This window comes from Amblyomma americanum, chromosome 4, assembly GCF_052857255.1.
Source record: "Amblyomma americanum isolate KBUSLIRL-KWMA chromosome 4, ASM5285725v1, whole genome shotgun sequence".
Classification (NCBI taxonomy): Eukaryota; Metazoa; Arthropoda; class Arachnida; order Ixodida; family Ixodidae; genus Amblyomma; species Amblyomma americanum.
In genome coordinates, this window is record NC_135500.1 from 120621401 (window position 1) to 120748823 (window position 127423).

A 127423-nucleotide genomic window follows, 5' to 3' on the forward strand; every position below is an offset into this window, starting at 1 on the left:
GCTTTTTGAGCGACACGGGCCTCGACTCGCGATTGCGATGACATCGAAATGTGCGCGTACATATTCTCATCTCTTCACTAACCACACGGTCGCCAATCACACCCTCCTTCTTCTCCTCTTTCCCTTACCCAGTGCAGAGTATAGCAGGCCATTTCCGACAGACTCCTTCGGATCAATAAACTTATCTATCTACAGTTACCGTATATGTATACACGCACACAAAGGCGAAGAAATATGCGATGAGCGACATTTCTTTTTTATTCTGCAGAACAAAGGGTACAAAAAAATTCACATCCGTGGCTTCGATAAAGTCAATAATAAAACACAAGCTCAATGCACTTCAGTTGTGAAACGAACGGGGTAAAAGTGGCGCACGAAGCGTTGCTCACGACGCGATGGTCCGTGTATTATTACATAAATGCATCCTATAGATTCAACGTCACTCGGTTAATGGAACGTGCGATGGCGGCAAGTCAAAAGGCAAGTAAAAGGCATGTCGCGTGGTGTGCACATATGGCATTGCAACGCGCGGCTTCCATTTCTCGATGGCAAAATGAGGAGGGGGTGGGGGCAAACAAAAGGCAAGGGAGTTGACCAGAATAATATTCGACGGGCTGCACCAAACGAGCGTTGAAACGAAGACCGTAGTTGTTGGTTTACGCTATAGGTTGTTTAACATTCATTAGGGTTAACGTCGCAAAAGCAATGAAGGCGGGCCGTCAGTAAGATCAAACGCGTATGATCCTAGAATCTTAACCAGGATGGAATATGGTGTAATGTACCAGAATGGCGGGACATATACTGTAGCGAAGATAGGCGGGTGTGCTCTAAGGTGATGGAGATATAAGCGAGGTGCAGAAAATGCTCTCTGTAAATCTGCTATTGGTAAAAGTGAAGCTGCGCTTTGTTGAACGATACGCGTCCTTGGCACACACGCACAACACACACGGTTAAAAAAAATTAAAATTTTCCGGAACGCCGTCGATGGCGTCATGAACGAAGCCTGACATGCGACTGTGTTATATGTACAGGAGCGCGGAATATCTACACAAGACAAAATCGCCTTTTGTGCTAAGCGGCGCACGTTTCTGGAAGGTGCAGCCTCCTCTGCATGGCATGCATAACCGCGAAGGGACGGTGTGGCAAGTTTACACTGACGCTTTTCGGCAAAGCAGACTGCGTGACACATGCACCGGTTGTTTTTTCTTTGGATACGTACGCGCCACTGAAAGTCCTTGCCAAGGCCCCATCGCGCACTGCATAGTCCCACTAGATAGCACCTCCAGACAAGCATTACCAAAGCCACCTTTATTGCTCGGATGGGGACGGGATGTCGACGTCATTGCGGAACACGTTAGAGAGGTAAAACGCGAAATAAGTTACGAAGACGCCGTGGAAGATGAAAATTGGACAGCCTCGTCTTTGAGCCTATATATACTCATCGTAACACAGCACGGACAGCTGTTACCTCGTTTTCCAGCGCGCATTTCGCATATGAATTCAAAAAATCTGTAACTTCTACGTCGGCTGACTGGAAACGTCCATGCACCGCTGAACTGTGTTAAGAACTATCTAGCCTATATTTGCCCTTTGTTACTGGCCGTACTGGTCCAATGTACACGTTCAACACGTCTAACAGGCACGTGTCCCAGACGACTTGTAAAGGCTGAAAGTTTCAGTGTTCAAGAATTACATTTGGTGCTGCGTTAACTTATAGCTACCGTAACAAATAATCATAACTGCCAGTATAGTACTCCTGGACTGCACCGTCTTATATCTAGTTGAGCCGAGAACGTAGACCTTTAAGTTTGGCAACGTCGCATTTGTACCATCGATACGCCTACATAGAGACTTCACTTTGATGTGCAACCACGGCCTGCTGGCGTTTGCACACTAGCCTCGCCTATCGTTTGGCCAGAAAATAAAGCGATGCACGGGAACTCGAAGCCTCGCAGTCGTCGCTCCGAGCGCGTCCCGACGGGGCCCCCGGGCATGCAGGAGAAGAGGAAATGGCAGGATGTTCAGATCCCACGGTGGCAAAAAACCCTCGGGGCCATATCTGTCTACGTCATGAGCCGAAGCGCATCTCTGCCCGTGTGGCGCACTGCGAATACCACATTTCAAGAAAGAGGCGAGCTGCTTTATGGTGCGTAGTTCAGATCTTTCGTAATAACTGGAATAAGCTGTCTACCACACTCTGGAACAATGCATCATTGCTGTAACTGCACGTCTGTTTTTCTCGAGCACGAACGGATGGTTCGCGATTCACAATCAGGGAAGTCGGTATAGAACGCGCTTGGTCATGAAATTGCATTGGGAGGCGGGGACGTGAAAAGCGAAGAGTCTGACACAGTCACCAATCGTCAAACACCCGAGCGTACGATGCACCGCCAAGCACGACCGTCGCCGCAACGCTTCGGGTCACGGCGGCACGTCTCTGCGTCAGCTCGTCACATCAGAGCGCGATGTCCCTGATGCTGTGACTGGAGCTGGTGTCTGAGTCATTGCCTCGCACCACGGAGCCCGGCCTGTTGAGGTACTGGAAGGGCCTCTCGGGGAGCCTCTCCAGGGTGACGTCACCGAAGCCGCGCACGTCCAGCACCTCCCAGCGGTTGCGGCCGCCGCCCTGCCGCCGGAACTTGGGTCTGTCCAGGCTCTGCGTCGCATAGTCCACGGGGCCCGCACTGGGCAGCGGCGACGGCGACGCCGCCACGGCGCTGTGCGCCGTCGTCCAGGGTTCGCCCCGGTTCAACTCCGACGTGGAGCGGGACATGCTGCGGTAGCCGTTGAGAAGGCCTCCTCCACCGACGGGGCCTCCGCGGGCCACCAGGTCGGCGAAGGAGGAGGCGTCGAACTCCGACCGCGGGCTGGGGCCGGGCCAGAGGGCCGGGTTGGGCGCGTAGAAGTCGACGCCCGAAGGGCCCAGCACGCAGCCGTTGAGGCTCCCGTTGAAGGCGGCGTTGTAGACGCCCCCTCCGGGCTGCGGTCCTCCGCCCACGGCGCGCACCATGAGTCCTGAGACGGACGAGGTGCTCCGCTTGAGGGCCGAGTTGTGCGCCATGATGTACGTGGGCTCGCTGTCGGCGGCCGTCACGAACCGCGGCCTCGACGCCGACGACAGCGAGCCGCCGGCGCTGCCGTTGGCGCGGTGCGCGCCGGGGCTGGCGCTGCCCACGCCGTTGCTCGAGGGGCCCGCCGAGCCGTTGCTCTTGCTGGGCGCCAGGTCCCGGTACGAGGTGACCTGCAAGGGGTTCAGGATACAAACACCGCGCTAGAGCAGCGAGGATGTGCATGCCAGGCTTGACTGTCTACTATACTCAAACGGTTTTCTATTATGACCATAAAGCTTCACAAAGCGACGCGGGCGCACGATTAGCCTGGACGCATTATTTTTCTGGAAGACAGAGCTAACATTATGTATACAAGCTTTCAGCGTACTCAGAGCAAGTGGTTTTAAAGCGCCTGCTGTGTGCATCTATTTTAATCCGTTTCACCGCGAAAGCACGAACAGAAAGAGGAAAAAAAAAGGAGTCCGGAAAACGTTTACTATGAGTGTGTGGTACATATGCAAACTATGCAACGACACAATGCGCCTAGTAACGGGAGTAGTACGGAGCAGCGCGATCGTCCCAAAAGAAAAAAAGAAGGAATGTTTTGCTGGCGCTCTGGTTTGCGTTTGTGCTAATTTATACCTCCCCTTCACGGCACTGGCCATCACGCCTGTGGCTACGACGGTACAGCGACACATGCGCATGCACGCAGACGAAGACGCACTTAATGCAACGAGAGCGGAGGGAAAGAAGGAAGTGTTCCAACCACATTCAGGTTCTGCAGGCGGCGCATGACGGCTTTCTCCTGCTTCCACTGCGTGTACAGCGACTGGACGCATACGATGCACACCACCTGCGCCAACCAACGCCAACTGGTTAAGTGGGCGAAGTATGAACAGGGCGAGCAGAAAGGCAAAAACCGATCAGCACTTTCATTTGGTTCCATATTCTGACAAGCTGCCACGGAAAAAGCAGCGAATACAATTCGCAGAGCGACCATGCGACACTTGTACAATATACATACTGCAGTTTTATAGCTACAGATTATTATATCACTCATTTTATAGTGGCTGAGATTTCTCCGAATTGTATATACGACGTAGGCATCGTACGCAGTATCTCGCGAACAAAAACTACCGCCTTCAGCAGCTGGCCACTAGTCATGATGGGTCCTACTTTGCAATTTTCGAAAGAGAAAGAAGATTATACAGGATTGGGGAATGGACTTTCTCGAAAGAACGTCATTCGCCAAAGTGGGTATGCCAGAGGCCGCTGCTGGCAAAGGGGAAAGGGGGAAGGAGGGTTGAGGTAGTGCGCATGCTGTTGCGAGGTACAGGCTGCGGACTCCGTGAGGGTTAGGAATTGGGTCCTTATTTAGAGATTTTGACCCAAAAGAAGAAAACAGGGCCCCAGGGCCTTGGAAGCTACAGACTGGCTCCCCGAGCAGCCGCTCTATTCCGCTGCCGGAGGAAGACTCCCTTTGTCCGTTGACGGTCGCGTTTTCGAACGGCGTGGTCACGTGACCAAGCTGCGGGTTCCAAGAAGGAAGCGTCCCTGGTGGCCGAATCCAGGCCAACCCGAGTTCCGACGCGAGAGGAGTGGGGAATAGCCGTGCTTCGCGACCCTCATAAACATGTCAAGTCCGAGAGGGGCGCGTCTTCGGCCGAACATGAGCCCCGCGTCCGCGACGAGGCCGGCACCCTGCGGCGCCGAGGGTAGGCCGGAGCGTTCGCGGCACAAACAGTTTCCGGAGCTCGCGGGCCCACAGGCCAGCAGTGTCTTGCAACGCAACAATGCGAAAACTTGTTTGTCTGAAAAGCTCTTTAGAGTGGCGCTAAACTATAAATGCAAGTCAATAGCTTATAAACAGAGGTGGGCAACCTCATGAGGTCGACCTCAACCTCAAAATGACCCCAACCTCACGTCGTGAGGTGAGGTTGAGGTGAGGTCGGCGACGGCTCGAAATTTTGTGAGTGAGGTCAGCAAATCAGACCTCGACCTCAAGCGTGAGTTTGAGGTTGAGTGAGGCCGTCATTCAGTGAGATAGAAATTTTGAGGTCGAGGCTTTTTGCAGTTGCCACGTCTAACTCCGACGAGTGCCGCTTCCGAAGCTGAGTTGCAGGACACCGCCGCAATGTTCATGCAGTGACGACGCTTGGTGTTCGGTTTCCCTGTTTGGACAACCGGATGCCACAGTTCCTTCTTAGCTTCCGGTGCTCCGCCGTAATGTCCGTTCAGTCCGAGCCTACCGGAAGACGCACCTATCTGGTCTTCCCGGAAGGAGTGTTTGTCACAGCACGCCACTCTCCCTCCCCCTTGCCCTGCCGGCGTAGCACCCGGCTGCCTGCCGGTCGGCTCAAACTCCCGGGAGCGCGCAAAGCACCTAACTCACGTTGACCCGCGGTAGCTTTGTCTGATGCCGCAAACAAATTAGTCCAGTCCAATAAGCATGCAATAAATTCGTCGCAGCGCGGATGGCCCAAAGCAAGACTGCTTCGTGTTCATGCTCGTTGCCGGCGCTGACGTCATGGCTCTTGCCTTGCGGTCGAATAAGGGCGATCCTGCTGCACGTTACAAGCTGACTTAACAGAAACTGCAGTAGTCAGCACAGGCGAGAGAATGTGATTAAGGTGGTTCCTAACAATGACACCTGCTGATTTGATTTAAAGAGCACGACGCCAGAAAAACTTGCATAAAACCATCGAAGCTTTTGATCGGTGACTTCCCCTTTCGAATCTCACACTAATTATGTATATTCCCGTTCCATAATGCAAGCAGATACAAATATAATTTCGCTTTTTTATCCTTCCGAATAACCTCCCTTTGGTCTCCTGCTCCTTGTTCCTTCTCGGAAATTCGCTTATTATGCCGAAACACCACAACGCGAGGAGAACGCACCAGCATAGCGGTGTTGCAGCGGCGAAAAAATGCAAAACTATAATGAATGTATGATGATGTGGTAGCTGATTCCTTTTGCTTTTTTTATGAATATGTTTGTACGCTTCTAATAATTCTCTCTTTTTTTCTTTTCTCGTACGGGATCAGCTAGGTTGGCGGCCCGCCTTGCAGACGACCAGGCACTACACGTTATCTGTCGTTTCACTATTTTGCAGAGACCCATCGTTCATCTTAAACGGCTTCGCTGAATGATCGCGCGGTGCTTGTGGGTACAAAACTTCGAGGATGCTGGCGTACCATTGATTAGTTCAGTTTTGAAGGAAAACAAGTGATTGCCTTAAAGCAGCTTGTTTCAGACTGGTTGACGAAATGGTACCCAGAATTCTGTTAAGGCGTATGGGCACTTAGGCGGGTTTTTTTCCCCGGGGTATGGAGAGGAGTGGTGGGTGGGTTGGGGGGGGGGGGCTCGGTAAAGATTTCGCTGCGGGGAAATTTGAGCGGAGAGCCGTGGTGCTCTTGAAAGAGAGAGCGGTTCACGCTGCCCATTCTAGGCCAGTTGTTTTGACCCGTGTGATTTTAATAGTTGGCACAGTGTTCGACGAAGTAATCTAGCCGTTTTTTTTTTTAAATGCCGCGGGTTCACCGAATCATCGGATATTTCTCAGGATTTCGAAACCATTACCATCGCCACCTGGGTGGAAGTGGCGCAAGCGGGGGAGGGTCTTGACCTCCCAGGAACATCATCACCCTTAATTATTAGCTGCAGGTATTCCTGTTTTACCGCACAATAATTGTCTTCGGTTGCTAGGTAATGTACAATATTTAATCAATATTCTGGCAACATTTATTTTGGTAGCGGTACATCAGACTTCCCCGGGCTCATAAGGATACAATGTTAGCATCATCATCATTGCCATCATCTCGAGAGTCACAGGCATGTGTCGTTGCATGATATTAGCAGTATGTCATACATGAGAATTGGCGCTTTTACCTGCTGGACAATCCGAATGTTCTTGATGAGGGCCGAGTTTAGGGCACTCTTTGTAATGCGTCATGCGCGCATGTGTAGTAATGTGGGATCCATATGGATCTTGAAATGGGGTGGAAGGGGGTTGGAAGGGGGCCTGGTATGACGAGAAATTACATCGTTGTCACGTGAGTAGGTATAATGTCATATTACAGCGCCGTCACGTGACTAGATTTGATGGCACATTACATCGCTGTCACGTGGCCTGGTATGACGTGACACTCATATGATGTCATCACTAATAATACCAAGTAGTCTTAGTGGTACCAAATTATATTAATTAGCATCGATTAATTATGTGTCGTCATCATCATCGTCGTCTCGTGACATCGCATGACGCCGTTTCTTGAGGAAGCTTATTTGCGGGTATGACCTGGAAAGTGAGCCATCTAATGCTTTCGCAATAATAAAAGAAGCCGCTCGCTTCTACACACTGCAGACATAAATACAACGTGCCTCTGTTGGTGTACTACAGTCGTCGCAGCTTGTTAAGTGTTTTCGAAGGCAACATACAGGGGACTGAGAAGAGCATTCTCGCTATGCCGGATAGAGCTAGAAAATCGAAATATACTGATATGCATCTGCACAACCGCCGCATTGGAAAGCACATCGACGAGTATCGCGAATACCTCCCCCCTCCTCCCAATTTCTGGTAGATGGCGTAGAAGGGCTGTGTTTGTCAATTGCCGGTTCGTGCGTGAATGAGCGAGAGGCTTCCAATACGAACAAGTATGCACGAAGCAGGTTGCCAAGTACTGACACATATAAAGTACCCACCGACGTACCGGTGGTAACCGCGCATGGGACACACCTGCCCGCAGGTCATATACTCTCTGAGAGTTCATCCCAGATTATAAGCTTCTCCTATTGCGTGCATATCAATAGCGTCTGTAGACACCTTATTAAATAATATCATCATGATTTTGGCTTTCCTGTCTCACAGGATTTTCAGAATTGTTATTAACTGAGAAACTTCTTAATCGCTTCTTGTTTTGTTTTTCGTTAGTTTTCTGAGCTCCAGCAGCCTCACAATTTGAGGTGAGGTTGAGTGAGGTTGAGACTGAGTGAGGTCAGCAGTGGCCTCAGGAAAAGTGAGGTGAGGGCGCCTAAGGAGACCTCAACCTCAACTGATGATGTTCAGGTTGAGTGTGGTCGGCAAATTGTTTTTGAGGTTGAGGTGGGGTCCAGATTTCAGATGCCCCCCGGGTTCGAACCCGACCGCGGCGGCTGCGTTTTTATGGAGGAAAAACGCTAAGGCGCCCGTGTGCTGTGCGATGTCAGTGCACGTTAAAGATCCCCAGGTGGTCGAAATTATTCCGGAGCCCTCCACTACGGACCTATTTGTTCCTCTCTTCTTTCACTCCCTCCTTTATCCCTTCCCTTACGGCGCCGTTCAGGTGTCCAACGATATATGAGACAGATACTGCGCCATTTCCTTTCCACCAAAAACCAATTATTATTATTATTGAGGTCAGATGCCCACCTCTGCTTATAAATCATCACTCAGACGTGTTCTCGAGTATGTGTTTGTAGTGTGGTCTCCTCACCTCATCAGCAGCATCTGCAAATTAGAATGCGTTCAAAGAAAAGCTATTGGATTTATCTACAGCCCTTATACAGTCGTAGCTTTGTCCCTTTATCAATTGAGCAACTGTCACATCGACGCACGTGTGACCGTTTAGTCATGCTGCACACCATCGTACACGGATCGACTAGCATTCTCGAGCCTATCTCATTGGTCGCCCATACTGCGCGAGTTACCCGGCGGACTGGCGCACTAGCATAGTTCCATCCTTGGCATCCTTAAACTGTTTCCAACTTTTCCTCTCTCCTTTCCACAAAATTTAGAATTATGTAATGTCGAATTATGAAATAACTCAGATGGTGGTTCTCTGTGTTCACTGCACACCAATCAATTTCAGAAAAAGCTTTCTAACCAAGTTACTTAATGTTGCTGTTGTATTAACACGCCCTGTAGCCGCCCCTGCTATGTATCCAACAAAAGAGACAGATGTATTTGTAAGTCAATTAATTAATTGACACATTTGCAGTTGTGAACCGTTCAGCGGGCGAAAGGCCTGGGTGTTTTCTGGCCATTTTTTGTCAGGCAGAAAGAAAATGAGACAACCACCTGCAGTGCTTTCGAATTAAGCAGCCCCCCACCCCCCCCCCACCCCCACCCCACAAAAAAAAAGGTCAACACAAAACAAAGCATTGAAGTACTAAGCCCCAAATTACTAAAAGTGCTAAAGGGGTGGTTTGTGCTTTCGGGACTGGTTGCCATTAGTTGGGAGCCAGTGGCTGCCGCAACCACTATTTCCTAAGAAAAGCACCTATTACTGACCACGAAGGGGGATCAGCAGACGTTTGCACTCCCCACGGACCAACCGTTGGTCGCGAGGGCTATCTGGTGCGAAATGTCCCCTTTTACACAATTTGGAATGCACTAATGCGGACGTATTTTTGTTTAAAAAGAAAGGAACTCGATATCGAATATAAACTGATCAATTCCGTTGGATTTTCATCTTGGATATTAGCCTCTGCAAACTGTATAATCCTGCCTCTTTCTTCCTTGGAGTTTATTCGTAAATTATGCTATTACTGCTTTTTGTTGGCCATGTGTAAACTGTATTTCCTAGATTTTGTGCTTCGTTTCTTCTATTGCATTTCTGTTTGATAGCTTAAATTTGATCCAACCGTACGTTTCTCTTTATGCCATTAGTGATATGCCTGCCTCTACTCCCTCAGACAGGGTCTAAAACCCGTCGAGTAGCTACAACCAACATTTTCCTTGAATCCCCCATAAATTGTATACTTTTGGAAATAAAGGCAATTCGATTCGAATTCGATTCGAATTCGATTCATATAGCGTACCGCATCAGCCCGCAAGCGGTTGTCCAGCTGGATCCATGCAGCGCCTATGGCGAGCGCTTTCCCAGCTGTTTCTTGGGGGGGGGGGGGGGGCGGGGGGGGGGGGATTTCACGCTTTGCTGCGCCAATGAGGTCGCGCACAAGGACGCAGCCACGTGTGAAAACGGCCGCGCAGAGCGGAGAGAAGACGAATGGAGGAGCGGAGAACGGACTTCTGAGCAGCCCCGTCCCATCCTCCTCACTGCGAGGGCCGCAAATTACGCGCTGGAACCTCGTCCGCGCGCTAAGGGGTCGTTATGCCGTGCTCGCTCCCCAGTGGCGCTGTCGTCGCAGCAGCGAAGTGTTATTTTGGAGAAGGCGCTTGAGCGCGCGCTGATAGCGTCGCACGGTCGCTTTTGACGGCGGCCATTTATACTCCCAAACTCCGCGCAGTGTATAATACACGGGTGTACGCTCCTGCCGAGTCGCATCCAGCGAGGGTCTTCGGAGAAAAGGCGTTCGAAGACTGTACTCGGCCTGGAACAATGCGACAAGCAACACATACCACAGCCCCCGTTCAACATCCTAAGCTGCACTCCTTTACGTCAGTGCGATCAGATCTAAAGTCTTCAGCGGAAAATGTCGTGTGCTATCTTTTCTTTTTTTCTCGCTCGTCGAAAAGTGCTGACGGAACTCAAGGAGTAACTGTTTTTTGTACACTGTCCAGCCTTTTGGTGCCTGTAATGCTGGGCGGGTGTCAAACACCGTACTCAGGATATATAATTTAAAAAAAAAACTGATGGCATCCATGGCTTTGCATTTAGCTTCAGACACTTATCAGAGCACTCGGTTCTCTTAGCGCGTCGCACCTGCAACGACATAATGCCCCAGGTAGTCGCGCAGCTCGACGAGCTAACTGATGGGTTTTGCCGTAAAGAACGGCTTCAGACACACTTGGGAAGCGAGATGGACACTTAGGCAGAGAGAGAGAGGGCGTGAAAGTGGTGCTTCTCTTACGTTCATCACCGCCCGGGCAATGTAGAAGGCCAGCTCCGCGATGCCCTTGCTGTCGAGTTTCTGCGCAGACGGCACACAAAAGGATGACCGCTGAGTTCGGGGTCACCGCACGGTGAAGTGAAACTGAACGCCGCAAGGTGAGCGCGCTTGTTATGCACGGCGACAGAAAATTCGGTGGAAAGAGGCATAAAAAAGAAATCAGTTTGGCGCGTGGAGTCATTTCTTAGCGTTGCCAGTACTGTGGGAAGCACAGAAAATCGCGCAAGCAACCGAGTAGCCGGCGTAGATATGAGCAAGCTTAGATGCGTGGGCAGTTGAAGTTCAGCGAGCAGAACGTTTGCATTGTATGTAAATCATGCCCCATGACGCACAGTGAGAGAAACATTGAGGACAGTGAGAGCAGCCTCTCACACAGCTAGCGCCATCTTTTATTCTTTCCTCGCGCTTAGCTTTGCTAAGCGCGACCTCCAGGGCATAGCTGTCGCCGTGGAACGTTTTGTTATCTTTGCTTATCGGCAACAGCATCCAGCCGTATCGCTTTGTTTGCTTGTCCTGATTTTGAACGGCGGGTGAGTTCCACGCACTGCAATACCTGAAGCGAAATTATTGCGGACCCTTCAAGCACACAAACAAGTGGGGGGGGGGGGGGGGGGGGGGACTTCCCCTTCCCTTTTGTGGTATTGCTCTCGTCGGCCGGTCGTGCGCTGCCCAGCACCCCCCTCCCCCCACACACGCACACAAACGCGCACTTGTTTTAGAAAAGGTTGTGCAGGGCACCGCCACCCCCCCCCCCCTCCAAAAAAAAAAAAATCCTGGCTACATGTTTTGTTCAGAAGCAACGGGTACAACGCGTCTTTTGACAGCAGAGCAAGAGTACGTTTGTCAATAACTGCTTCAATGCTCCCTTGTTCTAAAAACATTTTAGGAGAGAGCTTGACAGAAGATATAATATGGCACTTTTGCCGTGAAATTTACTGCTGTAGAGCTTATAGCAGGCGCAATGCTCGAGAAGAAATATTAAAATTTAAGAAGATCGAAATGCTGAGTACAACCATGCGCACGTTACAACGGTGGTCTGTATACTCTGCTCGTCAAACGACACCACGCTGGCGTTGGCACTCGACAGGTGTGCACACACAAGGACACGCGCACAGGCACATAAAGGTACATACTGCACAGCAGTGGAGGCCCGTAGCGTGCATGCAGGCAGAGAAGGAGAGACAAGAGACTCACCCAGTACTGGAGGCTCATGAAGAGTGCCAGCCCGCACTCGGGAAAGAAGAACAGCACCGACACGAACAGCCAGCCCAGGAGGTAGTTGGACTTCCTCTGCAACCACACACCATGCGGCTCTTGATTGCCATCGCATGTAGCAACGCACTTTCTTTTTTATACATTTATATCGCCCGTAACTTACACCTGGCTGGCGGCAAGTAGTTTACCCCAAAGGAGGGGAGACATGACCTTCGACAAAACGGGGCCCACAGATTTCGCAGGTTTTCATAAGCTCTGACCATTACATAATTACGAGCTAAGGAGATTAAAGTTTCATTTAGGACGACAGCAGTTTGCGTGTGTGTGCGGGAGACAGTGGGTATCTCTCTGCTCCGCATTTGTGGAAACACACTGACATCCAGTCAGGCAGATGTAAGTGGGGTAGCGATGCCCCCTCCTCCATCTGGCGAGAAATTCTCAATAGAAAACCGCACTGGGCCGTATTTTTGCCAAGAAATGCATTATGCAAGACTACTAATACGGGTCACTGAGCCATCGCTGCAGGTAGCGATCCATATAGTCAGCACAGCGTCACTTAATTGTCACCGCTTTGAAAACTGCGTCGAGATCACAGTCCAACCACTGAACGACGCTGTCCTATACAGCTCTTGCAGCACAGGGCAGGAAGAGGCTATAGTTATAGTGCGACATCACTACTTTACGGGGTCGAACGCAACCATGAATCTTGTGGCTTGCAGGACCTTGAGGGTGCAGAAATAAATTAAATATTGCCGCGACTAGATTTCGAACTAGCAGCGGAGCGAACAGTTCAGCTTCGCTGGCCACTGCATGAAATCACTATGCTATTGTCGCAGCCGATCACGCCTCGTGTTAAACTACAAGCACTCTCGTGTTGTTGTTGCCTTCGTGACTCTCGCGCTGTGCATTGCACATCGTCGTCTTCATCAACTTTCATCTGCGGCGCGAACAGATCAGATCAATTCAACCTCGATCAGAGCTTAACCTGAGTCGAATATCGGCGCCACATGTGAGAAACCTGCTACAGTCCACTTAATTGCACTTAACTACAGAGACGTGCCGACGACCCAACAAAGCAAAACCATGAGCCAGCCAGGCTAAACACATGCTTTCGCACGTCTACGAGGTTTAACTACGTTAAAGACCTACCATATTTTTTTTTTTATTCTACTAGCCTCACTCTATACATTCCGCCTCTCCGTGCATACCTGCGCAAGCTCAATTCAACCTTTGTACTCCAGTCTTTGTGCAAACGCGGTCTCCCGCTAGAGTTTTCGCCACCTTTTGTCTTCGCACGAATCCATTCACCGATTCTCGTCAGCAAGCAGAGAGAACTATGGCTTCGTGAACACGAGTCACTTAGCTTTCAGAAGCACGCAACCATTCTTTTTTCTCTCCCTAGCCAGTGCGCCGTGCGAACCTGCGCACGCACGAGCAATGGACGGCTGAGGACGTCGTGACGCGGCGTGCAAAGTCGACCAGCGCGCGGAATCGTCTCTCTCGCGGCGCTGACCAAGACGCGCGCGCAGAATTTGCAAATGGCCCGCTCAAACGCGCCGGGTCCGTTCGCGATGTTGACCCCCGCCTCCCCCCGCGCTCTCTATTTCTCTCTCCCTCGGCATTCTTCGAGTACGCAAGTCTGCCTTCCTCGTGTCGTCTTCCCGACAGCGAGTGCAGTTGGGGGCCCACAACAACACGTAGCAGCTGAGAGCACACAAACGAAGGGACCGTGAGAATTACGACCAGCCAACGGGCAACCCATTTATGCTGGCGTCCGCAACGTGCGCGCATGTGCTCTCTCTCTCTCTCTCTCACACACACACACACACACACACACACACACACACACACACACACACACACACACACACACACACACACACACACACACACACACACACACACACACACACACACACACACACACACACACACACACACACACACAAGTATGCACGTGCACATACGCACTGTTACGAATCCCCTCACAAATGCATACCCTCACACGCACATCACAAACACAACCTTCGCCCGCACACATACACACGCAGTCCCACATACGTTCACACATACGTACTAACACACACACACATGCACAGGCATGGAAGCACACACACTGCACACACTCCCATGCACTGGCACACACACGCTCTCCATCATCTTACGAAAGCGCACGAACGCACGCGCACACCTTTCTCCCTCTCCGCCCGACAGGCGGTCCTCCGGCAAAACAACGCCGTAGCGCCGAGTGTGCAGGAGGCATGGGGGCTTCTCTCCGACGCGCACAGATTGCGTGAAGCGCGTCTGTGGCGGCGTGTAGTTCGGCGGACGTTGCGCGGCGCCCGTTTCGCGCATCCTCTTCCTCGCGCCATTGCGCCGCCCTCCTTCCTTTCGCTCTCCTGTACCTTTTGCTTATTTCCTCTTTTGCATCCTCTTCGCACGTTCCGTTCCTTCTCCAAACCGCAGTAGTAGGGAAATTGCCGCCGCGGAGTTTCAGGAAACGCGCCTGCCGATAGGATTACACGCGCGTCGGCAACTTCGAACGCGTTTCTTTCTTTCTCGCGGAATTTGCGTACCGCACGCGTGTCTGCGCATACGTGCTCGCCGCCCCGAGCCTTTACGCGTGCGACCGGTTCGTTTTCGCGCTTAGCCGTCTTTTTCACCGTCTGCCACTTTTTCTGATCGCCTAATGCGGAAAGAATGCGATTAGCTACTGTTAGAGCCGGACACTCGTAGTGTCGTGAAGTCTCGTTTCCGCCGCTGTGGCGAGCGGGATGAGGTGCAACTTCCATTTGCACTCTCACAGCCACATCCAACTCGAGACGTTTAATCAACTCACTCTTCCTTAGCGCTACTGGTAGACAGCGGCTACTCACTCGGTCGTGTATCCGATGTGCTATCATCCAATACAGTTCACAAGTGGTGCGTTAAAAGACTAACAAGCATTCAATACTATACCTTCTTATCTATTAATGGCAATGAATTGCTTTGTCGTCCCTCATTTTATGCATGGTCAGAATGGTGAGTGGAATTTCGCGGTCCAAAGCGTACACACCACAAAGCTCACAAACAGGTGTCACAGTAGGGGCGAAAGTCGTTCACCAATTCACCGTCGCGCACTGCTCTCACTATGCTCCCTATCGGCCAGACATTCTCCTGGTAAAAACGTGGCGCAATAAGTGACAGTGAAGCGCAGAAAGCCACGCGTACAAATCCGATGCCAAAGTCAGCATCATTTCTTCCGCACGCACACACATTGGCGCGGCTCGAATCCAGCTCCGCACTGGTCTTTTCTCGTATATTAATGCATTTATGACGAAGCACCTGATATCGGCTTCGGAAAAAAGTTCCAGCGTAGTTTCCGGCGCCAACTTCGCCGCGCTTTCGCCAAGATGTCCGACGGAGATTGTCGAGACTGGGGGCCGAAAGCATTTGACGTTAAAAAAAAATTTAAAAAAGCGGTATCTGTTTCTCGAAATCCTGTGAAACCAAGAGAAAACTTAAAAACACTTCGAAAGCTGGAATACTGTTTAAAACGGAAAAAAGTGAACAGAAAACCGCATCGCAGGCTGCGCAAGGCCTGCACACCACAAACTCTTTCTGTGCGTTATCGAAGTTGTTGAGCAAGGCGCGCACTAGTTGTAGCAGGTCGCGAGGCGACAGGCGATGCTGCTCCGACGTGCGGCCGATAGTTCGCAGCACACTCGAGCGATGCGACAGTCGCTCGCAGCAGCTGCGTCTGTATCGGAGGCGTGGTGTTCTGCTTACCAGGAAGAGGCCCGCCAGCAGGAACAGGGAGACCAGGAAGATGGAGAAGTAGCCGGCGGCCAACACGTACGCCGGAACGGGCAGTTGCACTGAGCGCCACCATGCGAGGAAAGGGAGAGAGCAGAATGCGGTTAGCACAGGTTTACGACTAAGTATGACACACCAGCTGAGGTTTTTGCGCGCTACACACGGACACAGTGCGAAGAATGACCCTGCTTCCGTCTTTTGATTACCGTAGGTCATCTAAAGATTGCTAGGCCACTGGGTTAGCCGCTTTGTGGTGTATGGAAAGTTTTAGTTGCACCACTCACACCACGAAGCCCCCGAAGGGGCAAGGAAGATTTTTTTGTTGTGTATGGTTTTATGGTACATAGGCAAATAAGGCCATCGTGCGCCAAACACAAGGTACATGAATAGTTCTTTGCCGGATTCTTTAGAAATGTGAAAAATCATCGGTGGTGTAAAGGGCCCAAATCGTTAGCGCTACCTAGTGAACACAAAGAAAAGAAATTTTAGAAATGGCTACTAGTAAAAGCTTTAAACAGGGTCGGGTAGGGCAAAGGAAGAAAGTTGTCCTTACCCTCCAGACATTTGGAGCGCTGGGGATGCCACATGAGGCGCAGGGCGTAGCCCATATGCAAACCCAGTGAGTGGCCAGAGAGCGTTCGTAAACGTACAGCCTTTGTCAAAAGTATAGAGGCCAAGTAGCTTGCTTCTGGCCCATGCTGTGTGGCTCGTTATTCATCGCCAGCGTTCCAAATGACTTAAAGAAGAAACTCTCCTCCTCACCCTTCCAAAAGCAAGTGGTTACCCCCCCCCCTCCCCCCTACACGGCTTTGAAGCAGACCACTTGGCCTGTTTACTTCTGACGAAGGCTGTACGCACACACCCATATACATGCGTCCACAGTGTCACATTCATTCGCCGATTAGCACACATTCTTGACCAGCAACGAGTAGCGGCCATGTGTAGCAGGAATAGATGTAGAAAGACAGGTGCTCGCTTTCGCAACAGCAGATTTTCAAAACTTGCAGTTTTGCTCGTCACACTAGTCTGTAAGCTGCGTTATGGGCAAAGCAGTTGTTTAATTAAATGCCGTTGAGTAAATTGGCCGAGAGAGACTGGTCCAATCATCGACGCTGTTTTGTGGCACGCGTGCAACAAGGCGCAAATGTCTGCCTACGGGCGGCGCTGGTTATGAATTGTGGTTTTCCTCAGGTTAATTTGTGGTTAACCTCCTTGTACCCGCTGACAGGTGCAATCAGATTAACGACGACGTCATGACAGTCGGTCGACATCATTCGGCTGGAGGGCCTACTATAGGCGGGGCATAAGCCGCTTAGTTATCGATCCGACTATCGAAGATTGGAAAGCACGCGAAGATAATGCAAAGCGCTGACGCGTAGCGCACATCGGCGTATTATAAGATATTTACAAAGTGGCTATTAATGAGCAATCTGTTTGCCAACTGAGGTCAATTATTCGAGCAACTGTGCAAACAGTTTATTCGCTAGTCTAGTGCGCCACAAGATCACTGCGCTGGGTATAAAGCGTGGCGCTTTGATGTTTTTACAGCATGCAATTTTGTGCCGTCGCATGCATGACCTGTTCTCACATGCATCGCAGCTTCACACACATATCGCGTAGGCCTCGATCAACAACTGGAAAAGGAAAAGCATTTATGTCGTTTGTTTCGAGTTCTCTTATTCCAACAACGTATAACATGTAGTAATTATTTTCCTTTCTTCAGTACAAGTTATTTTTAGTTCCTTACTATCTTCGTTTTCTTAGTTTTTTAACTGTCACGGACATATGCAGTTTTTTTTTTCCTCATGACTTGATTTTTGGTAGAAAAACGCCATAGATTAAGTGCCCCCGATGCTACTGCGGTGAGTGACTGGAATTTATTTGTCCAAGACGTCGGACGCCGCATAGAGTATTCGACACCCTATCCCAAAAATTCTGACTTAAGCGCATCCTTCCCGTTCTTTTCGGTTTATTCTGAATACTATTTTTTCAATTCTTGTCCCGCCTCCCCTTTACCTTTTCATGAACGTTTCGGGAGACCTCCGCTACGGCTTCTCTCATAGCTCATGTGTCGCTTCGGGACGTTAAACCATACAATTCACTTTTTTTATTCCTTTTTAGTCTCCTGTCAACCAATCTGTACCCCTATAGTCTCCCTTTCCCTGGGGTGCGAGGTATACGGCCCTTGAACAATGAGACAGATATAACGTCCTTCTCACGCCGATTTTCGGCAAGAACTACGAATACACTGGGTTGTTATTGCTGTGTCATTAAATGTTTATGCTGGTGTTGTATTGATGTTTAGTAATTGTTATTGCGGTTATTGTTTGTTATTTCGCTGTAATTGCCGTTTATTTCTTGAATAGCTAATGCTTACAAGAACATCTACTTTGTAACAAGAGGTCCCACTATACAGCTTTCCGCTTCGGGACCTCTTTCCGTAATACACGCACTGATGCATTGTATTCACTGACCATAAACTTGAAGTACCCGGGTACTTCGAAGTAGTACTCAAAGTACCACTGTTTCAGTTGTATTTGGTTATCACTGCTTCGCATCTCCGCGCTTGATTTTAGCTGGCTTTTGTTCGTATACTTTCAATTTATGTCTTCGAATGTTTTATTTCTTTACTTCCTTTTTGTATCAACTTCATGCTCCTTACGTGTGTTTGTCTTGTAACACGTCCGTTGTACCGTTAGTATGGTGTTTAATTTTTGTACATTGTACATTCCTTTTCTCTGTTATGCCGCCTGCCCCTATGCTCTATGGGGTCTGTGAGAAAAAATAATAAAATACGCACACATTTGCAAAAGGCGTGTCACAAGCCGAAATCACACGATGAAGCACTATCAAGTATAATAGAGAGAGACGGGCTAATTGGTGACTATTAGTAGAGTGCATCTTGAAACCGCGCAAAAAAAAAAGACAAGGGGCGACAACAGGACGCGACAAGGACAACAAACAGGACGCGCTCTGTCCTGTTGGTTTCTTCCTCGTCCCTCGTCGTTTTTTGCGCGGTTTCAAGATGCACTATCGGCAGCGACTCCTCGTGCACTCCCTTATTCACGCGACGTTCAACGAGCAGCGATTGATTGGAAAACGTTTATTGTCAGCACTGAACCCTAGTGGGCACTATACGTATTGCTCCGGTGACCGGCGGCCTCACGAACGCGCACGCCTAGAAGGGCACTCGCTGACACTTTCACGAAGCGCCCGCAGCGCCATCTACGCGCCCACGGCTTGCAAGCAGTACCATGCACCAACTGGCCCAACAAGCTACGCTTCTTCAATACTGTGCCGTCCAAGGCCGCTGACTCGACAATCAATGCAGTGAGCAGTCATTACAAGTCACACCAGCAATCAGACAATTAACCAATTCAAGAGTTAAGTCAAGGAACACTCAGACAATGTCGATGGATGTTTCCGTGTGAAGGGATCCAGCTGTAGGGTGGGGAGCGGACGAATTTGAGGACTCTACTTATGTGATACAGCTGCACCGCACCCGTGTTTTCCTGCCCTAGAATAAATCTGGACAGGAGCGGTTTATTTTGTCCGCGCCAGTTTCGGACGGGGCTGCAGGTCATTTGATGTTTTTCTGACTGTTCGCGATACGGGCCTTGTATCTCAGGGGACCTTCATGTCAGCGGCGCAATTCAGCGCGCTGACAAGCACTGTTCCGTCGAGAGACGCCATTTTATTGTCAAAGGTTGCGTCGAGCAAGACGGTATGGGAATGAACCTTCTGAATTTCTACTACCTGAAATAAGACTTCTATGCCTGACATCTGTATCACAGCATCTTGTGCCCGGACAGCCTGAAATGTGGTCTTTCGGAACAACACTGCGCCGTAGCAAAACCGAGCCGGTGAAACAGAGTGCCGCAGTTTTCAACCTAAAAGGCGCAGCACAACATCGAGGGTCTCGGCCTACCTGCATTCTACCTGCCGCGAAGCAGCCGAGCGGCTTCCGGCCTTCGCGTCGATGGTGCGGGAAACAGCTGCTCTCATACGGGGAACTGCAGCGGAATGCTCCAATGGGCGCGTGCGTGCGCTCCTTCGTTCTGTTTTGCGCGCCGGGCAGCAACAGGTTCCCCGGGATTGCTCCGCAGCAGCGGGCAACGTCGTGACAGAGGCGCGGGGAAAGCCGCCAGCCGCGTCACACAGGCGCTACCTCCTGTGAGCTTCTAACATTACGGATGAGCTCATTTTGAACTGTTTTTTTTTGTTAATGCGAAAAGCCGGCAGCATGTGCGTGTGTGTGTGCGTGTGCGCGTGTGTGTGTGTGTGTGTGTGTGTGTGTGTGTGTGTGTGTGTGTGTGTGTGTGTGTGTGTGTGTGTGTGTGTGTGTGTGTGTGTGTGTGTGTGTGTGTGTGTGTGTGTGTGTGTGTGTGTGTGCTCGTGCGTGCGTGCGTACTCGTAGATGGTAGAGAAAATCCCAGCAGATACAGCGTGATTAAGTGACGCAAATATCAAGACAACTACGTGTATACGTGTCGTTTTATTTTTCACTGCTTGTTTCCTGCCTTTCAAAATGCAGCTGAATTTGTATTATACATCATCTGTGCACTCATATTGTTTTTTTTCTTTTCCCCCTACACTAATGCCGACAAGGGCGCTGTAGGTATGTAAATAAATAAATAAAAAATAAATAAACTGCAAGAAAAATAAGGCAATGTCATCAAGCAGCCGCATGACGCACACAGCAAGCCGATCACCGCCATTTCAGACAATCACACCCATGCATGCCGTTCGTCTATATACTATATACGTCCCACCGCCCGACCTCAATGTGGCGCCAGTTATCCCGACAGCATCAGTGCTACCAAAATTGTGACGCAACCGTCTGTCGTACAGCGTTCAGGGTGCTGTCGTATACGCTCGTACGTGTATGGTGTGCGTGTGTGCCAGTGCACTCAGGGAGAGTAATGCTTTTGCATTCCCACACGTTAGCAGCGTTAGGTCTCTGCAATTTTTTTTTGCACATTGAGGTCACTTCGACACTGTCTGTTTATTCAAAAGCTTGCAACGAAGCCATCGCAGCCTCGTTTTTACGACTATCAGGCTTGTAGCTGCCGGATGTAAAAAAAAAAAAATAATTGAACACACCTGCGAAAGGTTAACTACTGCGGCATTTTACCCGTGCCCTGCTTATGACCATGTCTAATCACAAGACACTTAATGGGTGCTTAGAAGTCGCATCCTGTATGCATCCTTGACTTTTCTCCGCCCAGGGCTGTAAGCGCCATCCGCGCCCTGTTATGGCGTAAGTGAACTCTACCGTGCACACTTGCCCGGCGATAGAAACATGTTATCTGTATATAGACCACAAGGACACTGACAAACGGGGGAGAGGCGGCTTCCAAGAGTGCGACACGTGATCCAGAGTTAGCACTGGCAATGCGTGTTCCCCATAGAGGAGGCGGTGCGGCACTTCGATCGCCGAGATTTTTTTCGCGTTCAGATGGAGCAAAAAATAATAATTCTGCGAGTTCTTTTTAGCCAACAGCGCGCCTCACAACGGCACATATACTATAGTTTGCTTGGCTTCAGGACTCTATAGTCTCTCTCTCTCTATCTCTATTCAATGCACGAAGTACATTACGCGGTTGCCTTTTCACTCTCCCCTCTCCGGTCCCACGCTTTCCGCTAATTTTTTAGCGCCCCTCCGTTCCACTCAGGTGCCCAGGTGCGCCTCTGTACCAATGTCAAGCCACTGCTGCCCTGCACGTGCGCTTGTCCCCCGTGCACAGAGGCATCTGTGCACAGGGGATTGTGGAACGGGCAAATACGTGTGATTCAGTGGGAGCCAGCCTCACCAGTACAGGCGTAAGCTCATAACAGAGGAGAATCTGTGTACATTTTAAATAGAAAGGAGTGAAAAGTGAGTAAGCTGTTCTCTAGTACACTTCCCTTTTACAAAAGGGAAGTGTACTAGAGAACAGCTCGCTCCCTTTTTACTCCCATATGGGAGCTCAGTTGAGAGAAGCGCAACGAGGGGGTATATATAGAGCACAAGAGAACAACCTGCGGCATTTCACGCAGTAGGGTTAACCAGGTGTAGCATGGGTTAGTCTGCAAGCTTTCGCGTTCGTATCTCGATACAGTATTCCACAAACATGGAGTGCGAGTAAGGGCTTGCAGAGAATCGTGGTGCTCCTGCATTAGCGAGTTAAAGAATAGAAAAATTCGCTGGAGGCTCTTAGATATCTCTTAACTGCGGGAAGGCGAAATCCGTTGGCGACTCATTGCACTGATTTGAATTTGCCGCGCTTGAACTCGTTTCCCGACAGAGAAGAGCAGATGGCGCGAGCGTGGCAGAGAGATAACGTGAGATCACAAGGTTACGTGACATCACGACCTGCTGCGCCGTGATGTAACGTAATGTTAAGGTCAAGTGGACATAGGTCACGTGACCTAAAATGTAACGGACGGACGCGAGTATGAGCCATAGAAGAACCTATGGGGGATAGGGGAACTGCGCGGGGGGGGGGGGGGGGGGGGGGAGTCATTGCGCATGCGCAGAGCAATAACGCCTCTGAAGTTATTGTTGTGCACATCCGCACATCGCAATGGCGCCGCGCTATTCCCCTAGTCTCATAACCGAGAAGGTCCCCTATTCTAAAAATCTCTGTTATCGTTAAGATGACCGCGTTTTGTTGTTGTTTTTTCAACCTATATAGAACCGCTAAAGTGGCTCAAACCGTGGTGCTTTAGCGACCTCACGGGCCGCTTACGCTCTGCGGGCTACACAGAAGAACGGATGAACCAGCCTATAGGCACGCATAGCAATATACAATATGTAACGGACCGTGAGGATGGCTTCAGCGCGAAATGCGAATGTATGCGGAAAGCGAGAGCTAGTGAGTGCGTAAGACAGCCAGGCTTTGTACGCTTTGACGTTCTGGTTAGTTATCTTCGCGTTCCGGGTATACCTCCTCGCTTTTACAGCCACGCCGCCACGACCAAGCAAAATCAAACGGCAAAGAAAGTGTAAGCTCACAAGCACGGTTTACCGCACTGTAACAACGCTATAACGTATAAATATAGATTTGTCAAGCACAGTTAAGGGTCGCCGCTCTCTATCTACTGATTAACCAATAAGAAATTTTCCTGATTACTGGCGATTGGTGAATTTCCTTTTCTAACCGGAAGGTTGAGACGGCGTCACAATTAGTACCACCAGCGATATATAAATATTTTACCAAAGCGAAATCATCATCATCATCATCATCAGCCTTACTACACCCACTGCAGGGCAAAGGCCTCTCCCATGTCTCTCCAATTAACCCTATCCTTCTCCAATTAACCCTATCCTACCAAAGCGAAATACTTTTACTCAGTTGTGAAGTGGCCTAATGGCATGAGCCAAGGAGTCGAGTAATCCGGAACCCGCATAGCCATCTGTGACGCGCCCAATGAGAAGCAGTCGCAGTCACGTAATAAATGCTTCACGTGCCGCTGGCGGGGACATTACTGTTCCGCTCAGCAGCTTACTTCCGGAAACTGTGCACCCAGCTATTTATTTTGACGTCCTAAAAACAGTAAACACTAGCGATAGCAGACCAGGAATCTGACGGCATCTTATAGACAGTTTAAGCAGCTTTGAAATGGTATATGAGCCGACACGATTAGACAATGCATCGTTCGGGGGAACTCTGTTGCCGTGATCGCCACACTGCGATAGTCCTTTATAAAGCTCGACTCATCCGATGTGGGGCATGCACGCAGCCTCGCACTCGAGATGTTAGCTTCGATATCTCGGATTAGCGGTAAGTCCTGCCGCTTAACGAATAGCTCCACGCGACACGCACACGTGAGTCGTTACAGCAGACCGAAGCTGCGACAATGATCAGGAAGCGCCACGCATGTGTGCTCCCGAATGCGCCTGAAACGAGAAACACGCCTATACGATTGATGATGGGCCTCCTCTCATAGACAGCGTGCGGAAAGAACGACCTCTTTGAGCGCACATAAATACGCATAAGCTGCGCCGACCCTCGACCCACAAACGACAAGCGTGCCCCCTAAAGTCGGCCGCGTATACGTGATGGACGGCACGGCAAGCAGTAGCTCCTGTGCCGCCAGCAGCATGCGCCCGTCCTTGTGCCCTACTCGTCCGCGCCATTTTTATAGCGCATTTCTCTCGCTTAAGCAGCATTGTGCTCTATAGCGCTTAGCGCTGTCTTATCCGATGGCCTCTTTGTTTCACCATACTGACAAAAATTGCCCAGAAACACGAGGACTAAGTTTCGTGTTTACTTATACTTACAGAGGATTTATAAGTATGCTTGTTGCAGCATGTTTATAAATCGCTAAGCTTTGTTTTTTTTTAGTTCGCTAGCACTTATAGTGACCATTCCCTGAATTTAGCCGTTGTGTGTTCGTCTGTTTGTCTGCCTGTTTGTCTGAAGCCAGTTTTGTGGCAGGCTGCTCATCTCTCCAACGTGCCAGGCGGCAGCTCATTTAATCATGACAGGCTGCTCGGGAAGGCCAACCTGGGTCGAAACCCAACCCAAGCAACCCAAGTGCCATCGATGCCAGCATCTGCCATAGGTGGGAAGTGGCGCATCGCTTGACCACCACTGCACCACTGCGCCAGGAGTGGTATAGAAGACTCCCAAGGACCCATGAATGTAGAGAACAACCGGTTCCGCATGTGTGGACATGAACCCATTATCGCTAACCGAACAACTCCCATCCGTGGGAAATGGTTTAGTTTAGTTTAGTTTATAGGGATTTAACGTTCCAAAGCGACTCAGGCTATATGAGAGACACCGTAGTGAAGGGCTCCGGGAATTTCGACCACCTGGGGTTCCTTAACGTGCACTGACATCGCACAGTACGCGGGCCTCTAGAATTTCGCCTCCATCGAAATTCGACCACCGCGGCCGGAATCGAACCCGCGTCTTTTGGGCCAGCAGCCGAGCGCCATAACCCCTGAGCCACCGCGTCGGCTTGCGTGAGTAATGGATCTGAACACCGGTACCAAAGTGAAAACCGAAGTGCTATTGCACCTAATTAGCATTTGGCCTCACTACGCAGATCGACCTTTTTTTTTCCTTTTTGCTGTGACATTCTGTGGCCATTCAGTTCTGACGCGGCGGTTGTGACGCATGACTGCGTATATTCTGTCCCGATCCCCAGTCACACTCATGCGCGTGCGTCGAAAAACAAAAATAATACTATCAAAACAAATATGACATAAAGAATGCCGAGCTCACCATTGTTTTCTATGATCCACCACAGTTCCATTATGAAAGCACCCAGGTAGACAATCTGGAAAAGAAGACAACACAATAGAATACTTGGTACCTGCACTGTTATCGAAATGAAAAAAAAAATAAAATTAGATAAATAAAGCAAGTAAGTGCGTGAAAACAACTCGTGCATAGAAAAATTTCAGCAATCACTGTTGTAAAAAAAAACCACCAAAACACCATCAAAGAGTTACAGTGAATATGTACATTATCTGTAACCCCAGCTAGGAACTTTAATTCCTACTTCCCACGCAAGTTCCGTATTTTTGAAAGCAAAAAATGCTTTATGAAATCAGTGTGTTCGGATGCCGATTCCAAGGTTCGGAAATCGAATCCTGGCCGCATTCGAGCGAAATACATTAAACCCCAACTGCCAACCATGACTACAGTGGATTTCAGGAGCTCTGTCATCGACTTCACCATCATCATCATTTCTTAGACCTTTAAAGACCCCGGTTAGGGCACTGCATAAGGCAAAGACAGTAGCGCACAAAACAAAATAGCACGGAAACAGATGGCCGTAGCAGAAACAGTAATCAATCAAAAACACTCAGCCAGGAAGATACAGTTGAAATAAAGAAGACGCTGTGCCTACTTGAGCGAGTTGTGCAATTTGTGCGCGGAGAGGCAATAAATTGTTTGAATCTGTGCAATGCCTGCTACTGGAGTCGCTGGAAATTTCAAAACTTCAGGGTACCGCATTCCATCTGTCCGCGCCACCTTATCTGGAAAGATGATGGCTGCCGATTCCTCGGTGTGTTCCCAGCACAAGAATCAGCCTACAGTGGTCATAGTGCCTGTGGTGCCCTCTGTATCTGCCTTCGCGACGTCATAACCATTTCTTCGAAGTTGGCGTAGCGAACTTCGGCGATATCGTATAGGCTGAGGCTACAAATAGACAGCTAGGGAAAATAAACTTTCGGAACTCGCTTAAGCAGCACCTTGAGCATGAATACAGAGGGGTGGGTGGGGGGGGGGGGGGGGGGGCACTGGAGGGGGCTGCTACAAACATAATTCCTGCGAAAGTTGGCGCTCGCTGTTCTGGCAACAATGGACAATGGCAGCCATGGCAACCTTTCATATGCTTGGCAGCACGCGAAGAGGAGGGAGTCACCGACCGATTTTTCGGGATCCCAAGGGGCCTCGAAAACGTACTAAAAACCGAGCAGTCCGAAAAATAAAATTTCACCAGAAAAGTATACTTTAGTTCAACTTCTAATAGCGAATATTGGTGGACGAAGGGGTCGCCAGTTCTGTGCACATTCTGAAGCTTCACAAGACTCAAACGAGCGGTGACTGCTTTCGTCAACTCGGCGTTGATTGATTGATTGATTGATTGATTGATTGATTGATTAATTGATTGATTGATTGATTGATTGATTGATTGAATTGGCTGTACTACCAACGTACCGTTTACTTCCAAACGTCGCTTTTTTGCATGCGTGTACGTGAACTGTTTGAGTAGGAAAAAAAAAAAGGATGTGCAGAATGCGGCAGGCAAAGCGAATGAACGAGGATAACCGCCCAGCTCCGCGAATTCCTTGGTTGCCGCCGCAGCATACGTGTTTGCCCACGCAAATATGGACGGCCGTTGCAGAAACGACGGTTATGCGTGCGATATGCGAGAACGCCGATATCACGTCCGCCCGGCGGCGGGCGGGCGGATCGGGTATAGCTACGCATTCTCGGCATCGCACAGCGCCGATTCAGCACCGGATATCCTGCTCACCCGGTCTGTAACTGTTTGCTTGTTCGCCGAAGCAGCCAATGGGCATCCATTCTGCAAGCTTATACGTGGGTCTCTGTACCGGAGCCAACACAGACTCTACGATGTACATCGACGTTGTCGAAACTCATAACCTCGGGTCCTGCTGATTTGCCCTTGCACCCTGGCGGAGGAATGTATGCGCAGCTTTTTTTTTTTGGTACAATGTATAGCATCCACATATGTCCTCATGGCTCTGTGTTCATGTTTCTCCGCAATGCTGTTGTGGATCCACTGACAGTGTCGCTGCTTTCAGTGAAGATCAGAGTAGACTAGAAAATAAGATCGGGAAAAAGAAAGGATGGAAAGGGAGACAATGTGCTGGCGCTTTGGAGGAGCAATTGATGGAAAATTTGAGAGTAATTTTCCCCACAAGCTGAGCACAAAGAAGAACACTGTATGACAGTTTATCGTGCCTCAGTGAGTATACTCACTCCCAAGCCATGCGTGGTCTCTCGACTTCAGACAGCTAATTATCCGGAGAATTCATGCTCACGACCACACGTTCCCTAATGCTCCGGCCCGCATTGACAACCTCGTTTGTCCTGTGGGTAAACGCTGGCATTTGTTGGTTGCGACATACGATGAAGGCGACGCTGAAGTCTTTTAAACATCACCCCCATCAACATCATCACCAGCCTAAGTTCAATGCAGGATAAAGACATCTCCCGATATCCCATAATTACACGTGTCCTGCGCCAGAGTAGCTACCACACAAACTGCCAACTTCATCTCCTAGCTTCCAAGCGACGGTAAGCGTCTGTTCAGCAGCTACCTCTGAAGTAAGGTGTTTGTAAGTGAATAGCACCGAAAAAAGCACTTATCGCGTTAGAAAAGAGTGCTAAGATATAAATTTAAGCCAAGTAAGGTAAGACCACAGGTCTCCAAAACGAACCCATAACGACAGCTCATGTTGGTTCGTTCCAAAAGATTGTTTATGGGGTTTCAAGCCCCAAATCGACTCAGGTAATGAGGGACGAGATTTTGGTTCAAAGTTGTTCCAAAAGACGTGACGGTAACCGAAGAAGCGCGTTTAGTGAGGTTGGTTTGTTCGTGATCTAACAAAAGTCGGGAAACAGCGATCAGAATGCGAACACAGAAGACGATGGCAAAAGCACAGCGTTGTCACCTCCATCTGCGCCGATGCTCTGACTGTTTTACCTTTTAACCATACATTTAACTTCTAAGCGCTGTTTCCGGCCATTTGCCAGGTTATTTGCCACAGGTATCGTTCGTTCACTTCGCTACTTCGCTGGCTCGCGCCGGCCCATCGAGGCACCCTACAGACTCGGGACACAGCGCGCCATCTGGCCTCAAACGCACTAAACAAAGGAGCCGTTCAGCGGTGTGCTGCAACAGGTGGAGGAGTGGGGCGGAGCGACGTAGCGCAACGATGCAAGACAGGCGGGAGGGAGGGATCCGCGCGCTGGAGCTGCGCAATGCCCCCCCACACTGAAACAAAAAGGAAATCGCCTCAGGTGAGATGGTACAATCCGCGCGCTCGCGTAGAGCGATGGGGGAAGCGGGAAAAAGAAACGACGTGAAAAATGAGAGAGGCGCAACCGTTTTCCTGTTCCGCCGACAGATGGGCGCTAGGGTCGGCCCCGTTTATTTGAAGTCAGCAGCGCTGCCGCCGCCGGCGCTTCGAAACGCAGCGTGGAGAGAGACTTTCCGCGTAAACCTGCTGCGCCATTAAAAATGTGCAGCGTTCAGGACGCCACACGGAACGCAGGGGTCGTCGCTCACTAGTTGTGCGCAGAAGAAAATTGCGCACAATGTCTGCGATCAGCGTCGTCTGCTTCTAACCTGCGCCGAGCAGACGACACTGAGGACAAATTGATCACTGCGTTCAAATGACAAAGTAAAGCGGAGTTTTTAAAAAGTTACAAAGGACCGAAAAATGAAATACACGTCGTCGCAGGCCGTTTTTTACAAGCAAACCGCAATGAAGCCAAGTCCTGTTTTATGAAATTTCTGAGGCTAGACCACACAGTTATTCGCATTGAATCGGCGATCACGGAGTCCCTAAGACAATGCAGGTCTGTCAGCAACAACACGTCCCGAGTTTGAATGAACACGAGCGTTCCCAGCCCCCAGCGAGCGGGTAGATATATTCCACTTTTTATGGTTTATGGGAGTTTAACGTCCCAAAGCGACTCAGGCTACGAGGGGCGCCGTAGTGAAGAGCTACAGAAATTTCGACCACCTGGGGTTCTTTAACGTGCACTGACATCGCACAGTACGCGGGCCTCTGGAATTTCGCCTCCGTCGAAATTCAACCGCCGCAGCCGGAATTGAACCCGCGTCTTTCGTTTGTTCAGCAGCCGAGCTCCAGAACCACTTAGCCACCGCGCGGCTGTATATTCCATTTTCAACTCCAATTTTCGCAGTTAATGAAAACGTCTTTTGCTGCCGAACGAACGCCGGCAGAGCCAAAACAAGCAAACAAACAAACAAGCAAAGTTTGCTAAGCTGAGGAACACTGCTGTCGCAGTCTTCCGGAATCCCATTGGTTGTCGGTGTCGCGAGTTCCTGCAGTACTGCACGGTACTGCCAACGCTGAGTGTACGCAACCTCCGCCGCTACCGTAGCCGACCCTGCGGCGACGCGTTCCACTGGCTGGCTGCACCCTATCGGACGACCTCGACTTATCGCTCCGCCATCTAAACCGTTCCGTCCACCTTCGGCCGCGGCGGAAAAGCCAAACACACAAAAAACAAATAACAGAACACGAGGAAAAATGCGCACTGTAAAGGGAAATTCTCCGACTTGAGAAGCGGTCGACCGCGAGGAAGTCGGCCCCCAAAAGCACACGCAGTTGTGTTTTGCCCCCCCCCCCCTCCCCTCCCACAAGTATCACGTGTGTTCGGTGCAGCGGCAAGCGCTTACGTCACGATTCATTGTCATGCGAAGCAAATGCATGTCAGCTGCGACAATGTACCGTTTGTTGCGCTTGGAATTGTCTCCCGTTCACTTGCGCGCGGGAGAGGTGTTGAGGAATCGTTGGTTCTGCAAGCAGGCGATCGACGAGGCTTCTGTTTGTGTGCGTTCGGTGTTTGTGCGTGCCTTGGTGCGTGCCAGCTTGCGAGACAAACGTTCGATTGACCGCGCAGGGTGTGAGTGAGTGACGCAGCTAGGCCAAGGGCGCGGAGCTGAGACTCACGCAAGAGAAGCGTGCGTTGAAAATGCGCGCACGAACAGATACAGAAAACGGTGGTCGTTCAAGGGTTGGAAAGTTCGAAGAATGCGCACGCCAGGTTGCGTGTCCCCAGTGCACCGATCGAGATGCCTTTGTATTGGCTCGAAGAAACGCATGCGCCGTGAAAATACGCGCAATGTTCAGCGTCGAAGGTGACCAAGACCTGTCAGCACGTACGCTTACTTTTTTTTTGTTCCATTTTTATTAGCTCACACAATTTGTCGCGGGCGCTAGCAAGAAGACCAATGCATTTTTTTTTTCCTGATCCTGATCCCTTCGAGCTGTGTACATCTTGTTTTTCAGTGCATTTACAGTGGTGACAGCCTTGAAGCTCTGGCCCAGAGCCAGTTCAAGGCTATCAGTTGAACCTCGTTATAACGAATTTTAAGGGGCCCGGCGATTACTTCGTTATAGCCGTAGATTCGTTATAGACCGCGTTGACATAGCTTCCTTGGGGATCATCATTCCTTCGTTATATCCGTTACCTCATTATAAACCGTTTAGCTATAACGAGGTTTGACCGTATAGCATTTCAAAATTTGGCGCTGAGTTATAGTTACAACCCGCCGCGGTGGCTCAGTGGTTAGGTAGGGCACTCGGCTGCTGATCCGGAGTACACGGGTTCGAACTCGACCGCGGCGGCCGCGTTTCAATGGAGGCGAAACGCTAAGGCGTCCGTGTGCTGTGCGATGTCAGTGCACGTTATAATCCCCAGGTGGCCGAAATTATTCCGGAGCCCTCCACTACGGCACCTATTCTTCCTTTCTTCTTTCACTCCCTCCTTTATCCTTCCCATACGGCGCGGTTCAGGTGTCCGCCGATATGAAGATACTGCGCCATTTCCTTTCCCTAGAAACCAATTTTCCATTTATTTATTTTTTTCAAATTTTTTTAATACTTACAAGCGTTCGCTGGTGCATACCGGTGTGAGCATTACAGAATCACCAATCAGAGTACATAAATTGAAAATAACTGCGCCAACAACACAGAAAGTTTTCAAGAAGAAATTGTCTCGCAGCGGCATTCGAGCAGTGCGTTCCGTGTCGTAAGTGTTGTAAACAAGTTATGAGCACCGTGACCAGAGAAACGAAAAATTGGGGGGGGGGGGGGGGACAATTAAGCTCCGCCTTAATGATGTGACGCGATAGCGCTAATGAGTTAATGCCCATACATACGCAACTGGTCATTCTCAACTTGACATTCGCATGTCCTGGGGAGTCCTCTTACCACTCCTGGCGCAGTGGTGCAGCGGTTAAGTTATGCGCCACTGCCCTGCGATGTCAGGTGCTGCCACCTGTGTGGCTTGTGCGACCCAGGTTGTCCTTCCCGAGAAACCTCCGGCGATCAACCATTAATTAAACTGTCACCTGCCACGGCGGCTAGTTTTCTCACAATCCGATCGGTAGGTTGCGATGTCGCCACAGGGTCACGTGACCTACGTAGCCAACCTAGGTTGCTTCTCCGGGAGTACTGCCGAGGCTATCCTATATACGCTTCACTATTTATCGCTCACAACACCGACAACGCCGACGCGGGATTTTCTGGGCAACGGGGCCTTTAACGCTATCGCGTTAAATACTTTGATGATGTGCGACATTTTGCCACAGGGCCATTTCGATAGGGAATTCAACTGAATCAAGATGGCGGAATCGACGCAACCTGGTTTTAATCATGAAAAAAGAAGAAGAAACAATAAAGCACGGAAGGCGCGTGGCACAAGCAACGCATCTAATACAACCCTGTATGCGATTTCACACAGCGTTCCTAATAAACAAAAAAAGCCGCGTCCTCTCGTCTGCGGCCGAATATACACGGTGCCGGGCGGCACGCTACGCGTGGTCTAACAAAAGACCGCCTCGCGATGACGAAGCACAGCCTAAAAGGTCGTTTAGGCTTCGCCCCGCTTCTTTCGAGGCGATGAGGCCGTACTCCTTCGTCTATCTTGTTACGGCGAGAACAAAAGATGCAATTATTTCCCGCTCCGCACACTGACACGCGAGAAGGTCGTTGACCAGCAGACATCCAAGCGCCACTGCCGCAGTTCGAGTCAATCCCCAGCTGCGCTCACAAAGCGAAGTAGTGCACGCGTCATTCATTGTACACAGAAGCCTAAAAAAGGACCACTCATCGTGTTTATCTTCTTTTTTTTTTAGTAGCAGCGCGCGGAGTTCGGTGCGCCATTCGTCATCGCACTATAGAGCAGCTGAGTGGTGTATTAGACGGTCGTCTGCGCTCGTCTTGAGAACGCTGTCCATCACGCTAGGCAATCGCGACAAGGCGAGACAATGGCGTGACGTCGGCTGCCTGAATGAAAAAAACCTGAGCACTGGCTGCCTTGCTTCTCGCCGCCTCTGAAATGTGCAGCTCGCTTTGCGCACAGCCTCGGTCTTGAATGAACTCGAGGCGCAATTATAAACTCTCCCGTTCTTGTTCCAGCAACGCGCTGCTCGCCACTGGCAATTCAGGCCATCGTAGTTATTTTAACACGATATAGCGTTAAAGGCCCCGTTACCCCTATAACCTGGCGATGTCAGCGTTGTGAGGGAAAAATAGCGTGCCGCACGCTGGCCCAAGTGGCCACCCGCCAGAGAGGCAACCTGTAGGTGGACCACATAGGTCGCGTGGCCTTGTGGCGTCATCACAGTCTGCCTACCGGATTATGAGCAAACTAACCACCGTGGCATGTGGCTGTTAAATTATTGCTTGGTCACAGTGCTCGGGAAGAGCAACTTGTGTCGCACAAACCCCACCGGTGGAGCAGCTGCCATTGCAGGGCAGTGGTGCATCCCTTGGTGAAGGAGTGGTGTGAGGACTCCCAGGGATCTATGAATGTTAAGTTGAGAAGGACCACTTCCGCATATATGGGCATTACTCACTAACGCTATTGCGTCATACCTTTAAGGCGGAGCTTAAATGTACCTTCCAATTTTTTTCAGTTCGTCAGGGCGCCACTTGCCTCTGCGTATGAATTAGAGCAGAATTTTATTTTACTGGCCACTTTTCCACTACCTCCAACGGATGGTGCGCACAAAACAAATTTGTACGACCAGTAGTTTCGCTCGTATTAGCTGAGAGTGTTGTGTGCAACAGCAGAGATAAATTATTAGCTGATAATCAGCGCCACGAATCTGCGCTGTAGACTGCGACTGTAAAGGATGCTACGCTGGAGGTATGTATCGAATTGCCACCGCAAAGTTTGTTGATGTGAGCTGAAATACAGCTCAGGCAGCCGCTTTTGCGTTTTATATCCGGCATCTAATTTCGGCCGCATCGGAAGGGTATCGAACCCCTGACCTCGTACTCAACAGCAGAGCTCCCAATAGCTATTGAGCCATGCAGGGTTTCCAATACCGCGTGGATGTTCTGATCTTTGACGGTTCGGGAACTCCTGCAGTGCCTGTCTTAGCGCCTCGAAATTAGAACCAGTCTATATGGATTCCGCAGCTACATACGTGCTCGGCCTCAAAATGCGCTGTTATGCGGGTATGGCAGCGTATACTCTGTGAGAACAGAGCGCGGAGAATGTTTGCAAGGCGATCCGCAGTCTCCGTCCGGCTCCCCCCGCGTGGTCCCACACGTTTCCGGTGCGGATGACGGAGTGGAGTTTCGCCCCCCATAAGGACGCTAGACGCGCCATGACGCGAGAATAGATGGAAAAACGGGTTTTATCACAGATTCGGTCCCTTAACAAATAAAACGACTCCAGTGACGAAAAATATCGCATAGTTTTTTTTTTCAGGGCGCGAAATTGACGAGATGGTGTTTGAGTAGGCATCAGAAAAGAGGTGTAGCGTTTGTAAATTATGGCCGCCCCTCAGATCCCAAAGAGCGCGAGATGACACGCAGCATGTTGGTCGCCATTTCTCTGCACTCGTGTGTGAGTGCCTTGAACCATGAGTGTTATGCTTGCGTAAGGAAACGGGTAACGGGAAACTTGGCTCATGCATAGAAATACACACATACTTCGGTGTGAGTAAAAAAAACGCGGTGGAACAGACAGGCGAACGCTTGCATCACAGGCAATGTCATAGCCATTCCTATATATATATATATATATATATATATATATATATATATATATATATATATATATATAGATTTAAGAGAACGTTTATAAATAAAAGTGTCTTTGTAGAAGTGCCCACTTCTCTTAAATCTTTATTCTGCGGAGCCAACGCAACCTACGTTCGTAACATTATATATATATATATATATATATATATATATATATATATATATATATATATATATATATATATATATATATATATATATATATATATATATATATATATATATATATATATACATACACGTACGCCGGCATCGAAAGTGATACAGTGCAACTAAAGAAAGCTTTCATACCATCCTGGAACTCTCACTCATTCTCTGAAAAATGAACATTACCAAACGAGATTTTGAACCTTGCATTGGATGTCGAGAATAAAACAAAGTGTTAATTCTTTCCCTGCCTCCCCCCCCCCCACACACACACACACACGCACTTCATAAAATTATATTGGCTGAACATACCGACATGGCCAACTGCACTCAACGAGCTTTGCTTTAGCCCTCTCGACTCCTCTTCTCCGATACCTCGTTCCCCGCATCTACATCGCAAGTACTATACAATCGGGCACAAAAGTCTCCAGGACGCCCGAAAAGTGATCTAGATGCTTGTTAGCAATCCTCTTATTTCTCCATCACGCAATATAGGACGTGAGTTCGATTTTTACCTCCGTGCGTGTGGTCTTGAGCCATCGCCTAAAAACAAGCTATCGGCTTTGCTTGCCTCACACTCGTGTTGGAGACTTCTGTCCCTCATCATCAGCACGTCAGCGCAACTTTGACGCGATATACTGCTGTACACATCTGATTAACTTAACTAGACGCACTTCGTTTCTTAACTATTACTCACACGAAACACTTCGCTCGCGGACTTGCAAACAAGTACATAGAAAATTGATAATGATCGATATTTAATAAAAGAAGCCCACGGAAAACACCGCTCTGGCTTCAACTCGTCGGGATTTGTGCACACATTTCCGCAGACGTACCCGCTCCGACTGCTATACTTCAATACGAAGTTAGGCGCATTCGAGGGACGCCCTACAGTAAAAGGTGTCCGGAACGGTGGGACTCCCGATCGAGATGCATGGGATATATGTACGACCAGTAGAGAGATGAGGTCCTTGCAAAAATTTCTTTAGACAGTCTATAGACGCCCATAGATTTTTGTCTAAAAGTTTATAGACTATAGACAAACCGCAGAGAAAAGTCTATAGGCAATACAAACCCTATAGACAGTGTATAGACAATCTATAGATTTAGGGCCATGCACTTTTACTAGGCTTTTATCTATAGACAGTTTATAGACTAAGAACCGACAGAAAGAAGTATCTATATATGAAGGAAATAGAGTCAATAAGAAGTCTGTAGACTGTTTTTGTAAGGGATGAGTAAGCGAGCACGGTTAACTTAAACACAACAAAAACAACGCAAGTTCATACATCTATGCGCTGTCTGCGCGAGCTAGCCTTGAGCCCAATTCGCGGTCAAGGAAACACGTGAGGAACGATGCCTGCGCCAGGCCGCCTAATAGTATTCCATTTATGCTACCCCGCCAGTAGGCTTAATGTTCTCACGGGAACACAAGATCGCACGATACGGAAAGTCACGTAAGAAGAACACCACAGGGAAATTAGCGCGCAGTACACAAAGCACGGAACGGAACGGCAACACGAGGAAAAGAGTGGAGGAACATGCAGCAAGAAAAGACCTGACCACAAAGAAGCAGCCATTCATGAAGGCCCGGCTCGCTCAACGAACCGGCGCACACTGCCGCTTACGGTAATGTGGTCACGCCTCCTCGGAGCCGCTGCTGCTTTTCTTTGCTCGCGCGGACGGAACCGCATCTTCCATCGTGCATGAGTAACACTGCCAAGGATGCCCACACGCGGAGACCACACGAGGCGTTCGCGGGCGGCCCGAAGGGGGATCCCGCCCCTCATTTGCCGCGCGGACCACGAATGCACCCGGCGCTTTATGACGTAACTCGTGACAGCCCACGACGAGCTTCCGCGGTATGGGCACAACTAGAGTCACTAAACTAGAGTCTTTATTTAGTGACTCTAGGCACAACCACGGTACCTAGAAGTGCTGCGCAGAGCTCCAGCCAGCCGTCGTTTGTGGCAACGCGCAAGGCGTGAAAATCGAGATGTTTGGTCCTGACTACAGGGGGTGGGGGAGGGGTCAATTGGCGTTTATTTGGAAGGAACACAATATACATCAAAGCTTGGCGACAGATACCACAACGCGGTAATAACGCGGCATAGGACACTGCTCTGGTTCCTGCATAACGCAGGCCTCGCAGCATTAATGTTTTATAATGTCTTGTGTCGCGCATTTCGAAAAAAAAAAGTCTACCTGATGAAGGCACCAGACGGAGCTCGAGGACAGCGATACACATGTTTCTTTGAAAACAATTAACAGGGACACGTAATTACCTTATGCGTTGACACCGCGATAGCATTAGAACGAGTTGATGCATTTACTGGAAGTGAGGTCACTTCACTCCAGCCAGTCGGAGAATTTTATGGCTGACGACACATCCCCCCCCCCCCCCCCCCCCCCCCCCAAGCTTTAAATGCTATCGCAAAAAGTAGGGTGATTGGCATTGTGTGGTGTACAGAGTTAGCAAAAGGCGTTTCGTACGGACAAGCAGATGTAAACGAAACTGTGACGAACCACTTTAGCAGCGACAACGATCTTCTTCTACACTGAACACTACGTTTAGTATTGTTTCGCTATCTTCTCATTACTGCCCCCCCCCCCTCCCCTCGAGTAAATTATTTTAACCTTGCCGTCGTCGCTCTCCAACGCAACAGTGTTAACGCGGTCACATTGCAACGTCAGTTGGAATCGGTCTGTGCCACGGCCCGCGCACTTGGCTCACGCTATATAGCACCCAACGAATAACAGGACAACTCTGTAAAGGCACAGCAAGGTAAAGCTTGTGGGAAAACACACAAGGACACGGATACACCCACAGATAATAGGCAAAATGCCGCAGATATTTAAGTAAGACTGCGACCCGGGGGTATACTTTGAAAATATGCGCATAGAGCAAAGTGCAGTGCTGTGAACGACACTATACTACCGCTGAGAAAGAAAGAAAGAAATTGAGGAAGAAAGAGAGAGAGAGAAAGAGGAAAAGAAAGAAACGCGAAGTCAGCCAACAGTGCTAAAGACCGCAAAGCCCACCTGTGTGCGCGCACCATCGCTTCGCGAGGCAAGGTTAAAGATACGCAACCACGGGGGAAGGGTGCAAAGAGCGTAGGAGAGCTTGGAATATTTCACAACTGGCAGAACGCGACGCCCGCGCCGCATAGCACGCAGCTGTTTGCTGCAGACGCCTGCACGCATATATACGACTACCGTGGCCGCCACCAGGTTCATGTAACCGGGCTTCGTAACCGGTCGCCACACAGACGCTCGCGCGGCGTGACACATCCGCGCGGTGCGACAACCGACGGCGTTCGTTCGATGACGTCGCTCCAATAACCGCGGTCCCCCGCTCGAGTACACGGCTGTACATTTACGTACATATAATGCATACGTAACACGCCGGCGTACAGGTTTCACGTACACGCGCGATGGGAGATGTTTGCGGCAGAGGCACACGGAGACGGCGCTGACCTTGCCGACATCCGCCCCTGAACGCCGCGGCAGAATGCCGTGGGTGTCTGGATGCAAATGCGCAGGGTCGCTCCGCGAGTTATGGGTCGGCCCTCATCTACGCGTCGTGTACCGGGAAGCGAAGGTCCTGGGAACCCCCGGGGACGATGAGGCAGAAGAAAGGCGGAGGACGCGCCAGATGCACCCCTGCGCCAGCCCGCTACTCTGGGTGGGAGGAAGGCCGCTCGAAGAAACACGGGGGGTCATTGATAAAGACGCGTCGGAGACAATCCGCGAACGGCGACACGTGCACTGCTCGCCAAATGTGAATGCGTCACTCTGATTTCGCAGATGATAAGCAGATAAGAGGCAAGGGACAGAGATGCACTAGAGATACTAAATGTACTTTCAGTACTTCCCAAGTAATGACAAAGCTGCTGCGTATAGTATACGACAGGCGAATTTTCTGCGCTGTATTCACGGTCGTCACAGTGGCCGCCATTTTCTTGCGCGTAGAGCACGTGGCTTATCTCCGCCTTGTCCGGCCTGCACAGCTAAAGGGAAGCTATTTACAACTAAATGAAGCCCGTGATGTTACGTGAATACTTCGCACAGATTGAGCGCGTTGGGGCCCCTTCTATTGGAAGAGAGTACGTTCCGCGTCTCTCTCTCTCTCTCTCTCTCACACACACACACACACACACACACACACACACACACACACACACACACACACACACACACACACACACACACACACACACACACACACACACACACACACACACACACACACACACACACACACACACACACACACACACACACACACACACACACACACACACACACACACACACACACACACACACACACACGGCACTAGACGCCCGGCGAGCACAAAATTTTATGCTGCCCTGTAAAGTATACACACGAACGCAGCAGGAAAGTACTAGGTGCCTCTAAATTAAATTTTCTTTTCTCCCATGCAGAAAAAAATTAATATCCGTACTGTGTGTTGCCATCACCTGACGTTTACGCAAGCGAAACTGCTGTGCATCACGAGATTTTTCTTTTTTTTTTTGCGAATCCCTGAAGCTACAGGATGCACCTTCATTCACTTCTAAAAGGTGGTCACGGAGTATTTCTTGGTTTTGGCGGGACGAGTTTGAATGGAGCTCGAGAAAAACGTTAACTCTAAATTTCTCAACGATGCATGCGTCTTTGCTGCTGGACAAATATCAACATCGCGTATCGTGCAAATTGTGGAGGTGCCCCGCAAGGTGAGATGTAACGACCATAGCATGGTGAGCTCTCGAATTTGTCATGACTCGAACAGGGAATGGAAGAAACTTGTAAGAAAGAAACCCATCAACGAGTTAACAGTAAGATGGAAAGTAGAGGAATTCAGGATCTCGCTAAAGAGCAGATATATGCAGCTCTAACCGAGGCCGACGACATTAGTGCTCAAGCAGTGAACAATAACCTCAGAGACTAAATGAGCAAAAGAAGTAGGCGGTAGAATTGTTAGACAGGATACCTGCAAGCTCCCTCAAGAAACGAAAGATCTGATTAAGAAACGTCAAAGCATGAAATCCCCCAACTCAACAGCCAGGAGAGATATGGCAGAGCTTTTAAAGTTAATCAATAGGCGCAAGGTAACCGACATAAGGAAGTATAATATGGACTGAATCAAGCATATGCTCTAAAAAACGGAGGTAGCCCGAAAGCAGTCAAGAGGAAATCAGACGTAGGCATACCCAGAATTTCTGCACAAGCGCATTTTTCAGCAGAAATTTGTTTATAAACCCATTTCTTTCACACATCGTAACATTCCACTACAACAATCATGAGTTCCGCAGATCTCCCCTCAGGAGGCAGGGTTGAATTTTTTTTTTTTTGCTATCGCCAAAAACATTCCTCATTGGTTTTATGCGGCAGCCTTAACTACTCGATGAGAACGATGGAGAAACTTTCAAAGAAAGACTTTGCTACGGATCGGAAGAATGGACCGTTATGCCTCCAATATTTCTATAACAGTACTTTACAATATTCCGCAGTTGCTTCACAATTAAAACTTACATCCAAGGATCCTGAAGTTGTATGCGTTAAGAGAAGAGGAAATGTCATCACCAATATGAATAAGATAGTTAATGAATATAGCCGCGAAGTTCTGCACCGACCTAAAGAGTAGCCGAAGAAATCAGAGCGATAATGCGCGAAGCAAGCTGTGCAGAGAAACTAGACATTCCGCCGGTAACGAAGGAGGAAGTAAAGAAAGCCTTAGGCGCAATGCAAAGGAGGAAATCAGCCGGTGAGGTCAGGTAACAGCAGATCTGTCGAAGGCCTGTGGGGAGGTTGTGCTAGAAAAACTGGTCGCCCTGTATACGCAGCGCCTCATGGCCTCGAGCGTACCGGACTCTTGCAAGAACCCCAACATTATCTTAATCCATAAGAAAGGGGACGATAAGGACTTGAAAAATTACAGACCAACTAGCTTACTGTCCATTTCCTATAAGGTATTTGCTGAGGTAATCCCTAATAGCATTAGGACCTTATACTTCAATCAACCAAAAGAGCAGGCAGGCGCTTTCCTAAAGGGCACTCGACGATAGACCATATTCACACTATCAGTCAGGTGATAGAGAGATACGGCAGAATATAACCAACTCCTATATACAGCCTTCATAGGGTAGAAGAAAGCATCTGACTGAGCCAAAACCTCAGCAGTCATGCAGGCATTTGCAGGCATTGCGGAATCATGGTGTATAAGAGCAATATGTAAAAAAAAAAAAATCTGGAAGACGTCTACGGTGGCTGCACAGCCACCATGGTCCTCCATAAAGAAAGTAATAACATTTCAATAAGGAAGGGTGTCAGGAAGGGAGACACGATCTCGGCAATGCTATTCACCGCTTGTTTACAGGAGGTATTTGGAGACCGTACTGAGAACAGCTGGGGATAAGAGTTAATGGACAACACCTTAGCAATCAGTGATTCACTTGATGACACTGCCTTGCTAAGACACTCTGGAGATGCGCTCCAAAGCACGATCAATGATTTCGACAGGCAGAGCAGAACGGCGGGTCTAAAAATCAATATGCAGAAAAGAAAGTAATGTACAGCAGCTTCGAAAGGGAACGGCAGTCTATAGACTGGCAGCGAGGCGCTGGAAGCGGTAAGGGGATATGTCTACTTATGGCACGCAGGTATATAGTGACCGCAGATCCGGAATGGAAGTTTTGAAATATCCTTCTAGAGAAAAGTATGTAGCAGCTGTATCTTACCCGTACTCACCTACGGGGCAGAAACGTGGAGGCTAACGAAAAGGGTTCAGCTTAAGTGAAGGAAAACGCTGCGAGCCATGGAAAGGAAAATGACAGATGTAACGTTAAGAGACCGGAAGCGGGCAGAGTGGGTGAGGGTACAAACGCTGGTTAATTACATCCTAGTCGAGATCAAGAGGAAGAAATGGGCTTGGGCAGGGCATGCAATGAGAAAGCAACATTATGCAAGAGAAGGCAAGTGTAACAGGGGGCGGCAGAAAGTTAGGTGGGCGGATGAGATCAAGAAATTTGTGGGGATGAGGCAGCCGCAGCTGGCACTGGACCGGTTCAAGTGAAGAGATATGAGAGAGGCCTTTACCACGTGGTGGACGTAGTCAGGCTGTTGTTGATGATGATTACGAAACATCATCATACTCAAAAAGAGCCGTACAATCTATTTTTGCTAAGAACAAAAATTGGATGTAGGTATCAGCGTCCCTTCAACCTCTGTTCCCCATAATCGACGCTGGCGTCTCGTAGTGGCTTGTTTTTCGGGCGAAGTTCTGCGACCAGTAGGGAAAAAAAACTAACAAAAAGACGGGAGGTTCGTATTTACGATGAGACATTGTAACCGGATTCGAACTTCTAGGCGCTGTACATTTCGGTGCGTTTTGGCGCAAATTAATTATCAGCGGTTCCGGTATAAACAGATATGTAATGCAATGACAATAACCGACAAAAGAGATAGAACTACCTCAACCATTTATCATGCAGGCCGTGTACTCGGAATGGGCGCTTTTACGACACACGTTTACCGATCGAGCCGCAAAACGATTTCGTGCGATTGGCACGATTGTCAACGCCATAATCATCAGGTGTGTCAAGCCCACTGCAGGACAGACACCTATTTCTGGAAATGTCTTAACTCTGAATAGACTGACGGTTGAGCCCGTTAATGCAAATCTCGATCGATTAAATCCTACCGGTATGAAAGCATACTAAGCACGCGTCCTGCGTGTAGTTTAATCGCTAATTATTGTGCGTTTTCACACTGACAGAATTTAATTGATAACCTCATCGCTTCGCCTGGCTCTCAGCCACTCCTGTTCAGTTTGCCTTCTATCAGCATTCATTCGGCTACTCTGCCAGACCACCCATGATGTTCCCCAGATCAACAGACCAACAGATCAAACCCGCCGCGGTGGCTCAGTGGTTAGGGCGCTCGGCTACTGATCCGGAGTTCCCGGGCTCGAACCCGACCGCGGCGGCTGCGTTTTTGTGGAGGAAAAACGCTAAGCCGCCCGTGTGCTGTGCGATGTCAGTGCGCGTTAAAGATCCCCAGGAGGTCGAAATTATTCCGGAGCCCTCCACTACGGCACCTCTTTCTTCTTTCACTCCCTCCTTTATCCCTTCCCTCACGCCGCGGTTCAGGTGTCCGCCGATATATGAGACAGATACTGCGAGATTTCCTTTCATCAAAACCAATTTTAATTTTTTTTTTTACTGATCAACAGACCACTCCAGACCACTAGACCAAAGGCAATGGCACTGCATAAAGTTTAGCCAGGTGGCTGTCGCTCATGACGTTGCATGCATCATTTTCCTTTCGATAGCCCGCTGCGGCCCCCTCGCGATTATTTTTAGAATAAACTTTAGTGAAGCTGGTTGCCTACTAATATTTCGAGGGATATCGATAGGTGCTGTTGGTCGATTGGGAGATGCCCACCAAATAAACTGTCTTATTCAGCTCGATTTATAGGACCTGCATCACATATTTTCTCATTATTTTCCAGAGAGCGTGGACGCTCCGACCTTCGACTGGAAGTCGTGCCTGTGCGCGAGTGGCATGTATGCTTCATCAACGCACGATGTGAGCTGCTCCGAGTAGCGCAAAACTCTGGGCTTTTTTTTTTCCCCTCCATTCACGCCTTCTCTTTTCCTTCGTTCCGAGCAGACTCTTCCGTTCTAAAAAAAAAAAAAAAAGATGTCGCCACCGTCTGGAAGACGTTGAAGTAACGAGTGTTAGCTGTTTGGTTTACTAGAATTGATATAAATGAGATTAAAGGGAGGTACAGCAATGGAAATACGAATTTGACATCTTGGATTCACCAATAAATCACCAAATGGATATATCAGTGACATCACCAATCAATCACCAGTTGGGTCGCTACAACAATTTACTATGGGGGCCGCCATCTTGAATTCCTCGGATTTAGAAAATTTCACGCCGAAGGAAGGTGGTAGCAGACCGCAAGGAATAGATAAACGTGATGAGTAAGAGCTAACGCTCTTAAAATATCTATCCCCGACACGCGTCTTACCCAATCATAACTAGCGCCCAGAGTCTTTCGTTGATCCATTGTACACCTTCTTATTTACAAATATTTTTCTTTTCTCCGTTGCCTTCTGAAAACAACTGCGCACGGCATTAGGCCAAATGCGCGCAGTGAAGAACGCACAACTTTATTTTTTTTCTTGTTTGAAGGCTCACCCTGCATGTCTCGCACTGCACGCGGCTGTCTGCATCGTGAACGAGGCGCTCGTAAACTGGAACGGGCAAAGTCGTCAGATCACGGCGCACTGCGAGAGACACGCGAGGGTCCGAAGGGAATGCCTACGTATGTCAGCCCACGGTGACGCAGCGCGGCGGGATCGTGGGTTGGCTTCACGGCGGTACACTGCTTCGTGGTTTGTTTCTCCCGAGAAACGTCACGACCGAACAAATAAAAAAAGAGAAATGAACAAATAGTGAATTTAGGTGCTTTCATACTGTCCTATTTAAACCTGAATGAGTAAGTGGAAATTCATCTAGCAGAAGATAGTTTCAAGCCATGGTTCAATGACGCAGTATCTGTCTCATATATCGTTGGACACCTGAACCGCGCCGTAAGGGAAGGGGTAAAGGAGGGAGTGAAAGAAGAAAGAGGTGCCGTGGTGGAGGGCTCCGGAATAATTTCGACCACCCGGGGATCTTTAACGTGCACTGGCATCGCACAGCACACGGGCGCCTTGGCGTTTTGCCTCCATAAAAACGCAGCCGCTCAGTGTTGCTATCGTCACCTCTCGCCACTTCACACCCCTTTCTTCCCCACGCACGTCTATCCAGCACAGCCGTCAGTGCACATGAACATTCCTCGGAACGGTGCTTCTCGTGTTGTGTTGCTCCATGCAAAAACAAATGCACTACGCTCGCAAAACTCACGCGAGTTTTGCAAGCGCGCATTTGTTTTTATGTGTGTTTTGTTTTCTGGACTCAGACGCTAGTAAAAACAGCTCCTTTATCGATAGCATTGCCTTGAGGGCCGGGGGTCACGGCTTTAAACAAAGTTTAAAAGTTTCGTGATGCATTTGCATGAAAATTTTCAGCATATTAGAAATCATTTTATAGCTAATCTCCGAAAATTTCACTGTTATATCTCAAGAAAATTGTTTTATAAAATATACTTTTCCTCTTAATGTTCGACAAAGCTGCTGAGTATAGTTGATGGGGATTTAACGTCCCAAAGCGACTCAGTGAAAGCCTCCGGAAATTTCGATCACTTGGGGTTCCTTAACGTGCACTGACATCGCACAGTACACGGGCATCTGCAATTTCACCTTCATCGAAATTCGACCGCCGCGGCCGGGATCGAACCCGCGTCTTTCGGGTCAGCAGCCGAGCGCCATAACCACGGGGCCAGCACGGCGCTCGAAGCTGCAGAGCAAAAAAAAAAAAAAAATGTGGCAGTAGGCTGGTTGAACTTTCACTGCGTTCCTACTGGCGTCGTAGTGGTTAAAAAAAAAAAAACTTCCGGCCATTTTTTGGCGGGTTTCTAAGTCGCATCCCCACTTGCAAGTAAAATTCAGAGGTCAACGCCAACGCAGCTTCCTTATTTGCCTATTGCAAACATGGAGTTAAATTTCCTCACTAGCGCAGTGCTCCGCCACCGACAGCATGATGACAACCGACAAAACGGAGCCACATCATACAGCTAGGAGACGACGTGGAAAGCGAACGGTTGAAGCAGCGCTCCAAAACAGACAGCGAACAAGTAACTGAACGCCGAAGCAACTCCGGACGTCCAAGTAGTTGGAGACCAACAGCATCAGCCCGCGCCGCGTTGCCATGGAGCAGGGGGTGAAGACCTCCAGCTGCGCGAAAGGACATGTGCGGCTTCCCCGCACGACAGGCAGCTTTCCCGAGAAGCGCAGCCTGCGGGGACGCGTAGGCACGCACGCGCGCGCGTCGGCTATCGCACAGCCCCACGCGTCGCTCGCCGCAACATCTGCGCTCTCCAGACACACTCGTGCGCCAACGTACGCGCCACACACGTCACGCTCGCAGAGAAGCGAGGGAGAGAGAGAGAGAGACAACGCTCCGATTCTCAAACAGCAGACGAGAGAGAAAGGGAGAAAGCAGCCGTTCTTTTTTTCGCCCGCGTAGAATAGAGCGCGCACAGATAAAGGAGAAAAGAGGTAAGTAAAGAAGGGAGCGGCGGCACAGACAGCGCTGAATCGGCTCAGAAGAGCGAACCGACCGGCTGCGGGCAGGCGGCGTCGGCGTCGAAGACGACAGCTATAGCTGCGGAGGCAGAGAAGAGGGGTGGGGGGGGGGGGGGGGGGGGGAGGGGGGGTGGTAGGTGTGTGCTTCGGGGACAAAAGGCGTCACCTCCGCATTCCGCGGACCGGCTCCCCGCCGCTGCTTCTTTCGCGAGAACCACGCGTGCGGCTTCTACTCACTCGGCTCCTGCTGAGGGACTCGCTACTCCGTTGCTGCTCTGGCAACAACGAGCTTGGCGGAGCTGCCTTTTTCTGCGCGCCGGCAAACCAACAAACAGCGCTCTGGCGACTCGCACATAGGACGCGGCTGGCGTTTCACGACCGCAGCGCCGGGATAGAAATGAAAAAGGCCTAGGGGGAAGAGGGTGAGGATAATATTTGTTGAACGCCGAAGGAGACCCCATCGAGGAGTGAACGGTGCCTGGGGTACCCTTCCCATTCTTCCTCTTTCAATTCGGAGTGAACGCGGGCTAGCGCTTGTGCTCTCGGGCAATTTAGAGAGAAACGGTGGGAACCGTTACGGCGCTACGGTGAGCCGACTCCTTCGGAAAGGCAAGCAGTGCTTGGGGTCATTCGGTCTCCGTATAGGTCTCGGCGAATCACCAACGCAGCCCAGAGGAGAAAACGGTCCATTTCAGAGAGGGCCGTATTACTGGCTTCCAGTAGTTTCTCCTCCTCATCCGCCACGTATGCTTGCGCGAAAGGAATTTCGTGAAGGCAGTAGCAGCTGATACTAGGGGTGTGGAAATGTAGTAGGCACTTTTTCAAAACCGAATCGAATACGAACAGTGCAGCTCTGCTACTGAATCGAATACGAAACGAATATTCGGACGCATATTCGGTGCTTTTGCGAATATTCGCACAAAACGAATAATCGCGCGTAAACGCTAAGCATTAGCGGGGGCGCTGCAGTACAGTGTTATAACTTACGGAGCTATTGCTTTACATGTCAAAAGACGCAACACTGATCTCCACCATATAAGGCACGTAAAGCGAAAGTCAGTATACATTAACTCTGACCTTGATGCAATACACAGGAGAAAAAATCATTTTGCTACTGGTAATGACATCGAATAAAATACCTCAGTATGTGAGATTGGGCATCAAGCCAAGTTTTGATAACCCTGCCTTACCCTGCCGCATCGCCCAATCTTGGAGGCCATGTATAAACCACGACCTCCAAGTTCATAGGTTCACATATGAGCCTGTGAACGCCGCCACACGAATGGACCGCGTGAAGGGGCTGAACCCTCCTTTCCATGAAGACTAGTCACGAAAACATGCTGTGCGGCGTCGGTATAGGCACCGTATTTAAAACACCCGGAGAAGAAAAACACGTCGTGCCTTATTCGAACTTCGTGCCAAGTATTCGAAAATTATTAGAAAACATGAGAACATAATCGATTCGCTTCGAATAATTTCGAACATGCACTATTTGATTAGTTAAGCGAATCAAATAGCCAGATATTCGATTTGCTATCCGAAAATTTCGAATATTCGCACACCCCTACTAGATGCTTTTTCCACAGGATGTCTTTTGCAAGCAGGAAAACGTTCAAATTCGCCGCCAAAGATGAGCAGGTTCGGATAAATATTATTTATTCACGCCCCATCTCTAATATTACCTCGTATGGGATAGGTTTGGCTTAACACATTCCAAAGCTGTCGCAATATCCTCATCCCCTCGCCCACCTATCAACTCCGAAATCGGAATCGCAGATGAACCTCTGTCTGAATAGCGTGTCCCAAACGGTGGGGTCCTGATTTCATTACGAAGGGGCTGGCCGAAGCCGTGAACGTGACTCAAGCGGCCCACCAACCGGAACGCGAGCAAGCGCAGTGGGCGGCAGTGGTCTCAAAGTTTAAACTAATTCTGCCTCACAAGGGACACCATCCGGTGGAGGTCGCTATCGCAGTGTTCGAGCCACGAGACCGGCTCATCAATTCTCGCCACTTCGCGAGCGACGCGCCACCTCGCGTCATGCTTGTCGTGAGAGAAGAATTTCTCACAAAATGAGGTCCCTGTTACTCCATCAACGCAAGACTTCTTAGAGCAGCCATTGCATTACACCAAGGCTATCTTCTCCTCTCTCGTCTCTCGCCTTCCAAGCTCACTTCGATAGCATGAGTAACCTTCCCTTCTTCCTACGCGGCCATGTATACAGTCTGAGCTGCACGTGGTAATGCATAGTCGAGCTCATGGAGACATCGGTGGTCTTTAGTGGAAGCTGAACCCTGAAGTGCGGCATTAAAAGTTACGGCCCGGCAATCTGGAGTGCGAGGTACTTATAGAATGAATTTAAGTATAACAAATGCGGGATGGATGGCACCTCGGCAAGCAGACGCCTGCTACTCCATCAAGGCGCAGGAGCAGCGAGAAGTAACCTGTAGAATGAGCGGGGCGAATGACATTGCCGGGTTATTAATCACACAGACACCCGCCACTAGCTGCCGTTAGAATCCCAAATATTTACCAGCACGTACGCAGCCTTGCATCGCAAACTCTTCCGTCATAATTACCGAAGCGTTTCTCACGCACTCAGGCATGTCTCCTTCACCGCTAAAGCTCTCCAGCTGAAACGACGGAGTGGGAAAACGTTAAAAACGTATTCCACCGACCACGCTGTCTGAGCAGGACTGCGTAATCGGACCGGTTTTTCGTCCGCATAACGGTCTCGCAAGCTCGGTAATGCGTTGTCACTAACTGCGCGGACATGTTGTCCTCGTTCGCGGAGACTCTTTCTTTTTCTTTGTTACTGTGCTTCCTCTCCGAAACAGCGCCGAGCGCGCACAGGAAGAATCAAAACCGATTACCAACAGAGCGCAGCCATCTTTCGCGAATGTTTTTTTAACGAGACATTGCAGGGAACCACAGCGGAGTCAAAGAACAACACTCGCTCCTGGTTCGCGTGCAGCTAAAGTTCTGCACGTGGGGCCAGCGAAAACGAGAACAAACAAATAAGGAAGAGGAGCCGTCTGGCTCTGAACAAAGGGTGAAACAAAAAAGCGGGAGCTTCCCTTTCTTTCGTGCGCTCTCTGCACACCGCGTTCATTCGTAGGAACCCCCCTCTCCACTCCGCTTCGTGGATCTCGCGACTCAAAAGCTTGCCGCCGCGAGTCCCTTTGTGGAACCGCGGGCCGCCAGCGCAAACAGAGGATGAACAGCTAGCAAGATGCGAGAGGCGAACGCGCTTAATTGGACAGACTCCGCTAGCTCGCCGCTACCGCGAGCGCTGAAGAGACGGAGGAGGAGGAGGGCAAAGGGTCTGATGATACCGGAGCGGGAGAGGGAGAGGGGGAAAAGAGAGGTCGTGCCCACAATGGACGGGCTTGGTTTTTCGGTGCCAGGAAGGCGCCACAACAGGTGGAGGCATCCAACTCTCTCTCTCTCTCTATCCCCCTCATCCTTTTCTTTGTCTTTTTATGGACATCGGCGACGGCTGCAGAGGCTGGTGACCCACTTTCGGGCAGCCTACCCTCGCTCTTCACTTTCCACATGCACCGAGAGAGTCACTACTGTCGCCGCAGCTCCGACGGACGCGAGTGTCCACTCTTCATGCGCACCGGCCGGGTGCAGGAAGCCGTTCCCGAGTTTGCTGGCTTTACAGCGAGCACAAGAACGCTATACACGCTAGTTTTAGCGAAATGGCTTCCTAATCCTAATGAGCTCATGATTACAGTGCAGACTTACTGGGATCCAAACCAATCCAGCGCCACCTCAACGCACTGCCAGTAACGTTACGCGTTCCCGGTCTGGTGTTCGCATTTGCTTAGAGAGTAACTGCAGTGCTGCGTCAGAAAGATTAAATGTTAAATTGCCAGTGCGCTCTAGCAACATCACAGTACGTCATCCAAAAAGTTTATTCTTGCCCTTCCAGTTCCCTAAAAGGTAGAACAGTGGGACCACTGCGTCTACACGACACAATTAACGCGGCGAATAAATAAAAGACGACGTTTACGTCAGTCCTTTCGACCGAAATATGTAAGTACACTCTCTGTCAAACGTATAAAGGTCACCTAGTTTGCTTTTCCGAGCCGTGGAGCAAGGTTCGTTCTGAACCGGCAGACCTTTCAGCTTCTTCAAGCCGAAGGGGACTTTCGACCAATAGCGCCGGAGCACTGGAGTTGTTGGCCTGCTACAAGGAGCCCCAACACGTGATCCAGCAGAAAATCCACTGGCCTGTATGTTTCGACAAAGTACGGAGCATCTACAGTCTATGTAAAAAAACACACAGATCATTAAGTTTGCTTCTAAACCACACTGTGTGAGTCGTTTCACATCGTCAGAGTCCCAAATCTCTCCAATGTGACAGGAATTTTGTTCCTCAACCCTTAGACGGCTAGACGCCCTCAACTCATGGGGAACAAGTATAACCATTTGGGCTGCGTATTGTTTTACAAATGCTGTATGTGTAATGACTTGCATGCAGGGAGACTTCTTTATACGGCCGAATAATAAAATCAATCGCAGCATCTCAGGCTGCAATTACTTTCGTGATGGCTGTCTCAGAGGCCCCCCCGAGTGTCTGATCCTGCACGCGCGCAGACTCTCTGTGGCACGCGCGCTCCTATATAGACCTTACAGCACGCCCATCGATATAAGCATTTACGGCACCCTCCCCAACATGTACGCTGAAGCACGCGAACGTGCCTGCCGTTACGCGTAGCATGCGCACGTACTGTTCTGCGCAATCACGATCGTGTCTCAGCTGAAATACGAGCAAGTACGCCTATGGGCACAGATCACTCGCAAGAACAGCCGCTTCCTCGTCTTCACAAAAGAATTAGCTGGCTCCGTGAAAGGTCATCGTGCCCTTGTCGTGTCGTCAATCATTTTTCAATAGCGGCTCTCGAACAATCGGCCCCTGCTCGATACCGAGTCAACAGCCGTTCGAAGCAAAGTTATCGACCCACAGAGCGGCTGCGTGTGAAAATGACTTCGAAATCTCCAGCGCGTTTGGTCTTTATCCCGTTCTCCTGAGCAGCCATAGAACATCATAGCCAACGGCCCGGAGACCCATTCATTATAGTGCATGGTTCCGATATAACTCCTAAGCTAAACGTAGTCTGATGAACTCTTGCTAGGCTCAGCTTACAAGACGATGAATGATTTCTTTTTTCTTTTCAGAAACTACGAAACTACGGACTCAGTGGCTGAAGTGATTATGTCCTGTTTTTATTTAGGTACAGGCGAAAGAAGACTGCAAAGCACCTGACTCAAAGTCCTGTCCTAAGGATCTTCGATCTTGAATCCTATGTAAATAAAGCTAATGAGCCTTTCGGAGCCCGGATGCCTATGCCGGACTGCCAAAGTGGCTCGTTTTATCACGCAAAGCAAGTAAATATCCAGACGTCGAAAAACGTGTCAGTGAGCGTGTCATATTATACTAATGCATTTCCCAGGCACCATTGTAAACAAGGACAGCATTCAGGAGAGATATACAGGCAGCCGTTAATTGTCACCGAAAACGAACACAGCACCGTACGGGTTTTTCCCCTCACTACTGAGTGGTATACAAACCTCTTTGGACATACGGGAAGCAGAACTCTGTGGAGGATGTGTAAGTCGAAATTCGCCACTCTCATTGGTGCGATACAATCACTGTCAGCTCATTTGCAGCAACGGTGCATTAATGGGTGACTCTTGGAGGGGGAGTTCTATTCCCGCAGCCCATTGTTTAGGCTTTCTTCGTTAAAGATGTCTTCAGAAGACAAGCCAATGGAAAAATATGGGCTCGTTATGCCATACATGACGGAAGCCAACCGTCGTCGAAACCAAGGAGCATAGGGGACATCTTTTTATTAATTTTGTAGTTTTCCATCAATTGGAGATCAATAAAAGCAGAAGAAAAAACAACCACAAGCCGCCAGTGGGGCATTGAAAATTTCTATCAGAACTTTTTGCTTGTCGACCTTCAACGCAGCGGCCTCCACGACAAAAATTTTATGTACTACCACCTGATACGTTTGCGCCGTAATTCCATGACCATAATTATTATTCCACTTCTCAATTTTGTTTTACTAAAGTCAGACCTCGTTACAACGAAACGGTTTATAACGAAATAGGAGATATGATGAACGAATGACGATTACCCTCAGAAGCTCGGTTAACACGGGCTATATAGAAGCTGCGGCTATAACGAAGTAATCGCCAGGCCACTTCGACTTCGTTATAATAAGGTTTAACTGTATTCCCTACTGCCTTCTACAGCCTTTCTTCACTCATGCTCCTGCCTATGCCCACGATAAAATGCCGACTGTTCTGCACCGGAAAACCCTTTCTGTCATTCAATTGCAATTCTTTTTTTTTTCCTTTTTTTCCCTCCCTCTCTTTTCTCTCTGGTCGGGCGTCAACAACAGCTCACTGCCCAGCTCAAAGGCCGCACTGGCATCTTGTCAGCGCCTTATCAACACCTAGAAACTGATGATGATGATTATGGATTTTTATGGCGCAAGGGCATCTGGGGCCAAAGAGGCCATTGTACAAAGTTTTCTTTTTTTCTACTCAAGGTGTTCTACCCGTTTCCCAAGCATTTCACCCCAAAGAAGCGGAACACCAGACCAGGGGAAAGCATGTACCCATTGTATCACCGGTGGGTACCCGGCGGCACTGGGGATCGAACCCCGCACCTCCCGCGTGCGAGGCGGATGCTCAGACCACTAGGCCACCGCTGCGGTAAACGCCTATATATAAACTGGCAGGAGGTAGTGTCAGGAGAGCGATTCAATCTCGCCACTCGTTTGAGTGAATGGCTCCGCGGGTGACGACTCTAGAAGAATGCGAAACCCATATGTAGAGGGAAGAGAGCCGGGGGCGGGAAACTCCTGTGGTCTCAGGCACAGAGGAAGAAGCTAAGCACAACAAGGCATAGCGTCAGCATGCTCCTCCTTGTGCGAAAGGTGAAAAAATGCACTGAAGAATTAGGCGGGCACATCGTCACCCATCGGGAACAGCGGGACGCCAGGCGCGTGCGGCGATTGTCCCCAGCGTTGATTTTATCTTCTTTTATTTCACTGGCAGCTACCAACGGAGTGATTTTGACACGCAGTACACATCATTGGTGTCAGCCCTAAATGTGAAAAGAGGGATCACTTAACGAGACAACGAGCAGGAGCAACAGAGGATGCACTTGCACACGAACGAAGCACATGAATAAAAAAAACATGTGGACTCAATTCTGCTTCTTTCAGTCCGTGTAACATACTCGCGATCTGTCTTTATGTCAGCAGTCGAGACAAGGCATCCTCCTTTTTTTTTTCCTTTTTATGCACAATTAATTCAGGGACTGGAAAGTAAGATTTCCACCCATTTTTGCTTCCGTACTACGGCGGTAAGACTGTTAACGTCTACACCGCAGAGCTCACCTAGGTAACTGTCAAGGTCGAAGCTCAGTTGGGTAACAATAACATCCCTGCCTTTCCCTCCTCCTCTTTATCTATCTATCTAACAATAAAGAGCACCAATGTCTTTAAAAGCGTACACTGCAGGCACGTGTCCAAGACTCTCCACCTTTGAATTCTCTGCGGCAGCTGCTCTTGTTCGGAATGTACCCCCCTCGGTACAAGAAGTCACCATGGGCACAGTATGTGTCATACTTAGTGAGAACCGGATAAATGATTCCACCGGCTCCTAATGCGGTGTACAGTAGGCTTCACCGCGAGGCTAAAAAGAGGCGCAGCGAGCTCGAACAAGAGGAGCCTAAAGCCGCGCTCTTGCTTCGCTGTGAAGCCTATACTTTTCTCCGCGTTAAAAGCTGTTTAATCATTTCTCGCGTTCCATCTAAGCGCGACGCATACTGTACATGGCCGCGTGAGCAGAATATGTCACACATATCATCCAGGTATCTTGAAAGAATGGGAAGATGATGAGCAGGACGAAGCCGCAGGCGAAGCGGAATACGATAGCCCCGACAGAATGCAGGAGATTGTATACCGACAATCGATGGAGTACGTTTTTGCAGCAGCTGCGCCCAACGCCCCGAGTGTGCAACTGCAGTTCTTTTTTCCAAGTTTTTTTTATTTCGATGGACAACTAGCAGCACGCACCTCGTTTCGCCCATTATCGTAGACAGCGAGAACGCATACGAAGAGTAAGACTTCACGAGGCTCGCTTGTGTCGCCAGTCACTTTTTATTTATTTTTTTTTCTTCCTCGTAATCGCGTTTGCGCGGTTTGGCCGCCGCCGAACGCCGCTCCCGGTGCGAATAATCGCGGAAATCTCTTAATGAGCCTCGGCGCGGTATGCGGGTCGCCAGCCGATCGTGGGCGCATATATGAAATCGCAGTATCTATCTCTTTCGACGACGGCCGCATTGCTGCACAGGCCGTGGAGAACGGAATGCAGCAGAGCTCCTCCTACTTATTGGTGGTCATGTGCTGTACGTATGTGCGTGTCTGTGTGGGTGGGACCATGCCACGGGTGAAGATATATGCTCGGTATTGTGCCTCGCAAGGAGTGAGGCGTTACAGCTGCGAACAAAAGCGAATTAAGGGAGTCACAGCTCCGGCCGTCTCGTTTTAATCTTCACCTGACCGGCTGAGGGTGCTTTTGTTGTTTGCTGCTTTTTTTTTACAGACCTGTGACTGTGTGGTACAGGCCGGCCTAGGAGCGTTACGTATCTAACGCTGTAAAGGGGCGGGAAACAAGCCGAAAGGGTGGGGGGGGGGGATTAACGATATCTCATGGGGGGCGAGAAATGTCTGCCAGCTCGTCTGGCCTTGTCGGGCGTACAGTTACTTCCCTGCTGGCAACATATATACTAACGAGAGAAGACGACTAAACCACCCTGCCACTGTTCAAATCTCGCGAAAGAGATTGGGGGGGGGGGGGGGGGATAGAGCGCTGTTACTTTTGCTCGGGGCTGAGCATTTCACGTCCAGCGGCTCACCGCTCCTGGCTGGCCCACTTTTTTTCCGGGCGACGTCGGTCGGCAGAGGCGGCCCCGGCCACGTAATTTCGATCACAACGCGCTCCCCGGCGCTAGCGGGGTTTCTTAACGGCTGATTAGGCCTCCGCGTCTCTGCCGCCGAACAAATTAGAGAGAGAGAAAAGAAAAAAGTAGAGAGAAGGCGGGGGTTTGCGTCCATAACGAATTCTCTCTTTATCTCGCCGTTTGCATTTTCGCGCGCTTACAAGGATTACAAGAGCTGGCCAGAAGGAAAACAGCGCGGAAGGTAAGGCGGCAGTGCCTCGCAACTATTGCATATCTCGAAACGTGTGGCGAGCGCGGCTCTGGTATGCGGAAAGGAACAGAAGGGAGCAGAAATCGCGTCGACCCATTTTATTTTTGTTTGTTATTTGTTATTTGTTAGTTAGCAAAGGCCAACTTTAGCTCGTCTAATCAGCTGCCGCTCACTGGGATACGCTGCTTGTATAATGGAATAAAAAACAGTCATGCGCACGCATAATATGATGACGCGAAATTTCGCGTATACAGTATTTGCCAGGCGGTAAGTAAAGAATAATCCTCCCTGTTTTGCTGACTTTCTCTTATGCGGCGTACATGCAGATTGAATCGAGACTGTAACGTAATCCGCTGTATATACGCTCGGGAAGGTGTTGGAGCCAGTCTCGTACGTGCGAACAGAACCGAAAATGAACGCAGGAAACGAAGCAGCTCGAAATTTAGTCTACACCACTCAGCCAGCAACACAATGTATGTAAAAAGCGCCTGCCACATTAATGCGTGACAGCAGGCGCTCACGGGGAAGGAGGGTGGTACACTGCCGAGACGAGGAGAGAGATATATTTCCACAGGAGGTTGCATTGACGCATCAGCTGTGACAGGGGTTGGGCAAAAGAATTTTTGAAGCGAAAAGCTTCACTAGGCTCGTCAACACCGGGCTTCGCGTGAGCCACACTACAGATTTGCCAAAGCTGCGCATGCGCGAAACCGAGTGACGTCACGCGGAGCGCAGGTGGTCGCTGCTGCCGCAGCCGTCGTCGCCGCCGCGCGCTGACTCCGTCGCCTGACCTTTCGCCAAGGAAAGAGGAGAAGAAGACCCAGAAGTGGTAGCGTGGGAGTTGGCTCAAAAGCAGCGAAGATATGAAAAGTGCAAGGCTAGAGAAGCGGCTGAAACGCCAGAATCACGAGAGGCACGCCTTGCTTAACGGCGGCAAAAGGATCAAAAACTAAACAAAACAAGTGAGCCGACGGCGTTCATAGAGTTCATTGGCGTTGACAACTTTGCAAAGGCCGTTCATTTTTACGAAATGAAAGGCGCAAAACCGGCTCCGTGGGTCAGTGGAGACCTTAATCTCGCTTTTCGCTTTGTATATCCTGAATTAGCTGGGCTAATACATATTAGTTTTTTTTTTAATGTGATACCATTACAAGCCCCATCGGAGAGAAAAAATAAGCACCGCCGTATGCCATAAAAATTGCTGACTGGTCGAGAAGGTGTGGCGTCATAATAATGTCACCAGGCCAGAAGGGATGGACGGCATCAACAGGTTCTAACGCAATCGCGTTGCCAACACACAATGTAGTTACGTGTGAGTTTCTAACGCGACAGCGTTAAAGGCCTCGTTACGCAGAAAATCCGGCGTCGGCGTTGGCGTTGTGAGCGATAAACAGGGTGGCGCATAGGGTGTCCCAGGCAGCCACCCCGGAGAAGCAACCTAGGCCACCTGACCTTGTGAGGACATCACAGCCTACCCACCCGATTGAGAGAAAACTATCACACTGGCAGGTGGCAGTTAAATTAATGGTTGATCGCGAGAGGTTGCTCGCAAAGATCAACTTGGGGCGCATATCAGACTCACCGGTGGCAGCACCCTGACATCGCAGGGCAGTGGCGCATAACTTAACCGCTGCACCACTGCTGAAGGATTGCTATGAGGACTCCCAAGGATATATCAATGTAAAGACGATAATGACCAAATCCGCACACATGGGCATTAACCCATTAACGCTATCGCGTCATATCCTTAAGGCGGAGCTCAAGTGTCCCTCTAATGTTTTTTTTTTTATTTGTGTACACGTGTGAGTATGTTTGACTACTAAAAGCGGCATGCATGGTGGGCGCTCGTCTTCTGTTTCACTTCAGCACCCATGCAGCACCCATGGAGCGCGATCTACGGTACTCTCATCATCATCATCAGCCTGAGTACGATGATGATACTGTAGCCGGCCTTTGCTTGACACACTTGTCCGCACGCACGGCTTCAAGGACAACAAATAAAGAAAACGCTCAGACGGGGCTAGAGGAAAAGACTCACGGGTTATTATATCGTCATCCGTTCGTGCGCGATTATAATTCTTTTTCTTGTCCATCACAGAGGCGATTTTCTAAACACCGTCGTACTGAAGGCGACCCGTGGCTGTGCATGGTTCGGTTTATATAGGCACGAAGTAAGATTCTCGCAATGCCCAGAACTCAAACCTCGGAACAGACTACGGGGAAAATTTGCGCATGCGCAAAGCCGCCTCCGAAGCTTACTCCCGATCGCAGTGGCTCTGAATCTCTTTCCTGCCCTCCTCCTTCTTCTTTTTTCAGTGAAACGTCGCCATATAAAGGCGCTGCCTGGTTTCAATAAAATTAGTTGTGAGTTAGCGCTTTGTGTCTCGTCCTTGTCTTTTCGTGGTTTGCATGCCCTGGCGCTATTTTCTTCAAATCAAGTATGCACCAACTCGCCCAAAAAGAAGTGTTAATGCTGAACCTAGCAACATCTCACTGTCTTTTAAGGGCCACTCTCGAGATGCTCCCCGATAAGTCCCTATAGGGGGCTTGGCACACGTCGTATACGATGTGATATGCCCTCCTAAATAAAGTGGCTTATGATACACTACACCACGTCCGAAGAAGACCGATAGTCAGCCAGCGCTTGGCTCCTCGTCGCCTTCAGCCTTTCTCGCGAGAGTACATTGTATCGACCCACGAGCCTCGGGCATCCGGTGCATCCGCCCTTTGCGGGCGGCCGGTCGGTGTCGACAGCCGTGACCTCAGCACGCGCAGTGCTTTGTTTTGGCTTCTCCAGCGCACGGAATGTGAGCCCCCGCACCGTGGCGGCTCGTGTTGCCGCCACTCGGTCCGCGACAGCCCACGGAGGAGACACGTTAGCACCCGGCGGCGCAGCCTTTACACACCGGCATCCAGTGCGGCGGGACAACCTTGACTGATGCGTACGCGACAGGTGGCCTCGTGTCGGAGCTCACCGCTGTTGCTGACGGCCGAGGGGAAGTTATTTACAGCCGCTTGCGTCGGCTCTCGCCAGAAGCTGGCAGACTGGCTGTTCCGTCTGCAGATAACACTCAATACGTCCACAAATCCGGGTCATAATCGATGACCAGTTCTACGAATCCCTTCGATCAAACCTAAATGCCACGGTAGTATGTGCTTTCGCGCGGATAATGAATCTGAATTACGTAGCGCTGAGAAAAGGCCACGGTGCTGACATACAAACACGTCTTCACCGTGTCACACATGCTACTACAGCAATGCCGCTACTCTAAAGCCGGATACAACTCGAGAACAAAGCGGCTTTTCCCCGTCAAAGGACCCCTTTCCAGCCAATGGCGTCGGCCGAGTCTCATGAACCTGCTCGCGTGAGAATGCAGGGGCAGGACTATTCCGACGGTAGAGGCAGGGGACTACCCCTTTCATTGGCTGGAAGGGGATCTTTTGATGGGCAAAAGCCGCTTTGTTCTTGAGTTGTACCCGACTATATCATATCCTTGTATCAATATCGGCGTCGAAAAGGTGGAGAATATTACGTGAGAACAAATGTCGCGGGAAATTCCAATCCAACTGACGTTTATTGCCTTGTCTTTGATTGTTTGAGCGTGATCTCGAACGAAATGGGTTCCGTTTTTCAGTTGATTTTAAGCACCATTCATTGGGCGATTTGAGACGAAAGTGTGGCTTTGAAAAAAAATTTCGTTCACTGCTGCACTCCACGTGCCCTGTGGTTCTTATTTATTCTTCGAATATTGCACTACGTTTTAGGCACAAGCATCGTGATAGGGCTTAGGTGACCCTATAACTGCTATCGCATTTAAATCTAAAAAACACAAGTGGCTGGCAGCAGCGCAGAACACGGGCAGTCCCAATCGCTGCGCGCTTTGTCACTGACTCTAATAGCGACAACAGTGTGTCTGCCTTCGTGCGAAATTATACAAAAGCGGCCGAGTGAGACAGTGAATGTCAGTGTCTTTTCCGACCAGTAAGCTGCATGACGTCACTATTTTCAGGCTTACTGTCCAACGAGTGGAGGCACAGTTTTAGACAGCAACTCTTTGTGCGCTGCACGTTCAAAGTATTAGGTGGGCCAATTCCGGTTCAGTTGTTAGCCAACGTGTTTCACATCAGGTGTTGCACAATACTTCGAGTAATAATTTTTTAACATCGACTGTAGAGAGAACTTTACTTGTTAATCGCATGATTTAGGAAATTAATAATTCATAATAATTGGTTCTGGGGGTAAAGGGAATGGTGCAGTATCTGTCTCATATATAGGCGAACACCTGAACCGCGCCGTAAGGGAAGGGATAACGGAGAGAGTGAAAGAAGAAAGGAAGAATTAGGGGAGGTGCCTTAGTGGAGGGCTCCGGAATAATTTTGACCACCTGGGGATTTTTAACGTGCACTGACATCGCACAGCACACGGGCGCCTTAGCGTTTTTCCTCCATAAAAACGCAGCCGCTGCGGTCGGGTTCGAACCCGGGAACTCCGGATCAGTAGGAAATTGCCGAGAATGAATATTGAAGACAACAGATAAATGTTCTTCACCGCACTGCAGATGTATGAATGCATGCCTGTAAATTGAAACCTGAGCTGTATACCTGCGAATGTCAGCCACGTTTTGCACAGAGAAAGATGTAATGAACGACGCTGTTAATCAGTTCATGAGACCCCTCTAAGACTCCTCTTAGAGTATAGGCCGTCATCAATTACCGGGCGTTATGGAGTTACGCAGGAACCAAGAACCAGTTACGGAGGAATATTTTACACAGAACCAGAAGTGCAGTTTAAAGCACGGAGTTCCGGAGCCTACTGGAACAGCAGAAAAAAAATATGGCACGCTTAGATGAAAATCTAAACGCACGGAGCGACAGTGCCTGCAGTGTTTTTTTTTTTTTAAAGCCCTGTTCCCAGTCACGGCCGCGGCTGTAATCATCGGCTAACAAAGCTTCAAGCAGACCATCAAAAACGTCGGGTCGTGAATTCTTCCTGCTTCTTTATTCTCACTCCTTCCTGTTTTTACACAGTTAAGTATTCGTGCCGTTATAATAATGTAAACAAACACACAAACAAACATAAAGGCGCACTTATGGAATTCCATCCTTGTTTATGCGCGTTCGTACCTGCGCCTCGACTGGCGCTTCGATGAGCGTCTTCCGGCTCGGCTGTTCACAAACGACCGCCCTCGGCGTGCTTCAGAAGGCTTCTGCTGCTGCTGCAGCGAGGGCTGTCAGAACAATGCCGTGCATGCAGCCAGCAAACAACCGCGTGCTTATCCGTGGGCGAAAAGTGACGCCTCGCCTGCCCCCGCTACAGAGCGCGGATGCAGCCCGATGCGCGCGCGCCCTATCGGCCTCCTGTCGTCGCTCGAGAGCACCGCTGCGACGCCGCGGATGTGTAATTAAGACCCGCGCACGAGCATCGCGGCGCTGACGGTGGCTCCACTTTCATGAACGCCGCACACAGCGCACGCGTAGTTCCGCGCAGTGGCTACGGCAGCTACAAGCCGGAGCGGACGAACAAGTTTTTGGTGGAACCAGAAGAACCATTGACATTTAGTAAAACGAGATTTTGGACAAGTTGCATGATCCGCCGCGGTGGCTCAGTGGTTAGGGCGCTCGACTACTGATCCGGAGTTGCCGGGTTCGAACCCGACCGCGGCGGCTGCGTCTTTATGGAGGAAAAACGCTAAGGCGCCCGTGTGCTGTGCGATGTCAGTGCACGTTAAAGATCCCCAGGTGGTCGAAATTATTCCGGAGCCCTCCACTACGGACCTATTTGTTCCTCTCTTCTTTCACTCCCTCCTTTATCCCTTCCCTTACGGCGCGGTTCAGGTGTCCAACGATATATGAGACAGATACTGCGCCATTTCCTTTCCCCAAAAACCAATTATTATTATTATTAAGTTGCATGGTTACTTAGCTTAGACATAACTGCAGCGCGAAAAAAAAAAAAAACCACACAGGGAAGAAAACGCTCAAGACACGGACAAACAAAAGCAGCGTTCGTACCTATCTTGAGTGTTTTCTTCCCTGTGTGTGTGTTTTTTTTTTCGCGCTGCAGTTATGTCTAAGCTAAGTAACCAACTTGTCGAAAAGCTCATTTTACTAAAGCACATTTCTTCTACAGTGGACCCTTCCTTCTGTGTTAACCAAGTATTTCCTTCTATTGAACAGTGTTTTTCCGTGTCTTGAGTGATTTCTTCCCTGTGTGTTTTTTTTCGCGCTGCAGTTATTTCTAAACCATTAAAAATGCACGAGTAAAATACTTTAGCACTCAAATAAAAATCTACGGAACTCGGAACAAGAGCTGGAAGAGACTTTATTAATGTGATACAGCATTAGAAGCTTCATTGCGGAAAAAAAAAATATGTCGTCGAAAGCTAAATTCGTTGATCGGCAGGGGGGGAAAGTGACGTCACCAAACCGAAGCATTTTCGTTGGCTGGAGCGAAGTGACGTCATTCTGAGTAAAGGCATCAGCAGCTTCTTAGACACTATCGCATCGCCAACACCCGACGTAATCAGGTGTCCCAGTGAATTTTTAGTACCAAAGCATTAATTCACGAAGTCTAACCGGCTCACTGAGCTTGTGTGAAGCTTGACCTTGAGGGTAACCTTGACCAAAGCATGAGTAAATAAATAAAATTAATATTGCCCCGACTAGTATTCGAAACCACGGCGGCGCGAAAAGATCAGCTTCGCTGGCCACTCCACGAGAGCTCTATGCTATCGCCGCTGCCGATAACGAATCGTGTTAAACTGCAACGCACTCTCGCACTGTGCATTGCACTTCGTCGTCTTCATCAACTAATACTGCTATCAAACTAATATCGTTGCCAGGAGTGCCGACGACCCAGCAAAGAAAAGCAAAGCAAAGCAAGGCAAGGCAAAGCAAGGCAAAGCAAAGCAATGCAAAGCAAGGCAATGCAAGGCAAAGCAAGGCAAGGCAAGGCAAAGCAAGGCAAAGAAAAGAAAAGCAAAGCAAAACCCACGAGCCAACCACGCTAAGCAAATGCTTTCACACGTCTACTCGGTTTAGCTACGTCAACACCCCACCACTTTTTGTTTTGTAGTATGTATACTTCTTGTTCCAATCAGCATACTCTTGCTCGAACATTGTGTGACGACGCATCGGCGCGGATGCCACAGAAGTTGCTATTTATAAAGACTATTCTCATTCCACTCTTTGCTCGAATTATCAGGGGTGGGCGAATAGCACTTATTTAGAAAACCGAGTGGAATTAGAATAGTCTATATAAATAGCAACTTATGTGCCATCCGCGCGGATGCCACATAAGTTGCTATTTATAAAGACTATTCTCATTCCACTCGGTTTTCTAAATAAGTGCTATTCGCCCACCCCTGATAATTCGAGCAAACTAATTAGGAACGTATTTCAAGATGCTGCACAAGCATACAAATGAAAACTAGACATTTTGACAGATTTGCCTGTCTGGTTGGGTTTGAATACTTATATAATAAACTGCACATCTCCAACCAAGACCTTTAATTCTAACCCAACGTTTCGAAGCCGACTCGGCTCCTTCATCAGTGGTAACTGAGGGCAGTAGCTAGCGTCTACTTGGAGATGTGCAGTTTATTATAAATATACAAATAAACTTCTAAATGTGTTCGAACGAGAAAACCGCCCCACCTGATCGACCAACCTAGGTAAGAAATGAACTGCGGATAGGATTTTTGTTTTAAAAAATCTGCAGTAAATACAATGAAACACCCTGTATATAGCCATACACTTGTAGGAAACTAGCGGCAACGTGCCCTCACGCAGCATATAGTGTAGGCCGCACCTCTGGCCGCTGCGTAACCGCTATCCCGATGCGGGGACCACTGTTCCATACTTAGGCGTTAGCGGCAGCACGCCGTTGCCGCACCTTCGCAAGCACGTGCACGCTTCCACAGCGTCGGCAGTGGTGCTGCCAACTGGCGGGACGGAGGCGCACGTGCATTTATTACAAGTGGCGCAGGGCGCAAGTGTGCACAGCGGGTATAGGCAGAGCAGGCGCTATTTTGGCTCCACCGAGCTACCGTATAGCCTGTAGACAACGCCGAAATAATGACGGGGGCGGGAACGAAGTTATTTCCACGGGGCACGGCTCGCCCTGTGGAGGCGACCAGACGGGGGGGGGGGGGGGGGGGGGGGGGGGGGGGGCAATATGCAGGCCACGCACGTCCAGAGGGCGCTGATGCTGAGAACATGCGCGTATGGTCCGATCGGTCTTTCTGCATGGCCAGGACGCAGGGAGGTTTAGGCGTGCGCAAATTGAAGCGTTTCGTCGCGATTACCCGCAAATCCTCCACGTTAATACGAGCGCGTTTATCTTATACAGGGTGTAGTACATAGTTTCGCCTGTGTAGGTATATACACTATATGCTCAACAGTGGATAGATTTATGGCCGGTTCCAGAGGGACATGCGTATGCGTGGAAAAGTGCGTGCACAGTGCGGTCGCAGTTCTATAAACAGTGAGCTGTGCGGGGCACGGCTTCCTCAAAAGCAAAAATAAAGGAAGAAAAGAAACTGGGCCGAAACTGATGTTCCGTGAGAACGGGGCCTTACACGCACGAACTCGGCAGCGCACTACGCGTATTATTGTTTATATGTTTTCTTGTTTTTTGGCTGACGCACGGCAGTCGTGCACTGTTGAAAGTTTCGGGTGCACGCTGCGCGCAGAACTCGGCTCTGTGGAAGTTCAGCGCGTGAAGTTTTCCTCGAGAAAATGCCGGGGTCACACGTGTTGAAAAACAAACAAAAAACTAAAGAAAGAAACGCAAAGAGCTATATGGGAGGTGGAGATAAAGCGGCAATCAGCAGTCGACGCACGTTAGGCAAAATCTGGTCCGTAACCACGGCGGTCGTGAGGGCCTGCCAACTGCATGACCCGTCTGCCTCGGGGTTCTTAAATTAGATCGACCTCATGCAGCACGCACGGGAGCGCGCACAAACGGATAATGAGGACCCGCGCATAAACGAAGGGCTACTCTAAGGTTACTCTTTGTAAACAACCGTGCCAGACTGGACACGCGACGGAGCTGAGAAAAAAAAAAGGGTGGGGGGACACGCTGCGCGTCGGTGCGCGCAACGTCGAGTGGAAAGAGGAACAAAGGTGTAATCCTGAGTTAGTAATCTGGAGAGTCCTAGACAAACAGCTACAGCCCGACTCTTTGTGACCACGATCTCACCACTCGACGCTGAGTTTATTCCAACGCTGATAGCTTCGTGGCACTTGCACCGACGATTAATTCTACCAAGAAAAGAAAAACAGAAGAAAAAGAACTCTTATACTTCTCGCCTTTCCCCGAAACAGTGGCGCATGTACAGTGTGTAAGGGTGTGGTGAGCCGCACACTAAACAATTTCTCACCCTTTAGGGTGTAAATCAGCTGTCCCCAGACGAACACCTTTTTCCAGTCGTTCGGTGCTAAAGAAGGGTGCAGAGATCAGCACCCTTAAGGAAGGGTGCACTTAAGATTCTTTAATGATGTAATGGTTGCACCCTCATTAAAGGGTACTATTTTTCCCTACCACCTCTACGAATGCATGTATGTTGCAAGGGTGCTCCACATTGATCCACGCATGAAGCAAAAGCCTTGGACTGATGCGCGCCCTCTAAACTTTCATGCTGTGTACCCTTCCTGAAGGGTGCTCATCTCTGCACCCTTTTTAACCCCCCAAAAGGGTGTTCATCTGGGGACCGCTGATTTGCACCCTTAAGGGTGAGAATTTGTTTAGTGTGCGGGACACTGTGGTCCTGTTCACATTTGGATTAGACCCGAAGTGAGGCCCAGAGTCCTCTGCAGAGGCGTCATGCTTCGGGATAAATATGACGAAATCTTGGCCCAGCTGCCTTGCCAGGGCTTTTATCGCTCCGTTCGGCTGCGCTCCAGCGGCGGCGTTGACAGCGGATCCCGTCGCTTGCATTAAAATTTCGCTGTCTTCGCTATGCAGACGACCGCTTGAGCTCTCTATACTTATAGGCCTGCTCATGTCTGTGTGCACCCCACCTCCTTTTCCTTCTACCCACATTTCACCTCTTTCATTTCTTTCCCTCGTGGCAGCCTGGCGTGGTTCAAGTGTCCACTCTGAGTTGGACAATTACCGCATAGTCGTCTCTTCATAACCTAAGCTAACTAATTCAGCGCCCTTTCATTACAGCTAATGTGACGAAACTTGAGCAATTCAGTATTCTGACGTGCGCAGCTTTCAGCTTCGTTTTAATAATATTGTTAGTCGAGGCTATTTGAAGTACTGTTAATGAATTTCAATGTGCGAGTTTTACTTCTGTCAGTGCTATAGTGGCTCTGCCGTTCGGCTGCAGAAACCGAGGTCTCCGGAGCTAATTCCGACCGCGGAAGCCGCATTTCCATGAAGACGAAATGCAAAGATGCTCGTAGGCTGTGCAATGTCAGTGCGCGTGAAAGAACACCATGTGGTAGAAATTAATGCGCTGCTCTCCACCACGGCGTCCCTCATAGCTCATATGCAGCTTCAGGGCCCCCATGTATTAATTTTTTCCCTTTTCATCTATTTCCGCCTGCGGCATACAAAATTATATTTGCCCTCCCTCGAGCCCTTGCATATTGCATGACAATTTATAGTTGAACCAGTTGCGCGTCAGTAATGCGTGCAGGCAGAGGCGCTTCGTTTCTCTTACGTCTTTCAGGCCAGCACACACTCAACTCTCATCTTGCCGATCGCCAAACATTCTCTTCGATTCGAATACACACGAACCCCATCCGCTGCGAATAGAGCCGCCCTTCGCACGTGCCCGGTCGCGTATAATAAATCGGCTAAGGGCGAGCCATTCCCGCATGCAGCCTTCGATGAGGCGCGGCTGTGGACGTCGCGAGCTCTCTCGCAAGACAGCCAGCGGCAGCCGCTTCGGCGTTTTCGTTCCGAAAGGACCTGCCACTTCCTGTTCGGAAATAGTGAGCGCAGCGGCTATTTCCGACTCAGTGAGCGCGTGTGTGCGTACCGCCGGCTGAGATAGCAGAGAGGCGCGGCCGCCCGAGAGGCGACGACGGTCAAGCTTGCGAGCGACGGCACACGGGCCCACCATGACCAATGCTCGTACTGCAGCGCCCTTTCCCCCTCTTTCCCTTACCCCCGGGGAGGCAGCCAATTAACCTGCTTCCTCCTTCCGTCCGGATGCTCTCTGCCCGGGCGGGAAAAACGTTTCTTCTGCGCGATGCTGCCACAAGGGACCAGGCGAGGACCGCAGCATCCTCGTCTGCGTAGCTGCATGCGCTGGGAACGGACGGAGGAACTTGATCGAAGCGCGGTATTCGCGGAGACTGCCCCTGGCTCTCGTCTGGTCCTCGCTGCGACGCCGACTCTATCCTTCCTTTCCGACCGCGTTTTCTTTTCTGCGTCACTTCTATTCCCCTTCGGTTTCTTTTTTTTTCTTTCCAGGTCAAGCTCGACGGCCGCATTTCGCCCTAATGGCTTCCTCCGATGGCTGCCCCCTCTGGATGTACAGCGATGGACGCTTAATTGGGACGGGAAAATCCCACATCTCGCCCGTCGCTGCTCGCGTGATATCCACTTATGTTGAGACGTTCAGTGAGGCTGTATTGGGAAAGTGCGACTATTCAGCTCAGATCAATGAACCGAAACTATCATGCAGAGGTACACCGATGACCACCACCTGCAAGCATGCGATACCCGCGGGGCTACCACTAAATAACATGGCCTAAGGCCACGGCTCAAAACATGAGTCAGTCGAATAATCTTTCTCGCGCTCTCTGAGGCCTGTGAAAAACAGTGCACGGGTGACAACAGGAAGTTTTCGCACAGACGGCAAACCATTCCATAGCTTGTCGACATTAACGATCCGCTGCCTCGAACGGCCACGAGAGGGCGCGCACATGCCAGGTGCGCATGCGCAGTAGGGACTCGATTGGTCCGGTATGCTTGCACGCTAATATCTCACAGCTATGCTAAAACTCTGCCCCCCCCTGAGGTACTTAGCAGAAATGGAGGTTGTAATGGGGGCAAAGCATCGGGATTGTGCCTTATTTCAGAGTTTTAAAAGCACATATTCGGCGTTTAAAATTATCCGAAGGGAACAAAAATGAGACCACCGCACCATTTCTCGTACTAAGCAGAGCTAATTCTTCATGGCTAGACTGCAAACAGCACAACACACAGCTTGGGACGTTGACCGCCGTCTGTCTTGTCACGGCGAATCAACTGGCTCCAGCAACTTAGTGCTCCGGTGCGTTTTATTCTTAAGAGCGCTCGTTAGGTACTGTCACCCTCCTTGTATTATATGTTGCTTTCAGCCTCACAATTTCTTGAACATTCTTTCCCTCGTCAAGTGATCACTGCTGTTAAGTGGCGCCCTCCGGATAGAGTGAAAACGTGTTTGGTTTCACTTGTTCAATATTTGATTTCGTGTTAACAGTAGTAATAGCTCTATAGATTTATTACAACTGTTAAGTTACTGTTAATATATAGATAAAAAAGGAATTTCTCTATGCTCCCTGCACCGTATTACCACAGAACGAGAAACAAACGTCGTTGAAAAATTTGAGCCTTTGCAGCTGTGCGCAAAATATATAGACTTGAGCCTATGCATAATTTACGCGCGTACAGGAGAATCATCAAAGCGATGCAAATTTTGGACACGGAATTTGCCACGTGTATAAGAAACGCAGCGTAAAGTAAAAATAAAATCCGCGTAGTTACTGGATTTCTTTCAGACAAGAAAGTATCTTGCGGCAATTCAGCACCGCAGCTGGTACATCTGCTCAGAAATCAGATGGCTTACTCCTCGCAAAGCGCTTCCTTCTAGAAAGCCCTGAACTACTCTGCTACTTGGCATGACCGAGAAAAACAACCTTGCCAAGGACATCTAGTTCCGCTTCATTTTTTTTTTACAACAAATGCATATGGGACTTCCTCAAGGAAAAGACGCGTCTGCGTCGCTGCCAGCGTTGTAGCAGATAGTCGATGATATGTTGTCCATGTAAGCTAATTGAGCCATAAAGCATGGTGAAACGTATGGGGAAATCTCCCAAGGTGGAGTAGGTTTGTAATAACGGAGTAATTACTCATTGGCATGTGTGCGATGACAGGACATGAGCGCTGGGGGACATGTGCGCAGGTGGACATGAGCGCTGGACGGACATGTGCGCTGGGGAGTGGGCTATCACGTGCGGATGCAGTGGCAGTATAGCTATCGCTATCACTGCCTCGTCCCGAAGGGGAAGGCGTAAACCAGATGCACCTTACACTGTACGATGTCCCTGAGCAAAGGGCCATCGACCAAGGGGTCAGTGTTGATCTGCGTCGTGCAGCTGCTGGCATTTCGGGAACGTATTTTAATTAGTGTACACAAGGTAGCCGAACCTTATTCGCAAGCCACATATGTTGGAGTAAGGAACTTGCGACTATACCGAAGAGCCCTGATATGCGGCACGCCGCATGTCACGCACATGAAGTTGCAAGGAACCGATTGAAAATTTCTTCCCATAGAATAGAGGACAAGGCCTATTCGGCAACCAGAAGCTTCAATAAGCATCAACTTGACACTCACGCACTATCACCGAAGTCAGGTGTGTGCCCATTGTCTCCGGCCTTCGTCATTCCAATATCACGTAATTTTTTTCTTACTATCCGGACATGCAGTGCTCGCTCTTCAGAACGTATGGCTGGCGCACACAACATCGTGCCCGGGACATATATAATGCACTATTAAAGAAATAAAATATTTTCCCTTAGCTGCACACGGCATCCGGTTGGTGTCAATGGAGGCTGGATGCCCTGAAGGTTTATGTCTTTTTGATGAGCAAGCCTCCATAATACATGGCTCGGTTTCAAGACTGCCAGACAATGAGATGTTGACTAGCGAGCTGCACGTGTGTATTATACGATGTTGTGTAATGAGCAAATTACGTGGCTTGCTTTAGAAGTTTGTGTACCGTGATGACCTACAGAGACTGATGCACGACCCCCTGAAAATAAAATGTTCAGAGCAGAAGATGTCTGTACACAAGAGTCCGCGATTGGCTATACGCTTTTTTTCTCCTTCTAAAGACTGTGACGAACAATAAACAAATACGTACCATGCAAATACAAATTCGTATACAATTACGTATACGAATACGTATACAAATACGTATCAAGTCAGTAGCACGCTGGTCTTGGAGTCGAGAAGTGGTTACAACATGCTTATACCTCAATGAATACATGAACAAATAAAATAAACGAAGAATAGAGCGAAAAAATTAATTGAATGAATTAATGAATGATTTATAACGTGAATGGAAATGATGGCGACGGCTGTTACCGACGTCTCCAGATTGTTGATAAACGAGAAATAAGTCATGTTCAAGCGGCGCCCTTCAAGCACCTGACAACTACCTTCACCTGACAACTACAGAGAGTCGCCGCTGTGGCGAGCGATTGCCGGAATGAGACAGGTGCTAACTGTTCGCGAGCTTGGCTTAGGTCACGTTAACTCCACCCATAAACGTTCCATGCGCGCAGAAAGCAGGTGTTATAGCTGACGTTAATAATTATGCGCACATTAGCTGGATTGCAAATTTCTGAGGAAATGACTTGGCAAACTTTGGCTAGCTTGCCGAAAACCAACTGGCATGAAGTGGCCACTAAGTCAGGTTGAGCACGTACAGTCTTTGCCAAAATTAACCAAGCTAGACGGTCTGCTTCACAGTCGTATATTGAAGCCATTAGGCCAGCCCTCAAGCTCTAAATCTCTGTATGGTAAGGAGAACCCTTGTCGTCACCTTCCGACAACTTTATCTTTAGGGAAGCCGTAAGGGCTCCACTATTCGAATGAGGAGCAAACCACGCAGCCTGGTTACTTTTGGCAAAGGCTGTACTGTAGCATGTGCAAGTCACGCAACCGCCATCCTAAATCAAGCTTGGTGCGCGCCGTGACGGATTTCCGATAAAAGCTAGGAATTATCGCAACTTAAGAGACAACAGAAGTATTCGAAAACAGCGACTACTACTAAAAGCACGCTGTTCCAAAAGTAAGAACAGCGCCAATTTTTACACAAACCACACAGAAAGACCAGACAGGACGGGCCCCGTTGTTTGTGTAGAAATTAGCGCTGTTTTTACTTTTGCTACACAATGTTACACCAACTAGCCCAGCAAGAGGTACTGCACGCTGTTCCTGGAACTGCAGCCGTCCGCACGGACCCATCTTTGGCAGAGACGCAAGTGATGCAGCGTAGTATGAATACGTGGGCATGGCAAACAGTGGGCAGTGAGTGAGCCTCGTTTAAGCGCGTCATATCGACAGTACTACGCTGGGTTCAGAGCAGCGTCTACGCCCACTGTTCTGCCGCAGCGCACGGTGCGACCGTCCTGGCGGTATACAGGAAGCCCATGGCCCGAAGACCTCGTCCCCAAGGAGACAATGCGCGCATTCCGCCTCTCTCTCTCGCCGCCCTTCATTTTTTTCGACCGACCCAGTGATGGCGCGCTCGCTCGGCGACCACCACCGCCGCCGCCGGCGGAGAGACCTTCGCATCGCGGACGAGCGGCCGCGGAACACGCAACGGGCCGCCGACGCCGCCTCGGGTCAAGGAACTGCGCGCACTTTCGCCCGACTTCCTGCAGCAGAAGCGGAGGGAGACTGCGACCCTCTCCTGCTGGGCACCGACCACCGGCCGCACTTGCGGCAGCCCATTCGGACGACACGGAGGGCCCGCTGTGCGCGTCGGAGGGAGACTGCGACCCTCTCCTGCTGGGCACCGACCACCGGCCGCACTTGCGGCAGCCCATTCGGACGACACGTGCGGACGCCGCCGAGGGAGCGCGACGCGCTCCCTCGGCGGCGTCCGCACGTGCGGCCGGAAAAAGGGTGCGTCTGTGGGTGCGTCTCGGCTGCGTCTGTGCACTCACAGTAGCAACGCGCAGACTGATGGATGGGTTTGTTGGTACACTGTGGCGATCAAAATGCTCGATAACGCTGGAGTCGGAAATAAAAAACAAGAGAAAGTGGAGAACATCGATAGAAGGTCAGGCCGGCAGCCTTCCAGTGGTGGAGTCAGCACTGCTACTGACGCAAGGCACCTCTCAATTTCAGGCTGCGCTGAAGACCACCTACTCTATCACGCGGCAACCAAACTTCGCCGAATTAATAATAATAATAATAATAATAATAATAATAATAATAATAATAATAATAATAATAATAATAATAATAATAATAATAATAATAATCTATAACCCAATCTGAACCACAGCATATAGCAAGCAACGCAAGAGAAACACAATGATTATTGTTATGGCCTCAGCTAATTAGGTTAGTCTCAACAGCCAAGTTGTGAAGGTATGCTGGAAAGGCTGGCATCGTGGCCCCGGCGTCTAAGGGACCAAGAGTCGTTCGGTTCTGTCTCCTGCTGAAATATGGATTTTGTCACGTTTGGTTTGGTTTGGTTTGGTTTATGAGGGTTTAACGTCCCTAAGCAACCCAGGCTATGAGAGACACCGTAATAGAGCGCTCCGGAAATTTCGACCACTTGGGGTTCTTTAACGTTCACTGACATCGTGGATTTTGTCACGTGTTTGTTTGTTTCTGCACTTATGAAAGAGACTGCATGAAAGTCTTCTTTTCTTCTCCTCTTTTCACGCATATCTGGCTTGTGCGCAGGAAAGAGAAGAGAAACACGGCAATACTTTACATGCGTTACCGGTGCGATGTTTTTCCTCCAGCTCCTCGTGCAGAGAAATACGCATGTTCGCCCCTTCCGTTATCTTCGCATCTTCCCGTTGACCTTTTCTTTGCGGAGTTCTCTGTATGCGGCCTCCGGGGCGCACTGGGTGTGATTGCGCTCTCAGTGCGCGGGTCGGTATCCGGATGTGGACCGTAGAGAAAAGAAAGAGGAATGGAAAGGAGAGAGCGAGGAGTCAACTGCATGCTGGCCGACGCAGCGATAGCGCGCTGGAAGTCGTAGCTTACAGCTGCAATCTCTTTTACTGCCCACCGTGCACGGTGCAGTGCGCGATACCGACAAAGCGACTCGGCGGGAGTGCGCCCAGCCTGGCTAGGACGTGCGACGTACGCGACAATTCTGGGAGTGCAGCGGAGGAGAGCTTTTCCGAAACGCAGCGCTGGGTTTTTCACCTCCCCCCGCCGCGGTGGCTCAGTGGTTAGGGCGCTCAGCTACCGATCCGGAGTTCCCGGTTTCGAACCCGACCGCGGCGGCTGCGTTTTTATGGAGGAAAAACGCTAAGGCGCCCGTGTGCTGTGCGATGTCAGTGCACGTTAAAGATCCCCAGGTGGTGGAAATTGTTCCGGAGCCCTCCACTACGGCACCTCTCTCTTCCTTTCTTCTTTCACTCCCAGCTTTATCCTTTTCCTTACGGCGCGGTTCAGGTGTCCAAAGATATATGAGACAGATACTGCGCCATTGCCTTTCCCCAAAAAACCAATTATTATTATTTTTCACCTCGGATCAGTAGCTTCACACCTCGGACTGCGCGCTTATAGTTTCGATCGACGAAAGCCCCTGTTTTGGACACTATTATTATTATTATTATTATTATTATTATTATTATTATTATTATTATTATTATTATTATTATTATTATTTGACAATACCTTGAGCCTGATTTCCAGGTTCACAGACAGTGCTTGGTAAAGTGACGTGAAGTGCACGGTCACAATAACAGCTGACAGTAACATTCATGCATTGCTACAAACAACAAATAAGATGTTTATAGTCGGATACAGCTTAAGTCTGCAGTGAAGCTCCGCCCACATTCAGGACCGCTGCACAGAATTCCTCCACGACAAAAAAGTAGTCCGTTGTTAAAACTTCTCTGGTCATCACCTAAACAAGAAGCTATAATCACGTGAAAAAAGTTATAAGCTCAAGAATTTTGATACCTGGCTCGTTTAATAGAGTGAAACATTAAAAAAGCTGATTTAGTTTACTTTTGTGACTGGGTGTCGGAGTAATACGGTACGCCGCGGATCGCCGCCCAGTGTTAACAACTGCTGTTTTTTTTTTAAGTTGTATCCTACTATAGTAACTACTTTAAGGGGCTTCACTGACTGAGCAAGCTCTAAGTTTTTTGAACAGACAATTCTAGTGTGTCCGCATTGGTATAGTCGCGTAGCAATCTATTCCACTCTTCGGTCGACGGTCAACAAAAAAAAAAAATGAATACTTGAACATGTCACAGCAAGATGAGAACTGTCTGGTACTTTTCTTGTGATTAGTCCTGCTCGAGTGATGATAAGGTGGTTTCAGATGTGTGCTTTTATCTGTTATGAGATTGGGATATGGAAGGAAGATAAATTTCAAAGTAGAAATACGACAACGATTAGACAGTGATGGGATGCCAGCTCAGATGCGCACGTCACTTACGCTGCCATGACGCGAGTATTTCGAGTGGATGAAACGGAAGGCCATGCGCTGTATTTTTTCCAGTTTATCAGCGAGATATGCCTGGTGGGGATTCCAAACAGGACTTGCATATTCCAGGATGGGTCGCACGGGGGATTTATGTGCCGTAAGCTTGACGTTAGACGCTGCTGCTGAAAGTTTTCTACGCAGAAACCCTAATTGCCTATGGAAATTCGTGCACGTGTTAGTGATATGTACGTCCCTTTTCAACTTACTCCGAAATATTACGCCCAGATATCTGAGTGTGTCAGCCTTGCTGATGTCAATTCTCTTGATACTGTACGTGAAACAAAGAGGCCCCCTTTTCCGAGTTATACATGGTGTCTTCGCAGTATTTGTCCATTCCCCATTCGTCCCAATAGTGAGCGATGTTAGCTAGTGATGTATTAAGTCTTAGCTGGTCATCATGAGAACGTACAGTAGTAGTGTATATGACAATATAATCGGCGAACAACCTTACGCTTACTCCGGGAGCTACGCAAGTGTGAATTTCACTGACGTATGCCGATGGGTTCGGCAGTGGTCCCCTCCATATTGTTTTTTTGTTCGTTGCTTTTGTGCACTAAGTTACCGGCGACAAGTAACGAGGATGCCTAAAATAGCTATTTCATCTTGTTTAACACGCCCTCCGTTAGAACATAGCAGGGATAAGGCTTTTTTTTTTCCCTCGTGTCTACAACATCTTCGTCTCGAAACGATACAGACCATTTCGAAGCATGGCAATATGAGGCAGAACACGCGGCCATAAAGGGAAAAGTGCTCTGCGATGAACACAGTTCCAACAGACTACTCTCTTATTTGTTTATTTTATTTTATTTATTTACACCCCCAAGGCATAACACACCGCACTGTATAATTTGGTTTGCGTGAACATTCATCAGCGTTTATATTTGCGGTTCACAGTCCTGTAAGTGAAACCCAAGAATAATTTAACACTCGCAGTATGCCATGCTGACATGCAATAAAGCGTGTAGTCAAGCCCATTCAGAGACTTCCTCCCCCCTCGAATACGTTCCTGTCACGAGAAATGCAAACGGGTGGATGTCTGGAGTGGCCGTCGGCAAGTGAGTGAGTGAATAAACTTTATTGCTCTCATAAAGGAGTCTTGCTGCTTGCCCGAGGATTGCCGATGTCTTCCAGGCTGAGCGTGGTTGGCGCCCCTGGTCCAAGGCACCACTGTCCCTGGCCATCCGGCATGCGTGGCTCACTAGGTCTCTTTGGACCTTGAGCTGGCTGCTGGTTAGCCTGTCCTCCCACTGCTCCGCATTTGGCTCTTTCTTACCTCGGAAAGCTACATTGTGTGTACATTCCCATGTGATATGATACAGCGTGGGGGTTGCCCCGCACCACGGACATGTATCCCTATACTGCTCCGGATACATCTTATGTAGAATGTGAAGGTTGTAGAAGGTCCCTGTTTGGAGTCTTCTCCAACATGTCGCTTCATATTGTGTTAGCAGAGGATGTGGCTGGGGATATTTGCGTCTTCTGCAATCCAAAGAGCAAACGCATATAAATTGGGGATTTGAATGATTTGCTGCAGCTTTCGTGTTTTATTCGACGAGTAACGAACTAGGCGTAGAGTATATTAAAAAGGGGGTGAGGGAAAACTGAAACAAAGAATGAGGAATGTTGATGATTAGTTTCACAAAGAAACGAGCAACTTTCAGTCCACATAACGTTTAGCCAAAGGCACATAGCTTCCCTGCGCAGTTTCTTCGGGCGAAATTTCCTATTTTGGAGAAACGCGCAAGGTTGTGTGGCTGAAATAAGTATTTCATTCCATGAGAATAAATGAAGCATTTTAATATACGATCCACGTCCGTATAGCGAAGAGTGCTCGACCATAGTTTTGCCGCACTTAGAGGAGAAACTTCCCTATAGAGGAGCAATGCGCGTCAATGTTTGGTGCTGCTTTTTGTAGCGCATTTCCAAAAAAAAATTTCCCTCTCATTTTCCTTGATTCTCGACCACACACCACATATGGGAATGAAAAGCAACCTCTAGACGCTAGCAGGCTCGTTGTACGCAGGTGTTGTGAGGCCGAGACAGAAAAACGCGGAAAACATAAAACCGAGCAGGTGGCTTGAGTGAAGGCCCATGCGCACTCAACCACTGAGTTCGATCTGTTCGAACCCTTGCGGCTGCAGAAGTGTATACGGCGTCTGGACAGAGTTCGGTCACTTCAAGTGACCGATCAGCGGCCGCATTCCTACACCAGTGAATGCACGCTGTCTGCGAAGAAAGGGCAGTTCGCGCTCTAAAACAGGCGCGAAGTGTGACAGAAAACTACAATACAGTCGAACCTCGTTATAACGGTACGGTTTATAACGAAATAATGGATATAACGAAGGAATGACGATTCCCCCTGGAAGCTCGGTCAACACTGGCTGTAACGAAGCTACGTCTATAACGAAGTGATCTCCGGGCCCCTTCAACCTGTTCATAACGAGGTTCCAACTGTAGTACTGCTAATGTACACAGCGCCCCCCACGGCGGTCGGGACACAGTGTCGCACTCATTCTGTCGGATCCGGTGCGGATTTATACACGAATAAAGGTGGCACCGCAAAAAAAAAAAGAGAGAGAGAGAGAGAGAGAGAGAGAGAGAGAGAGAGAGAGAGAGAGAGAGAGAGAGAGAGAGAGAGAGAGAGAGAAAAGAACCACTCAAAGCAAGACTGCAGTAGTGTCGCGAACCCCGAAAAACAACCAGAATAACTATTTATCACATAATTTTGCTCCAGGTCATAACATTCCAAACAGAGCACATAGTGTAGGGTAAAGTACACACGCCGCGTCGTATAGTAATGACCGCGAACGCACAACTTGGCAAGCAGGGAAAATTTACTGAGAAGAGTAATAAAGGAAAGCAACATTTTTAAGCCACATTATCACTCTAAACACGAATATGCCTATAATGGAGCAAAAAAGGAAGTAAGTTCTCTTCTAGCGCACACGCTCTTATAAGAGGAAGTTCGCTAGGCGACAGCTTACTCCTTTTTTTTACTCCTTTCTGCTTAGAGTGTATATGTATCGGCTCGGCTAGACCTTAATAAAAAATTACGCTAATACAAATGCAGAACAACCGCTTTCAGCCACTCTTTCCCTCTAAAAATTAACCGCCCCTGGAACCGACTCCCTTCAGCTGCTGCGGTAGCTGCTCGATCCAATGACTCGATCCAATGCTCGATCCAATGCTCGATCCTTGGCAGCAGCAAGGGCAGCCCGACAAGACCATCTAAATCTTGTCCGCTATCATTGCAGCATCAAGAGCGTGGCCAGTATTTCATCGGTGTTGGAAGCAAGCGTCGGCAAGGAAGGCAGCCAGCGTGACGACAACAATACGCCGGTGACGTCACGTCCACCAGGGAAGCGCCTGCTACAAAAAGGGTCGCGTTTCCACCGAGGAATCACTTGGCAGCAGCAAGGGCAGCCCGACAAGACCATCTAAATCTTGTCCGCTATCATTGCAGCATCAAGAGCGTGGCCAGTATTTCATCGGTGTTGGAAGCAAGCGTCGGCAAGGAAGGCAGCCAGCGTGACGACAACAATACGCCGGTGACGTCACGTCCACCAGGGAAGCGCCTGCTACAAAAAGGGTCGCGTTTCCACCGAGGAATCACTTAGCAAGCAGCAAGGGCAGCCCGACAAGACCATCTAAATCTTGTCCGCTATCATTGCAGGTTAGAACGTTTTGCATACAGTGAAATTCCATTTCTGTCCTTTCTGCCCAAACTGCTGCCAACGCCGTTGCTTGTGTGCACTGTTTTGTTGCATTTGAGATGGGTGAATGTACTGAACTTAGGAAGGAAATGCGCGAATTTCAAGCAAAACTTGAACGGGATCTAAGAAAAGAGCTAAGGGAAGTAAAAGCAAGTCTCGAATTTTTCAACAAAGAATTCGAGGACAGCAAGAAAGAACGTGATGAGCTCACAAAAGTAAACAAAGAGCTCCAAGCGGCTAATGAAAAGCTATTAAAAGACTGCGAAGCGCTCAAAACGCAAGTTTTACAGCTCGAGGATCGAGTGACTTTCTCGGAGCAGTATTCAAGGAATCGGAACCTTGAGATTAAAGGGATACCTTTCTCTGAAGATGAAAACCTTCCTGATGCTCTTGATAAAATAGGGGAGGTTTTAAAGGAGCCTATTGCGAAAGGCGACATTGAAATTTGTCATCGCGTTCCTACAAAAAACCCCCACACTGTACCGAATATCGTTGTGCAGTTCAAAAGCCGTCCCAAGCGAGACGCTGTGCTCCAAAAAGCACGTAAAATGCGGTTGTCAACTAAGGACCTGGGTTTTTCACCGAGCTCGCCCCTTTTCATCAACGAGCATCTTTGTCCAGCGCTAAAGCGAGTACTTGGCATGGCTATTGAACAAAAGAAAGTTAACGGGTGGAAATTTGTCTGGACAAGCAATGGTAGGGTTCTTGCTAGGAAGGAAGAGTCGTCATCGATTCTGTACCTTCGCAATGCTCAGGACGTGGAAAAAATGGTTTAAGCGTCTTCACTTGTTTACATTTGGCATCTCGCCTGTAAAATGGCAGAGTCTCCATTCGACATAAACACCACGTTTAATACATCGAGAAAAATTGGCTTGAGTTCCTTTCATCTGAACATTAGATCAGCAAGGCATAAAGAAGATGAGCTTACTATCCTTCTAAATGAATTTGTTTTTGACTTCGACGTAATAATGTTGACAGAAACATGGTATTCAACGGATACAGAGGTTTACAGGCGTGATGGATATAATAGTTTCTTCCTAAACAGACCTAATAAACAAGGTGGGGGGATTGAAATCCTTAGCAAAAATAATCTAGAATGTGAAATAATTCCTGAACTGTCTCTGTTGACTGAAGATTTTGAATGCCTATGCTTGAAATCGAGAAACTACATTTACTGCGTGATCTACCGACCACCAAACGGTCATTTCAATAATTTCATTTCCCACATTGAATTGCTATTCAACTACGTGAATGTAAATGATTTGGAATTATTACTTGCGGGTGATTTCAACGTTGATGTGCTAAAATCTTGCCCTGCGCAGGAGACCTTTCTTTTGACAGTAGAAGCAAATGGTCATGCTATCTTTACTAAAACTGCAACACGTGTTACAATGTACAAAGAAACTTTGATAGACCTTTTTATCACTAACATTGATGCAAAAAAAGTAATATCAGGAGTTGTATGTAACGACATGAGCGACCACTTTCCCATATACCTTTTTGTTGAATGTGAAGATAAAAGAACGCATGCGCAAACTTCGACGACAGTAATTGTCCAGAACATCACCCCTGTAACCTTGGAATCTTTCTACTCGAGTCTTGTGAATGAAAACTGGGATGTTGTATTCCACTGTGACACTGCAGATGAGGCGTATGAAACATTCATATGCATTTTTAAGCGAATTTACTGTGAACATTTTAGAGAAATTATTTTAAAGCCACATCATAACAACCGAAAGCCCTGGATCAGCCGTGAATGTTTAAGACGAATAAAAAAGAAGGCTAGATTATATAAAAAGTTTGTCAAAACGAGGTCACTTTTAGATTTAAAAATATTTAAGCAATATAGAAATAAGCTGAATTCCTTCCTGAGAAATGAAAAGAGGCGTTTCTTGCAGCATCAGTTCCAACAGGAATCCTGTAAAGATAGTGCAGACGTATGGAAAAAACTAAACAAGTTGCTAAACAGAACACCATCGTCGCCAGTTATCAAAGATCTCGTTTTTCAGGGCCGCCGCATACATGGTAGAGAACTTGCCGAAGAATTTAACAAATTTTTTAAAGATGTTGTCAGCAGTTCTCAAAACCCTCAATCTCTGAGCAGCACAATTCCTAGGAATAGCCGCAGCATTTATTTTGATCCGACAGATGAATGCGAGGTATGTAATATATACAACTCGTTGCAAAATAGCAAATCACGTGATATTGATGGCATACAAATTATTCCAGTTAAATATGTGCTGAACGTAATTGCCCCCCTAATGACTTATATATATAATCTGGCGTTATCAACAGGTTGCTTTCCCAAATTAATGCAGATCTCCAGAGTGATTGTACTTTTCAAGAGTGGCGATAAAAACGATATGTCCAACTATCGACCGATGTCTATTCTGCCGATTTTTTCTAAGGGCCTAGAAAGAGTAATTCATAAAAGACTCATGAACTTTTGCAATAAACTTAACCTCATTAATCCGTCACAGCATGGTTTCCGCCCAAACAGGTCTACTGAAACAGCCTTACTAATGCATAAAGAGATAATCCTGGAGGCACTTGAAAATAGGGAGATGTGCATAGGTGTTTTTGTGGATTTCTCGAAGGCTTTTGATCGTCTAAACCATCAAATACTACTCAACAAGCTAGAAAAATATGGAATCCGTGGTACTGCAGCTTGTCTACTAAAGTCCTACCTACAGCATCGATATCAATGTGTAACAATAGATCAGCATGTTTCAACTCTTCAACCTATAACCACTGGAGTTCCACAAGGAAGCATTTTAGGACCGCTACTGTTTATTGTATACATAAACGACATAACAAATATCAGCAACCTTCCAAAATATGTTCTGTATGCAGACGATACCAGTCTCTTATTTAGTGGCAATAATATTCCATTGCTCATTTCAAACACAAACAGTGTGTTAGAAAAGTTGAAATCGTGGAGCGCAGCAAATTCCTTGATAATAAATAGTAAAAAAACAAAAGCGGTACTTTTTCATTACCAGCAGAGTGCCGTTACATCAGATCTTAGGCTAAAAATAGACAACTCTATTATAGAGGTGGTTGACACAGTAAAAACACTAGGAATTTTCTTTAACAAGAACATGAGCTGGGACCCTCACATTAGCTTCTCTTTAACCAATTTATCAAAGTGCGTCGGAATTCTCGCGAAATTTCGCTCCTATCTACCCGTATCGATTAAATTAATAATATACAACACATTATTCATGTCGTATGTTAACTACTGTTTCTTTGTCTGGGGCTCTACTACTCAAACTAACCTGCACAAGATATACATGCTGCAAAAGAAAGCAGTACGTTATATAGCAAATGTTGACTACCTCGCACATACCGAAGAACTGTTTAAGAGATTCAAAATCATACCCGCTCATAAGCTATACGAATTTTTCTTAGCCATAAGATATAAAAAATCCATTTCTCACGGTGACAATTTCTTGACAGCATTGTCATCCCTCGAAACAAACTCAACGCCATACTCGTTTCGAAAACACGAACGTTGGACCATTCCCTTTTGCCGTACAGAACATGGTCGACAGATGATGCGTCATGCAGTTCCAAGGTTACTAAACAAATTCATCTTTGAACGTTTTTCTCTTGAAACATCTAGTACACAAACTCTAAGAAATCATTTTTTGTAAGCCACTGTATTCCCTTTGTGTGAAAAGCGTGACACGAATGACTTTGGCATCTATGTTAACACCAATGTATTGCGTATTAATGAACATGTACCAAGAGTTTATATCGATTGTTCTGAAATTCCTGTATTATATTCTGTTAGGTAGCGTGTGTGGATTTTGTACTTTAAAAAAAAAAAATTTGCCCTTGCTGTACGCCATGTAGGGGGGCTCGGGCTCCCTCAAGCGAAAATCGTTCGCTTTTTGCCTGAGCCTGCCCACATCATAATGATGTAAATAAAACTGACTTGACTTGACTACCTGTATTAATCGTTGTGCAGTGTCACTTCTTTTCACCTAGAGTTTCCGAACGCTTCCCTTATCGAAGCGCATCTTCGGTGTACGCAGTCAAGCTGTGCACAACGGTGTGCTTCACTTTGCGTTCCACCTTTTTCCATTGCAGTTTTTCACTGTGCGAAATGCACCTTTGTAATTGTATAGTTTGATCAGTTTCTCATATCTTTGTCACGTGCACTGCGTTCCATGTTTTCAACTGTTCTACTTTTAAAACAATTGTGTTGATTTTTTTGTCGTTTACCAGTATTTGATACATGTACTGTTATCTGTATTATGCGCCCCCCCCCCCCCCCCTCCATGCACAAACACTAATGGTAAACTGACGCCGTAGGTGCAAGATAAATAAAATAAATAAAATAAGTCACATCTGATCTTGCACTGATTACCATTTAATGATGTCAATTAAATTTAGATCAACTTCAACAAAGAAAGATGTAGGTACAAGATCTCTCTAAGTGAACCACTACCTCGAACACCTCGGTAACTTCGAAGCACCACTTCTAATCACCTGTAATTGGCACAAGAAGAGCGTTTTCTGAGAGCACGAGCTGTCTTATGGGGAGCAGTAGCTATTGACATTTTTTTTTCCATCCCGCAGTGTTAGATTTTGCACCACCGCGCAGCTTTGCAGGTCAAACGAGCAGAACTTAGTTGTAATGCACCTGAACGCGTCTGCGTGCCCTATCAATCGGGTATGTGCATTTTTAAATTTTCTCTTCAAGCCTTCACAGTACAAACAAAATGCGCCCAATACGCAGTTGCCACCATGAACCACCGGCCGCAATGAGCGACGTCGCTTTATGACCAACTAACTGAATCTGGGCCGCCGCGGTGGCCGAGTGGTTACGGCGCTCGGCTGCTGGCCCGAAAGACGCGGGTTCGATCCCGCGGCCGCGGGGGTGGAATTTCGATGAAGCCGAAATTCTAGAGGCCCGTGTGCTGTGCGATGTCAGTGCACGTTAAAGAACCCCGGGTGGTCGAAATCTCCGGAGCCTTTCACTACGGCGTCTCTCATAGCCTGAGTCGCTTTGGGACGTTAAACCCCATAAACCGAATCTGGAGACACAAATAGTAGCGCGAAGCTGTTTTTTTTTCTTCAGCAACGCACAACAGGGCGGGTATGACGTTACCGAAATACCATCAAATTCTCTTTGATCTCATAAGAAACCGTATGCGCTCGCTCTCTCTCTCTCTCTCTCTCTCCCACCCTTCCCCTTTTATCGAGTTGTACTAGACTGGTCACCTGGTTCTACTTGATACGGACCCGTCGAGACAGGTGCAACGCTACCTCCGAAACATCTGCACATGAAAGCGCAGTGCCGCACCCGGACTTTTCCTCATTCATACAACGTATACTACACACACGTATTCTGCGAACCGACGCACACGGCACGCATTGCTGAAAAGATATACGCGTGCCCCTCCTTTCCATTCCTTCCACAGTTGCCACGATGCGGTTCATTCTCCGCAGGAGTGGCTTTTGCGAGGGGCGTATTCCCGGATTCGGCGCGTCTCCCGCTGCCGTGGCCCCGTGAACTACCGGCGGGGCGACCGCTTTCACTCGGCGCGCGATGAATAAGCGACGCGGACCGTGCTCGCCATGGAAAGGGGGGCACATCACACGACGACGCATAACGACGGGGGCGACTCCGCTCGTACCCCCCCCCCACTTTCTTTCCCGGCGTTCTTTTGCGCGCGCAAGGGGAGGCGGAGGGGGACGAGGAGGAGAAGGGGGCAGCCTGGCGAGACGGACGCATCACGCGCCCTCAGAATGTGCGCCAAGACCTGCGCCCTGCGCGTTAGCGGTGAACGGAAGGTCACGCGTGGGTGTTTTTGCAGAGCTATCTTCCCTTCTCCGATTGCCCTCTACCAAAGCACGTACTTTGGTAGTATGGCGCACTCTTTACTTGTTCGCCCTTTTGCTTAACTTGTAGCAGTAATGTCTTTCGCGTAAACAGCGACCTGCGACAGGTCGCTTCAGACACACGCCTGCAGCTGCACGCAAACGCATGTTCCGTCTAACAAAAACACGCATAAACGCGAAGGAATGTGTTACTAGAAGCTGTGATACCCTGACGCTGTGGCCAAGGTGGTACTGCCCTTGATCATCATTCAAGAGCTGAAAATCGCTGCGAGAAGCGCGTGCACTTCTCACGGGTGAAAACCTTTCACTGCTCGCCAGTTGTGTAGTGTGGATAAGCATCCAGTACCCATCGGTTTCCCTACGGGTACAAGGTTTCTCTTGGCTTGGTACACGCATTTTTCTCTGGGGTGAAATGCTTGAGAAGATGGCTCTCAGGTTCAATCTCATGCAGACAAAAAGAAAAGTTAATTATGATACTGCCCCCAAGCTGTCCTATCGCCATTCAAAATGAAATAATCATCTAAAGTAGAAAGTAACCGTAGAGCGAGATAGAGAAAGAGGAGATTATGAAGAAAGGAAAGGCATTCTGTGTGGGCACCTGAAACCACGCCGTGACACAAGGCATGAAAAGGGTGAGTGTCCGCTTCGACCCGCACAGCCATACCCTTCGCGGTACGTGAGCAAACGTTAGCCAACGCCACCACACAGACCATAACCCCTACTCCCACGCACGCATTCGTCTCATCTGACCCCCGAGCGCGCATTCCGCCTAACATAATGCACGCTTCCGCCTCGGATGATCTGCTTAGCCGCAGGCAAAGGAAGGAGGCGGTTCTGCGTCGCCGGTGCGTTGACCGCGCTCGCGGCAGCGGAAGTAAGACCGCCGAAGCTCTCGCTTTCTTCACCGGCGCGTTTTCTTTCATTCTCTTTCCTCCCGCTGTCTTCCGTTCACCCTTTAATGACGTATCCGTCCTTTTTCCTTCCTACTCTCGTATCCGCCAGCCTGCCGATAAGAATCTTCCCTCAGAGAGTAAGCATTCTTTTCAGCTCCTCCTCTTTCGAGTCGCCGTGCTTTTCAATGAACTGAGACCACAGTGCGGTTCACATTCATATAGTTCGCACTGCTCTGCGAAACCGTCCAGCCCCTACCGTGGCTGTCGTTTAAACGCTGTCTCCGGGGGGCGGCTTGCTCGGAGTGGCTTCGTCGCGTTTCTTTTCTAAGCTGCGTGGCAGCGACCGGTGGCTGCGGGCTCAGATGAGGCGATAGCGCACCGCTCCCTCTTGCGGCGGTCACCGCTGTGCACAGCTGACCGGCCCAGATTGGGCTTCGACGAACTGAGCGGAACGCCGCACCGTCGTTCGCTTTTGAACGGGCTGCAGCGAAGCGGAGCCGAGCTCAAAGTGGAGGCGCATTAAATGGAACCGGGACGGTGAGTACTATATAACGGCAGGGCGAAGGGAAATTACGCGTTCACAGTGCAGGCTGTACACGTAACGAGCGAAGGAGCAACGAACGTGCTAATTATATAGCGTAACCATTGGTCCATAGGGTTGTGGAGGCTCGGGGGTATGGATAAGAAATGAAGAAGCAAAAAGAGAGAACAAATAAAGTACATATTCCACATCACTGTGTACGAGTCGTTTAACTGATTGCCGGCCGCCTATACTCGGGCATTGATTTTCGTGATTTTAGACGAAAACGGACGTCCAAAACAGCACCGAAACAAACCCGATTAGGGTTATTAACGTCATGGTTCCGGGCCCGTGCTATCGCGTTTTGCTGAGTAATAACCGAGCAAGCCTCAGAAGGGGAGAACACGGGGACTGCAAAAGGAAACAGAAAGAGGGGGATGGCGCAACGCGTTATCAGTTTGTGGGCGCAGAACGTGCAGCGGGCGGTTGGACGAAGAAAAAAGAAAGCAAAAGCAAAACAGATAATTACGGCGAACACGTTTCTGCCCCAAAGTCATCCGATCACTCTGCGTCGACACGTCGGCCACGTGTCCCGCGAATAGAAAGCGCTCGAGCTGTGTGTGACATCACCGCGAGGCGCATGCGCCCACGTGCGCCTCGCTGCTCGGAAAGTACGAAGCACAGGAAGGAAGCAAGGACGTGCGAAAAGAGAAGAAAGATATCGATAGCCCATGACTAGAGCGAACGGCGGTTGCAACATGCCGCGGGCGCCCTCCCCCCGCCCCTTCTTTTTCGACGTCGTTGGAAGAGCGTATCCGCGGTCCGGGCGAACAGTTGGCGCGGGTTCCCCCACGCAGACGCCATCGTGCGGTTGTGGGCCGCGCCCATCACAGCTCTCCCCGCAGGGGGGCATCGCGTACACACATACGGCGTCGGGCAGCACACAGGTGCGTAGTGTGCCGTCGAAAAAAGAACGAACGCCACAAATCCATAAAAGGTCGTCTTAGCAATAAAGGAAATGCGCTGGGGCAACCCCGCCGGGTTTCGCCCCATCGCTGGGCGAGGCTGCCACACGAGAGGGCACATGGAAGGTTTTCCACACCACAGAGAGCGCACAACAGCACAATTCCACAAGATAGCCGCAAGATGGAAAAGCTATATGAGGCCATTCTTTACGCCAGCTTGCGCTCGTCAGCCGTGCTAGTCATTCGGGATGAGAAAATAAAAAAAGGAAGGCTACTCAGCCCCACTACCTCCGTAGGGCTGTTGACTGCCCCGTTCAGCTCTGATGCGTGGGAAACTGATGGTCATTCTCTGGTGACTTCTTTGTTCTTTGCTCGCAAGTGTAGGGGATTTTGATTTGTTCCCCTCAGAGGCCAATCGCCCTCGTCCACCAGGTAGCACCGAAACATTACAACAATGTTACTTTTTTGTTGCCGCCGTACATTAATCCAACATTTTTAATGTCATTTTCTTTAACTTTTCTGCAATGTTATAAATACATGTAGGAATAACAGTACCCTAGTACCCTAACATTAATTAAACATTTGTACAACATAAGAACACGATTCTCTAAAATGGTAAGGCAACTCTGAACGAGCACGCAGGCCTTCACTTGTGAAGATTAACGCTTTGCAAGGACCAAGAATGAGCTCGACGCTTGAGCTCCACAATACAGCGCAACATGCAGCTCGCACACTCGCCTCCAAACGGATAGCATGGAGTGAGGTTTATACAGCCATTACTGAGGGGTTATTCCATGAGAGATAGTGTCGTACGGTTAATAATCAAAGCTTTGTGAGAAAATAATGCTGGATGTGCATGCGATCTATGCCAGAATTGAGGCTCCCTATGCCAGATACAATCTAAGAGATCTAGTTGCAAAGAACTGCAAAAAAAAAACATTTTACTTTAAGAACAGCGAGAAAAGTTCTGGGACCCAGAGCTTGAAATATAATGCCGTATGGCCCTGAGGGTATTTCAAATAAAAAAAAATCTTTTATGTCGTTTTAATTTACGATTCACACGTTAAAAACGTTTGGCAAACTATATTAAAGTAATGTTTATTTGAAAGTCAAATTAATGTTTTCTATACAACATGCGACGTTATTTGTTAATTTTTAACATTAATGTGAACTCACAAAGCAGCATATAACGTTACTGCAACTTACATAACATTTTTTTTTTCATTATTCTAATGTTGAGTGCTGCCTGGGTTGTATACGTGCCATTTTCCGACGACGCAGCAACATCAACATCAACAACGCCAATATCACGTATAAAAATTAAAAAAAGAAGGGAGGTCGAGTAGTTTCAAACCACTTCAACGGATACAAGCGTGCATGCTGATCGCTGGACATCACCCGGCTGGCCACTCATACGGATTAGGACGCCGTTCCTGTGAGCTGCTGCATCGTGGGTTTCGATGCGCCCGATCATTCACTCACTGCACGCAATAAACTCTCTCCGCGCGTCAACAGCAGCCTATGCGTGAACAGGCGTATGGGTGCAGCTCAAGAGCCCTAGTAGCACGAGCATCTGCAGCAGTACGCCCACTGGAAGTCGCCCGTCCCATTCGCCGATCGCCACTCTATAGTTAGGCATCGGTGGTTCACTTTCTTTTGCCTCATCGAACTTCTGCTTGCAAAGGGACTGACCGACACACTTCACAACAGATCGGAGCCAGAAAGCGTTTACAGTCGGATGCAACTTAAATCTGGGGTGACCGCAGCACGGAATTCCTCCGTGACAAAAAGTAGCCCGCTGTTAAAGCTTTTCTTGTTACCTAAACAGTAACCTCAATAATTTTGGTGCCTCTGGCTTGATTTGATGTAGTCAAACGTCAAAAAGCTGATTCGTTTGCTGTTGTGATTGGTGAGCGTATAAATACAGAGCGCTGCGAATCATGGCCCATTGTTACCAACTGCTGTTTCTTTTTTTAAAAGTTGTATCCTACTAAAATACGCGACGGCGGATGGGAGTACTGCGCGCGGGAACTCACCCTCAACAAATCGGTCCTGCTTTCTCGCTCGCGGTTGTAAACTACTGTGGACGGCCGTTGCTTGCGTGCTCCATTCCCGTCAGATCGTGTGAAGAGGTCGAGGAGGCGGCCATAGCCTTGGCGATGGTCTCCACCTCTGCAGAAACCATGTTCAGCGACTCTAAATCTGCGATTCGTAATTGCGCCAAAGGCCGGGTCTCCCCCGTCACCCTATCTTTCCTCCACTCCACTAAGGACCAACTCCGCCCGATCCAATTGATCTGGGTCCCTGCGCACTCGTCCCATCCAGGGAACGAGGCGGCCCACAGTCATGCCCGAGGATTCGTCGACCGGCACGTAAAACTACTGTGGACGGCCGTTGCTTGCGTGCTCCATTCCCGTCAGATCGTGTGAAGAGGTCGAGGAGGCGGCCATAGCCTTGGCGATGGTCTCCACCTCTGCAGAAACCATGTTCAGCGACTCTAAATCTGCGATTCGTAATTGCGCCAAAGGCCGGGTCTCCCCCGTCACCCTATCTTTCCTCCACTCCACTAAGGACCAACTCCGCCCGATCCAATTGATCTGGGTCCCTGCGCACTCGTCCCATCCAGGGAACGAGGCGGCCCACAGTCATGCCCGAGGATTCGTCGACCGGCACGTGGTGTCGCCTGTCCTGAGGACGGCGAGAGATCGTATGGTTACATTTCATGACATAACCATGCACTACCGCTTAGGTAGACTTCTATATCCCCCCGCACATATTTCTCACAGCAAACCCCAAGAGGTTGCGTGGAGGCAACTCCAAACGAACACCTTCCCCAACCTCGCGATATATGCCCGCATATACCCTGGGGTCCACTCTCCGTCCTGTCAACTATGTGGCCAACATGCCACTCTATCCCACATACTCTGGGCTTTTCCTCGGTACTCCCCTCCGCGAGGTTTGCAGCTCTCGAATCCAGACCAGTGGGAGGCCGCATTGCTCAGTTCCGACTCGGACACACAGGTCCGGGTTGTGACAAGAGCCCTATAAGTCGCCGAACGCCACGGGCTCATGGCCCCTTGATGGGGCTATAACCCCACACCATCTGCTACTTTGGTCGACGAAAACAAAGTTTATCCTCCTCCGTCTCTTTTTGCATGCATATTACCTAGGACCATTTCCCCTTGCCGCTCGGCAGTTATAGGTGTCAGCACGAACATCCGAAATTTCTGTGCTTGCAATGGACTTCTCATTTTTTTAGAAACGCGTGCTTTTATCAGAGTGCACTTAACTCTTCCATATCCTTCAGGGCTAAGGACTCTTAGGAACGTCGAAATGTGTAGGCATACGGTAGGCTGCTCCAACGGTCCCAGCACAAAGCAGTTGGGCTCACGCACGTCTGTCCTGGATGGTTCGTGGTTATTACTATCTTAATCAGAGTTAGTGGGTACACGAGACCGCGTCGCTTCGCGTATTATCAGCGGATATCCTATCGGGGCTGCGAGGAACCAGCGTATATGTGCCCAGTGTATGTTTACAGGTGCTCAACTTTACGTCTCAAAACGAGTCCATGCGGCCCGAAGACTCTAGGCCAGGGCTCTGCACTTGTGCCCTGTTTCTCTCGCCCGTCTTTCATCATCATCATCATCACCACCACCAGCCTGACTACACCCACTGCAGGGCAAAGGCCTCTCCCATGTCTCTCCAATTAACCCTGTCCTTTGTCAGCTGCGCCCTCCCTGTGCCTGCAAGCCTCCTAATCTCATCCGCCCACCTAACCTTCTTCCGGCCCCTGCTACGCTTGCCTTCTCTAGAAATCCACTCCCTTACCCTTAAGGACCAGCGGTTATCTTGCCTTCGCATTACATGCCCTGCCCAAGCCCACTTCTTCCTCTTGATTTCGACTAGGATGTCATTAACACGCGTTTGCTCCCTCACCCACTCTGCCTGCTTCCAGTCTCTTGACGTTACACCTATCATTTTCCTTTCCATGGCTCGCTGTGTTGTCCTTAACTTAAGCTGAACCCTTTTTGTTTCACGAACCTTCGTACTTTCCTTCCCGGCTCGATGCGAGTCCATCCATAGTCGGACAGTTATCACTTCTTTCGTCTCTTTGTAACGTAACGGCTGTTGTCCAAGAAGTGAGTTCGTGCTTGAGGTGTAAACAAAGTGGTGCCGATCTACAGTTTTTTTTTCGAAGAAACAAAGAGAGATAAGTGTTGCCACTTAGCCTGTAGTCGTCGTGCAGTTAATTGCACCAGCGCGAATGGCAAACCATCAGCTGAATAGAACGAGAAAAAAAATAGACAAAGACTTTCTGGTCGGCTCGACAGCCAGTCATTCAACTCAGCCTGCCCCTTATTATCATAGTGAGTTCTGACTCCGCGATAATCTCTTCTATGAGCCGAAAGCACAAAAACTTGAGGCCGCTTTATTTTTTTAAAGGCAAAAATGTCATTAAGATTGTTGTTCACATATTTGAAGGCTCACCGCCACTTATTGCGAAATCACGTGACAGCAAAGTGATCAAGCGTTGCTCTAAATACCAACAGTTTTGATAAGGATGCGAACGACATACCTAAGCAACATCTGTGCCGCCTATACGCCCAGACTGTATAGGCTTTAGTTTCCTACAGTCTGGGGCCTACAGTCAGGCGCACGCTCGATTCACAAATCAAAGGTCGGGAGTTCAAATTATCGCAAAACCATGCTTGTTCCATTTCAATTTCGTTTTCTGTCATCAGCAGTCGCTGCTGTTAATAACTACACGGCACTGAATTGCGTCAGAATCAAGCTTCAACTGCGTGCACCCCTTTGTCAGAAAATGAACGGTTAAACATCTTGCAGTTATCTTCCGAAAAACGTTTGGTTTCGTTTATGGGGGTTTAACGCCCCAAAGCGACTCAGGCTATGAGGGACGCCGTAGTGAAGGTCTCCGGAAATTTCGACCACCTGGGGTTCTTTAACGTGCACTGACATCGCACAGCACACGGGCCTCTAGAATTTCGCCTCCATCAAAAGTCGACCGCCGCGGCCTGGATCGAACCCGCGTCTTTCAGGCCAGCAGCCGAGCGCCATAACCACTCAGCCACCGCGGCGGCTCATTTCCGAAAAAAGACGAATGGTTGTGGCAAATCTGTTCGCCCGCAATTAGACTAGTCTCTCGCCCTCTTTTTGTCGTTTTTTTTTATGAGGGTGCGAATACAACTTTGCTCCTTTGTCATCAAGGTGAGCTTAGACATGTAATGTAAGTCGCACTCCCTCTGAAATCTGTGTTACAGCGCTATAACTGCAAAAGGGACGTCGGCCCGTTCCATGACTTTTGGCACCCGCTCAGGAGCAGGTTTGCTGAGTATAACAGGTGCAGAGCAGGGACATATTGGCTTTCGCACAGTTGCACCTGTGCGGGCGGACGTACAAGGCTGTGTGGGCACGGGTACCTAACAGGGGGGAAGTGAAAACAAGAATTGGTAATTTAAATCGCATACATGTCCTACAGAAAAGAGCGATCCGCGGCATAGCAAACGTTCATTATCGTGAACACACGCCAGAACTTTTCATTAAATTTGACATTCTTTCCATCCATCATATGCACTCATTCCACCTTGCAAAGCGATATAAGCATGACTCGCATGAAATTCTCCGCACACTTGCTAACTTCACCCCTCAAACACGACACTTCAATACACGCACCAATCTAATTTGGAAAATTCCTTACTCACGCTTAAGACTATCTGAACAAATGCTCCGTCATGCCCTACCGACCCTACTAAACCACCTTTATTGTCAGGGAATAAACATAAGCACCATTAACAACAATATACTTAAGTCCTTCTTTGTAACGCGAGAGTGAGCGCTTATGAAACTGTTTCATGTATTTTGGAAATTCTCTTTCCATTGTAAAATTGGTGTGCTACCATGGCTGCCTTGTATATATAGTGACCTTTATTTGTGGCTCGAGAATGAGTGTATATTATTTTGTATGGCATATTATACGTGCTGACTGTTACACTTTCTAATGTATAAAGATGTATATTTCTAAATCTTCCACTGCATATGGCTTGTAAATAGGGGGCTCGAAGCTCGTCAAGTGGAAGCTTCCACTTTTTCTTCTAGCCCTCCTCGTCCTCCGTTAATCTTTTTCTGAGGAAGAAATAAAATATTGATTGATTGATTGATTGATTGATTGATTGATTGAAATGCGACCTTATATATAATGAAATATATGTATCAAAACTGAGGTAATTGCAGGACTGCGTAGAATGTAATATGAGCGCGATCCGTGACTGTCGCGTCGCGCCCTGGTGATGCTGCCTGTCTCGGAACACGCAAAAAACGTGAGGACTCTCGCCGCAGACGGAGCATTTACAAGATGCTTGATATTATGAACTCTCCCACGCACTTGCAAACACGCGGCTTTGCGTGACACACAGCCCTGTATACACATATTTATTATTCTCGAGACTTTTTCGACAAATCTCGATGGGCGCCACCCGCTAATCCTGTGCTTCATGTATAGCTTCAAATTCGGAGAGCTCGATTCGGCCGGCTGTGCTCGGGGGTTCACACACAATGACACCACGGGCGGCAGGCGGCCATCCACCGAGCAAGGTATGCCATACTGTGCGCGCCTAAGCCATTTGACCATCGGGATGTTTCGTTTAAGTCTGTACCGCACATTTCGGCTACTTTTTATAGCTGCCCATTGCACCGGGTATATTTGACATATATTTCGTGTTGTGAGCGCGGGGGCGAGCAGTCACCGGCGTGTCTGGTTGTAAGCAGGTAGGTTTGGTTAACAAGGAAGGGGGGAAATATTGACGGTCGCACTATAATTGGCCTATCGTAAGGAATGGCACCTGAGAGAGAAAAAAAACATTTATTGAAATCTCAGTAAGATTAGCGGTGGGCGTCGTCTTCATCGTTGACGTCTGGCCCCTTCGCAAGGTCGGGCCGCTATTCCAGGGCTCCGCTGAGTCTTGCTGCTGCGCATGCGTGCTGCACAAGGGCCCTTTGGGCTGTGAGCTCGCTGCCGGTGAGCAGACCCTCCCATTGCTCCGCACTCGGGGTTTTGAGTTTGTGGAATGCATAATTGCGTTTGCATTCCCATGTAATGTGGTATAGCGTGGGGGTTGCCCCGCACCACGGGTATGTGTCCCTGAATTGTGTAGGGTACATTTTGTGTAGAATGTATAGGTTGAAGAATGTTCCTGTTCGCAGTCTCCGCCAGTTCACTGCTTCTTGTTGTGTTAATGAGTTGCGTGGCGGAGGGTACTTGAGCCTCTGTCCTCTGTAGCAATTTAGCAGCTACGCATATACTGGCTCCACTATGGTAGGGTTCTCTAGGGTCTCCAACAGTTCAGCTCGGAACGTGATCTCGCAAACTAATCTGTCCACCCTTGAGTTGCCCTCTATCCCCGTGTGTGCCGGTATCCAGAGTATCTTGTGGGTTACTTTTTGGCTAGGGACATCGGCGGCCATGGGTGGAAGGGGAGGGAGTATAGAATGGAAAGCACATAAGGAAATTAGCGTCAGTGACCAAATAAGCTCAAAATGTAACAGCATAGACAGAGACTTAAGGCTTTCGATTCTCTTCTTTTTCTACCTCATACACTGACTCCCGAAGCCGCTCGTACAATGTGAGTGAAGAATTAAAGCTTGGACAAGCACGCCTGCTTGGTCCCAAGCTACTCAGGACATCATGCTAACCGGCAGTACCGCTGCGAAAGGTTGTCGCAGTACAATCTTGCGCCAGTTCCGCCAGTTGCACCTCTTTATGTTCGTCAAGGCGTGATGTGTCTGCATGCATGTGTGTGCTTTGGTGGAAACAGCTTCATGTGACGCCGACAGCGTAATTTACGTATACTACGTCAGCAACAAATGAAACTGCTGATGCCGAAGTCGTAGCTGTGATCATTATTGTTGATGTTGTGGCAGCTGCTAACTAAACACTTCCCTCAACAATGGTTTCAAGTGAAAGGTTTAGCACTGCCATGTTTTTGAGCAACGAAGCCCACGCGCTCGCACATGCGCATCGCTCATGAAACCCACTGCAGTCGTGCGCCAGCTGCGAAACTAATTCACGTTGCTTCGCACATACTGGGATCAATGAGCGGGGTTCATTTCGGCCGCCATATTGCCTCGTCCCTTCGAGTGGCGCGCTTCAACGCTTATACAGAATTTCGGCTCGTCTTCTCGGGGACCACATGCTTGACGTAGACTTATTAAAATTAGAACGCTATTTAATATCGCCGGTGGCGCGGCATTTCACGTCTGAAAGAAGTTGGCCCTTCTACTCTGATGACCCCCCCCCCCCCCCCCCCCCTCGATATGGCGGATAAAAAGGAAATGCGTGTTTCTTGTTATTTTTAGCATTCCCGTCATTTTTGTCGACGGCGCAGAACGGTTGGCACGTCCATTTATGGCACGAGCATTCCAAGGCACCGTATACGTCAAATTCTCGGTAAAGAACTGCTTTTTCAAGCGCAGCTTTGGCACAGCGCGCGATGCGTCTATTAGAGGAATTGGGAAACTCAAGGCAAGGAAGAGCGGTGGGACCGACCGGCCCAGGCGAATGGGAGAGAGTGAAACGAGCTGGGTCGCGTGAGCTATCGCCTGGCCGCAGGCTGGGGGCTGCTTAGGATTCCCAGCGTGTGCGGCACATCCGCTGAGTCGGCCTTGGCGGGGACGGTCAAAGCCGGCATGGGCCACTTTTATCCGAAACCGGCTGCGAATCAAACATCGGGCAATTCCCCCAAGCGCTGTTTTTGCTGGCGCTGTTGACCACGCTGTCGAAAAAAAAAATCCACCAAAGTAGAAGCGACCCATAGATGTTGCCCTTTGGGAGAGGGATCGGGCCAGCACAGGTAATTACCGTGGGTCGGTTCCTTCAATGCGCCGTGAAAGGAAAACAGCCATACGTTTTTCCAGATCTGATGATTACGTCTCTTTGAGAACAGGATTACTGCAATACCTTTCAGTGACGAAGAGAAAACATAACGTAATATTACGTAATATGCGATAGGTAGACGCAGAATAACGAATGCACGCCGAAATCGAGAAACTACTAGAACGCACGGACGCATCAAAGGGCACTAACCTAAGAGGCTGCAGTTGGTGCAACGTACTAATTGAGATTTCCGTAATGTGCCAAGTTTTGATGAAATACACTACAAAGCAAAATAATAATAATAATAATAATAATAATAATAATAATAATAATAATAATAATAATAATAATAATTGATTTTTTGGGGAAAGGAAATGGCGCAGTATCGGTCTCATATATCGTTGGACACCTGAACCGCGCCGTAAGGGAAGGGATAAAGGAGGGAGTGAAAGAAGAAAGGAAGAAAGAGGTGCCGCAGTGGAGGGCTCCGGAATAATTTCGACCACCTATCTTTAACGTGCACTGACATCGCACAGCACACGGGCGCCTTGGCATTTTTCCTCCATAAAAACCCAGCTAAGGCGCCCGTGTGCTGTGCGATGTCAGTGCACGTTAAAGCAGAAAAAAGAAAACTATTTTCATAGTATGAATCGCAGCTATCAACAGGTTTGCTCTTGAACCTGCGCTGCATCTCGTGAGAGGGTTGTCAGTTCTTATTGGTTTGTAGTGTTTCTCATCAAAACACAGCGCATTATCAAAATAGGAAGGTCACTGCCTCCATAAAAAGAAAAAAAAATGACGCAGCTTTGCGTTCGCTGTTTTATTTCGTTATCTTACTCGACGCGGACGGGCCTTAGTTTTATGTCGTCCTATTCCACGTCGTTGGCTAAAGGAGTCCCCATGATCCTTTCCCATCGAAGGCATCCTGACTGGTGTCATGGAAGTTGTTACATCAGTACTGCTTGCCCTGATTACGGCCACGAAGCCGTCAGCGTTCAGCCGGCGAATTATGCTCGATGAGACAGACGACAGCAATCATGCTGCAAGCTGAGTCGCGCATTCCCAGGCAGTGAAACTAGGCACGCAAGATTTTGTAAACGCTTGCTTCCTGCGATGCCGATCAATCTAATAACTGCAAAGAGAGACACGTGAATGAACGAGAACATAATTTATATGTATTCTCGCACCAGCTAACGGACAGGTGCAGGTGTCCGCGCCACGGATGACGTCAACACGGGCATCGCCCGGTCCCGTATTGACGCAAATAGATTTGTGCTGCCCCGGGCACTCGTATAAACGCTTCAGTTTAACCACAGCTCCACATAGACAAATTAAAAAGCTGCAGTACCATGATGCGCATGTCAGGGCTAAACTAACCGCTTTTCGCACGAGGGCAGGTTTCCTGTAAGCCAGAAAACGACTCCTTGTAGTTTTCCGGTGCACCTGGCATGCGCAGCTGCGGGTTTTAGACCCACGTATTTAACTGCACACTCCAGATCGCGATGCAAACGACATTGTCAGCTGTATGGGATTCTTTTTGTTAAAAGCCAAAACTAGGGACCCATGAAACAAAAAGAAATGCGCCTGTCTCTGTCCTTAGCGTATATGAAAACACAATTGGGACGCGCCAAACATCAGTGCGAATTTCCGTGCAGAAACCACGCTCTCGCACAGGCGTGCCCGGTTCCCTCGAAGTCAAAGTACGCGTGAGTCATGCTTCTTAGTCGAAGCCGTACACACTGTGCACATGTGCGCTTCCTTGTAAAGCTTGTTTCGACCGTGGGAATGTATGCACATAAAGATGCGCAGATGTAAATATCATTCAGCCAGCCGGTTGCACGCATTCGCGCCGCCGGGGGCGTCTTCCTTTTCTTTTTAGTTTCCACTCTTTCATTCTCGTTTCGCGAGCCAGTCGTCTGGCGGGCGGTGTGAGCTAGCATTTCGTGACTGCGCCAAGCTGTGCTCTCAAGAGCAACGGGGCACGGAGGAAGAGAAGGCGAGATCACTGGTGCGTGCGTGTGTTGAGTCTGGCCTCGATGGGCGAAACTATCTCTTTCCAGAGTGACAACTGCGCCCGAGGCGAAAAGAGTGTCAAGAGCGCGAGCACGTCGCCACGCGACGCTAGCTTCTGTAGCGAAAGTAAACTGACCCCCCCCCCCCCACCCCCCCCATGTGCTCGTCCCGCTTCCTGTTAGGCCTAAGATACTTTAGCTTTAAACCCAAACGATCTGTCGGTATAAGCACTGAAATATCCGGCCGCTGTAAAGGCAGGAAATCGTTCGGGGTGTCCTGGCCATCATAAAGCACACACACACACAGAGCGCAGTCGCGGGAAAGTTGTGAGAGCGAACTGCTTACCATGGTGTAAACACCGATGCAGACGCCGGCAGCGAAGAGCTCGCAGCATCCGGCAGAATTCACGAGGGCCATACTTAGTTGCTACGACCTACACTGCAGGCGCAATCATCAACAGTGAACACGGGGCTCAAAGCACGGGCGGTTGGCGATGCTTGCTGTGGAGGTGGGCAGGGGCACCGTGTCTCGGTGGCCTACATATCTCCCGTCCTCTCGCTGACGTTTCGCCAACATCACGCACGACAACACCACAAACAGATCGCCGCTGGCCGGCTGGTACTGCTGCTGTGGCTGACGCCGCTTTCCGGCACATCCTTCCACGAGGAAGGTTCACGGCCTTCACGGCCCCACGGCTGCTGCTGCTGCTGCTGCATCGCTTCCACCACCACCGCCGCCGCGACCGACGGACCGGCGGGCGTACGGCGCGGTGCTGTTCAGGAAGAGCTGCGCTCCGCGATCGCAGCCGCCGTTTCGATGAACCCGGCGGCGCTGGGGACACGGCACGTCACCGCCGGCAGTCGCTCTATCATCTGGACGCCGACGACACGGAGCGAACGAGACGCGGCGAAAACGAAGCCACAGGTCGCGGCAACTGGCTCGCGTTTCGAAGAGGAAGTCCGCAGGTGTGCGGCACCTTTCCAGTTCGCAACGAACGCCGACGGCAGGCAGGGGGGGAGCGGCGAGAGAGAGTGGCGGGAAAGCGAAGCACGAACTCCCCTCTCTCTCTCTTCTTTTCCAACCTGACCCCCCCTCCCCCCTTCCCTTCCCAACATCGCGCTCCCCATGTTTGGCCAAGAGGGAGAGGAAGAAAGCAGTGGAAAGAGGAACAGAGCCCTCACAGGTGGGCCACCGAGCCACGTAGTCAACAGGTGGAGGAGGAAATGAAGAGAATTGCGGCCGCATGGCTTCCGAGAGTGTAAGCAAGAGGGAACTAATCTCGGAGGCCAACAAATCCCGTCAAAGTTGGAACTGGACGAGCAGAGATGGCGCTTTCTAACACACTGTTTCTAGGCTGCTTTTTTGTTTCCTAAGGAGGTAAATAATTTTAACCTTTCTTTCAGTCTGCTTTTTATGCGCGGCTCGCAAAACAGATTGCAAAACATATTGCCATATAATTTCAGATGTGGTGTGGAATCATGGCTGGTGGTTAGTACAGTCTTCCAAGCAAACGATGCTTTCCTTTTTATGTCCGTATATCATTGGCCCATGTTGCGGAAAGGGCGCCAAAGCCGAATACATAAATGCACTGGCGAGTTTCTTTTTTAATTTTCAGGCAGCACAGGAACATATTGGGTAAAACATAAAACTTAAACAGAATTATGGAGTCGATATGGGTCCCGGCTCACTCGGGGAATCCTGGCAACAAAGCGGCACACATGAAAGCTCGAGTATTCGTCAGCCGAGCAGGGGACGCAGTAGTTACTGATAATTTCTCAAAGGACGGCCTAGCATCGTACCACCACATTACTATCCATTTCAAACAAGAAAGGAGGATCTTCCCTCCTCCAGACAAAACCTTAGACGAGGAGCAAGAGACCACCTGGAGGCGACTCCAGACGCGATCCTTAATGACTCCTTACTTAATGTCAAAATTATATCCCGGTGATTACGACTCAGAATGTACACTCTGTGGCGAAGTAGCCGCTTACGGTCACATATTGGGGAATTGTAAAGAGGAGCCGCCACCTGAGTCGCTAGTACAAGTTCCTAGTCTGGAGCAAGCGGAGGCCGTGTTGACCAGCTCAGACCGGGGCGTTCTAACCCGGGCCATTGAATGGGCTGCTCAGGTCGCTGTCAGCCGTGGACTGCTCGCCACCTAGCACGCATCATCTGTATTTTACCTTCTGACGAAATAAACGTTTCGCAATCCAATTTTTCTTTCTGAGCATAAAAGTTGTTCTCTCTCTCTCTCTCTTTGTCCAGCCTTGTTGTTTCAAATAAGCAGTTTATCAGGTGAAATCAACGATTGCTCGCAAAGTACAATAAATAACAGCGCCATTCTATGAATATATTCCGATTTTTTAACACTGAGTGTACCGGGCGTTTCAGGGAAGACTAAGTAATTTTCAAAAAGAGGATTTTTGTGGTAAAAACATGGCTTTCGCGGAGCGTTGGAGAGCACCAGAAATCCGGTGAATCATCTTAACTAGTAAGCTGGTTAACTATTTTTAATAAGTAACTTTTTAACTATTAAGTTAGCGCCTGGTTGCAATTAGGGCTTTGTAGCCGACCGTTAGTGGCTTTGTAGCCGACCATTAGTAATCGCCATATGAGCTTTTAGAATTTCGAAAACGCGATTAGCCTCGGCCACATGGCCCAACATATTTGGCTGTTTCGACTAGTTAGGTGTACAGGAAGGGTTGCTTTGCCTGCATGCTCTTCGAATGTGCATGTATTTTGGCGTGATGTAGCCAAAATTTGTTGGGCCATAGTGCCGAGGGTGATCGCGTTTTCAAAATTCTAAAAACTGATATGGCGGTTACTAACGGCAGGCTACAAATCTCTAATTGCAACCAGGCGCCAGTGTAATAGTAAAAAAGTTAATTATTGGAAATGAGGTAACCAGCTTAATAGTTAAGATGATTTACCGGTTTTTATGATGCCCGCCAACCCTGGCAGTATCATGTCGCGAAAAACATATTTTTATCTCAAACATCCTTTTTTCGAAAATTACTTTAACTCTTCCCTGAAACACTAGGTATAAGTCCTCGGAGCTTTCATCATGGCGTCTGAGGAAAGGCGAGTACGTCTGCTGGCTTTACGTGCACAATTAAGAAGAAACCGTGCCTCAGATTATAGCAGCGTAACTGCAGAATGTTCCGTGCGCCAAAGCAAACTGTGGGACGAGGGAGGAATTAAAATGATCTTATTGCTGATGCTTCATGAATCCATCTTGTGAAACATTTTAGGAAGCATAGATGCGTGCATTGCTCGCAAACAAAAAAAAATATCGCAAAAGGAATTCAGCTACATCCTGAGGTCTTCATACTTACCGCAGTTTGAGCAACTCTATTTTTGTCTTCTGGAGCCTGAGGTGCATTTTGAAGCGATTTTGTTATAAAGAGCGAAGTTGACTTTGCTGGTGGAGGGGGCAGTTTTGCAGCTATGTAGAATAAATTAAACTGGAAATAAACGTCAAAAGAGCTTGAAACGGGTTTAGTCGGTGCGAATGAATGGTGCGTTAAGGTGCTGCGCTGGCTTGGAACGCTACACTAAAAGACGAAGTGCACCCGCACTTTGCGGCGCTTCAACTGTGAGTCTGTGTTTCGTCTTTTAGTGTGCTATAGGGTTATGATGGCAGTGTACCCGAATAGTGTTATGATGCCAGTGTGCCCGAAAACGACGTTGGCACCTTTTAGTGCACACGAGTAGGCACATAGGGACTCTTACGATTCACATATGAAGGAATATGTGTATTGCAAAGAACCAAACGTACCCCCCCCCCCCCCCCTTCCTTGTGTGCTCAAAAACAAGGGTCTTGGTTCTGACTGTCTTTATGCCAAAGGTAACATAAGAGTGTTCTCGCACAGCTGCCGCCCTTCCCTTTCGACTAAGTTCCACGTGGCACTTGAGGTATGACAGGAGATTCCACGTCCGCCGCTATAGCTGGGTGTGGCGCTGGTTAACGCTCTTAATTCTAGGCTGTGCGTAGCCCAAATACACTTGGTATAAGACGTGCGGAGGTTGTTGGTTCTGATCCCACCCGAGGCATGCGGTTGTGTTTTAAGCTGTTAAATTATTTTCCATTTAAAAAACGATTGCGCTGTTAATTTCCCTATTTATCCACACTGCCATTAAAAATTGTGCCATGACTGTCGCTTTCATTCAAATAACGACACTTTTTTCTAACTTTGAACTTAACAAGCGTTCTGAGACCGGGTCTTACCGCTATTAGTGCATGAGTTTGATATTTAAACAAATAATATAGACGAATAATTATCGATGGAGTCACGTTCCGAGAAAACGCCAAGAATCGGTACAGCGTTAAGCGAAAAGTATTAGTGATCATTTTCTCTACCGGCGTTATTCGTTAGGGATATTCTGAAAGTCTGTATCGAGCTGTGCAGAACGGGCGGCATAAAAATATCTCGCGGCAACAGCATAATAATAATAATAATATTAATATTAATAATAATAATAATAATAATAATAATAATAATAATAATAATAATAATAATAATAATAATAATGGTTTTTGGGGAAAGGAAATGACGCAGTATCTGTCTCATATATCGTTGGACACCTGAACCGCGCCGTAAGGGAAGGAATAAAGGAGGGAGTGAAAGAAAGAGGGAGGTGCCGTAGTGGAGGGCTCCGGAATAATTTCGACCACCTGGGGATCTTTAACGTGCACTGACATCGCACAGCACACGGGCGCCTTAGCGTTTTTACTCCATAAAAACGCAGCCGCTGCGGTCGGGTTGCAAAAGCGTCCTGTGCGCCGGTTTTGGGAACGCTTTCTATCGGCTATTTCTAAGTTGCCTCCAAGTTCGCGTAGTTGAAAGTTCCAATGTGCACAATGCATCTCTCGAACTTTTTTCATCGAAAAGAAAAAATTGGGAGAAATGCGCTTGTCCATGAGGTATCCCCCCCCCCCCCTTCTTTAAACCCGCTACTGCCACCCTGAATTCGCCCTGCACACGTCTGATGAATGTTTAAAAAAAGGAGAATTTGTAGACTGCCCGCTTTTTTTTTACAACGCCAACTTCCTCTGATGTAAGCAGCGGCACCATCGTGGCGTGTGTCAGCACGCAGCACCAGGCGAACTGAAAGTTTCGTCTAAGTTCGTTTAGGTTCGCCTTCGTGTTCTCCGTTCTGGCGCCAAGGTCGTCGTAAACGGGAGCTGAAATCATTTCATAGTGTGATGGTCCCGCACACTGCGCATGTCCACAGGGGGCGGAGAGGCACAGAGACGCCGCTATAGACTCAGTTGGAACAAAATGGTTATGCTCAAGAATTACATGTTATCGAGTACGCGATGCAGAGGCTGGGGTTCCCACGCTTACATGCGACTGCGTTGGCGCCGGAGTCTTCGCCAGGAGGAACGGAGGGACTGCGGGGTGGACCTTGTTCGTTCGCTGAGGTTCTTCGTCTCCCCGATGTCTTGGGCGCTTCGGGCGCCGGAGGACTGACTGCCAGAGTTGTTGTCCGGGTGTCGAAAAAGATGGTTCATGTCGACGGAAAGACAAAAGAAAAGGGGGGAAAAACTTGAAGGCACACGCGACGAGCGCTTACTATCAACAAAGGCGTTTACTCAAACGCTTGGTATAAATACGGAGCAAGGAAAACAAGGCAAATAAAGAAACTGAGGAACAAAAACAAAAACAAAACAAAGATCAGCTATTGAAATCTAGAAACTCTTTCTCCGTGAGTGCAAAGGATGGCACGCTGACACGGTGGTCTGTCTTGGCAATGTAGTAGGCTCCTAATCCTGATGTACAAAGATTACGGATGTTCGGTCCAGGTGGGCTTCACAGGTGTTATCTGTTTCTCGGTGCTTTCGCAGATGATATGCAAGGTGAGTGCCCGTGCCATTTTTTTTATCGTTTTGCGGTGTTCAGTGAGTCGAGTATTGATGCAACGGCCAGTTTGGCCGATGTACACAGCCTCGAAAGACACAGGGATCTTATATACCACGTTTCGTTTGCAGGCTACCATCGGGTTTGCATGTTTGATGACATATTTTTTTTTTCGTGGGTGCTCGGGTTTTCTTTTTGGGCGGCTTTTTTTTCTACCACGCGACATGTTCGGCTGGGCTTGTTCGGAGCAGAGAACAAAACGTCAACGTTGCAACATGCAGCCACCTTTCTAAGCCCATGAACCGTGTGATGGATATAAGGAAGAACTGGAAATTTCCTCCACTGCCTATCCTCAGGGGGGTGCTTGGATTATCCACTGATATTTTTTACCACTCTAGCCACCTTTTCTCAAGTGTATGTACATCGGCCAAACTGGCCATTGTATCAGTACTCGTCTCACTGAAAACCGCAGAGCAATAAAAAATGGCACAGACACTAACATTGCATGTCAGGTGCGAAAACACCGGGAAACAGAAAAAACCTGAAGAAGCCCACCTGGACCGAACATCCGTAATCTTTACACATCAGGATCATGAGGATAGGGAGATTGTGGAAGCCTACTACATTGCCAACAAAGACCACCGTGTCAGCGAGCCATCCTTCCGAATTGCAGTAATGGGTGTGAAAATTACTATCGAGCCATCCTTCCGAATTGCAGTAATGGGTGTGAAAATTACTATCTTCGCAGCTTGTGCTACGTTGAAATCCGCATTCAGAAGCTGACAGACGACTGAGTATACGTATGCACTAGCCGTTCGTGGTATGTGAACAGCCGTAGTAGGATATACGTCATCGTGCTGTGAGCCACCATCGCGTGTCTCATGGATAGCTAAGCGAATGAAACTGCGCCATATTAAAAGACCGGAGGCTAGGATAATGAACTTAGAGCCTTGAAGCTGCCCAGGTATATAGCATCGAACATTAGAATAATGTTATAAAAATGTTAAGTTGCAGCAACGTTATGTCTTGCATTCGAACGTTGCATTACGTTAACATTTACATGTAACTTTATGTGTTATATCGAAAACACGAATTTAAAATTGAAAGCAAACAATGCTGAATAATAAATGTTATTATAATATTAAAAAATAGCAAATAACCTTATATGTTGTTTAATATAGCATTCTAAACGTCATTAAAATGTTTGAATCATAACTATAAAACAGCATTACAAACATGGAGATGCATTACGGAAAGCGTGCCGGAAGTCACGTGACATTTCTAAGCCTTCTTAGGGGGCACCTCATGGGCAGCGCAGCGCTCGACGCGCAAGGAGCGTTGGCGCCTCGAGGGAGCTGACCCATGCAGATGGCGCGACCGCATCTTCTGTGCTGATATGGCGCGCGGGGCGGCTTCGCGAAAAGTGACGTCACGGTCAGACTCCAAAAAGAAAACCTGAGACCAATATCTCTAACCTCCTGCATAGGGAAGATATACGAGAGAGTGGTCAATGAAAGGATCGCAAACTACTTGGACGAACAAGGGATATTACCCTGATGCCATGTTTGGCTTCAGAAGGGGACTGTCTACGCAAGACGTAGTCCTACAATTAAAGGAGGAAGCCCTCACTGAAATACCAAGAAGTGGAGAACACATAGTACTAGCGCTCGACGTAAAGGGAGCCTTCAATAACGTGGGACATGCAGGCATCATGGAAGGTCTCAGTTACATGAACTGCGGAAACAGAGCCTTCCGATATGTCAAAGCCTTCTTGACGGAACGAACGCCTGTAACGATAGGCATCGGAAACACAAGATCTGAGAGCCTCATGGTGCCAAACAAGGGCACCCCGCAAGGATCAGTAATATCACCGCTACTATTCAATGTAGCAATGATAGGACTCACGAAAGGACTCAATGAAATAGAAAACATCAGTTACGCAATGTATGCAGATGACATAACAATATGGACAACCACAGGCTCCCTAGCAGTAAAAGAAGAGCAGCTACAAAGAGCGATCGACCATACTGAACAATACGCCAGGGCCAGAGGACTTTCGCGCTGAGCGGAAAAATCAGAATACGCAAGAATAAAAAAAGGTACACGGAAATACGACTCCCAGATCACCCTGAAGCTCGGAAACGAGACAATACCTGAGAAAAAGGAAGTCAGAGTGCTTGGAATATGGCTGCAAAACACAGGACGATGTATCAATACCATCGCCTCTCCTAAGAATACAACAGAGCATGTCGCCAGAATAGTGCGAAGAGTCAGCAGTAAAAAGAAGGGGATGAGAGAACAGGATACCCTAAGACTCATAGACAGCCTCGTCACGAGCAGGGTAACGTACAGTCTCCCCTACCACGAACTAAATAAGCAAGAGACTCTACAAATCGACACCATACTAAGCAAAGCCTACAAAAGGGCGCTCAAACTTCCAATGTCAGCACCAACCGAAAAGCTAATGGCGCTGGGAGTATCGAACAGCTTCGACGAACTACGAGAAGCGCACCGTAGGGCGCAACTAGACCGACTCACTCAAATCATAACAGAAGACACCTAATGGAGAAATTAGGGCTACCCCTGGGCACACAAAAAGACAGGAACAGATTAATAATGAAGACAGAAACAGCATCCGGGTAATAAGACCCATAACCAGACGCATGGATACCCTATACACCATGAAAGACGACAAGCCAGAGTCCGAGCACTCAGCAGAGAATTCAGCGACAATCCCAGCGTTGTCAACACGCACGCAGCCAAGTACCGGCACTAATGCAAAATGATCGCCATTGTAACAGACGAAGGAGGGAGAAAGAAATAACCAGTGCAACGATAAACAACCCAAGCATAGATGCAGCTGAAGAAGCCGCCATTGCTTTGCCAATATCGCACAGCAACGCAACAGGACAAAGCCTCACTACAGTGACGGACTCCAAACAAGCATGCAGAAATACGCAAGAGGCAGGATCGACAGCATCGCCAATCATATTCCACACACGACGAGAAGACACACGGACACTAAACATAACATAGTATGGGTTCCGGCACATGAGGGGATGAGGGGCAACGTGGCGGAAGAAGACTTAGCTCGAGGGTACATCAACCGAGCAGACCGAGCACTTTGCACCACGGGCACTTTGTCAACCGAGCACTTTGCACCACGGGCACCTTTGGCCCTGTTACCCTTACGTACTCAGACATACTCGATCATTACGGGGGTCAGCGGAAACGCTACCCAGCCCCACACAAAAGGCTAACCAAAGAGGAGGCGGTAGACTGGCGCAGACTACAAACCGGTACCTACCCGCACCTGCAAAAACTACAGAGGATTTTCCATACACAATATGCAGACGAATGTCCGTGGTGCCAGGGTAAACCTACGCTAGAGCATGTCACATGGATCTGCCCTAAGGCAGACTTAGAGCCTAGAATAGACACAGTGGGAGCACTTGCTGGCCAGACAGGACGAGGAAGCGCTACGATTTTTCGTACGCCGAGCCACGATGGCAGCTGTCAAGTGCGGCATTCCGGACCGAGGATCGACCACGGCGCTCAGTGACCCGTAAGGGTCAAGAACATTTTAAATTTGTCGCCAACGGAGTTTTTTCAATACATCCTAGTTTTTCCTTCCTCCATGCTTACAAATATATTTCAAGCGCTGGGTACCAGAATGTTTCCGTCCCGCTGTTCTTACAGTGAAGATGTCTTTCAAGTAGCAGTATTTTGCAACTAAACCTCTTAGATTGTGCCTGCCATATATTTCAAGCACAGCTCCATTATTTTGTTAGAAAACATTGCTTATTACTCATTCCCCACCATCCCTCATGGGGCACCCGTCAGTAATGGCTTTATAAACCTCACTCCATTGTATCCGTTCGGAGTTAAGCGAAAGTGAATACGAGTTGCATGCTGTGCTGCATTGTGGAGCTCAATAGTAGCCATCGGGGTCGGTTCTCGCAAAGCGTTGTAAGTTGTGTGACGTCACAACCAGTGGGCCGGGCCTGCATGCTCGTGCAGGGTTGCTTCACCATTTTCGAGAATGTTACATATATGTTACATTTATATTGTTTACATTTTAAAATCATCTTAGGAAAATATATTGTAACGTTTTAGAACATTACAAAAATGTTATAAAAGTAATTAAGAACAATGAATTAACATTTGATGAAAAGAACAATGTAGGATTGTTATAATGCTACATTGCAGACTTACTCATCCTTAATATTGTCGAATATGTCTTTTCGCAGTCATTGCAGAGCGCCACGTTGCCCGACGACTGGAAAGTCAGAAAGGTGGTTCCGGTGCATAAATCTGGCGACGTCCATAGCCCCCACAACTACAGACCAATCTCATTAACGTGAATTCCATGCAAGCTGCTTGAACACATAATATATTCTAGCCTTATGTCTCATCTTGAATCTAACTGTTTCTTCACACCTAATCACAAACACCATCCATGCGAAACTCAACCGCTTGCTTTTACCAACGATTTCCTTTATGTATTCTTCATCATATGTGGAATGCATCTTTATCGATTTTGCGAAGGGATTTGATACTGTGTCACAACAACTACTACTCTTAGCTTAGCTAACTAAATCTTAATACTCACCTTATGAAATGGATTCAGTGCTTTTTGCAGGACCATACCCAGCACGTTACAATTAATGATTGCGACTCACCTGTATGTCCTGCAACATTTGGGGTTCCGCAAGGCTCCATGCTAGGCCCTCTGCTTTTCCTAATTTATGTTAACGACCTCTCTATTCCACTAAGTCACAGATTGGGCTTTACGCTGATGACTATGTGTTATATAGACAAATATCTAATGCCAATTTCTGTTCGGAAAACAATTTTTCATGCCTTAGTTTACAGTATTATGCGTTATGGTTTGGCTGTGTATGGTCACTGCGCCCTTAGATGCAGCTCAGGAGTTAATTCAATTTTACGTTCTTTGCTGTTGTCAATGGTATATGATTTATGCCCTAAGAAAGACAGAGATGTGTTTAAGCTTTTGAATATGCCCTCCTTTACGTCTCTTATAGTCGAAACAGTTACAATTAACCACTTTTGGAACAATGATTTTAAAACACTATACACACCAACCCGTTGCCTAATACCAAAGGATCCTTTCATAATCCCCAAGACTTCAACAAAATATGGAAAACGAACGCGACAATATTATGTGCCCGCAATATTTAACAAATTACCAGCGCCTGTTTTAAAAGCGAACACTAAACAAGAGATAAAAAGACTGTTAAGGAGCACTCAATTTTTATTTTATTTTTTCAGTCATCTTTATACTTTTCTCTTTCACTGCTATCTTCAGTAACAACTTTCTGCATTTTCTTGTTTTCTGACTGCCAGGCACTGCCAGTCAAGCCCGCTGAGGCTTTGGCAGGCCTGTTACGTGTATTGTGTTTTTGATTGTGCAGAATAAATATTGTATTGTATTGTATTGTATCTAACCCTTATCATACAGTCACTCTTCAATCTGATCTTGATAACATCTCTAGTTGGTGCCACAGCTGGTATATGAAACTAAACGTAGGCAAGTGCAAAGCAATGAGAAAAACGCTTAACCAGTTTTCATGCACGTATTCCCCAAATAACTCTCCTGTAACTTCTGTCTCTTATTATAAGTATCTTGGCGTATATATTACCGCCAACGTGTCATGGAAAACACGCGTTAAAATATATTACTAGTAATGCTAACCGAACGCTTGGTTTTCTTCGCCGTAATTTTTCCCTCGCTCCTGTGTCCTTAAGACTATTTTTATATTAGTGTATTGTGCGGCTGAAAAAACAGTACTCCTGTTCTGTCTTGTATCCCCTCACCAAATCACTCATGCAAGCCCTCGAATCCATCCAAAACCGCTCTGCTCGTTTTATACTTTCTAATTATACACACGTTCAGCCAGTGTAACGCTTATGAAGAACACATTGAGTATTCCTGACCTTCCCTTACGCCATCATATTTCTCGTTTATGTCTTTCTCAGAAAATACATTGCACGAATTAATACAGAAAAAAAAGTCGCTTTTTCTTATCCCTGCGTACCTTTCGTCCCGCATGGGCCCCGTTTCAAAGTTGGCGTTCCAAGCTGCAGCACTCATCTTTATTTCGATTCATTTGTTTCAAAGACTCGCACGGACTGGAACCACCTTCCCCCCTCCATCGTGCCCATCACCGCTCCCGCAGCCTTCAAGTCTGCAGTGCATAATCGTCTGAATTAATCTCCCTACTACACATCTATTTTTTGTTAGTCATCAACTGCTCTCTGTAACGCCGATCAGCCCTGGGAGTAAACAAATGAAATGAAATAAAGTAAATTAATTTTTGGTTCTAGCTGGGTGCCCGCCCCTAAGTAAAGACTCAGACCTTACTTTTATTATTTTATTAATTATGATTTTTTTAGCATTACAAGAGTATGCACAAGCGGAAATGGCGACCGCCATCACGCGTTGCGCGTGGCGTAACGAGCTTTAGTATGCCTCCTCGAATATAACGAACTTTTGTTTGTCAACCTTGGATATAACGAACCTAAATATGCTGACCCGGATATAAAGAACTTACGTATGTTAACCTCGGGGTGTTGACCTAAGTGTATCACCTCGGACATAACAAACTTTAGTGTGTCAGCCTCGGATATGCTGGCGCATCCAACTATTCTCCGAGGGTCGCCCAAGAGTTTTTATTATTACGATTTATCATTGATAGTTTATTTTATTTGTATTCACAGCTTATTCTACAGCAGCAAACCTCAACATTTCTGTTTTCTGTACGATTCGTTATTACGAACGATTCGCTTTATGCATAGTTTTGCTACGGAATCAGTGTCCGTACTGTCGGGGCACGGTTGTATCACAAGTCGAAAACGTTGCTTTGCGATTTCTCATTGTGAGCTTCGATGCGCCAAAAGCGGAACAAAATTTTATGGGGCCTGAATCTCGGTTGCACATTCTTCCGCCGCCGCCAGTAGGAACTATGAAGGTGGCGACATCTACTGCGCATGTGGGAAAATGCGTTTTGTTGGTTGAGTGTATAGCTCAAAAGAGAGCGGGCAAAACACACCCGGTCTAACCCGGTTTAGAGTTACTGTATATCATCTGTATTGGCTCCGGGAGCCAGAGTTCCACGTAGATCCGCCATATTGCTCTCCCAACCATCCAAGTTATGAAAGCCTCAACTCTTGCGGGCAGGAAGCATACCTGGTGTAGTAGTTAGAGGGCGCGCAGGCTTAATCCGCTTATTTTTGTCTGCAGAGCTTGCTTTATTCTATTCAAAATACTGTTGCAGTGAACGACATAGCTTGTTTGTAATGCGGCGGCTGCACCAAGACAATGAGTTACGAACAGAATACCTGCGATGTGGATGTGTCACAGCTAGCGCTTTATTTTCAGCAATACAAGAAAAATTGTTATAAAATTGTTATTCTTTTGTACAAAAGCATCCTTTCAATGAATTTATGCACTGGGACATGATGAAACGCCGCAAATCACGAAGCGTGTGCATGGACTATTGGACTTACAACAGCAGCCTGATGCTTGAACGATGCACAGGTGTTGGCTACTCCATAATGCATAGATGCTGTTGAACCGTGTGATGCTGTTTGACCAATAGAGACGTGAGCGGCGCAAAGGAAACAAACGCGAAACTCTTTGTTTCGTTGGGATCCCATACAGTTAATGCTACCCGGTCCAGGGTGCGTCATGGGCCAAGGGAGCTGGGTATGGAGGCAGCCTATAACCCGGTATATATGGGAACCCGGCTAACACATAACGTGACATTCCGCAGGTGGACTCATGAAATTCATGCCACTATAGGAACCAATCGACAAAACATTTCCATTGTTGTTCACGTGTTTCTATTAAGAGTTTGCGTATAGTTTAAGGCGACAAGCAGGATTCGGCGAACGATCTTTTTACCTCCTTGAGCAGCACGCAGACATTAAATGCATGATTGCATTTTAAGAGACCCACACTCAATAGCAAAGGCGGTTTTACTACACAGTTTGGTTTTTCTGAGCGCTCCTGTTGTCCCTCGTTCTGCTTTCTGTAACTTTAATGTGGACAGCAAAAACGCACAGAGAGAGAGTACCTCGTATACGCATGCATCTTGGATTTCAGCCCTCGAGTCCCCGCGTGTTTAGCGAAGAAATCCCTCAACATATTAGAGCGTTATAGTAGAGCGTTATAGTAAGCCTCAAATCTTCCTCGGGAATAACAGTCTGTGTATTCCCGAGGAAGGTTTGAGGCTTGACGTGGTGTGGCTGGTGTTCTGGAGAGTCTTGGCTGTCGGTTACTTTGGCTTTTTGGTGCGTATCTACACTGGATTCAAAACGTTACAGACAATCTTAACTTGACTGAACTTAAGAAAAAAATTGTCAGTGCTTGCCACAGCCGTGCTTGGGTTTTGGACCACCTGAACAGTTTTAAATCATCGAAAAGTTACGCAGAGCCTTATTAAATGTGTGCTTGTCTGTGTTAATGCCTGCTGTGTCTGGTGTTAGTCACGGCACCGTTTGTTTAAACGTGTGGTTAACGCGACAGAGTAGGTTTTGTTCAATATTTTAGGAATTTTATATTTTAGGATCATTATTTAGGGATCAATATTTTAGGGATATAAATTTTCGTGAGCTGCATTTTATGTTGTAATAAATTTTACGATAGCGCTATCGCTGTGGTAAATTCTATATTCTGTTTAAACTGTGCCTTATGAAGATTATGGTATAATCACGTAATAAAAGAAAGCGCTTTAAAGCATTGCAATCGGTCAATGTCGTTAACTTTCTATTTAACTTATCGTATCTAATTTATTAAAAAGAAACAAATAAAATTCACACATTGCAAATGTATGCCACGGCCAGCTACGTGTCCCCTCTTGAAATGTGCAGGGATTTACGCTTTGGAACATAACACTGCCCGAGGGGTGGGGGGGAAATCAAAGGGCCTGAACAAGCATCTTTCTCCTGCATCTGGTTCCTATCAGTTTGCATTATTTTTCAAGTATTCAGTATGCATCACTTCCTTGTCCTATCGTCTTGATGGTCTCGTGCTCTCTAGCTGTTTGCTGTTCGCAGTTGAACTTCCTTGCGGGCTTGAAGGTTCATTTGAATAAAAGGTAGGACTGCGCGAATAGTACAGGAGAGGAGACAAATAAGCTGTACTTGCCGTGTCGTTTTCATTTCTTTGTCTCCTGTCTTGGCCTATTCGCGGAGTACCACTTTTCTGACTGATTGTTCTCAAGCTGCTGCTTAGTGCTTTCGTTCTCACGTGACCACTAGGATGCGGCTCATTTGACTTATCCGATGCGCACCTTCTTTTAAGCTTTGTAACGAGGACAAAAGCTTTTCGGAGTCTCTGAGCGTGGCGTGGCATTTAGAGCTAGTGGCTCATTTGACACGTTTGTAACATCACCATTTTCACCACACATTTAGTTGGGGCATAAAAGCTTACGTGGTGTAGCTTAGATACTGGCTCAGAGGGAGGGGGGGGGACTTTATTTTCATTTGTCCGCGGTTGGTTTAGCTAGGGAGCGCTCAGCGTCCCTCGCTTCCTTTTCCACTAGACATACCGCAGTGTTCGGCCCTTTACAGCGTCAGCTGAAATTGTCAGGATGCGCAGGGGTGCGCGCGCACCCTTCGAGAGCGGCCGCGGGGAAAGAAGCCCGCCGCACTGGCTGCTTGCCGTGCGTTTCCCTCTCTCTTTCTCTCATCTCGTTAATTCCTTCCACTGTGCGACGATGAGGTGCACCATGTCCCTGCATGTCAGATCTCTGCGCTAAGGAAATGCATGTTGCACCGCGGCGTCGCTTGGGAAACGGCTTGAACCCAAAGTTTTCGACGAGCAGATGCACACCGCGCCTTTGCGCGTTTTCATTTTTTTTAGGAAGGGGGGGGGGGGGGGGAGCTCGTGGCACGTGACGCGCGCTATGCAGTAGTGACCTGGCAGGCGTGATGACGGCCCGCTTTCTAGCATACCTGCAATCGCGGTGACGCTTTCCTGCCAGAACCCATCTTTGTAGGAAAACTTTCCCGCACCTTCTACTAATGTGCAGAAAAGCATTCTTTGCAGGAGTGTACGTATTTGCGGGGAAGCGTTATGTTTTTTAGATCCACCACTGTGGCCAAGTGGTTAGAGCGCTCGGCTACTGATCTGGAGTAGCCTGGTTCGATCCCTACCGCGGCGGCAGCATTCCGATGCAGGCGAAACGCTAAGGCGGCCGTGTGCTGTGCTATGTCAGTGCACGTTAAAGATTCCCAGGTGGTCGAAATTATTCCGGAGCTCTCCACTGCGGCACCTCTTTCTTTCTTGCTTTCTTTCTTTCTTTCACTGCCTCCTTTATCCCGCCCCTTACGGCGCGGTTCAGGTGTTCTCCGATATGTGAGACAGATACTGCGTCATTTCCTTTCCCCAAAAACCAATTTTCATTTTTTTTATTTTTTATTTCTTGCTTGCCTCACGCGCCGCGGGGATGCCCCGCAACGGTCTGTCGCCGTATTTTGCAGTCGTTACGAAAGCCCGTCCGAACCGAGGGACACGAAATGTGACACTTGATCGGTGTTTTTCTTTTTTTGCATTTAGTATACATGGAAAGGAACGAAATGCGTATTCATTGCTCGCGTGATCCGATAATTTATACTGTGTTTGCAGAGCTGTAAGTTAGCTGTATTTTCAGAATTCTGAGGCGTGACAAAGTAAGGTTTTGCGATTTATCTATTTATTTTAGGTACTTTCAGGGCACAGGGGAATTAGAGCTGGGAGTCGAATGCGTGAGTGTAACATAACAGAAAAATGCGGCCATACAAGAGAACAAAAAAAAAACTGACACAATAGGGCAGGAGAATACGGAAGAATACAAATCACTGGAAGTAAACATTTTCTTCAGTCGCTGATTTGAGTGAGGGCGTTTCAGTAATAGTGGCGACTGAGGTGGGCAGGTGGTTCTATTGGTTACTTGTCCTGGGAATAAATGAAAAAAAAAAGCTTTGGTTCGACAAGATGGGACATGTATTTTATGAAGGTGGTTTATACTGGATGAAATGCACGATGGTTCAGATAGGAACTCTTTTTTTTAGGTCGGTGGTTTTGACGATAGATTTTGCGAAAGTGTGATAGGCGAGACACTTTCCTTCGTAATGAGAGATAGGGAAGGTTCAACACAGTTTTCATTAATGACACACTGTGTAAACAAGAGTGGTTATGAAGTATGAATCTCGCGCCGCGATTTTGCATCGGCCCTAAAGATTGAACGAGACATTTTAGACTGGGATCCCACACCGAGCATGCATATTCTAATTTTGGGCGCACGAGGGATTTATCAAGTAATAGTTTTAAGGAGGAATGTGCCATAGAGAAATTACGCCTTAGATAACAAAGCGTGCGGTTGGCATTGCTGACAGTGTAGTTAGTATGCGCCTTCCAGGACAGAAAATCGGTTATATAAACACAAAGGTATATGTAGGATGTTGCGCGTTCTAGTGAGAAACCTTCAATCTGGTAGTCGAAAACATTAGCGGAAACAGAAGCCGTGTTACGGGCGATTCCCATTGCTTTAAACTTGTAAGGATTAAGGCGCATTTTCCAGATGTTACACCAGTCGGATATTCTGTTGATGTCGGACTGATGTTCGGAGGAGTCAGAAATACCAGAAACTATTCTGTAAATTGTGCAGTAATCGGCGAACAATTTATCAGAAGAATTAATTTGGTCAGGAAAATTGTTAATGTAGAAAAGGAAAAGTGAAGGCTCTAACCTTGGAATACACCTGAGTAAACTAAAGAAGGTGACGATTCAGAGTTATTAGCATTTGCAAATTCAATTATGTGACGTAGAAAATTTTCGATCCATGCTTAAAGGTCGAGGTCAATGTTTAATTTGCTACACTTCCAAAAAAAAAATGGGCGATGGTTAATAAGGTCAGATGCCTTTAAAAAATCCTGGAATATGTAGTCACTGTAGGATCCCGAGTCTATAGCTGCAAGAGGTCGTTATTAAAAGAGATGGCTGCGTCTCACATGAAAAAATATTTCCGAAAGTCATGCTGATGTGGTATAAAAAATGAGTCCCTTTCGAGCAAATTAACCAGGTTGGAACAAGTAATATGCTCAGATATATTGCATGAAGCGCTAGTTAAAGAAACTGGTCTATATTAATCATGATAAAGTGTGTCACCGGGCTTGAAAAGCTGTACCACCTTGCTTACCTTCCAATCGCTTCGTAACACTGAAGAATGCAAAGCCTGTGTGTATAGATTAGATAGGATTATGGACGAATACACACTGGCACTTTTAAAAAATTTCGAATTAATACCATCTACACCTGAAGGTGAAGAAAGATTTAAATTATAAATTAAGTTCTGCGCACCGACCGAAGTGTCCACTGGAACAAAATTCATATCTTCAATATCCGGCAGAGTTACAACGGCAGTCGCAAGAAAGATACTCGAAAATACCTCGTTAAAAAAGTCACAACGTTTTTTTTTTTCTAGGAATATCAAGGCCATTCACATCAGATAGGACAGAACGTTAGAAAGTGAACACTCCAAGGAATCTCCGTTTGCACTAACGTCCTTGCTCGTGCACCATTTCTTCTCATGTACGCATTTAGAAGGAATATCGTCCTGGCTGCTGTCGTCGATGGCCGGTGTTTAGTCCACTGGGGAGGCTGTGTTTCAACTTGCTAAATGACACGATTCGAGCAGTATCATCAATTTAGATGGGTTATCGTTGTAGTGCACAACACAAAAATGCTGCAAGATCCGATGCCTTTGATGTTTTGCGCGGCGATAAAGATTGAGGATACTCGACAACAGACTATATTCACACTATCAATCAAGTTATAGAGAAATGTGCAGAATATAAACAACGTATATACATAGCGTTCATTGATTACGAGAAGGCATTCGACTCAGTGGAAACCTCAGCAGTCATGCAGGCATTGCGGTATCAGAGTGTATAAGAGTCTTATGCGAATATACTGTAAGATGTCTGCAGCAGCTGCACAGATACCATAGTCCTCCATAAAGTCAGCAATAAAATTTCAATAACGAAGGGTGTCAGGCAGGGAGACACGATCTCACCAATGCTGTTCACCGCATGTTTATAGGAGGTGTTCCCAGGCCTGGATTGGGAACAGTTGAGGGTACAAGTTAAAGGAGAATACCTGAGTAACTTGTGATTCGCTGATGACATTGCCTTGCTAAGTCACTCAGGAGATGAGCTGCAAAGCATGATCAATGAATCAATGAGTTAGAAAGGCAGAACAGAACAGAAGACAGTCTTAGAATTGACATGCAGAAAACCAAAGTAATGTTCAACAGTCTGGTAAGAAAACAGGTGTTCACAATTGATAGTGAGGTGCTGGAAGTGGTAAAGGAATAGGTCTACTTAGGACAGGTAGGGACAGCTGATCCTGATCATGAGAGGCGAATAACTTGAAGGATAAGAATGGGCTGGAGCGCATATGGCTGGTTCTCTCAGATCATGAATGGCAGTGTACCAATATCCCTCAAGAGAAAAGTATACAACATCTGTAACTTAGCGGTACTCACCTATGGGGCAGAAACGTGGAGGCTAACGAAAAGAGTTCAGCCTAAGTTAAGGACAACGCAGCGAGCTATGGAAAAAAAAATGATAGGTGTAACGTCAAGAGACCGGAAGAGCGCAGAGAGGGTGAGGGAACAAACGCGGGTTAATGACATCCTAGTCGAAATCAAGAGGAAGAAATGGGATTGGCCAGGAGATGTAATGTGAAAGCGAGATAACCGCTGGTCCTTAAGGGTAACGGAGTGGATTTCAAGAGAAGGCAAGAGTAGCAGGGGGCGGCAAAAGGTTAGGTGGGAGGAGGAGATTAAGAAGTTTGCGGGGAAACTGTGGCCGCAGCTGACAAATGACAGGGTGAATTGGAGATACCTGGGAGATGCTTGCAGAGGGCGTATTGAAGCTGGTGATTATGATGATGATAATTTCATTTTCATTTCATTTTTATTTCCTTAAAGACCCCCTGTAGGGGGTTTTACATAAGGGGTGGGGTTAACATGAGGAAGCAAAACATTTTTTCATGATGACAGGTGGGGTGTAACTTTTTCTAGGAAGGTTGATGGACAGGTGATGGCTGCAATTTCATGCGGAAGGTCGTTCCAGTCGCTTTCTGTTCGGAGGAAAAATGACTTGGAAAATGTAGTCGTACGGGCATGTTGGCGTGAAACTTTCAGCGGGTGACCAATGCGGTGATACTATGCGTGATGGCGGTGCGCAGGTGTATGGCTGCTGTTTGAGGTAGGAATAATAAAATTTGTGAAATAGGCACAGGCTGGAAATACGGCGACGGAGGGAAAGACTGTATAATTGGGACTGTAGCTTGAGAGATGAAACACTAATATAGGATGAGTATGAGCGGTGAATGAAATGGGCGGCTCTGTTTTGCACGGCTTCTAATGAATCAATGAGGTAAGCTTGCTGTGGATTCCAGGTGGCGGATGCATACTCAAGTTTTGGCCTGATTAATGATTTGTGAGCAAGTAGCTTTACATTTTGAAGGGCTTCGTGAAGAATAACTATAAGCTACATCATAGCCCCAGGCTGTCAGCTCGTAGCAGCAGCTTGCTGGAATTGGAGTTTGAAGTCTTTAAATAGTGCTTTTGTCATCACACATCGCGATGACTCCTATGCTTCTTTCGACGGAGGTCGTATGCATGCCGAAATTCCCTTGATCCCCGAGCCCCGCGTATGTGAATTTCTGTGTACAACAAAAACCTCAAGTGGCTGAAATGAATGCGAAGCTCTTCATTTTGACGTGCCTCACTGCCTTCTGTGTTGCGTTGGCGAGTAAAAACCCATCAACCATTCCGTATTTCGCGCTGAGCTCCTACATAAAACTACTTGCCCTCTTTTGGTCTAGATGGCGCTCACCTCGTGCTTACGAGCTTGTGAAGGCATTCGATGTGCGTGTGTAGTTTTGGCTTTTCTTACGGTAAACACATTTATCGGCACTGTAAGAGGACATCCGACGAACCAGAAATACGCCGAGCAAGGGGAGGGAAATGAAAATACAAGGTTAAAGCGAGCAGCTTGAATTTAGGTGGTCAAATGCCTGAATTGGTTACTCTGATAGTAGCGCAGCCGACAGGATTTGAATCTACAGCGGGATACGAACGCAATTCCCTTTTTTTACGAAATAGACACTAAACATCAGTCCCATGTTTGAAGTCTGTACAGAAACACACGCGCACACACTGTACTTCACGGTGTCTTTTATCTAACGCGTATATATGTTAGCGTGCTGGCTCAATCGTACAACAAATCCTGCCTTGAAAATTTCACAAATCTAGTTCCCATGGTGCGTTGGCTTGATGCCCTTTCAGTCGTCAGCCAGCAGTGGGAACGGAGGTGTCCACAGCTGCTACCACATGGAGAAGAGCAAATTTATTTAATCATCACGTTTATTGCGCCGAAGTGATCGACGTATGTTCTCTTCTGGAACCTTGTTGGACGTTCCGACTTCTGGGTCTGCTAGCGTACGTGTGAGGTCGAAGTTCAACTTCGGGCTCGGTATTGTTTTGGTAATAAATGCAACTGATGCACCCTTGTTTATTATGTCTCCTAGTATCTCCTTCAACTTTAACTTGGCATAAAGGGATCCAGTCCAGTGCATGACAGTTCCAAGCGTCCATTTGCTTGTGCCCGTATAGGCGCAAACAGAAACTGTCTTCGCCTTTAAAAAATTGCTTCCTTCTTGATGGTAGTGTTCCGTTCTTTTGACACGTGCGTCCACTGGAATCCAGTCACAAGAGCCCGAGTCAAATTCTCAGTTATCGGCCAAGGAAGAGGCCACATTGTTTCAGTGGAAGTTAAGGGTCGTCGAGCGATGTAACAAAACTACCTCTGTCATTTACCCTCTTCTTTAATGTTTTCATAGCGTATTTGAAAGGCTGTGCAAATATCTACAAAAACTGCAGTTTATTGCTGGCCCATGCTGTGCACTTCGTATGTGTCGCACACCGCATGTCGGGGAGGGAGACAGACTGACAGCTTTATTTGCAAGGCAACCCTCAAACCGATAGCTATAAGGTACATAATGCGACGCACCAGGGGTGTCTAGAGATTCAACTGGCCACCTGTCCTTTTAGCGATCAAGTCTGAGGAAGGCCTGAAATTCTTCTGACTTTAGGTGAAGACCATTTTCAGCGCAATATTAGCGTTTTTTCGACGTCATGACGGGGAAAATGCCCCCCAACTAGTGCATCCACAGCGTGCGCGCTACCATCGGTCTCAGAAAGAGTCGACAGGAATAAGGAACATTTTGCCGAGAAAAAATGGGTGGCCGCCACCTATGCGGCCCCTGACAAGGGACACCATGCATGTGGGAGGAATCAAATCAAATCAAATCAATGTTTATTCACCTTTGTTTAGCACATGAGTTTGCCTGTCCAACCTAAGCACAGAGAGCTTGTTGGTCGTTCAGGCAGTACGGTGAATCACCGAATGTGTACAAAACAATCACACATAAAGCAATGACATTAGGCACACCAGTACATGCATATTATTCAAAAAAGAAAAGGAATATGTATACATACTGAGCAAATAGGAATACAACCAAAAATGAACAGAGGACATCATAACAGTTTGAAATGTGCCACATCTAAACAAATCTAAAATGTGAAGAAAGGGAAAATAGAATACAGCATGCAAGAGGCCATCAGTGATTTATCTGCAAGGATTAGCACCATTTTCTTATAGATTTAGTCCATTTTACGTTTAGCTTTAAAATTAAAAAACTCTTCACCAAATTGATTGAATATTTGTGGCACATAGTATCTCCTTATCTTTTTCCCATAATGTGTAAAGCATCGTGGCTTAATATAAGTTTCTATCTTTCTTAAGGCAGCGTTTTTCTTGGCGGGCATTTTGAAAGCATTTGTAAAGTAATGACGTGTGAGCACTGTGTAATAAAATAGTTCCCTCATTTCTAATACGCCTAGTCTATTGTATTTTCCCTCCTTATTAACCTCCTCCAGCATAGTACCATAAGCTACACTGTTTACAATTCTTTTAATTATGCGATTTATGGCTCCCATTTTATGATCAGAGCAAGTTCCATACAATGTTATGCCGTAGGTTATAATAGATTCAGCCAGCGCCTTGAATATTATGCGTCTTAGGTGCATCGAAGTCTTACCTCTGAGGTTGTACATCATCGCAGACACGGCTCTAAGCCTGTTACATATATACTGCACATGATTATTCTATGTTACATGCTCATCAAATATTATTCCAAGATATTTAACTGAAGGCGCAGACGGTATGGCTTTACATGTGCACTGATCACAATGCGAGCCATGTAAAAAACGTGGCTCATAAGAAGATGCACTGTACTCTCGCTCACTGTTTAATTTATTTAAATAACGTGAAAAATTCAATTGACGCTCTGCTGCGAACATCCCATGGGTGGGAAGCAACTTTTCGGAGCATGTTTATTTCTTGGAGCACCCAGTACAGCTTCAGTGTAGTACAGTGACCCACAGGCCTGTCTAGAGCGCTCGAACTCCGGGCCGCCTGCGCTCCGCAGCGCGCAGAGCGACGCCTATTGCCAGCGCCTAGTACGAGATATCGCATGTCTGATGGTCAGACGACACTCAAAGATGTGCAATCTCGAACCAGGAGCTGCCGCTAGACGTTGTTCTGCGCGCTGCGGAGCGCAGGCGGTATCGAGTTCGAGCGCTTCAAACAGGTCTGTGGACGACTGTACAGTAAAGCTGTGACAGCTTCAGTATCGGCATCAATAGGACGCCACCAAAGAAATAAGCTCAAAAGTGTGCTCATTTTCACTGAATTTTGATGTCTAGAGTGTAATATCGCCAAGAATTAATGCACACAGCTTGGATAGGGTGAGTATTGACTCTCCAAACCATTATTCCTTGATATACAGGGTGATTCCTTAACCTTTGCAGATTTTAATTTTAATAACTATGAGAAATACCACGAAGTGGTCTGTGGAGCTTGGTTGTGCAACAAGGTGGGCATTGAGTGCCTCTTATTAGGCTACCCATCACATGAAAATAACTAATCAACTTTTTTTTTATTTTCTGGGGCAACGTTATATTGCGAAATTGATGGCCGTCAACATGGAAGGTGAACTGTATCTTTTGCGGGATAGCCAACTGAACAAGATTTCAAATGCGTTTTTTTTTTGACGCTGCATATTCCTAACCCCATTGGTGGTGAAGGAAATATAGAAACAGTGCTCCCGTTCGATTTTAACGGCCAACAATTTGGCAAAACAGCCTTGTCCCTAAATTCAAGAATAAAAAAAGTTCATTAGTTATTTTAAGCTTATTAATCGTATAATTATTGTTTCATATCAGGTACATAATGTCCGTCTTGCTGTACAATTTAGCTGAAAAGACCGCACCGACGTGTCTCACACAGTTTTTAAAATAATAATGTGCAAAGGTTAAAAAAAGTGTGCATAGAGAGTTCGTCTCTATGGGTAACGTTGCATGATTTCGTATTGCCAACATACGATGGGTCCGGATAGCCTGTCTGACTTGTTTCTCAGTTGCCAAAAGTCGTTCTGCTTGAGCCATGTGGAAGCGTTCAGTTTCATGTGGTTTGACGTCAGGAGTTCCCGCAAGGGGAGCATGCTACATAACCTCGGCATTTTCGCCATCTTCGCGATGCTATGTTTTGTAGTCAAGCCTTGAGACGTGTGGTAGAGTGCGGCTTCACCTAGTTTATCCTCAGCAGTTTCTGGAAGGGAGAGACGTTATACTGCTACAGCAATGGCATTGTCTCCAGGTTTGCGATGCTCTTAGACATATCTCTTAGACATATCGAGCTGAACAGCTGAACAGTCGGAGCTCGATCGTTTGTGTTGTTCACTTCTGTCTGTCTTTCGTCCGGCTGCGCTGTTCCACCTAATATACAAAGCGTTCGCTTGAACAAGTGCTGCTTTCATTGCAGTAATGCTGCTGCTCTTGCTGAAGATACATACGTGTCAGCGGCTGATGATCTGTGGCTAGCTTTAAATCTCTTTCATGAAGATATGCATATGACTTTCGAATTTTTCCAGGATATCGCTAGCACGTCTTTATTTATCTGCGAGTACTTGTTTTCCAAAGCCCTCAGAGCTCTAGAGCCAAAATCAACGACTTTCTCATTTTCTTCAGACATTATGCGTGGAAGAGAAGCTCCGAGTCCTAGTGCTTCCTGCATTCACGCGTGTCGTGCTTCCAGGTAAGGAGTGCAGTTTACAAGGAAGCGGTTTGAGGCTGCAATCTCTTCCTCATGTTGTTATACAATGTTATTTTGCGCGCTTTCGTCCTCTTTCAGGGCAATGATACCTATTATAAGTGCTTTTCCGGCTCGAGAGGGAATGGCACATAAGGTACCGGTAAGATGCACCAGTTGAGTCACGGCTTTCTGAGGACGATCCCTGCGCTAATCCCGTCAAGCATTTGGGTGTGTTTGAGGGTCATACTCTTCGCGATATAGAGAGGATATACATGGTGTAGTGTCGCTGGTCAAGGAATGTGTCTATTCGTTCCCTGAAACTCAGAGTGATTCCTTGGTCGCAGGAAAGAGCAAGAGAGAAAGGAACATTTTATCAAAGCGCAGAAACAAACCTCTTGAGTAGTTGTACCTGCTAGGCCTAGAAGAGCTGTTCCAGCTGCACCGACATTCACGTACTTAGGAAGGAATAGAGGCAAGTGTATAACGGGAAGGAAAAGTGTCAAGGAAATTCAATGGCTAGCCAGAACCAAGCCTGCTGAGAAGATGGCTGCCTCTCTTTACTGAGCTTGTACCTTACCATGTCTCGTTATCGAGGATAAATACCCCATTGTTTTCATGGCGTCAGAAGAACGATCTCACGGGAGGAAGAAAATTGTAATAGGGCAAGACTCGCAGCGCAAAAGCAGAATTCAGAGAAGATGACACCGGAAAGGGAAGAAGGCAATGATTTCGTAGCTGTGGCGGAAGACAGCCTGAAGAGTCCGAAACCGCTCGACATGTCATCACTGTCGCCAAATGCTCGAGAAGATTGGCTTCAAAGCTACAAATGGTAGTCCGCAGCGATAAAAGTCCACAAGAAACCGCCGGATGTGCAAGTGGCAAATTTCATGACCCTTACAGAACCGGAGGCATGGAACCTGTTTCGAACAGTACCGCTGAGCGAGATAAGTTGAAAAATATTGAAGTTGTCAGTCAAAAGTTCAAGGAGCACTTAACTAACGCAAGGGTAGCGCAATGAAGATATGGACGCAGCGACAGAGGTATTATTCTCTCTCTATAGATGGCATCCTATCTGATCTATACATGGGACGAGCGCTAACTTTCAACTTTGTGTCTGAAGAAGTGATCGCAGGGTACACATATTATACGGTCAGAGCTACCGACGATAAGTTACTGAGCGGGCGCATTAAATGCAAGGGACAATCAAGAGCTGAAACACCTGGAAGAAAGAAACAGGTACAGGTGCCTGTAATATGAAACCACGAACGGAAACCAAACATTAACGAACAAAATTCAGCTTCGCCAGTGCTGTGTTAGAGGAAGGTCTTGGAATGATGCTGAATCACTGCCTCAGAAAGTGAAAGAAGCTCGCAATAAAGGCATAGATTTTCTAGTTTCTCCAACAAAGAACGCAAAACATAGGAAAAAAAGGGCTTCTGCATAAAAAGAGACTAAGCGGAAGTAAGTAACCGAAGATGTAACAAAACAACCAATGGATGTAAAAATTGTAAGTGATCTAAAAGTTAAAAAAGGACACGACAAAAGGATTGTATGTTTTCTTTAAAAGCATGGCAAAAAAGAACTGAAATCAAAAGAAATTGAAAGGTGACTAACACTTCAATAAACATAAAATTTATCAATGAAAGCATGCAAACCTTACAAGCACCGCGATAATCAGGTATCCAACCACAAAATAAAACTCACTGTCATCTAACAAAAATTGAAGGCGACTCTTAGGCTTCGCCTTAAGGGTATGGGACGATAGCGTAAGGAGTCAATTCCTATATATTCAGACGGTCACTTACACTACTTTACATTCATGAATCCCTGGGAGTCCTCATACCCTGCCTGGAGCAGTGGTGCAGCGGTTAGGCGGTGCGCCATTGCCTTGGGATTGCAGGTGCTCCCAGCGGCGGGCATTGTGCGGTCCAGGTTGCACTTTCCGAGCGAACAATCAAGAGAGAGAGGGGGGTTTATTGACGGGAAAGGCAGAGAGGTTGGCCCGAAAAATGAATATACATTTGGCCTGCTACTCTGCACTGGGGAACGGGAAGAGGAGAAAAAAGAGGGTCACGATGAGGGGTGATGATGATGGGAGGAGGCAGATGAAAAAAGACAAAAAGAAAAGCAATGCACACTTTATAGCATCACAAACGCGAGGCAAGGCCCGTGTCGCTTAAAAAGCGGGAGAGCACTCGCGTTACCTGTAGAGTTTTCGAACTATATATCTGGCCAAGCGCCAGAACTGTGGCCTGGCAGGGTGGGCAGTTTGCTCACTATCCGGTGGGCAGGCTGTGATGATGTTGCAAGGTCACGTGACATAGGTGGCCCACCTTCCTCCTAGGTTGCTTTCTGGGGACTACCTGTGACAGTCATGAGCGGGATTTTTGGCTCACAACGCCGACGATGGATTTTGTGGGTAGCGGAGCCTTCAACATTATGTGTTAAAACGGAAGGCGTGCTCATGCACTCCTCCCCAGCCTTTCTAATAAAGTATGCTGCAATGACTTCGCACGCATTGTGTTTTATCTTTCTCTGCTTCTTCGCTGAGTTCGTGTTCTGTACCTTTAAATATATATTTTTTTCTTGCACGTTTTGCAGTGATGACCAAAGTGGCTTCATGACTTGTTGCGCACGGGTAATCCATGTTCCCTCGCTTTCTCATTCAAACATCATCCGACCTGTTCAATGTAATGAAGCGCGCAGCTGACCCGAATATTGTAAACTACGTTCGCCTTAACTGCATTCATAAACAGCGTCTCGTGCTTTTCCGTGCAATCTGTTTGCTCTTTTTCAGAGTAGTACATATTTTTGGGAGCTTACATGGTGGAGCCAAAAAAAAAAACAATTTTTTCGTTGTATCTCGCCGCCACCTTTTTAGAATGGTGCGAAAGCCTGTAGAAATACGGCGTAACTTGAACGGGTGTTTTGCTCTAATTTCCTGCGGTTTTCTGTTTGCGGCGCTGATCATCTGAAGCCTTCACTTTTTGCAAAAGGCTTTCACAAGCAACGAATATCGTGCTGGATGGGGAACACTGCGTCCTAAAGTCGCTTGAAATGCTCTTGAAGGCTTTCTCCCATCCGATGCGAGCAGGATTTTGTTAGGGCTCCTTGCGATGATGAATACGCGATGTCAAATGGAAGTATTGGTTTATAGATACGTTTTGGTCTCCGGATGGCACATCTGGCAAACATCTTTGTTTGCGAATGCCAAATCGATGTCTAAAAATTGAATAGGGTTCTTTGCTGTTTATTTTCGAGGTTAGCTCTAAGGATAAATCACGCCTGCAACGCTACTAGTTGAGCCAGACGAAGCAAAAGGAAGGTGAACCGTTCACTGGGTTCCTGACGGCAGCGAGACTGCAGCAGCCATGCAGTCTCAGAGAGCTGACCGACGAGCTGGTGAGATATAACATTATTATCGGCATAATCAACGACGATGTGCGAGAGAAACTGCTGAGTGATCCCGCGCTATATTTAAAAAGCCATTAACTTAAGCAACGCAGGTTATCAGGCATCGATACAACTGAAAGAAATCGTGAACAAGGACAGGAATGCGATTGATGCCACCAGGAAGAAAACAGCGAGCACAAGAAGGACTGTCACGCAGAAGAAAACGCAATAGCCAAGTAAGTCTGGAAGACCAAGAGGCTGTAAATTCCGTGGTGGTTCCAAATGCCAAGAGAACGCCTCGTGTATAGCAAGAAATGCCAAAAATGACAGAAGATAAGCAATTTTGGTACCGTGTGCCAAACACGCAGAAACAAAATTCAGCATCACGTGCACTCCATTGATAATCATCAAGAGTCATAGAGAGGGTGTGAAGTTTTTGTAGCACAATCTCCACACCGTTCTTCAACAGACTTGCAGTTACTCCACCCTCACGAGCCCATTTCCTCCTTTGCATTTCATGCAAGGCTTATTTGCTTTCTCTTATCTTATCGGCGGGACGTCCAGTCCCGCTACACTACTGTCTCCCTCACTAGTGTGCTGATTATTTCGGATACTTTGTAGATGTGTAAATTCCTCGGCTACATTAATTATCTTATCCATATTGCTAATCGCAATGCCCTCCTCTTTTCTTAAGGCGTGCATCTGGTTTTACCTGTGCCTAGTTTCCTCTTGACCTTTTTTTAGAATCCGTCCGTTCTTTAGATCATCCTCGATTCCCTCCATATTAATATCCCTTATGTCTATTAACTTGAGCTTATTGATTAGCTTTGGCAGTTCTGTCAGTTATATTCAATCTATGGGGTTAAAGGTTTTCATTAATTTGCGTTTCCTAATAAGATCTTTCGTGTCCTGAGAGGGCTTGTCAGTATCCTCTCTAGCTACCCTACTCCCTACTTCTGCTGCACACTCCGCAATGATATTTGTGAAATTGTCACTCGCCGCTTGAACACTGATGTCATCGTCTTCACTTGAAGCAGAATATTTGTCCTGCTTTGAGATATCGAATACCTCTACTTTCCCTCCCACCGCTAATGGTTGATGTGCTTCTACATTACTGGTTTACTCCGTTCCCTCTTCAAGGCTGGGCTAATTAGACACCTCATCATCCTATGGTCCGGGGGCGTAGCCGGGGGGGTTCTGTGTCAAAACACCTACTGAAATTTTATGCGCGCTGCATCCTCCATCCGCCCTACTTTCCGTCTTTTTTTCGCGCATGCTATTTGCACACCACATCGATATACTAAAATGTGAAAACGAGAATAAGAAGAGTACTACTCTATTCTAGAAACGATTGATGTACGTTGTTGTCGCCGCTCTATAATAGGAACCGGAAGTTATTGCAGAAAAGAGCCATTCTTCTTCGCCGTCGCGCGACGTGTGGTACTCCTTTTAATCGTAGGCACAGTTCACCCAATTAAACACACCTTTTCACGTTAGCCTACTTTTGTAGCGAGAGCTACACTACGCTAGCACTTCGAGCCTTTAGCGTGGTACCCCTTGAGCTCCGTGGCGGCGCCGTGGCTGGTCACGTGGTTGGTCACGTGGTGCGGAGCAGCTGCTGCTGCCGGCGGCGTGGCGCGCCCGCGACACCGAGTGGGGGGTGGGGGGGGCGGTGGGGGGGGGAAGGGGGAAAGAATGAATCCACGTCCAGGGAAGAAGATGAAGGAACGCCCAGCGAAACGGAGCGGCGAAAGACTGACTGCAATTCAATTGAACATGTTTCACTCGGCCAGCTGTAGCTATCGCGTCACTCCAGGTTTAACCAGAGCTAAACCATAGCCATTTTTTTTCATTCTTTGCATTATCCTCGAATGATCATAAACTATCGGGAAATTAAAAAGTGTACTTTTTTTTTAAGTGCCTCTGCGGCCGGGTGCAGGTTAACATGCATGGTGCAGTTTTGACAAATACCATTCGTTCGCAGTTGCTGACTTTGTTGTAGGCAGAAGCTTTTCTGTTGTATATTATGTGAAAATATTGTAAAGAGCCGCGATATTCAGTACGGGTGTTCTGTAGTGATAGCTGTACGTTACGGTAGCATTTCGAGCCTTCAGCGTTGCGGCGCCGTGGCGGTGGCGGCGCCTCCCCTCTGTCACGTGGTTGGTCACGGGGTGCGGAGCAGCTGCCAGCGGCGCGGCGCCGTGGCTGATCACGTGGTTGGTCACGTATGAGGATTAACCAAAGCTAAACCACCGCCACTTTTTTATGATAAAATAAAGGTTCTTTACGAATCAATTCCTCGATTTTTATGTAGATATTACAGTGAACGAAACAACCAGCCTCCGGTTTTAATAAACCAGAAAAATGACTAAGATATTGTTTGGGTGCAGGTTCTCTTTCTTTTTATTTTTTTACTCTTGGGTTATAACACCCCCTGAAAAATATTTCTGGCTACGAAACTGCTATGGTCGCTACAGCTCACCTAATTAAATATTACAGCTTTATAATTGTACACGCAGAGGAACCTCGTGGTGCAGTTTCAGTTCGCGTAATAATAATTCACAGTGCTGTTAGCACGTTCATGGACAGGGTTGCTTCTTTCAAAGGCTGTGTTTTCTTGTGCAGTTAACGTATAGCGGGTGTTTCCATGAACGCTTTTGTATATTCGAAAAGTAGGGCTTTTCAATTAGTGGTTAGGGCCAAAGGTAAATTCATAGCCACGGACAATCCGATGTCATGCCATATTAGTTTCTGAAACGTAGAAAGAGCCATTCTCTAAGACCTTGTAGCCGCCGCGGTGGCTGAGTGGTTATGGCGCTCGGCTGCTGACCCGAAAGACGCGGGTTCGATCCCTGCCGCGGCGGTCGAATTTCGATGGGGGCGAAATTCTAGAGG

General features: G+C 48.1%; 1 protein-coding gene and 1 pseudogene across 2 annotated transcripts; one reads left to right on the forward strand and one right to left on the reverse strand.

Moving 5' to 3' along the window:
• Positions 1-233: 233 nt before the first annotated feature.
• Positions 234-97043, reverse strand: Rcd6 (Reduction in Cnn dots 6). 2 transcript variants are annotated; one of them, XM_077661615.1, is made up of 7 exons: positions 96387-97043; positions 25110-25164; positions 15865-15953; positions 12076-12171; positions 10843-10902; positions 3820-3903; positions 234-3241 (listed from the first exon to the last, which is right to left on the reverse strand). In XM_077661615.1, the coding sequence occupies exons 1-7, from the start codon at positions 96456-96458 to the stop codon at positions 2456-2458; spliced, it is 1242 nt and encodes a 413-aa protein (XP_077517741.1). In that variant the 5' UTR covers positions 96459-97043; the 3' UTR covers positions 234-2455. The 2 variants fall into 2 exon arrangements, with proteins under 2 accessions (XP_077517741.1, XP_077517740.1); XM_077661614.1 differs by having other exon boundaries at positions 3817-3903; positions 96387-97030.
• Positions 97044-121833: 24790 nt separating this feature from the next.
• LOC144129790 (uncharacterized) lies at positions 121834-124760 on the forward strand (annotated as a pseudogene).
• The last annotated feature ends 2663 nt before the right edge of the window (positions 124761-127423 follow it).

Bases quoted from the DNA above. Each gene is read 5' to 3' on its own strand.
- Rcd6 (XM_077661614.1), bottom strand. From the start codon at position 96,458: ATGGCCCTCGTGAATTCTGCCGGATGCTGCGAGCTCTTCGCTGCCGGC. The intron at 15,954-25,109 runs GTGAGCTCGGCA...GGTGGCGCTCAG, and splicing joins GTGGATCATAGAAAACAATG to TGCAACTGCCCGTTCCGGCG. The intron at 10,903-12,075 runs GTGAGTCTCTTG...CCGTCTGCGCAG, and splicing joins TCATGAGCCTCCAGTACTGG to AAACTCGACAGCAAGGGCAT.